Below are 144,179 nucleotides of genomic sequence, written 5' to 3' on the forward strand. Positions count from 1 at the left end.
ACGCAGGGTGGCTTCTAGGTACTTCCAATCCACCCGGTCAAAGGCCTTCTCTGCGTCCGTGGAGACCAGTACCAAATTTTTGTCGGTCGACCGGGCGGAGTGGATCAGATTGAGGGCTCGGATAGTATTGTCCCGTGCCTCTCTACCAGGGACAAAGCCCACCTGGTCCGGGTGGATCAGCGCGGGGAGTATGCGGGAGAGTCTCAGGGCCATGGTCTTGGCAAATAATTTTAGATCTGCATTGAGTAGTGATATCGGTCTATAACTCCCGCAGTCAGAGGGGTCCTTACCGTCCTTGGGTATTACCGTCACCGTCGCGTGTAAAGTGTCAACAGGGAACCTGCCACCTTCCAACAGGGAGTTGAGACCCTGCAGCAAATGAGGCAGTAGTATATTTTTGAATTTGCGCAGGTACGTGGTCGGCAGGCCATCGGGGCCTGGCGCTTTGTTGGACTTAGATTGTTTAAGGGCTGCGGCAAGTTCCTCCTCAGTAATCGGGCGGTCCAAGTCCTCGGCTACGTCCGCCGGGACCTTGCGCCCCACGTACTCAGAGAGGAACGCCTCTATCTTATGCTGATGTAGGGAGGTGTCCGTACGGTGTGAGGTTGCGTCAATATTGTACAGATCTGCGTAAAAATGCCTAAATGCTTGTAAGATGTCCGGAGGTGTCCGTTTCACCGTTCCATCCCTGCCCCTTATCTGATGTACATGTTGCTGTCTATGCCTCTGTGTCAGGGTGCGGGCCAACATTTTCCCGCATTTGTTGGAGAATTCGTAAAAATGTCTATTAGACTTCCGGATAGTGTGTAACAGATTCTGTGAAAGCAAATCCCTGAGTTGTCTACGTTGGTCGGTGAGAAGGCGGTAGGTATCGTCTGTGTGGTCTTGTTTATGTTGCGTCTCCAAGTCCGCTATAGTTCGTGTCAGTGTCTGGATCCGTGTGGCGTGGTCTTTCTTGCGTTGGGTGCAAAGTTTGATAAAATGTCCCCTGATCACACATTTATGTGCCTCCCACACCGTGAGGGGGGCCACGTCGGTGCCGTCGTTGTCAGCAAAATAATGCGTCAAAGTCTGTGCTATTTGGGTGGTGAAGGTAGTGTCTCCTAATACACTTTCATTGAGTTTCCAACAGCGTTCCCGGGGTTTGAAGAGTGGGGACTTAAGTGTGATGAGTACTGGGGCATGGTCCGAGTCATGTTGTATTCCAATGTTGGATGTGAGGAGGAAGGGGAGGTATTCTTGGGCAAGGAAGACATAGTCTATCCGGCTGTATCTATTGTGTACTGCGGAGTAGCATGTGTAGTCTTTAGCGTCGGGATGCGCCACCCTCCAACAGTCGACTAGACCCGATTTACCCAGAGCTTGTTTGGCTTGCCTTAAGCAGTGTGCGGGGATGGTACTGGTGCCCACGGATGTATCCATCCGGGGATCCAGCGGGATATTAAGATCGCCGGCTAGTATCAAAGTTCCCTCTCGGAACCTCTCCAGTTGTGCCAAGGTTTCCATCAGGAATCGATGCTGTCCCTTATTGGGGCAATAGATCGTGGCAAATGTGTACTTATGTGCTGCAATTGCGCCCTTTACAAATAAAAACCTCCCCTGTGGGTCTGCTTGCGAGGTAGTGTTCTCGATCGGGACCTTATTAGCGAAAATAATGGCCACGCCTGCGCGTTTGGAATCTGGGTTGTTGGCGTAAAATCCCAGCGGGTACCGTCTATCCCGTATCTGGGGGGCCTCGTTGCCTTTAAGGTGCGTTTCCTGCAGAAACGCTATCGAGGCCCTATGTGACCACAAGGTTCTCAATAATTGTCGCCGTTTTTCGGGGGCATTAAGACCTCGAATATTATGCGAGAATAGGGTCAGGGAAGCGGGGGTGAAAGTGGTCGCCATGGCTGTTCGGGGCGGAGTGGGGAGAAGGAGGGAAGCTGGGGAGGGAGAGGTAGGGGTACTATCCCTGTCTGTGGGTTCAGGCCCGTCAGGGGTTTCGGGGGGTTAGGCAACTAAGACCCTAGGTCGTGAGAGGGTGACCTGATCTACAGGTGGGTCAGTTGCAGGGGGATGAGAAAGTCCGGTAGGAGAGGTTCGTCCAAAGAGAGCGGTGCCCGCTCTCCCTCGACCCACGTTGTGGGGCGTACGTCTCGGCTATTAGTCGTCCGGGGAATGGGAATCACGTGGCGAAGCGCCAGAGCCATCATGTAAACCGGGCAGGGGGGGTGGTACCGTCCGGGTTGGGGAGTCTGGGTACTGGCTGTGAAAGTGTTGCCACCTCGCGTCATCAGCATACCCCGGTAACCTTAGACAGTTTGCTTACATCAAAGTTATCCATAACGTAATAAAACAACAAGGGACCAAACATAACTGTTGTAATACATCATAACTGTTGACATACATTAACCTTTAAGGGCCTCGTGAGTTGGGGAGGAGCGACCCCGGGGTCGCCGCCCAAACCGCCCGCCACGGCATTGTAGGGAGACCGCACACAGTTTAATTGAGGGCAGTACCCAGGTCCTCAGTTTCAGTTTCGGGCATGCCTCTGATCCTGATATTATTCCGCCTGCCCCTGTTGTCCAGATCCTCCACCTGTCTGCGGAGGTCTAGGAGCACTGAGCCCTGCCTGGCAGTGGCATGGTCAGCTGCCTGGGAGTGTTGAATCGCCTGCAAGTTTTCATGCTCCAGCTCAGTGACACGCTCCTCCAAGGCCGTGAGGTCCCTGCGCACCTCCAGAATCTCCTCACGGATCGCCGCTCTCAGTTCCGCTACCATGGCAGTTTTATCTTGCTTGGTGAGCATATTAGCCGATATGGCTGTCAGTTCCGCCGTGATTTGTGTTAATGTTTCCCCTCTGGCTGGGCTTGGCTCCGAGCCTGCTCCGCTCTCAGCACCAGGGGATGCCGCCGCCATTTTGTCTGCCTGCCTCGTGGCACGGTAAGCGTCTGGCGTGGAGAGAAAATCATCCATCGGGCCGGCCTGTTTTCTCGATGGGCTAGTGCCCGATGGTCCAGGGGTGCCCTGGCGCCTAGTCTTCCCCATTTCGCCTGCGTGGTTTCGCTAATAATAGGGGCTATGTGGGTCGAGATCGCGGAGCTCCGAAAAGCACGTCTCACTCCATGCACCGGCAAGCCACGCCCCCCCACTTTTTATTATTAACCCTAGTCACACCTCCCTGCATGTGACTTGCACAGCCTTTCTAAACATTCCTGGAAAGAGTAATCTAATGTGTATCCTTCCTTTATTGCAAGTTCTATTTAATTAAGATTTTCTTATCCCCTGCTATATTAATAGCTTGCTAGACCCTGCAAGAGTCTCCTGTATGTGATTAAAGTTCAATTTACAGAGCAAGAGATACAATTGTTTAAGGTAAATTATATCTGATTGAAAGTAAAACCATTTTTTCATGCAGGCTGTGTAAAGCAGAGCCAGGGGGAGTGTGGCAAGGGCTGCATAAACAGAAACAAAGTGATTTAACTCTTAAATGGCAGTGACACCTGAGAGGCATGATCTGTAGACCAAAACTGCTTCATTCAGCTAAAGTTGTTTAGGTGACTATAGTGTTCCTTTAAATATTTATTATTATTATTACTGTGGCTTATTTCTAGACACAGACACTTTTTTTAGAGGGGGGACCAAATCTATTTGTTTATTTATCAAATATTTTACCAGAAAGGATACAATGAGAATTTTCTCGTTTTCAAGTATGTCCAGTTACCAACAAATCTCACGCATGTCTAAATTATTTTGAAACCATTTTCAATTGAGTAGGAAATAGAATTGTTTCTCATTAATGGTAATGTACGATATGTCTAAACATAGGTGGAGGATAAATCTGTATTTTTGTGATAAGATTTAAAAATGTTATTATATTGCTCTTGGATATATTAGACTTTTGTCTATTTATGCAATTATGAACTTTCTCAACTGTACTATTACTGATAATGTAAAGTATATCTCTAAGTTCTATTCAAGAGTAGAATGATAAGGAAAGAGAAATGTTTGCCTTCTGTTATCATATTTCAAATTCCCCTTCCATATTTTACTTTGTAAAACTATTCAGTAAACCACATTCCTTTCCCACCAACCAGTTTAACCTTGATCCAATGAATCAAGAAAAAATCCATTTTATCTGTGACTAATGTGTCATTCCCTAATGTCCATTGTTCATTCAAAAAAATCCAAAATCAGTAAGCTGAAAGTAGAAATTATATTATCTGCATGGTGAATTAATGAATTATGGCCAAAATATGGACAAAATGATAGAGCAACAAAGTGAACATGGTCAAAAATCGTCCATGCACTTCATTCATTTGGTAGCTGAAGGCTCTCTCGTTTGTGAGCTCCCGGCCGCTTCCTCCCCCAATAAAATCCTATGAGATTTAATATGACCCCCTTATATTTGCAACCTCCCTTCTGCTGTGCTGTGGGAAGGGGTATGTCTACTATGTAGTGAGCAGCCATCGTCTCGCTGTCATAAAAGCTATTGCTGTTATTTTACTGTCCGGTCGCTAATATAATTAAGGGGGGACCAGTTACAGCTACAAATAAATAATAAAGCAGGGTAGACATAGTGTTCTACCTGTCCCCCCATCTGTTGCCAGTCAGTGGGGGCTATTAAATAACGTAAATGGGGGGATCTAGTTTCCCTCATCAACAACAACCCATGAGCAGCAGGTGGGGGTAATACTATAATACATAAAAGGGGGTGATATATTTTCCACACCTCTCCCCTAAGATTTAGGGCATTTTAAAATCTCCCAGTGGCAAGGTGTCCACTCTGAGTTAAAACTGCACAGGATGCCTAATGCAGTTATGGTTCCCTTGGGAATGAAGAGTCTATAGCCACTTTAACTGTCCTTAGAGTCCTTTCTTTCACCGACCGCTATACTTCACTGCTTCTTGCTTCCTGGTAGCATTTGGCATCCCAAGGCTTCCTCAAGTGCATAAAAATATATAATAAAAAATATACCTACCATCAGATGTCCTCTCTCTTCTTCAAGTTCCATTACAACTATTAAAATAAAAAAGACAGAATCGCAAAAAAAAAAAAAATGTTGGAAAAACACCCCACCACACTTAAAAATAGATCCATCTTCACCCTTCAAGGGCTCTGTGCAGACTAAACTTCCAGGGGAGGGAAAGCCTTATAAGGCTTCCCCACACTATGCAATTTCAGTCAGAGCACTCTGTTCGGCTTGCATATTATGGGCTTTCCCATAAAGGTCCGACACTAAACATCTTTTTGCCAAATACAAGGGTTTTGTCAGAGCTCCACACCACTTATTTCTCCGAATTCTCCTAGGGCTAAATTAACAAATAGAAACCCTATGTTTAGTGTCAGACCTTTATTATGCTTTTTATATATTTAATCTCTGGTATGCACTGCTTTTCCCAGAGTATCCACTAGGGCCTTATTTCAACATTTTTATTTGTTTAGCGTACTTTTCAGGTTGTTTATTTATTTATTTTTTTATTATTCTTTAATTCTTTATAAGGTATTGGTGCAGCACATCAATGCATAACATTGTTGACATATTTTGTAACTTGTTTCACATTTGACAGACAAGACAAAAGATAAAAGATAAGGGCAGAGCGGTGGAGGAGTAGGGGAGTAGGGGAGGCGGCGCCTGACGAGCCAGAGCATTGTCCATCCTTGTCAGCCATGTTGTCTATATGATATGTTTAACCATCCTCTTGCACACTTCTCCCTGGTTGTTGCGGAAGAGGGAGCAGGGATCTACAGTTTGGTCTTTCTCCATTCAAGGAGACTGGTCTGTACACATAGAGTTAGTAGCTGGTTCGTGATAACTTCCCATCCCATTTTCAGGTTGTTTTGTTTTAGGTTTTAAAACGGTATTCCTTTTGCAAAACATCTGGACTTATTTATCTCTCTGCCCTTCCCTAGTAGTGAACGACCAATTGAAGGGATTGTAGGCCTTAAATAAGAAACCGGTATGGAGAGATCCCAGGTGTATGTTGGGCTAAATATCACCACACTGTCCATTTTACTATGAGCTTAAAATAGGAGTATTTCTTTAATCATTTGAAAATGAAATCTAGGACATTAAAATGCTCACAGTCAACTCAAGAAAATGGCATGAACCTTATCAAACACTACAGGATACAGCATTACAATTTCAACAATGCCATAAGTGGAACTGAGGAACACAGGAATGTGAAGAATTTAGATCGCTGTGACATTTAAAAAAAAATGTCCATTATATCTTAAACTCATGACATTGCTTTAATAATTGTATATTTCAGTGTACAAAAACAAACAAACATATTTTTCCTAATGAATTTGGTTATTTTTCTAAGGATACTATGACTTTGTTTAATTTATGTGAAACTTCTATTATTCCAGCTACTTTGGGCTACAAATTGAATGGTACTCTATAAGCACCAAAATAAATTTAGCTTAATGAATTGGTTTTGGTGTATAGTTCTCTGCCATTTAGGAAATACATCACTTTGTTTATACAGTCCTATTTACACATTACCTGCATGTGACCGATACAGTCCCCCTACACATTTCCTGTAAATGGAGATCTAATGTTTAAACTTTCTTTATTGCACATTTATTTAATTTAGTATTCCTTATTTCCTGCTCTGTTTATAGTCTGCTAGAGCCAAAACCAGATTAAGTTTGCCCCGACTACTAGCCAGGGTTCCCATATTGGGGCCCTCTTCTAGATCCATATGCTCTGTTTTTGTGAGGGAGTGCGGCTGCAACACAGACCACAAGGGAATGTTTTTTAAAGAGCTGGCAGGAACATCTTTTGATCTCTCTGTCGGCTTGTGCGAGGTGGGGGGCCCAATTAGAGTCAGAGCTCCAGGCTCAGTCAGAGGCCCTCCAAGAGGGTTTAGGCGGCCACCTTGGTTCTCTAGCAAGTAATCTGGTTCTAGGTAGAGCCTGTAGGAACCTCCTGTGAGTGATTAAAGTTTCATTTACAGAGCAGGAGATTAAAACTTCTCCTTCAACGTAACTTCAAACTTCAACGTAAACACACTGTGCTGATGGAAAATTACACTGTTCATGCAGGCTGTGTGAGAAACAGACAGGGAATGTATGGCTGGGGCTGCATAAATAGAAACAAAATTAATTTAACTCCTAAATGCCAGATAATTGAAAAGTGAGACTTCAGCAGCATGATCTATACACCCAAACCCAAGCAAAAGATGTTTTGCTTAGAATATCCCTTTAAGAACTCTTGAAACAGTCTGTATACAAAAACTGTGTATAATGTACAGGCATTGCTTGAATCTGTGCTAGAGATCATAAACCTCATTAAATGTACCTGTCCTCATTGTGCATCATTCATCACTATGCGAACAAGCATAGTACGAGCCATAAATTCTAATTAAATACAAATGCTGCAGATGCATATCAAGTCAATGTACGCTAACATTGGAGGGGTTCTATAACTTAAATGCATTAATCTCAGCTGCCCATTTGTACAATTTGTGATGGTCGCTCCATCACTCCATTTCTTATAAATATATTTTTTTACAACATTCCATGATATGGTGAGACATTCATGAAAATGTTGTATCCTTGCAAAAATAGAGAAAAAAAGCCAGCATTTTCCTGAACAAGCATGCATCATTACCAATTACCAATACTAGATGGTGGAGCTAGCACACTCTATAGAAAGAAAGCTGTAAATATAACAAGGCAAGACTTTAGCCCAAAGATGTACTTTTCCAAAGTCCTATCCCACATTGGCGCTGGAGATGTGTAGGTGTCACTGATGTGAACTACAGGAGTGGAAATTAAAATTCAACTCTTTTTTCCAACTAATATAATGAAGCCTACTTTTTTATTTCACTACAATTCGGTGTTCATTTATAAACCATCTATAAAATTCGGAATTGCAAAATGTATGCTGTGACTCAAGCGGAGTATATTTTTTTAAATCAGTACTCTTTGCCATAATTTTGCCATTTGGATTATAATTTGCTACAATGTGGAGTTTAGTGAGTATACCTCTTGTGTTGCAAATGCCCTCACTAGGCTGCTTTCTATGATGCCACCAGTTTAGTGAATGAACCGGGAGTAAAAGGATAATTCAGTAGATGTGCTATATTTAGTCTACGCTTGTCTAAATGCAATAGAAGCATAAATAAAAGTACTCTGTAAATTACTCTGTAATCCCTACTACAAATTCAGCATTAAATCCAAATGGGCACCAACAATTGCCAAACAGCACAGAATCCATTCAGACCTTTAGATTAATGGTCCGTTTACATTGCCATAAAAGCCTGGCTAGCGTGTTGGCCTTTAGAAATGCACAAGTCCCGCATAAAATTCGATTTAAATTTTTTTCCTGAGTATTTTTAAATGTCATAGCAGAGCACAGATGTAGATGCTGAAACGGAAATATAATTCAGTCCATTATTGGGCATTTCACCATTCACCTGCCTTGGTGGAAACCCCCAACCAGACACCCAGCTTCCTCCCATTCCAGGCTCGGAAATCCATTAATAATTAAGATGATTTTATGGTGCTTATTTGTTAATTATTTATGTATTCTATTATGGGTTTTCTTCTTGTATTACGAGAAGAGCACATTCCTGAAGAATTTATTTTATTTGTCATAGACAGATAATGATGTCCTTTAAAACAGTTTGGAACATTCCGAGAGGTTTTTTTTTTCTCTGAATCTATTCCTGGACAGTTTTATTACAAAAAGCATAAAACAGCACATCTGATGCCCCAGATCTTTTCTCTGACTGCTGTGCCATTAGAATAAAGTAATTATCTCTCTTTTGTTCGCAAGTCACCAGCTGCTTCTCAGAGGTAATAGGATTTATGCAAATATGCTTGTTACAGTAGCAGGGGAAACTAACAGCTATACGGTGAGCAGGGAGCATTGTATGTCTAAGGGAGGTCATGGCCAGACCTTCGAAAGCTTTGGCTCTAGAAGGACCTGTCCCCCAGCAACTCACTGCGTTAAATGCAGTAGAAACATCAAATCGACAAGATAAAAGAGAATGGGCAAAGCATTTTGTTGGTCCTGATTTTTATTTCTAGACAACAATAGTGTTGTTACTTGTCTTTTAACCTTTTATGCACAGCATTTACATGAGTTAATAATAGGTCTTGTTCTAGACTGACTGATGACATCCGATGATGCTGCCAAAGGTGGAGTCATACCTCTGGCAGCAGATGGATTAAAGGGACACTATAGGTACCTGGACCACTTCATCAAATTGTTTAACCATGCCATTGTAATTATTGCAGGTATTGAGAAACATCCATTAGAGGCACTTCCAGGGTGTGAACTTTTGATTGCATGAAGAGATCCAGCATCAGCTAAAACCCCATACTAAAGCATTGATTCAATGCTTTTCTATGAAGAAGTCCTAATGCAATCATGGCGATCACAGCGCATGCATATTAGGTCCCCCATCTGTGGAGGAGAAGCGGATGCGGAGCCTGATCCAGCACCGAGGGTCATCACCGCTGGAATCTGTTTGGAATCTGGGACAAAATAGTTTCAAATCATTTCAGTGCTGTGGGGAGACAGAGCATCAAGGAAGGGTGGGGGAGGGGCGGGGGGGGGCAGAGGCTACTATAGTACTAGGTATACAACGTTGTATTACTAACACTATATTTTTCCCTTAAACTCCATATGTGCAGTGTAAAAATAGTTCAAATCACTGAAGTGGTCATGGTGCGTGGGGTAACCATTTAAAGTGTACCTTTCATGGTACACAAAACCTGCCTTCATAGGGGTTGTTTAGGAAAAAAATGAATTCACTATTTTTCTAATGCATTATATAGGTAGGGCTGTTCATATCATCACACATCACAATCTTTACACAGGTAGCAGCTATACTGTTCACAATAATGCAAAGTGCTTATGGTGCTTTGACTGACCATTGAAATAAAATATTAAAAAAAAAAAAAACATATGCATTGTGCTAGCAGAATTGCTTCCAATTGTATAGATTGTATATATAAAAAAAATTTAAACTACTGTCCCTCCCCCTTGTCAATCAATTTTAGGCATAAAGTCAGATATGCAGATAATTGATTGACAGGGAAGAGCAAAACAGATATCCTACAAGCACTACAGTGAATACTGTCTGCTAGAAGAGTACAGGGATTGGTTGACAGATGTCACTTCTTTCTGATGCCTATGAACTGGCAGTAAAGGTGAAGTGGCTGGCAAATATTTAGATTGTATACAACAAATGTTTGCTCTTACCCCTCCTAGCAGTAAATACCTTCATATAACCATGTCATATCTCCATTCCTGTTCTTTAGGCCCCAGTCAACAAACTCAGCTAACATACAGAGAAACATCGTTCACTCTGGCTATCATCTCCAAATTCCCCCTGCTACCTCTTGTCTCAGCTCCTTATTTTAACCTAGCTAAGTACTTCAATGGCCAGATCTCAGCTCACAAAGAAGGGCCCTCTTTACCTTTTGTAATGTCCTGTGTATACTGTACTGTATTTTTCCCTAACTGCTAAACATGGTGGCACTTTACAAATAATAATAATAATTTTTTAATAATAATATTAAAAGTATTCCCAGGAAGAGACAATCATATCTGATACGGTTAGATGAAGGAGGGGCTAGGGGTTTGTTACATTACTGTGGCACACACAAAGTTGCAGTGGGAAGGAGACGATTATAAAAGCAACATCTCTTTATGATAAATTCTATATTCAGTGTATAAGGAGAAATTATTACTTGTCATATTAGTGTCACTGTATTGTCCATTTTTGTGTGCCCATTATATACAGTATGTAAAAAGTACATTAAATAGGTTTTTGACCATGGGAGTCAGGGGGCAATAGCCCCCTAGGTCACTAGAATGGAGAGGGCCGTAGTCTGCCCTCCCTTGCATTTATTTATTCATGGTTAACATGATAATTGAGCCATCTTTACTATGTTAAAATAGCCTCTACATTAAGGCTAATTCATGTATCTTCAACCTTTCCTGTAAAAGCAGAATTTAGTAACGCATGTCAAAAAATACAATATTGACCTTGAGGTGAATATTCCTCTTTGCTTCTAATTATAGTCTGATACAGTTTTCTGCAATCAGCCTCGGATTATGTGATTTTCATGTTACAGGCCAGCGACAGACTATGTCACTATAACAATCTTGTCCTTTAAGATTCCGCATCAACACGGAATCTCCTGATCACATTGTTACGAACAGAAACAAAAAAGTTGCCAGTGTAAGATACAAAGTACATTTCGTGCTGAACTTGACAGACCGGAAGCGGAGGCTGGCATAGAATATCACTGGCGCCTAAGGAGTTAAAGTGCCGTAATTTAGGTCTTTTTTTATGTTTTTATGTAATATAAAAAATGTGTGGGCTAAAGCTGGCAGACTGAGCTCCACCTTATGACAGGTAGAGGGTAAACTGTCAGCCTGCTAATGTGGGGGTGTTATGTACCACACAGGTAACCTCTCACCAGAAGGAGGCATTGAAGGTCTTCAGATCTATTTTAGCAGCAAGACGAAGAGATGTACTATATTCTTTTTGTTATCGCATCAAACCTTTACAAACATGTCACCTCAAGCTTTCAGCTTTTCTCTATCCGTCTGAGGTTACCTATCAGATAGAATCACCAGCTCCCGAACTGCATTGCAAATTGGTTTAAAATTTGATATTACTTATCTTAGTGACAGACAGTCTCAGCACAAAGTAAGTGTTGTGGAGAATAGACATCTGCAGAGCTGATTAGCAGGGAAAGGGAAAAAAGAAAATATTTGAGGCTGTTTTCAAAAAGGGTGTGTAAAATGTCTGTGAAACATTTTTCGCCTTGACTCTGAAGTGAAAAAAAATGCCATTTCGTATTCTGTTTTCAATTATTTCCTCAGTTTTATATGAAGTGGGAATGAATGAAATAAATAAATAAAAAATAAAACAATTACATTTATTAGCTTGTAGACTGATTTTCTTTAGACAATAGGTGTGCTACAGATTTCGTTTGTTTGTTTGCCACAGTGATGATCAACATCTATCAGTGTTAATCACTACAGTGAGAATTGCAGGAAACTCAAAGTACATTTTAAATCTAAAGCAATGATGTCACTCTGGTACTTTGCAGAATATGCACAGAACCCGAATGGTAACATTGCCACTGGGGGTCCGGGGGCTAGGGAGAGGGGGTTGAGTTCTACTTGCCTGAATCTGTCCCTTGCGGGTTCTGCTATTTTCTGGTGCTTCAGCTCCAGGAAGGAGCCGACATCACTGCTGAACTGCAAGAGTACAGCATTGAGGTCCATGGAGGAACTCGCCGGATTCACCATAGATTCCAATTCCCTGAAGCCGTGAGTAGTGATGGTTGGGGGATTGACACTTCTAAACTGCAATAGCTCCACCCAGTATCTGAAGGAGTCAGGTGTAGGAATTATACAGAGACAAAGTAGTCCCTACATTGTCTCACTCAATCTCTTGACTGGGTTGGAATTTCACTGAAATTCTATCAAAGTCAATATAAGTATTTCATAAAGATTCTATCTTTATAAAATACCCACCCCAGGGGAAGGCCCCCAGGGATTGGGAGTTGGATTGTAAGGGGCTGTCCTAGTATAAATAGGCATCCATTTTAGAATTAGGCACTTTTAATTTGCTTACCTGGCCTAATTTGTCCCTCCCATGTTAGCGGGGTATATTGGGTGTTTAGTTCCCGTTTGTTCACAGCGGCAGGACTAGAGAGCATAAAGTTAAGGGACAAACAGGTTCTGGGTTAGTTTAACCCCTTAAGGACACAGCTTCAGCAGCTTGTCTTACCCTTAAGGACACAAGCCATTTTTTGCTGTTTGCGTTCAATTTACATCTCTCACATCTCTCACGTGTTCAATTTACATCTCTCACATCTCTCACGTGTTCAATTTGCATCTCTCAACACTTATTGTATACCGTTTTTTTAGACGACAAAAAGGGTTTTAATTTGATGTGACATATTCATATATAAATTCTCATTTATTACAATAAAAATGCAAACTAATGGGTTTAGTCAATAATAATGTGTGCATAATATATCCAGCTTAGGAAAAATAATTTAAAAGCAATTCATTTATGTGTCTTGATCTACAGAGTACATCATATGTGTAGGATTTATTTAAAAAAAAAAAAAAAAAATTACAGGTCACAAACTACAAGGACTAAAATAAAATTTCAGTTTGAAACAAGTTTAGAAGTTGGTATGTTTGTCTTGGAAGTTTCATACTCATCACAGAAAACAAAATTTCCACACAAAAGTATATATTTATAAAAAGTAGACATCACAGGCTATTTACCTAAGATTATTTTGACACTTTTTACATAGCCATTTCACCGCCAATCTCTGCTAAATATAAGAGTAAAATTGTGTTTTTTCTCTATTTTGGCATATACACATATAACAAGGTTTTTGTAATTTGTATTTCGTTAATCTGATGTGTGTGCTATTCCTGTACAGAAACCCATATTGTGTTCAGCTACATCTGCTGAATACGATACCCCCATTGTATGCCTTTGCCACTATTCTGTGAAGCTACAATGCCATATAGGAGACCATGCTTTTTAAGTTTCTATAGTTAGAATTTTCATAGATGGTCCTATGTCTGATTTTTGTGGCATTATAGCAGTGTGACTGTTGAAATAACCCCACAAAGGCCTTCCATTTGATAAAGCAGACACTCCAGGGTATCTTATTAGACATATATTATACCTTAACTTGCCATCATTTTTCGCCAATTTATTTCAAATATTGTGGTGATAAAAAAAATGACTGACAGGGACAGTGAGTTTGTATTGTATATTTTGCAAACCTTATGTGTGCTACGGCTTTATATTACTTCATATGTTGCCTGAGTGCAGCAATACCCCCGTATGTACCTTTGCCAGGTATATGTGGACTTTGAAGGGGCACATTTAAGACACAGCCATTGCAGTTTTTGTTCCAAAATTAGAATTTTTACACTGTGTTCATGTCCCATTTTGGAGTATTTTAGCAGGCTACATATTTCAACAACCCTATAAAGGCATACCATTTTTTAAAGAAGATATCCCAGGGTATTTCAAAAGACATTTTTTGAACCTTAGCGTGAAACTACTTTTCAGCTAGCTTGTACCAAGTGTAGTGGTAATAAGCATTTTTTTCTGCCTTTTTGACACACACAGTGAGATTGTATTGTATATTTTGCAAACCTTATGTGTGCTACAGCTCTATAATACTTCCTATCTTGCTCAGCTATGTCGTCTGAGCACAGCAATACCCCCATATGCACCTTTGCCAGGTATATTTGGACGTTGAAGGGGCACATTTTTTCAAATGTTTTTTACGTTGTGTCCATATCCCACTTTGGAGGTTTTTTTTTTAGTAGGTTGATTATTCCAACTACCCCACAGAGGCATACCATTTCTTAAAGAAGACACCCGAGGGTATTTCAAAATGCATATTTTGAACCTTAACATGAAATATTTTTTCCACTAGCTTGTTCCAAGTGTAGTGGTAATCATCATGTTTTTTCTGCATTTGATACACACAATGAGTTTGTAATTTATATTTTGCAAACCTCATGTGTGCTATGGCAGTATAATACTTCATATGTTGCTCAGCTATGTCATCTGAGTATAGCAATACCCCCGTATATACCTTTACCAGTTATATGGCGACGTTGAAGGGGTATATTTGAGACACAGCCATTTAAGTGTGAATTTTTACGATGGGTCCATGCCCCACTTTTTTAGCAGGTTGTTTTTTCCAATTACTTACCAAAGGCATACTATTTCCTAAAGAAGACATCCCAGGGTGTTTTAAAAGGCATATTTTGAACCTTAGCTTTTTTTTTTTTTTTTTTTTTTACTGTTAACCCCTAACTAGCAGTAAATCCCCCAATTCCCCCACTAACTTCTACCCACCCTGGCTAAATAAATATTTTATAAATATAACTAACTAATTAGATACTAATTGCAATGTGTATTCCCTTGTTATTACGCATCGCACTACAAAATAAAGAATTTAAAAAATTTAAAAATATTTTTTAAAATGTATCCAGGCTGTTTACTGATTGTTGCTTTTATTTTCTCAAACATTTTCTGCATATTTGTATCCCAAGACCAGCATGCATTTTTCTGAAGCAGCTCTCATAGGGGTGCTGTTTGCTGCGCTAAGCCTTGTGAGAATTTTGACAGATAGTTGAAAATACCTAGTGCTGTTTCTAGCTCCTTCCTGGAGGTTGGTGCTTGCATTTTGGTAATGGCTTGTATTTTGTTGGGATCAGATTTCAGTCCTTTACTGATGATGTGCCCAAAGTAGTTCACCTCCTCAACTCCAATCTAAGGTTTGTTTGGGTTTAGGACCACTATATGCACCCAGACCACTTCAGCTTAATGAAGTGGTCTGGGTGCCAGGTCCACCTAGGATTAACCCTTTCTGCTGTAAACATAGCAGTTTCAGAGAATCTGCTATGTATACTTTAGGGTTAATCCAGCCTCTAGTGGCGGTCCAGCCTCCACTGGCACCCTCAGGGCACTATAGTGCCAGGAAAACGAGTATGTTTTCCTGGCACTATAGTGGTCCTTTAAGTAGTGCAATTAGGTTTTGGTCATGCTCGACACGGTCTTTGCCATAGACCAACAAATCATTAATTATAACTTTCAAACCCTGCAGACCCGAAATGAGCTCATGTGTTTTTTTTCTGGAATATTTCCTGAGCAGATGCTACCCCAAAAGTAACTCTTGTAAAGCGCCATCGTCCAACAGGGGAGTTAAACGTGGTGAGGCGACGTCTAGTCTCATCTAGACGCAGTTTCCAATACCCAAATTGTGCGTCTAGCACGCTGAACACTGATGCTCCAACAAGTTTATGTGCTATATCTTCTAGAGTGGGTAATCTGTAATGTTCTCTCATGATTACCTTGTTTAAATCACGTGGGTCAATGCATATTCTGATTGCTCCTGTGTTTTTCTTTTCTACCACCACCATGGTTCTGTTACTCTTTTGATCACTCCTAGCTCCTCCATTCTTGAGAGTTCTTGATTCACCATGCTTTGAAGAGCTAGAGGTATTTTCCTTGGTGCATGTAGAACAGGGTGTGACCATTCTTTTATGCAAATTATGACTACAGTACCTCTGTCTTTTTATTGTCCTCTGCAGTTATGTGTCCACTTGCACACCATGCTCTGCATACATCATGACCTGTTTGGCCCACACTGATAAGAAAGTATGTTGCCTTTTGTTGGTCAGTCCAATGTGCTGAATCAGGTCCTGCACAAACCAGCTCTATCAGCTCCCTCCATTTTGCCCAGTTCTCTGATACATTGCCAGGTTCTAAATCCAGGGGAAGAATGTTTTTTTTGTGCTGCAGCTGTTTGCCATTGTTCTCTGCACCCCACTTCAGGTACCATGTGTTGTATTGACATAAAATACTGAGAGAGGATTCAGGAGCTTAACCAGGATCTCTTTATTCTTAGTCTCTCCTTCACAACTGAACTATAACCTGTGACCTATTTCCTGTTCCAGGTTACATGATAAGATTTAAAGTGAACCAACACATTAACTATTTAAAGTAGAACAGTGCAGTTAAACAATGAACATTAGAGATGTCACAAACAAAATGACATATCATATATTACAGCGACTATGCACCTGTCATGTCAAAATAGCTGAACCAGAACAATTCTGCCAGTCAGCCATGCTTTCAGTTCAGCAACTTTGACCTTTAATTTGAAAAATTCACTTTGAAAGTACTTTGATTTTCCTTAAATTCTCACTTTAGTGAATAGCCCTGTATGTTTGTTTCTAGACTACATTTCCCATGGTGCTTATTTAACTTGAGGGTTGGATGAAGATAATGAGAACTGTAGTCCACTAATATCTGCAACACAGAGGTTAGAAGTCCATTTTCTGCTATTATCCACACTAACAGCAGTGGTTGGTCTCTTGATGTTAGTGAATGCTGTGTCTCTTTGTAGTTTTAAAAAATAAAAGTAACTAAGTTTCTGACCAAATTCGGTAAACGGTGGGCTGTCACTGGAACTGAAAATGGGGAATGACGCAGGTAGACACGATTCAATTAGATCCAGATCCTGCATTTCATTTATTACCTTTATAATACTTGTTACCTGTGGTTTTGAGTGATAACCTAGCTCTAAAAAGTTATTTTCACCACTGGTGGCAATTATGATCGTTTTGCAGAAACAGGCACCATAATGTTTTCCCTCAATAGCTTAAACATTTGCTTGATTTGTTTGTTCTTTTGTGCTTGATGTTTGATTTTAGATTTTTTTTTTTTTTAAACTTAGTTTTACATTATATGTGAAGCACCAATTTAAGGTAGCATCCCAATAAAGGCATACACAAAACAATATAGCCACTATAGTTCCCTGTAGTCGTTATAGTACCTCAGTGCCCAGGAGCTGTCTCCCACTTAAGGCCTCTATTTAATATTGTTGGATAGTTTTTTTTTTAAATGATATTAATATCATAATTATGATATTAATAATTAAATCATTTTTAATATTAAATATAAATATTAATATAATATTAAATTTATATTAAATATAAATATTAATATAATATTAAATCATTTTCAAAGTTTATCTGAAAATATTAAATCATTTGACAAGCTTATTCAACACTATTTAATTGAGGCCTTTATATCAAATCTGCCCTCAGAACTCAATGACATCCAGCTCGGATGAAATTGAAATTCATAAGTGGTGATTGTGCATTATCAATGTGGTGAAGAAAGGGGCTGTCTTCAAGGCCAAGCCCTGGTTTATGTCAAACAATTCCTTAAATCGGGTGAGTGCACTAGGACACAGAGAGATGAAGTGGTTATATTACTTAGAGAGCCCTAAGCCCTTTCTAGTTGTAAATATCATTTTGCCCATTCCCAGAGTCCCAGGCTCATTGACAAATTTTGCCCAATTTCAGCACCCATCCAAATTCTTGCACCCATGACTTTTCAAACAAAATCGATAGAATATATTGCCCCTCATTTTTTAATGGCAGATGCATTTAAAGTTGCAACAATCTCAATGTATAGTAAAACTTGAATCCAGCGCCAGATGAAGGTCCCGGTGCTGCTCTCCTGCACCCCTTCCTGACGTCACTGGTTCCGCACCTGGTCTTATAGAGAAGTCTGTGCATGGACCAATTGCCAGCTTAGAGCGCATGCACGCTCAAGCCAGGAAAGGGGAGGGAGTGAGGAAGAGGGAGGGTTGTTTTTTTAAAAAAAAGGTGCACTCTGCCTGCAAGGGGAAAAGGTTTACATACTTTATGCACAGAATTGACATTAGGTTACAGTTCTGGACTGCCTAAGTTACAAGTGGTGGGGCTGTAACTGCCCCATCACACAATCAACAATATCTCTGTCTGTGCCGTGTTTCAAGCAGAAACACTACACACTAACTCCTACCACTATGACCAATGTAAATCACTGAAGTACTCGTGGTTTTTAAAGGTATTCTGAGAGTAACATAAATAGTACAAAAAAAAAAAATTACAAAAATCTGAATTGTTAACTCTCATCGATTCAGTTATTTCACCAGTGATCCAATTTTAGGACAAGATTACATTTTAACATAATTTGACTTATTGTTTGTTGTCTGGCTCAACCTGTAGAAATATGCTTAATGCACACTGTGCATTCTACACTTATCTATTAAAACTACAGCAACATTAATAAAATGTATTCCCTAAACCTCATGCAGCCGGACCATTTTTTTATCTCGTCTGATATACTTTTATGCATTTCTATTCTGACACTAAATTAAATAACATTTATGAATTGATAACAGATATCTTTCTGCGGTTTCTTTGAAAACCAGACTATATAGGCTATCTCAGCAAAAGCTTATTACGAGAGAATAGACTATTTTCTTACCAAATAATTTTAAAGAGGAATTGTTACTTGTTTGATTATTGTTATATTATCTTGTAACTGTTTATTTTAAAACCACAGCATTCTGAAGGTTGCATGGAGGCCTCCTACTGCCTTTTGAAGATTACTCAAATATCGAATTTCCTTTTTTCTGACTGACTTAGAGGCGGGTGTTATTCAAGATTCTGTCCACAATTAACGAGGGTACTTAAAAGGGAATTATATAGAGAAAAAAATGGTCCACGCATTTTAAAACATTATGTAGATAAAGCATAAAAAAATAATGCAACAGTTTGGTGCCGTAATGCACAACGTACTGGACATTTCCTTTATAAACCTGAAGCTCATAGAGGTGGTATATTATCTTGCTATCTACTCATGCATACCTAACCTATCTTGTTAATTTCACTGTTATTTACTCTTGCATACATAGACTGTTTCATTATTAGGATTTTAAAATGAGGCTGAATTTCTCAGGAGTTAATTTTCATGTGATTATTTACAAATGACGTACTTGAGTTTTATATATACTAAGCCTGGCTATATATGTACACTCCTGCTCTAACTCCTTTTTTACTTGAATAGTAAATTTAAATCTGCCTCAATAAAAAAAATTAAAAAAAAGTGATTGGGTTAAAAAATTGTAATAATGCAACAAACAAAAATGAAGAAACATTTTAAGTTTTATTAGATGTGCAGCTTAGTGGATTAGTGGACCTGAAGCTATAGGCAGCCCTTTCCCCAACTAGGTGATTCGTAAGCCATAAATCTCTATCCAGCAGAGGTTCATGGGATAAGTAGTTTATCCCCAAGACCACTTCAAGTTATCACCTAGGATGAGTGGAGCTGCCATTTTAATGATTAGCAGCCATACTGTGGCTGCTATCAGTTTACACACAGCTAGGTCTACTGTTCAGTTCTAGGTGCAGCTACTGGTCTCCTGAGGGAAAGTAAGAAGATACTTGCCTGAATAACCCTACAAGTGCAAATGGTCCCTTTAAAGATAACTTCACTGCATTCAATTGTTTCTTATACAATTATGGCTTTTTTTTTTTTTTTTTTTATTGAACATTTAAATAGCTGTAAATGATAAACTTAACTTTAGATCAGTGCACTAGTCAATTCTTGACTATTGTGTGCTTTAAAATAGATAGGGCTTATAATATATATATATATATATATATATAGGGCTATATATAGGGCTTATAATTTTCAATTTTCATTCTACTAAGACAATTTGATTAAATTTCAACTATTAAGAAAATCTCATTAAATCTTAATTTATAATTTAATCTATTAAATAAATATGATTAAATCTTTTTTCAGGACCATCATTACTGCTCTGTGTAACGGAACGCAGTATATTAGTCCACGATATCCGTTGGTATCCTCAGGAAATCCACAGTCAAGACAGAAAGCACGGCAATATTCCCCATCCTCCCCATAACCGGACGAAACACAGTTTGGGAGTCAACTAACTTCCTTTATTCACAGACTTCCATATTTATGCAGTTCCCCTTGCAAGGGGTTTCCTTACAGCTGTTACAGGGGATTTCTCCCATCAGGCATTGTAATTATCCCAACAGGCATTGCTACACGAGAGGGATACTCCCACTAAAATGGACGATTAAGTGGATTATCCCCTCGTGGAGCAAAACCGACAATTTATACAGAAATCCATATTTTATACATTTTTGCTCGCTTTTAGACGAATGACCGTTCGGTAGATAGCTGGGGTCGGCGGGCACATTTAGTGAGAATACCGCTCTGATCCCAGCTACTCTAACCGAACGCCGCACAAAATACATTAAAACATTGAGTTCGGTTTAAAAGTACCGAACATCTATGGGGAACAGAATGTGCCGAACGCGGAACTCCCGAACGCTCTAGAAGTCCAGCGGTGTTCGGATCATCGAGTAGCCGTTTTCAGTTCCAGGCTCTCGACGACCGAACACCGCTGCAGAGACAAAGGATCCAAGATGGCCGACCGCCGCATGGTCGGTAGCAGGACGGCGGCCACCTAGGAGAGCCCTTAATTACCGATTGCAACATTGTTGCAATCGGTTAATTGGTACCACACGACTTGTGAATGTGTGGTCTACCTGGGGAGCCCGCATTCGTACGGCGAACGGCTGGGATAGCCGTGTTTCGTCGAACGAATGCTTTGTATGCTGGCAGCGTATGGCTGCCAGCATGCGAACGGCCATAACACAGCACTTATACAGGTAAGGACATACAGTATACATTCAGCCTATGGACAACCTGCAATACATATAGTCCAGAAGTGGCTAGGTTTGCCACAATGCTCCCCCAGAACCAAGCCGGCATACACAGTCTGATCCCAACGGATCGGCTTGGGGATGTCCGGGGGAGTACTCACAGATCACTTCTCTAGTTCAGTCTGTCTGGATAACCCGTCAGCGTTACCGTTTTGTTTTCCTGGCCGGTAGTGGATGGTAAAGTCAAAGGGCTGCAGCGCCAAACTCCAGCGCAACAGCCGGGCGTTGTCCCCAGATACACGGTTTAGCCACACCAACGGGTTGTGATCTGTGAGTAAGGAGAAAGGTTGTCCATACAAATACGGCTGTAACTTTTTAAGGGCCCACACCACGGCCAGGCATTCCTTCTCAATAGCGGCGTAGCTCACTTCACGGGGTAACAACTTGCGGCTTAAGTAGGCTACGGGATGTTCTCCGCCATCGGCTCCCACTTGACTCAGCACTGCCCCCAATCCAAACATTGAAGCGTCTGTGTGGACAAGAAATCTTTTAGTTGGATCAGGAGCAGTTAACACGGGAGCATTAGTTAGTGCGGTCTTGAGCTGTTGGAATGCCTGCTCACACTCTGGGGCCCAGACAACCAGTCGGGGAAGGTTCTTTTTGGTCAGGTCCGTCAGGGGTTTGGCCAGGGTACTGTAGTCGGGTACAAATTTCCTATAATACCCTGCAGTCCCTAGAAACGCTAGCACCTGGGTTTTGGTCCTGGGGGTAGGCCACTTGGCCACGGCCTCAATTTTGGCTGGCTCGGGTCTCTGCTGCCCACACCCTACTCGGTGTCCTAGATACTGCACCTCGGCCATCCCTATGTGGCACTTACTCGGTTTCAGCGTTAACCCCGCTCCCCCAATACGATCTAGGATCGCCCCTATATGTTGGAGGTGGTCTTCCCAAGTCTGGCTGAAGATGGCTATGTCGTCCAGGTAGGCACAGGCATAGTCCTGGAAGCCGTCCAGTAGTCGATCTACCATCCGCTGAAAAGTAGCCGGAGCGTTTTTCATCCCGAAGGGCATGACCTTGAACTGGTACAGGCCAAACGGGGTGACAAACGCCGACTTGGGGATGGCATCATCGGCTAAAGGAATCTGCCAGTATCCCTTACATAAGTCAATTGTAGTGAGATACTGGCCCCGTGCCATTTTATCTAGCAGTTCGTCTATACGGGGCATCGGGTAGGCGTCAGACACGGTCTTGTCATTCAGCCTCCGGTAGTCAACGCAGAATCGGGTCGTGCCGTCCTTTTTAGGCACCAGGACTACCGGTGATGCCCAGGGGCTGAGGGTTCGATAACCCCTAACTGCAGCATTTCATCCAGCTCGGCCTTCATATGAGTCCGGACTGATTCCGGGACCCTATATGGTGCCTGCCGCATAGGTAGCTGTCCCGGGGTTTCAACTCGGTGGGTGGCCAGCGGAGTGTACCCAGGTAAATTAGAGAACGTAGCCCCTTTAGCTACGATCAGCGCCTGTATCTGGGCACGCTCGCGAGGGCTTAGCCGCTCCCCCAGTTGAACCCCCTGGGAGGGCTCTACCGGCTCTTCCTGTCCTAGCAGATCAGGTAGTGGTAAGTTCTCCTGATCTTCCATGGCTGAGGCACAGATTGCCGTCACATCCTCTATCCGCTCGTGGTAGGGTTTGAGCAGGTTGACGTGAAGCATGCGTCTCTTCCCTACCCCGGAGCAGGGGCCAATCACATAGGTAGTGTCGCATCGCTGCTCCACTACCTGGTATGGGCCTTGCCAGATGGCCTGCAGCTTATCTGTGCGGACAGGTTTTAAAATGAAAACCTTCTGCCCCACTTGAAAGCTGCGGTCTCTGGCTCCCCTATCGTACCATCGCCGCTGACGTTGTTGGGCCGCCTGGAGGTTGGTGTGTACGGCCTGGGTTAGCGCCTCCAGTCGGTCTCGGAACTCCAGTACATACGATACTATAGGGGTTTCGCTAGCGATACTCTCCCCCTCCCAGTGCTCCCTAATTAAGTTTAAAGGTCCCCGTACTCTTCTCCCGAACAGTAGTTCGAATGGGGAGAACCCGGTCGATTCTTGGGGAACCTCTCTATACGCAAAGAGCAGGTGAGGTAGAAATCTCTCCCAGTCTTTGTGGGTTTCCCCGAATGTCCGAAGCATCTGCTTCAGCGTCCCATTGAAGCGTTCGCATAGTCCATTGGACTGGGGGTGGTAGGCTGAATTGACTATGGGCTTAATGCCACACACTTTCCACATCTGTTGGGTAACCTCAGCAGTAAATTGGGTGCCCCGGTCAGATATTATCTCCTGGGGGAACCCTACTCGGGAAAATATTTTTATTAGAGCTTCCGCCACGGTTTCAGCGTGAATGTTAGAGAGGGCTACCGCTTCGGGATATCGGGTGGCGTAGTCCACCACAGTTAAAATGTATTTCTTCCCAGAAGGACTGGGTTTCGGCAGGGGCCCTATTATATCTACTGCGACCCTGCTGAAGGGTTCGGCGATAATGGGAAGGGGGCATAACTTGGCCTTGTGGCGATCCCCTCGTTTTCCTACTCTCTGGCAGACGTCGCAGGACGTGCAATATTGTCGCACATCCTGTGAGATTCCGGGCCAGAAAAACGCGTGCGTTAGGCGGTACCGGGTACGGGTCATCCCTAGGTGTCCTGATAAGGGGATATCGTGAGCAATTCTGAGCAGCTCCTGCCTATACTTCCGGGGTACCACTAGTTGTTTGTTCGTCAAAGTGACGGACCCCCCCACGTCTTTGGCCGTGATACGGTATAGTAACTCTTTCTCCCACGTGTAATGCTCCCCCTCTAGCCCGGCCTGGACAGCTTGTGCCCGGTCCCTATAGACTTGTAGAGTGGGATCGGTCTGTACTTCGGTGATAAAGGTAGTCGGGGTATCCCAGGATATGGAAGTCGGGGAAGGGTCGTGGTCTCTTACCTGAGCCTCAGAGTGTATCGGTGTAGCCGTGGTGCGTGCCTGTTGCCGTGTGGTTACTGGATGGGCTTCCTGGTAGGGTGCCTGTGGAACAAAGGCAGAGGTCATCTGACCCAAATCATTCCCTAACACAACATCTGCTGGTAAGTTCTGCATTAGTCCCACTTCTACTGTCCCCTCTCCCGCACCCCAGTTCAAATGTACTTTCGCCGTGGGTAGTCGGTATACAGCTCCCCCGGCTACCCGAACGGCCACAGATCCGCCGGTATGCGTGCCCTCCGAAACCAAATGGGGGGCTACCAGGGTTAAGGTAGCTCCCGAATCTCGCAGACCCTGCACTTCGGTTCCCTCAAGAGTTACCAGTTGTCGGTGATGTTGCCGGTTATCAGTGGCTCGGACCGACATGACTTCGTGCAATATGCCCAGAGGTTCCTCCGCCTGCACACTCCATAAATCCTGAGTGGCGGGGTCCCTCTGGTAATGGTGAGCAGCCGCCCTGGGTGCGGGGTTTGGACGGCCCTGATTCCAGGTGGGCCTGCTGCGATTCTGGGTGCACTCTCGGGCCATATGCCCCCATTGTTTGCAGGAATGGCATTGGATGTTGGCCCGCCCGTTGTATCTGGACGGTGGCGGTATCTGTCCTTGGGAGGGACGGAACGGGGCAGCGGTGGGCGCTAGGGGGGTTGTAGCGCTCGGTAGTCCTGGGGGTCGGGAGTAGCTTTTGGCTACGGGTCCCTGGGGTCTCCGGGCATCAAAATGTTGATCGGCCAATCTAGCCGCTTCCGTTAGGGTAAGGGGTTTCCTATCCCGTACCCATTCTTGCGTCTCCGGGGATAATCCGTTAAAAAATTGTTCCAGCAACATCAGCTGGCGTAATTCCTCCATGGTGGTGGCGTTGCTGGCCTGGATCCACCCTTGGGAGGCTTGATCCAATTTGTGTGCCCATTCTGCGTGCGAATCTCGCTCTGGTTTGCGTAAGTGTCGGAACTTGCGCCGGTATGCCTCTGGGGTAATGGCATACCTCTCCAAGATTGCACGCTTTACTTTGGCATAATCTTTGCTGTCCTCACTGGGTACAGCACGGTACGCTTCGGCTGCTCGACCTGCTAGTTTGCTTGCTAGCAGTTGTACCCATACGGACCGTTCTAGCTCATGCAGATCACACAGTCTTTCAAAGTCCTGCAAGTACCCGTCTATCTCGTCCTTTTCCTCGCAAAAAGCCCTGAAGGCCTGGTACGGGATCTTGGGCTTTACTGGGTTGTAGAGGGACCCTGGGTTTGACTCGGTTCGAGCCAGGGTGTGTTGCGGGCTGTGTGCCATAACATATTCCTGCACATTTGCCATTACCATATTTAACATGGCATCTGATATCGGTTGCGGCAAAAACGCTAGCCTGGTCCTCATTTCTCTTTCATAGAGCGTTTCCTCCATAACTACCGGGGGGTAGCGCTGCGGGCTTGGTCTCCCTCCATCAGCTCGGCAATGATTGTCGCCTTGTTTTTGCTGCTGGCTACTTTCCCTCTGGCTTCCAGTAGTTCCTTTAACGTCTGTCGCTTCAGTATGGTATAGTCAATCTCCATACGAATTGCCTTTGCTTTCCTCGTTCGGTAGTTCCAGTTACACGAACTCCGTTTTTCGGCTGTAAGGTTCGGATCCCGTCGCTTGCCACCAATTGTAACGGAACGCAGTATATTAGTCCACGATATCCGTTGGTATCCTCAGGAAATCCACAGTCAAGACAGAAAGCACGGCAATATTCCCCATCCTCCCCATAACCGGACGAAACACAGTTTGGGAGTCAACTAACTTCCTTTATTCACAGACTTCCATATTTATGCAGTTCCCCTTGCAAGGGGTTTCCTTACAGCTGTTACAGGGGATTTCTCCCATCAGGCATTGTAATTATCCCAACAGGCATTGCTACACGAGAGGGATACTCCCACTAAAATGGACGATTAAGTGGATTATCCCCTCGTGGAGCAAAACCGACAATTTATACAGAAATCCATATTTTATACATTTTTGCTCGCTTTTAGACGAATGACCGTTCGGTAGATAGCTGGGGTCGGCGGGCACATTTAGTGAGAATACCGCTCTGATCCCAGCTACTCTAACCGAACGCCGCACAAAATACATTAAAACATTGAGTTCGGTTTAAAAGTACCGAACATCTATGGGGAACAGAATGTGCCGAACGCGGAACTCCCGAACGCTCTAGAAGTCCAGCGGTGTTCGGATCATCGAGTAGCCGTTTTCAGTTCCAGGCTCTCGACGACCGAACACCGCTGCAGAGACAAAGGATCCAAGATGGCCGACCGCCGCATGGTCGGTAGCAGGACGGCGGCCACCTAGGAGAGCCCTTAATTACCGATTGCAACATTGTTGCAATCGGTTAATTGGTACCACACGACTTGTGAATGTGTGGTCTACCTGGGGAGCCCGCATTCGTACGGCGAACGGCTGGGATAGCCGTGTTTCGTCGAACGAATGCTTTGTATGCTGGCAGCGTATGGCTGCCAGCATGCGAACGGCCATAACACAGCACTTATACAGGTAAGGACATACAGTATACATTCAGCCTATGGACAACCTGCAATACATATAGTCCAGAAGTGGCTAGGTTTGCCACACTCTGCATTTTCAGATCAGTAATAACTATTTCTTTTAACAGTTCGATCAGATTACAAACACTTTTACAACAGTTTGGTATCCTAATGCACAATGTATTGGACATTTCCTTTATAAACCTGGAGCTCTCAATTGGGATTATATATGAAGTGGTTTTCTGGGGCAAAATTCCAAAAGTGGACCAGTCACCTATATCCTATAGGAATCAATTCAAAGTACTAATCCATACCTATAAAACAATAAACAATTCTAACCCCTCTTATATCTTGTAACAGAGCTCCCTGTACCCCTGGCTGGGTACCTCCACCAAGGACCGCTTCCTAGCTGGAACAGGGGACAAACCACAGCACTTCTGCCCACAGTCGTCATGGCTTGACTGGGGCCATAGAACCTCTCCTTCCTGGAGCCAAATGGAGAATTAGCTCTAGTCCTTATTGAATGCCCTGCAAGCTGGAACAGCAGACACAGGAGTAAATCTTCTTTCCCTCCAATAACAGGACGACACACAGTTTTGGAATGTAAGCTGGAATAGATTTTAATGGAGGCACACTGGCCTTTTATGCAAGTTTCCCAACAAGGATGACACCCAGGTGAAAACCAATAAAAACAGAGTCATACAGTTAGAAACTCCCATATACAAACAATAGAATCCCTCCTCTGTGCTTGGGAGATAATTGAATCAGGAACTGTACTAATCTAACCCAATTATCTCCAAGCATAGAAAAACATACAATTTTATGAAACCCCCAAAACACATAAAACCCCATAAAAGTTACATCCCCTGATAGCCAAAAATCACCCAGATCGGTTCAGGGGTTCAGGAATTTCCTGGAAGTCATAGTTTTGACCAACTGTGCACATGGTCCTATGCCCAAAACAGTTCCAGGGAAATCAGTGCTAACAGTCGGTCAAGTTCGGTAGTCTTTTACAGGTTTCCCTGTAGGGCCCATAGTCTGTGGGCAGGAGGCCGGCAAGTAGGCTTCTCCAGGAGCACATGGCAAACTCGCGTAAAAAGGGGAGTTTGCCACATATCTCTTCACGGTCTCTCCTCTCTGCCCATGACCTTCTCCTGTCTGCTGCTCAAACCTGTACGGCCAACTCACACTTGCAGGATGTCTCGCAGCAGGTCCCTTCCTTTGGAATAGTATGCCTACCACCATCAGACTCTCCCCTAGTCTTCAATCGTTTAAAAAGTGCCTTAACCCAACGCCTTAGGGAAAGCTTATGACCTCCCAGAGTAACCTCTACCTCACATACCTGTCCCTCGTTCTCTCCTAAAGGGGACAGGTATGTGAGGTAGAGGTTACTCCAGCTCTGCTTCACTCCCACCTTGTTTGATTGCCATTTTTCCAAATTCGAGTAAAGTGTCCATCAATGGGCCCAAAGATAATTTTGGGTCTCCAAGAGATAAAATCACATCATCACCGAATAGGCCCACCTTATGAACACAATCACCTATTTTAATTCCCTTAATGTCAGTTGTCCTGCGTATAGTCTCATAGGGTTCCATAGCTTAAATGAACAATAATGGTGACAATGGACATCCCTGTCTGGTACCATTAGACAACAGGAACGTATCAGAAAAAGCCTGATGCATTTATTTCTGCCGATTGCCTGCAGTACAGTGCGAAAACCACATCAATAAAAGAGGAAGGCAAGTTCGTCCTGACTATCACCTCTCTCAGATAGCTCCAGTGGATTCTATCAAATGCCTTCTCAGCATCCGAAGATAGAAGGAGGAAAGGCATTCGATCAATTTTAATTTGGTGAATGAGTGCCTAAGTTTTTGGTGTAGAGTACCTACGTTTCTATCTAGGATATACCCAGTATTATCAAATAACTGTTGGAGATGTGGAATTAACAATGGAGATTCTATGCATATATGGTGGTGGTCAGGGCCGGCGCTACCTGTTAGGCGGACTCGGCAGCTGCCTTGGGCGCACCTTGGGAAGGGGCGCCGCCAGGAGAGCCGGCCCCCCTAATGCTCCAGCCGCCCGAGCGCTCTGTAGAGAGCCTCAGGTGGCTGCAGCTTTGCCCGGGCTGGTGTGTCCATGAGGGCGCACCGCCCGGGTGCAGCACGAGGAGAGGGGCTGACAGGAGGGAATTGCTCAGCGCTCCTTCCTGTCACTCCCTCACTGTAGTGTGGCCGAGCTCTGTATGGTCCGCGGGTACAGGGAGCATCTGTCTCCTGTACCCGGCCGGACTAAAAGGAAGTGCACACTGAGTGTGCACTTCCTTTTAGTCCGGCCGGAGACAGGAAACAAAAGCTCCCTGTACCCGCAGGCCATACAGGGCTCGGCCACGCTACAACAGAGGTAGGGGAGGGGGGAGAAGGAATAAATTGACAGGGGGGTGGGGGGGAGAAATTGATGGGGGGAGGGAAATTGATGGGGGGGAGAAATTGACAGCGAGGGGGAAGAAATTAACAGGGGGGGAAATAAATTGACAGGGGGGGAGAAATTGACAGGGGGGAGAAATTGACAGGAGGGGGAAAGAAATTGACAGGAGGGGGAAAAGAAATTGACAGGAGGGGAAAATAAATTGACCGGGGGGGGGGAAAGAAATTGACAGGAGGGGGAAGAAATTGACAGGAGGGGGGAAAGAAATTGACGGGGGGAAAGAAATTGACAGGAGGGGGGGAGAAATTGATGGGGGAGAAAGAAATTGACAGGGAGGGGGGTAAGAAATTGACAGGCGGGGAGAAAGAAATTGACAGGGTGAGAGTGACAGGGGAGGGAGGGGGAATGAGAGTGGGGAGGGGAGAAGAGAGTGACAACGGGGGAGAAGAGAGTGACAAGGGACAAGCCCTTACACATACAAACACAGATTCACACAATGCATTCCTTACACAAATATCAGGTCATCCCCTGCACACTCCACCCCCTGTGAACAAACTCATTGGTGGAACATGAAGGTGGACACTGGGACCCAGTCCTTGAGCTGTGTAAAGGGCCCCCAAAAAATGGAGCTGCTTCTCGTTCTCCCAGAACATTGATTTTTTGTGACCACAGTTACAAACAGCCTCCAAAGAGCCTGTTCTACACCAGACCAGTGGAGCCAGACTGCAGCTAGAGCCCATCATCATCCTCATCTGGTTGTAAGTAGGCAATCTAGCATATTATTCGTGACACTAATCTCTATTTTACCTCACATTAAAGTAACACTATAGTCCCATGAACCACTGCAGCTTAATGTAGTGGTTCTGGTGTCTATAGCCTGTCCCTGCAGGCCTTTTAATGTAAACACAGCGGCACTGCAGCACTGGCGTTAGTTCACATGGCAGATCATATGGTTGGGGCATTGTGATGTAACATGAGGGGGGCGGCAAACTTTACTTTTGCCTAGGGCGGCAGAAATCCTTGCACCGGCCCTGGTGGTGGTGCCCATCGATACAGTTATATTGGGAAATGATAAGGACTAAAATGGCCTACCTTAGTGAAAAAAAGGTTACTTCTTGCCCAAAATTATTTTTACTCCACATAAATTTAAGATCACGGTCGAAATATAGTCGTGACTTTGCTATACATATTCTTATGGCAGCTAAGATTGTTATTGCCAGACATTGGAGGACAATAGATACTCCAACATGGCAGGAAGTGGAGAACTAGTTGTTATATCAAATAAGTATGGAGAGAGATTTAAGGATACAAAATAGGAATTCTTGTATACTAAGCTCATATTTAGAGAAATTGGGTCACAGTGGAAGATATTAATTGGTAGTACTATAAAGGTTTTATGATGTTTTATTTAAACAATACTCCCTGATTGACAGCAGAGGGTGGGGGGGGGGGCAGAGGGGGAATAAGTAAATCAATTGTACCAAGATACAATCTGAACACACACACATATACATATATATATATATATATATATATATATATATATATATATATATATATATGTAATTAATATAAAAAGATGAAAATATAAAATATATGTAATGTACTTGATAAATATAAAAATAAAAGTGAAAAAAATAGCTAAATAGTTTTGTCAAATGGGGCAAAAGTATTTCAGAGAATGTTTTCTAATGGCTTCTAAAATTTCATCAGACAAGATATCCTTGGATAAAAGTTTTCTACATTTTCTACAGGGCTTTGTGTCAATTGAATTTTATCCAAAAACATTTTTATATTATCTGATTGGGTAATACCACACTTCCTCCTTCTCATTGAAAGTAATCAAACCGTTTTAGAATGGTTTGACTTCTTAACTGGGTCTGCCCTCCCCCACCTTTATTGGTGTAACTAATGTAAAGAGGGCTCTGGTGCAATAATGTTTTTTAAGCCCCCCTCTAGTGCAACTCCAACGATGCTATACCAGGTGGGGATGCACCTTTTGGCAAATCTTTGCAGGGTTGTATTTGTGTGTAGTGTTTGTGCATTTGAATGTAAGCATGGTTTTGTGTGCATGCAGGGGTGTGTTTGTATGTGCTATTGCCATTGGAGTGCGTTTGAATGCAGGGGTGTGTTTTTAATATAGTGTTGGCTTTTAAATTTATTTATAAAATATTTTACCAGGAAGGATACATTGAGAGTTCTCTCGTTTTCAAGTACAGTGTTCGGGAAGACTGTTCGAGATCCAATTTATTTTAAAACCGAATCAAAATTTCCCGCAAGAATTAATGTAAATTAGATGAATCTGTTGACCCCCAAAATGTTAACACAAATGTTACAGTTTAATAATACCTTATATGCAATGCATAAGGTATTACATATTCCATATGTAACTAGAGGTTTCTTATTTTACTCTGCATTTGTCAGATTTCTCCATCAAGCTATATGAATCATTGCTGTTACTAGTCTACATTTGTTATGGTCAGCTATCTGTGCCTTTGCATCTGTTCAATCATCTATTCAGCATTCAGACATGCAGAAAGCAACGATCTTCTGGCCAGAGATCTTTGGGATCTAATCAGTGGCGTACTAAGGGGGGGGCGGGAGGGGCGGTCCGCCCCGGGTGCCATCAGGCAGGGGGGTGCCACCAGGGCTGGCCAGGCTTGGAGTTCAGTGAGCTGTGTGGCTGCACCGGGTGCCATAGCAGCTGGGCGCCGGGCAGCCGACACAGCTCACACGCAGGGGCTGGAAGCAAGCAGGAAACCTGCACGGAGATTTGGGGGCGGAGCTAGGTCGGCCGTGGGGGCGGAGTCATGCCGGATGTGGGGGCGGAGCTAAATGCAGCCTCATACTGCTGCACACAGAGAGAGGGGAAGCAGGAAGGAGTCCCTGCTTCCCCAACTACAGCACAGGAGGGACTGAATTCATTCCTCCTCCAGCCCAAGCTTACTGTAAGTGAGAGAGTGTGTGCTGTGTGTAACTGTGATTGTGACTGTCTTTGACTGTGTGTGTGACTGCCTGTGATTGTCTGTGTGACTCTGTGTGTGTGATTATCTGCCTGTGATTGTCTGTGTGACTCTGTGTGTGTGATTGTCTGCCTGTGTGTGTGACTGCCTGTGATTGTCTGTGTGACTGTGTGTGATTGTCTGCCTGACTCTGTGTTTGTGATTGTATGCCTGTGATTGTGTGTGTGACTGCCTGTGAATGTCCGTGTGACTGTGTGTGTGATTGCCTGTGTGTGCGATTGCCTGTGTGACTCTGGGTGTGTGATTGTCTGCCTGTGCGTGTGACTGCCTGTGATTGTCTGCCTGTGATTGTCTGTGTGACTCTGTGTGTGATTGTCTGCCTGTGATTGTCTGTGTGACTGTGTGTGTGTGTGTGTGTGTGACTGTCTGCCTGTGATTGTGGGTGTGTGTGTGTGACTGTCTCTGACTGTGTGTGTGTGTTTGTGACTGTCTGACTGATTGTGTGTGTCTGCCTCTGATTGTGTGTATGTGTGACTGTCTGTGACTGTGTGTGTGTGTGTGACTGCCTGTGATTGTCTGTGTGACTCTGTGTGTGACTGTCTGTGATTGTGGGTGTGTGTGTGACTGTCTGTGACTGTGTTGTGTGACTGTCTGCCTGTGATTGTGTGTGTGACTGTCTGTGAATCTGTGTGTGTATGTGTGACTGTCTGCCTGTGTGCTTGCCTGCGTGTTTGACTGTCTGCCTGTAACTGTATGTGAGTGACTATGTGAGTGTGTGTGGGACTGTGTGCATCTGACTGTGTCTGACGGTCTTTGCCCTGCAGTGAGCCGGAAGCCAGGATATGATGTCATCGCGGCCTCGGCGTCATTACAGGGCGCATTAAAGAGCACAGAGATCCCAGCAGCCACCACTGACCACCAGGGACTGAGGATCCACTCCAGCCCTTCTAGAGCAAGGTAGGGAGGCTGGGTGGACCTCTTAATTATTAAACGTGTGTATGTATGCAATGTTTGTGTGTGTATGTGATTGTATGTGTGTGGGTTAGTGATTGTGTTTGTGTATATCTGTGATTATGTGTATCTCTGCGTATGTGTTTAGTAGATAGCTCCCTTATTTCCTGCCCTTAAATATTGCAATCCCACATAAGGATAACAAATAAGGGATTTATCTACTAAACAACTGAAAATAAGAAAAGGGCATTTTTTTTAATCCTTTAGCTGTTTAGTAGATCATTCCCTGAATTGCTGCCCTTATGTGAGATATCCATATTTAAAGATGCCAAATGAGGGTGCTGTTTAGCAGATAGCACCTTATTTGGTGTCCTTAAATATGTATATGTATCTGCATGTGTGTATGTCCGTGTATGTGTATATGTGCAGACATCTAAAAATCTCGCCAACACTACACACAAATACATTCATGCATTTCAACGTCAACACTACATACAAACCCCACCATTATATATAACCATACCACTGCATTCAAATACCACACAACACACAAATGCATGCTTGCAATCAAACGCCAACACTACATACAAACACACCGCTACATTCACTCACATATACTCCATACAAAAACATGCATACATTCAAACACACAAACACTGCTTAGTGCTAAATACATAAAAAAAAAAATTGGTTGTTTTTATATTTAAAGTTGGGGGGGGGGGGAAGGGGTGCCAAAAATAGGACCCGCCCCGGGTGCCAAATGCTCTAGGTACGCCCCTGGATCTAATACTTGACAGGGTGAGCTAATACTTAATAAGGGATCTGTTGGAAGAGGTTACTTAAGTTCATTTTTCCCTATTTTCGATTCATATAAAGGGGAGACCTCCTGCTGTTCATTGTATTTAACTACTAATAGGCTGGACTTCCTTGGTATACACTTTTTGTCAGTGTGTTCAACTGTTTCATTCAATTATATAAGAGCTGTACTGCTTTGATACATTGTGACATATCTGCACCGAGCTGCACTGTTTTGATACATTGTGACATATCTGTCTATACAAGGAAAATACCTGAACACTTTACCAGTCAGGTGTATAGTCTCTAGTCCCTGTTTTAATTTTCACCATCTAAGGTGTATGAGTGTGTGTTTTTTCGTGAGTGTGTTGGAGATCTATATTATTATTATTGTTATTATTTTTCTGTTTCAATAAAGGTTGTCAGTTTTTAAGCTATTATCATTTGATATCCATTTGGGGGTAGCAGTGGTGAGGTGGAGCACCCCGGTTACACGAGGAGCTTTCCTCATCACTTTCTCTGTTTTTTCTATATATCTAGGGTTATGCCCTTTACTACCCCTGTAACCCTTTCACTTCCTGCCAGAGTTTTCTTTGGCTGGTAGTTTATTGGATCTTTGGGATGCTATGAAGTTTGAGGTGCCATTGATCCCCAAGACAGGTCATTCTGCTGGGCAATTTTTACTTTTTACAAAAAGGGGTCAACTGCATACCTTCTTCATCCTGTACCAATGATGTTAATACCACGTCATTTGTAAGGGTACCGACAGATTTTTTTTTCTAAATTTTTTTTGAGTTCTGAGGTTCCACTGTATGTCCTGAGCTTACAAACACTGCATTGTTACAATAGGGTACAATATAATATTACAAAAACTATGATATACACATTTACACACATACATCAATTTAACACAGAACAGGTATTAAATATAGTCAACCATGATTACAGATGAATTCTATATTGAGGTATGTTGCCATAGATCTCTTAAAGGATCTTAGATTGGATGAAGATTTGACTGTTTACGTGAGGTTATTCCAAAATTGCGGTGCTCTGTTGAAAAATAAGGATTGAGACACTTTATTTTTGTATTGCAGTATTCTAAAAAAAACACTGGTACTGGATCGGAGGTGAAGGAAGTGGGAACAGCTGGGGAGAGCATTCTAGTCAAGTAGGGTGCACACACACACACACAGACACACACACACTCACACTGACACACAGATACAATCACAATGACACACAGATACACAGACACACACACACCTGTTCAGAAGGTTTCCTTGCTTGGGACCCTGCTGCTGGCTCGGGTTGATCAGGGTGTGGGGTCTGGAGCTGTGCCCAACCAGGTCCTTGCTCAGGAATAAATAAATAATACCCATCAGGTGGCCCTAAGTGCATGGTCTTCCCCATAGGCCCCCAAAGCATGTGGGCCCAGTAGTTCTGCCACTGCCCACCATATGACAGAGAGTCAAATGCTCCTGCTTAGGAGCTTTAATTAGGTCTCCTGAACCAAGTCCTGAAATAGAGGAATAGCTCATTGGATGAGAGCATCATCTGACTGATGGCAGGCTTAGTTCAGAAATATAGCTTCTGGATCTAGTGAAAGCACCAGTTGGACCCCAGGTAAGGAGTTAACCCCTTCTAAAATGGTTTGACTACTTACAATGGATGATCACTTGAATACTCTTGGCACCATTAACACTACAGTGCACTACAGTACTGATTGAACTTTGAGTGTTCATTTAAAAATACAAACTACTACACTTGCCTAATATAATTCCTCTCTTATATATCCAGCTCAGTCATATGATTCTCTCTTGTACGTCTAGCATTTCATTAAAGGACAACTGTAACCTTACACCAACACAGGTTTTTAATATAATAATAATTTCATTGAGTTTTGAAACGTAATAGATTCTTTTTTACATAAAGTATATGTAAAAAATAAATAAAGGGGGCGGAGCCTAGCTGTTGAGCAGAGCAGACGTGGGGAATCAGGTGCTCCTGAATCCTGAGCCCAACTTGAGGTTTACCGACATTGGAACCCACCCAAGGGCACTACCTGAACTGACACTTTAATCAAGCCTGTAGCATGGCGGAAGCCTGGGCACCTTTGCTGAGGCCTACTGGGGATGAGACTGTGGAGAGGCGGCCGATCTCCTTGTCTCCAAACCTTGGGCCCGACCTCGCAGCTATCCTACCCCTCCCCCCCTTGGACCGGCGGGAGTTATCCCGGTCCTCACTGGCATACCTAGAGTGACCTGCCTCCGCCTTGCCCTGATCTGATCGCAATCAATCTAAATCCCAACCACGCGGCACACGCGAGATGGCGACTGCCCTGTCTCCTGATAATGGAGCACAGAACCAGCCTCAACCGCCACTACGCAGCTCCCTACAGCAAACCCTGCAAAAACTGGACAAAATATTCCAGGGCTTCTGGGCGCGCCTGCAAGACCGGGCACGAGCAGCCAAGCCGGAACACAGTATGTCTGAGCTGAGAAGCAACCTGCTGAAGCAGGGCAGGCCTCCCCAGGACAAATGCACACCACATGTTCCGGCTCACTCTGCCACCAGCCCTCAAGCACGGAAAACCCCTAGAGGCAATCCCTCCTCATACCCTCCAAAACTGCGGGCGACCGCCTGTCGACGATGGACTTCACTACCTAGATCCCGCGCTCGCTTCCCTGGGAACAGGGACTCGGCTCCTGGATATATCCTAATCCAAGGAACTGGGAAGCAGGCCCACATCACTGCCGGGAATTGGAGGGAAGACCCACGCAGGCAAGACACGGCAGATACTCACCCGATGCACAACGCCACCTGGGGAACCAACAACATACCAGCAGCTGGCGTGGGCTAGGTGACTCCTGAGATTTCTAAGTTAACTATCCTATTCATGCTGACCTACTCACTGTTAGACAGCCTAGTACAGTTGATTTTACCAGTGCCCCATTGTTTTTGGTTCTGCCTAACGTGCCCCCTAGCGTACCTCTATGATGCCTCTTTTAACATGACATATACCTTGGTGCCAACATGATCTACTCTGTCTTAACAATCACTATGTCTACTATCTACCAAGCCTGAATACAACTGTTTAATCATAAGATAGGAAGTAGCTCAGAATTGTTACCTGATCTGCCATCACTAGCCCATGCTGACTGGTGACACCTTTCATGCAAATATAATAATCTATCATATAAGTTGTGTTTGAAGCCTGGACTAGCTAAACAATTACTGCTAAATGTTGAACAACTATGTTTTTTCCTGTTTTTCATATTATAAAATATGCAAGTTTTTCCCGAGTGCCACAATGCATAAACGCTGCCCATACAAACCAAGCATACTCAGGTCATAGCTGTATACCTAACCAAACTCGGACTGTTTATTCTAAAAATGCATTGCTCTGTCTTTTCAACAACTATGTCATTAAGCATACTTGATGTGCTTGCCAATGCTGTCGGGGCACGGCGAGTTATTCTGTTATATGTCATACATTGCACAACAAAATAAAGAATAAAATATAAAAAATAAATAAATACATTAAAAAAGTGTCCCTACCTATATTAAAAGACAGGATCCTCAGCCATATACATACACCTCGAGTCAGACAGTGCTTAAAAACTGACCGTTAGTCTCTATGGTCTTTCCTGCTTCACTCCCTGCACAGTGGAATGACATCATCAGGTGTATACATAGCACATTGCTTTACTATGGCTGTATGCTTCTTAATCTCCACTAAATACCAACTAGACTGGGCTGGCGCTACCATAAGGCTGAACGCGTGGTAGAAGAGCAAAAATGTCTGAGTGATCGGCGGGGGCAGGGAGCACAGGGTACCCTCTCCCACCGGTCAATTTCTGTATCCATGCTGAATGCTCAATTGAGTCATTTATCCAGTCGTTCTATTGTGCTGACGGTTTCTCAATGTGAAGATTAACTATATGACGTCATATCCCAGTGGCCAGGTGCTGTGGGAGAGAGAAGGCCAGCAAAAACCTGGTGGGACTTGTGTGGAACAATGATACTAAACAGTGAGCGTTTGTGTGTGTGCACGCCCACGCAGTCGTTAAACTACCACGGTAGCAGGGGTCGCAGCTGCGACCATGCCAGTCCCTCCAGGGGGCCCGGCTGCCTTGCTGACCCCTGCGACTGTGAGCCGCCCAAAGGTGGGGACACAGAGAGGAGCCATCTCACAGGGGGCTATCTGGCCACCTTAGGGCACCACTGAACTGGAGCTTATCCAGTGAGGCAGAGTAGGCACCTGCTTACCTGGTTTGCATTTGCCTACTCTGCTGATATATACAGGAAGGGGTTGGGAGGACAGGATGCAGGTGGCCTTCGGCGGTGGCGAGGGACGCTGATCTGGCAATGCTTCTCTCCTCCCTCCCGCGCCCTCTTTGATTCCAGGAGCCGGAATATGACGTTATTCCGGCCCCAGCCCAGTGTGCGAGAGGAGTGAGGAACTGACAGGTTACAGCACAGCCCCACACTGGACCCCAGGGAGAGGACCAACACCAGCTCTCCAAAAGGTAGGGAGGCTGGATGGGCCTCAAAAAATTAAAATTTGTGAGAATGTGCGAGATGGTGTCTGTTAGTGTGTGTATCTGACAGTGTGTGTGTGTGTGTCTATCAGTGTTTTGTGTCAGTGTGTGTGTGTGTGTGTGTGTGTATCTGTCAGTGTGTGAGTCTGTGTGTGTCACAAATGTGGGGGTTGGGAGAGACACATGGAGGGGCTGAGGGGTGGGTAAGGAACATGAATGGGTTGGGAGAGACACATGGAGGGGGTGGGTTGTGGGAGAGATCCTGGGGCATAGGAGACACAATTTAAGGGCCAGGGGATGATACAGACACATGGGTAGTTCAAGAGACACGTGGAGGGTCTGGTGGGGAGAATGAGACACATGGAGGGGCTGGCGGGGGGTGGGACACATGGGGGGCCCCAGTGCAGTTTTCACACTGGGGCCTGGTGGTTTCTAGTTACACCTCTGTGTGTGTGTAATAGACAGTGAGTTAGTGTGTTTGTGTGTGGGGGATGTGTAATAGCCAGTGTGTGTGTGTGTGTGTGTGTGTGAGCAAGTGAGAGTTAATGAGCAAAGTGAGTGTGTTTATGAGTCAGTGACTGTGTGTGTTTATGTGTCAGAAAGTATGTGTGAGTCAGTGTGTGTGTCTTTGACCCAATGTGTTTGTATATGCATGTGTATGTGTGTGTGTGTGTGTGGGTAAATTAGTAAAACTTTTTTTTTCATTGAGAGTGAATATGGGTCGTTGAGTGATAATGTGTGTCAGTGAGTGTTTCCATTCCCATATGTTGATTAATTTTCCCCCATTTAAAAAATTAGGATAAAAACTCAAAAGCATGAAAATAATAAACAATATACAATATGCAAAAAAGGAAAAGAAGCAAAAAGGCAGCAAGATGCACAAACCGGGCAAAGGGATGGGTAAGACTGGTGAAAGGGGTTTAATAGATACACAGTTGTTGGTGGATTTTGGGGGCGGCAAAATGCGTCTTCACCAGTGTAGACAAATATCATTTCACTGGCCCATCCAGCTAGATAGTGTCAGGAATCATACGTGATGTGGATTCCAGTATGCAGAAATATACGCTTACCCTTGCAAATAAACACAGACCAAGGTGACCAGAATAGAAGCCACCTGGGCTGTGAGTCTGTGGACTGGGGCTGTGCAGGATATAGCTCCAAGTGCAGTACAGGCAATGACACAAGCAGGAGGATCGTCGAGGAGAAGCCAAAGTCAGAGGATGCCAGAGGTCATGATAAACGAGAGTAAGCTAAGGTCAGGATAAATGAAGATAAGCCAAGGTCGGGAGAACACTGGATCAATAACACAAATACAGGAACTAGAGTCAATGAACTGACACTGCCCTCATAGAGAGGCAGTGTTTTATACCTGGCTGATTAGGCATCTCCTTCAGGTGGACTGAGAGACAGGAGCAGCCACAGGAAAAGTCCAGCCCCCTAGTGCTGGAGACATAGCCAGGTAGAACAAGGCTAGAAATATGAGGAATAGGAGCTGCTGTGGCTTAAAGGCAGGAAAGCAGGCCCAGAACCTCAAAGTACCCAGGTTCAGATTCCCTGTTGGGCACTTCTGGGGTGACCTCATCTGGCTGTCTGGATGTCACGATGAGAACCGTGACAGATAGCAACTAGAGACTTGTACATGGTCAAATCTTAAAATTGTCCTTTCTCTGAAACAATACTACGAAAAAGAGACACTATCTATGCATGCAAACCACTCCAGTAAAATGCTGCTTAAATACCCAGCCCACTACTATACTACTACTGCATCTCATACTCAATTGAGTACCTAGCGCACTATGTCATCATTATTATCTGCATCTCATATTCAAATACCAAACTCACAGCACCATGTTTCACCTCCTAATCTCTACTAAATACACATCATGTGCCTACACCACCCCTTCTCATAATCTAGCAAATAGAAAGCACGCTTTTTAATTCAGTTAAGTACCAGGCATTGGGAATGTAATGGTGACCAGTAAGCATTTAAATGTTAAAATTCTAGTGGTGAATTTTGAAATGTACTAAATATATTTGGCTTGATCCAGGGTAGTGCTGGCAACTTTTGGCCTGGAGGGTAAGAGTCCATTTTCTGTGTACAAAATACAGTGCACAGCAAAGATCTTTGTGTAATAGTGATTCTATTGCCACCAATTACAATTGGGATGTGTTATTAATGTCATGATCGCAGTCTCATTTCATCCTGAAATTCTTTGTCACTTGTAAACACATGCACTGACATCATACCTCTCCTTGTTTGGTTCCCGCCAATCCAATGGGAAATATCTCAATGGGCTTTTGCAGGCCCGGAGAACATCTAGATTACAAGTCAAAAGCATATGCACAAACTCATATAGAGCTAAGCAGTAGCAACTCTAGGAAAAATACCATAAACTGGGGGGGGGGGGGTGGGGGGGGAGGGAATATTAATTTCCATAATAGAGAACTAATAGAGAAGGTGTAGTAAGTGTCAAACAATTAAGTGGGCTACAACATACGTCCACAAGCGTCCTAAATTGAGTGTAAGCTCAAAATCAGAAAAGTATGTGCGCTCCTGGAAATACTAAAGTGACACTTAAAGTACAAATGTATATTTATTAGTAAAAAAACTCATATAAATCTATGAATCAATCAGATCACAAATAAAAACATGACTAAATTGATCTGTTGCTGAAAGGTACACAATAATAAAAAACCAAATAAATAATAAATCGATAAATGTGTAGATCCTGACAGATGTAAATGCCAGAATAAACACTTAACAGACACTAAAGATACAATGTGTGAAACAAAGTATCTAGAGGTATGACAAATGCTTACAATGTAATGAAAGTAAAATAAAAAAACATATATACGTAATAAAAGTACCTTGCCTCGGTGGGGGCCCCCACCGAGGTATAATGGAGAGAGATAGTAGTGGCCAAATAGAAACCGTCAAGGGAGGATAAAATATTACACCGCGCTCGGGGTCTTCTAAAAAGACAGCGATGTAAAAGAAAACACTCTCCCAGTAAGGCAAATAATCACCCATAGGTTGGATGTAACGTGTTGCACCGCGGTCGGTGTCTTCAAAAAAGACCGCGGTGTGAGGAAACCAACTCCCAACAGAAACGGGCTATCTCATAAGGTAAAAACTATATCTCCACACAGCAACAGAGCAGAACATCACGTAGTCAGCTGTGACTCATCGACGCGTTTCGTCCCGCCCACGGGACTTTCTCAAGACAAAGTAATTGCCACAGATCACAGTTTAACCCCTTAAGGACACATGACATGTGTGACATGTCATGATTCCCTTTTATTCCAGAAGTTTGGTCCTTAAGGGGTTAAATAGCCCAGGAATAACCTGTGTAAAGGGTAAACCCTGGACTGGATCCATAAAAAATCTCTGTGGTTATCATCGTGCACAAATTTCAGCAGCATGGTAAAGACAATGACAATGGCAGCCGAAATGGAACGCACGATATAATCTCTGACATTATTCTCAACTTTTTCAACTTCAATCTCTTTTCTATTGCAGAGATATCTGTGCTGACTGAAAAATAATAAAAGTAATCATTTCCATGACTAAATCATGATTGCAGGGGGGTTAAATGTGGTGGTGGGTGCAGGGGAGGGCTGGGGCTGTAGTGGGACATAGAGGCTGTATCAAAGCACTGGGGAATACATTGGAGTGTTACCATGGTAATGCAAGGCAATGCTGTGATACATTACAAGTAGTGAGACCAGGTTCTCCCTCTTTCTCCTCGTCATTTTGGAGGCCTGGCTGTTGGGGGTAATAAAAGATCTCCCCACCAGCCATGTAAGCTTGGTGGGGGGCATACAGTGGGCAAGACATGCTTTAAGGAGACACATTTTTTTTGTATCAATTTTGTGTTTTGTCTAGCTTGAAATTACATAGTCATATTTTTTCTTTTACTATTATAAGACAGTTTATTTCATTTTATCAGAAAATAAAAAATACAGAAGTAAAATGATATTTAAGAAATGATGCTGCATAAATCTATATTTATGGCTGTTGATTTCTTTTATCAAGGAAGAGACTAAGTATCACTAATAAATTATTCAGGGAAATATAAATTAAGAACACTCTTACAATATGCAGACTTGATTGCATATCTAAGATCCTTTGCAGGTGTTTGACAATTATTATTATATATTAGGGCTTCTTTACCTCACTGGCTATGTAGGATTGCGTATTTCTTTTGGTTTAGTGCTTAATTACTTTATATTTCAATGCTGGGATAATAAATCTCTTTTTAGAGGTATGTATGGGGGAGTAGCATTGTATGTGTATACTAATAATTTAAAAACATCTCAATCATTAACAGTTTGGGGGGTGGGGGGGGGGGGGGGAGAGAAGAGGGGGTGGTGGGCAATATACAACCAAAATTGTAAAAATAATGCTGGGGATTTGAAACAGAATTAACCAAAACATGTTGACATTACTCTATACAGCTCCCTGTGTGTGTATGTTTATATAAGTCTCCTGAGTGCTTTAGTGTTCATATAACTAGATAATGGACGGATCTTAAGGAAACGCCACTGCCCAGATACAAAATAAATACAAATTACTGTTAAGTAGCTGTTCCCCTAAATGAAAATATGCATGCATTGTCTGGTGTATGTTAGTGCCAGACCAAATGTAATGGGAAAAATTTTCATATTACTACAAACGGCTAGCCTTTTCTGTTAACACCATTTAAATTACATATTATATACATACAATGCACAGTGTAGAAAGCTCTTTAATTTGGTATCTTTATGTGGGATTGTCATATTTAAGGGTACCAAATTAGGGGGCTGTTTGATAGATAACTCCCTAATTTGTCACCCTTATGTGTAATTGCCACGTATTATATAACGTTATATACCATTACAAATACTACTAATAATATATACATATCACAAACTGAATTCCGTTCATCTAACACCTCCTGAACCTTCCAAAACATACTGAATAAGGTTGTGTAAAAGGGTAAAAGAAATAACATAAATGTTAAGAATAATCATGCATAACTGGTCAACCTATTTCATTAAGCTTTTGTCATTATTTTCTTGTGAACATAGTCACCCTCTCCAACATTTATCAAATTGCCATTGTCCATTGACAATGAATAAAGTATATAATTTTGTCATCACAAAACAATAAAGGCATTTCCACGCTGTCTAGCTACAAAAGCAAGCTACGCTTCAGGGATATTAATGTTAAGTGGTGAGGTGGTTTTAGTTTAGTTTTGGGAATAAGGATGTCAATCTAGTAAATAACTTGCAAGAAAACAAACTCATTATCTCTGCAAAGAAAATTATACAACAAACCATTGTAAAAAAGAAGCAATCTCTTATCACTTATAAGACAGACATGACTAGATGATGGATGATATTGATTTTAGAACAGAATATAGGAAGGTATCATTTATGAACATATGCATCTTTCATTTACTGTCAATGCGCAACAGATGGCTGCACACCTCTGTATAATACAGCACAACATGGTATAATAACACATAATGCTCTTTTTTCATTAGGTATTAGATGCTTACATTGATTCACTAAGTGAGGTAAATAGCCGCACAGCTGCTAAAATCAGTTATGCTTTAATGTAAGTTTCAAGATCTGTGATATTCACTGTCATGGAGCTTACTGAACCAAGTACCACACAGGCAGACCACCCAGAAGTGGAAGCGTTTCGGCTAATTTACCTCCCAGGCTGGGAGGCTGCTGTAGGTAAATTGCCGACCGCTGGGTGGCCGCCGTTCGTACAAACGAATACATGACGGCGGCCATTTTTGTTCATTCGAACGCGTGTGTGCCCCTGAATCTATGGAACTGAAATTGGCTACATGTTTAGATGAACACGGCTGACCCTTATCTTCTCCTCCACTGAGTTTTCAGCCACAGAGACTAAGTCCCGTTCGGCTATTTGAACTCACTGCTATTCTGAGCCATTTGCACGTATGGTGTCCTGTTCGTGCATTCAAATGGGACTTAGTCATTTTTCTGTGTGAAATTGACCGACCGCACAGCCCAAAATATGGAACTGTTTTGGGCATGAAAATGTGCTTGCGGTCGGTCACAAAGGACTTCCAGCTAACTTTTGAACTACTGGGTGGAATTGACTGATTTTTGGTTATGTTTATATTTTAAGTATGCTGATTCTGAAAATGTATGTTTTATGTGAATGTGATGTATATTTTTAAAGTTACAGTACATGTGTAAAAAGTATATTTTTCCTGCCTGTGATAATTACATTAACCCATTGTGTTCAGTAATTATATCACAGGCAGAGGGGAGGATTTTGTGGGACTGAATGAGTGTTTTACTGTAATGTACGTGTTTTATTGGTTGTTTTACAAAACCCTGTGGGCAGTACTATGTGTGTAGAATGGGCATAAAAGCAGAGTGTTCCATTAAAAGTTCAGTTCTACTTCACCCTCAATTTGGAGTGCCGTCTCTTATTGGGGGTATATGCTACAAAGGATTGCTATGCTCTGCATATTCCCTAGCTATAATCACTCCTAAGCTCTTTTAAGAACTTGTTCCTGCTTTGCTCTGAAGGAAGAAAAGCTTGGCCTGCAGTGGTTGTGGTGTCTGCTAGAGTGATTGGAGCCCTCAGGAAGCGCTAGGAGCATCCTTCAATGGAGGTACCCAGTCTGGGTGCCAGGTGATCCGTTACAGGGTGAAAATACAAAGGGGCTGGGGGTGAGAGAGACACAGAGGGTCTGGAGAAGAGGAAAAAGAAACACAGAGGTGCTGGGGGCAGACAGACGGGCTGGTGGTGAAAGAGAAACACACGAAGGAGCTGGAAATAGTAAAAGACACAAAGGGGCTGGGAGAGAAGGAGAGACACATTTTTTTATCTATATTGGGCCCGGGGAATGCCCTGTCTCCTGGCTTCTCTTATTACAATGGACCAAAAAATTAAAACTGCAACACATGAAAAATAGCACCATGTGAGACTCACCAGAACTCTGCTTTCTTTTGGTGTTTCAGGTCATTCCATTTAAAAAAAAATATTTGTTTGTTTATTTGTAAGAGAGAACCAATCAGCTTGCAGTGAGAGACAATTACATGATTTTGCTATTGCATGACGAAAAGTCATGATTTTAATAAAGACACGGAGGCAAGTATTTGCATATCCCTTTCTTTACTGTCTACAACAGCAGCAAAGAACATTAACAGAATTGAAAAGAAAAAGTAGTACCTGTCTCACATACAGGCCACGCCCCTTATATCCAGTATAATACCCTAGTCCGCCTCCCCATTTCCCTCTTTCTGAAGGTGCTACACGGAAAATTTAACAAACGTAAGAATAGGACATGTAGGTAACTGTCAACAAAACTTCGGGCTTTCTGTAACCCGCATAACTGTGAGTCCCATGGAAGCAAGTTCATAAATAGGTTATGATGAGCCGTTTCCACTGGATGAGAAGGGTCGTTTCATCTGGGCGTGGCAGCGTGTCTCCGGCTGATTCGTGCAGGTCCAGGTCAGGCTGTGAAAACACAAGCGACAGGAACCCAGAGGTTAAATCAGATCTGTGTACCCATATCAAGGCCAGAAGAGGCCGAACATACATAATCTCACCTAAGCGTCATGCCAGTGCCAATTCATCTATAAGACAAAGAACCACATACATAAGTGCAAGCAAGTGTCCCACTTACCACCTGTCCGTAGTTGTCCGTATGCAGACGGTGTGGGTGGGAAAATTTGCGGAATAAAACCCTGACATACTTAAGCAAGTTGGGTGGGACAATACTCGCCTCCGTGTCTTTATTAAAATCATGACTTTTCATCATGCAATAGCAAAATCTATTGCATGTTCCCAACATCTATTGCATGTATGGGCTGAGCTAATTAAAGCTCCACCCTTTGCAACAGTTGGCCTTATTTATGGGAGTTATCACAATCATAGACTATGCATCTTTTTCCAACAAATGACTTGAAAGCATATTTGAAGATAAAATGATTTTGCATGTCGTGGAATGTGGACACAATGCCTGACAATTTAGGGTGTGGTTACTGAAAATTATAAGAAAGTTTAACTTACGTATGTAATTGGGAGGAAGTAGCACGAGACACTTATGCATCTTGATTGATGGTTTCACCGGTATAAATTACTGTCATTATGACAAAGTTTCTATCTGTGGAAAGTAATATCAAAAGTAATGTCTTTGAGGTGAGTTGTTTCCTCAGCAAGTTGAAATGTGATTAAAGGGGGAGGAGGATGCAGCTGCATTTTATCTATGTGTTATTTAATAACTATTCAGTGACTCCATTTTCCTGACAATAGTCTGCTAATTATTCTCTGCTCGTCCTTTCATTTACTGCAATAACTCGGATGAATTCAATTTCTGTTTCAGTAAATCATTTTTCCCTTCTCTATATCAATGGAAACCGTACTGCAGTATTTTTTCTTTGTCTGGGTTTTTTTTTTATTTTTTTTATTTTTCATTTTTTTTTTTGTAATCTCAGCTTTTTGATGTTTATCTACATCTAAAATGTTCCTTTCAAGTTTATTTCTGTCCTCATATGGCCATTAGCTTGCAACATATGTTCCCAAAATATATATTGCAATACAACATACCCAGCAGTAAAATGCACAAGGCGTCCATCCATCTGCCAGTTGGCAAAGTTAGCAAGGATCCAGGATTTCAGGTCCCATCATGGGGGATACATTAAGAATAGAATTAGTGTTTTGTAAGAATATCATGGTACTTAAAGGGTGTACTGTTCAATGCATATATAAGTATTGTTAGCTTAAATGAGGTTGACTGTAAAAGGTATTTATTGCTGTTATGCTGGATATGATTAACGAACATTTTTCTTTGCTTACACTCATTGTATATTAATTATAGAAGAGGTTTATACAACATCGTTGAAACATAATGGAGGTTTCAGATGACAGGTGCTGAAGATAGCTGTAGTCAATTTGGTTTTGCAAAAGAATGTTGAAGAAAAAAAAAGTAATGTTATAGAGGAAATTGCTATTTTACAAAGGATTGTGGCACTTACAAAGACGAATGAGAGAATAATAGGGTCTTAATAAATTAATGTCATGATCTAATTTAATTTAACATGTGTTTATACTTTGTAGTTTGTGTGTCGAACCCTGGCAAGAAGAACCAAATACACTATGTAATCTCAAATCCAAATACTGGCAGAGGATATCTAAGGGGTCAGTTTACTGGAACTCATACAAATTAATCATGCCCGTCAGAAATAAAATCTATACAATTTGCTAATATGGGGGCTGGGGGGGTGGGGGAGGGGGCTTGACCTGCATGGAGAGCAGACGTGTGGGTTGAGAGCAGGGGCGGACTGAGAACCCTCAGGGCCCCCGGGCAAAATAAATCAAGGGCCCCCTTACAGGCCCCACCCATACTCCGCAGCAAGCGCCACCCATGTCCCGCCTCCATGCACCGCCTCCAGCCACACCCTACACAATCTTTAGACACAAGGAACAAATGTGCAATAATCCCTTCAAGGCCCCAGTAGAGACTACAATTGAGGGCTAATGGGCCATGGAGGGGGGTCTTTCTAGCAGAGGCTATCTCAGTGTCCTTTAGAGAGTGTGTTAGAAAGAATCCCCTCCAGGCCCTATTAGAGACTACAATGGAGTCTAATAGGCTTGGAAGGGGGTCTTTCTAACAGAGGCCATCTCAGTGTCCCTGCTGGAAACAGTCGCCTCCAGGCCCCAGTAGAGACTACAATTGAGGGCTAATGGGCCATGGAGGGGGGGGGGAGTATTCTAGCAGAGGCTATCTCAGTGTCCTTTAGAGAGTGTGTTAGAAAGAATTTCCTCCAGGTCCCATTAGAGACTACAATGGAGTCTAATGGGACCTGGAGGGGGGTCTCTCCAACACTCTGGTTCCTATTCACAATATAGCAACACAACATAGCTCGCTGATACCTAGGCCAAGTTGGCTCCTCTTACCTTAATTACTGTGGTTGGCTGGCAGTCTGTGGGCTTGCTGGAAGGCTGTGGGCTTACTGGCTGCGGCTGGCAGGCTGTGGGCTTGCTGGCAGGCTGTGGGCTTGCTGGCAGGCTGTGGGCTTGCTGGCTACTGCCGGCAGGCTGTGGGCTTGCTGGCTGCGGCTAGCAGGCTGTCGGCTTGCTGGCTGTGGCTTGCTGGCTGGCAGGCTGTGGATTTCTGGCTGCGGTTGGCAGGCTGTGGGCTTGCTGGCTGTAAGCCTAACTGGTGGCCTGTGGGCTGGCTGGCTACTGGCCAGCGGCCAGCCTGTGGGCTGGCTGGCTGGCCGGCCTGTGGGCTGGCTGGCTGGCCTGTGGGCTGGCTGGCTTGCTGGCTACTGGGGCACTTGGAGATTATTTCAAGAAATAATCCATGCACAATAACCACTACTGCTCTGTGTAGTCGTTATGGTGCAAGGAGGGCCCGGCCCCCCTCCCAGAGTAAGTAGTCAAACCGTTTAAGAACAGTTTGACAACTTACCTGGGGTCTGCTGGGATATGAGGCTCTTGTAGGGTATAGGAGCAGTGGTGCAATGTGTAAGGGGTGCAGTGTGTGTGTGAAAGGTTCAGTGTGTGTGAGGGGGTGTAGTGTGTGTGAGGGGGTGTAGTGTGTGAATGTGTAGGGTGTGTGGGGCAATGTGTGTATGAGGGGGCTGTGTATGTGTGTGGCAATGTTAGTATGGGGGGCTGTGTGTGTATGGGTGGGCAGTGTATGTGTGTGTGTGTGAGGCAATGTGTGTAAATGTGTATGGTGTGTGTGGGGGCAGTGTGTGTGTATGGGGGGCAGTGTGTGAATGTGTATGGTGTGTGGGGGTAGTGTGTTTATGGGGCTAGAGTTCACTCTCACCACTGCAACCACCAGGAATCCCTGGTGGTCACAGTGTTGAGAGTGAACTCTAGCCCGTAGCTCCAGGGCTAGAGTTTACTTTCGCCAGAGCCGTAACATTGCCGTGGTAACCGCGGCAACGATCTGTGCTCGCGCAAGAAGGACCCAGAGGAGCTGCAGGCTGAGCTCCCGGGTCCTCTCTTCCTCCCTCCCCTGCCGGCTGCACGCACGGTGCCTGCGGACAGGGGAGGGGGCAATTGCCCTCCTCTTACTCCCCCCTACCCCTCTTCTTACCCCCCTCCCCCTCTTCTTACTCCCACCTCTTCTTACTCCTCCCTCCTCTTACCCCATCCCCCTCTTCTTACTCCCCCCTCCCCCTCTTCTTACCCCCTTCTTACTCCCGCCCCCCCTCTTCTTATCCCCCTCCCCCTCTTCTTAGCCCCCTCCCCTCTTCTTACCCCCCTCCCCCTCTTCTTACCCCCTCCTCTCTTCTTACTCTTCCCTCCCCCCTCTTCTTACTCCCCCCTCCCCCTCTTCTTACTCCCCCTCTCTTCTTACCCACATCCCCCTCCTTACCCCCCTCTTCTTACCCCCTCCCTCTCTCTTCTTACCCCCCTCCCCTTACCCCTCTCTCTTTTTACCCCCCCTTTCTTTTACCCCCTTTCTCTTTTTGCCCCCCCCTCCCCTCCCTTCCCTTTTTGCCCCCCTCCTTTTCTCTTTTTGCCCCCCTCCCCTCCTTTTCTCATTTTGCCCCCCCTCCCCTCCCTTTCTCTTTTTGCTCCCCCTCCCCTCCTTTTCCCTTTTTGCCCCCCTCCCCTCCCTTTCTCTTTTTGCCCACCCCTCCTCTTTTTGCCCCCCCTCCCCTCCTTTTCTCTTTTTGCCCCCCCTCCCCTCCTTTTCTCTTTTTGCCCCCCTCCCCTCCCTTTCTCTTTTTGCCCCCCCCTCCCCTCCCTTTCTCTTTTTGCCCACCCCTCCTCTTTTTGCCCCCCCTCCCCTCCTTTTCTCTTTTTGCTCCCCCTCCCCTCCTTTTCCCTTTTTGCCCCCCTCCCCTCCCTTTCTCTTTTTGCCCACCCCTCCTCTTTTTGCCCCCCCCCCCTCCTTTTCTCTTTTTGCCCCCCCTCCCCTCCTTTTCTCTTTTTGCCCCCCTCCCCTCCCTTTCTCTTTTTGCCCCCCCCTCCCCTCCCTTTCTCGTTTTGCCCCCTCCCCTCCTTTTCTCTTTTTGCCCCCCTCCCCTCCCCCTTCCCTCCCTTTCTCTTTTTGCCCCCTCCCCTCCCCTCCCCTCCCCTTTTTGCCCCCCTCCCCTCCCCTCCCCTTTTTGCCCCCCTCCCCTCCCCTTTTTGCCCCCCCTCCCCTCCTTTTCTCTTTTTGCCCCCCTCCCCTCCTCTTTTTGCCCCCCCTCCCCTCCTCTTTTTGCCCCCCCTCCTCTCCCCTCCCTTTCTCTTTTTGCCCCCCTCCCCTTCTCTTTTTGCCCCCCTCCCCTCCCTTTCTCTTTTGCCCCCCTCCCCTCCTTTTCTCTTTTTGCCCCCCTCCCCTCCCTTTCTCTTTTTGCCCCCCTCCCCTCCCTTTCTCTTTTTGCCCACCCCTCCCCTCCCTTTTTCCGCCCGGAACAGGAGTTTCTGTTTCCTGTACCCGGCCGGACTGACAGGAAGGTGCACACTCAGTGTGCACCTTCCTATCACTCCGGCCGGGCACTGCGGACCGGAGTGCAGCTCGGTCACGCTACAGGGGAGGTGAGAAGCTGCAGCCGCCTGAGGCTCTTAAGAGAGCGCTCAGGCGGCTGCAGCATTAAAAGGGGCGGCCGGGCCCCCTGATGGCGGGCCCCCCTCCCGGCCGGGCCCTCGGACCATGTCCGAAGTGCCCGACCGGTCAGTCCGCCCCTGGTTGAGAGCTTCCTCAGTGAACTAGGTCGTAGCGACTATGTATACAACATCCAACCTAACTCTATTGTCTGTTTCCCGCCATATTACATTAAGATGTCACCCTCCAAACATGGATAGTCACAATTAGAACAGGTAGGCACACTAAATATGTTAATAAAGAACAGAACGTAACAACTAAACTAGGGTGCTCACTCGTATAAGGCCGTATTCTCAACTCAAGATCTGGTATGTTTTCTTTATTTTTTTGTTATTTATCATTATTTTGGGGTTATTGAATTTGGCATCTCATATAGCTGTCTTGTATACTTATATATAACTTTTTATGCATTATGCAGTTTGCTTGTTTGCAAACTTAAGAACTGATAGATATTGCATTGTATTCTTTATTGGACATTTATTGTCCTTTTTATGCATTGATACTGTTTATGAGAGCCTATTATTTTGACCCATGTAATAAACATCTTTTTCTATATACTTTTGTGGTTGTGCTCCTTGTTTAACCCCTTAAGGACACATGACATGTGTGACATGTCATGATTCCATTTTATTCCAGAAGTTTGGTCCTTAAGGGGTTAAGTTATAAATGACCCTCCAAACATGGGACATTAAATCGAGACCACAAGGGTCGGTGAGGAAAGACAAAGCCCAGATTCATGTAGGGACTTATAACAAGCTACTTTCTCCAATCCAAAGATATCACGTTGATATAAGCAAGATTCAGAGGAAAAAAATAAACTGAATGTATTCCAGTTTAGTAGGAGGCATATCTACAGGTGCTGCATTGCATAATAATAGTTCTGGCCTAGACCACGCGATTGTTTATTAGTACATTACCCCTGTTTCAGAATGCATTTAAAAAGTCTATTTCTATTACTCTACGAAATTCCAATTTGCATTAATTGTTTATACTTAGCCTCATTCAATTTCATTGTATATAACTTATTTATGTCTTTATAAGTTCCAAACTCTCACCAAATCTACTTTCTAACACAAGGATTTGCTAAGATAAACAAGATGAAACATGGCAGATTAGTGGTTTGCCATGGCTTCAACTGCACCCCAGACTCCACTGCTTATACTAAAAGGACATTCAGGAACGAACACCAACAAAAGTGGCTACACAAATGAGTGCAAGACTCCTGGAGCTCCTGCACAAACATAATTTCCATGATGTATGAAGCGAGCACTCTCCTAAAGACACGATTATACCTACTTTTCAACTATTCACCAGAAATACTCATGTATCGACTTGTGCCTAGCTGACTCAATTATCCTGTTCTTCCTCAGACAAGCACCAATGATTTCAGCATTCTCTTCTGGTTACCCAGCACAGGGTAGAGGCACTTGTAGGCTGAACAAGGCTCTGCTTTTAGACCTTGACATTAGAAATTGTATTTCAACGCACGTGAAACAGTTTTTTAGCGACAGCCAAACCGACCCAGCAAACATATTTAACACTTGGCAGCCTACAAAGCAGTCATCAGAGGGCACTTCATCCAACAAGGTCCCATTAAGAAGAAACAAAGATTGCAAACTGACCAAACACATTTCCAACCTCAGGTCGCGGCTCAATGCACTGCAAGTCCAAGACACTGCTAGATCTTTACGGAGGTTGAAACAGAGTTACTACACACTGGGTTACAAGGCGGGAACGTTGCTAACTAACAAACTGAAAGAAAGAGAAACACTAAGTAGGATTCCCTTCCTAGAGATACCAGATGGGATAAGGGTGACTAACCAGGTCACCATTGTGAATGAATTTGCCAAATTTTATACCTTCCTATACAATCTGTCTGAATGTAGTGAAGCGAACATACGATCCCAAAGCGACACATTCTTGTCAGACGTTACAATGGCAGACAGGTTCTTGACCTTATAGAAATATCCAGGAGACAAAACATCCCATATTTTTTTGGGGCCCTAGATGCAGCGATAGCATTCAATCGGATCAACTGGATGTATCTCAAAGCTGTCCTAATTCAGTTTGGCTTCTATCCCTCCTTCTTGAGAGTAATTATGGCTTTATATACTCATCCATCAGCGAAAATGTATACATCTGAGTTCCTGTCGAGTCATTCTCTATCACAAACGAGACAAGGCAGGGAAACCCCCTCTCACCACTCATCTTCATCCTGGTCTTACCTTAACCATTTACCTTAAAATTAACAGCTGACACCTGAGTTAGAGGTATCCCCACCCACATAGGAGACCAGACCACTACTGACTATTATTAGTCCAACAGGCTTTTTTCCAGCAGTGCTCACACATCTAACCAACTATGGCAGGGTCTAATTATTACTATTAAAATCTAAACCCTTTAACAAAGAGCTGTGTAAATGTCAAGGAACCATAGCACGGTCAGAAGCCCACATAGGGGGCTTTAAGAGCTTCAAGCTTCTAAACTACTACTCAGCATTCATACTGCCTCAAACTCTGGAGGCAACATACAAAGGAGATACCCCACAGTGGCACCAATTGGAGCAAGCATACTTGGTCCCCTACACAGAAGCTCAACTAATGTTGACACCCCAAAATTGTTATGGTCCTACTCAAACCTCTCCTTCTTCACTGTGACTACACACAATGGACCTTAATCTATGGCCATCCAAACGTCCCACCCTGCCCACTCTAATGTTTGAACTACAATCAGGTATTTTTTAACATTATAGTTTACTCCTAAATACTAAGGTGTAGGACCCCCTTTACATAGTTACATAGTTACATAGCTGAAAAGAGACTTGCGTCCATCAAGTTCAGCCTTCCTCACATATGTTGTTACTGTTGATCCAAAAGAAGGCAAAAAACCTGGTCTGAAGCGCTTCCAATTTTGCCACAAACTAGGAAAAAATTCCTTCTTGACCCCAAAATAGCAGTCAGATGTCTCCTTGGATCAAGCAGCTATTACCCCACTAATTGGAAATTATATCCCTGTATGTTATGTTTTTGTAAGTATTTATCCAATTGCAGTTTAAACTTCTGTAGTGACTCTGACAAAACCACCTCTTCAGGCAGAGAATTCCATATCCTTATTGATCTTACTGTAAAAAACATTTTCTTTGCCTTAGATGAAATCTCCTTTCTTCCAGCCTAAATGTGTGACCTCTTGTCCTATGTATAGCCCTGTTTATGAATAGATTTCCAGATAAAGGTTTGTACTGGCCCCGAATATATTTGTATAAAGTTATCATATCCCCTCTCAGATTTAATTTTTTTAACCTTTCTTCATAACTAAAATGCTCCATTCCTTTGATCAATTTTGTAGCTCGTCTCTGGACTTTTTCTAGTGTCATGATATCTTTCTTTAGAACAGGGGCCCAAAATTGCACAGCATATTCAAGGTATGGTCTTACCAGCGATTTATAAAGACGCAACATTATATTTTCATCCCGAGAATTTATGCCCCTATTTATACATGACAAAACCTTACTGGCCTTAGCAACTGCAGATTGACATTGCATATTGCTGCCTAATTTGTTATCTATAACAATTCCCAAATCCTTCTTGTGTGTGGTTATCCCTAATTCACTACCATTTAGTGTGTAAGTTGCTTGTCTTTGCATTTCTCTACGTTAAATTCCATCTGCCATTTTAGTGCCCAGTGCCCCAATCTATCCAAATCCCTCTGCAGGAAAGCAATATCCTGCTCACATTTTATTACTTTACAAAGTTTTGTGTCATCTGCAAACACTGATACATGGCTTTCAATGCCTATTTCAAGATCATTAATAAATAAATATAAATATGTTAAATAGAAGTGGTCCCAAAACAGAACCTTGAGGGACACCACTTACCACTTTTGTCCAGCCTGAAAGTGTACCATTAATTACAACTCGTTGTACTCTATCCTTAAGCCAATGTTCTACCCAAGAACAAGAATATTCATCTAGACCAATTTATTTTAGTTTGAAGACTAACTTATTGTGAGAAACCGTATCAAATGCCTTGGCAAAATCCAAGTAGATCACATCCACTGCAACACCCTGATCTATACTTCTACTTACTTCTTCGTAGAATGCAATTAGGTTAGTTTGACATGACCTATGTTTCATAAAACCATGCTGATTATTGCGAATAACAAAGTTCTTCCCAATGAATTCCTGAATATTATCCCTTAATAGCCGTTCAAATATTTTCCCAGTTACAGAAGTTAAAGGACCACTCTAGGCACCCAGACCACTTCAGCTTAATGAAGTGGTCTGGGTGCCAGGTCCCTCTAGGATTAACCCTTTTTTTTTTATAAACATAGCAGTTTCAGAGAAAAGTCTATGTTTATAAATGGGTTAATCCAGCCTCCAAATCCTCTAGTGGCTGTCTCACTGACAACCGCTAGAGGCGCTTGCGTGATTCTCACTGTGAAAATCACAGTGAGAGCACGCAAGCGTCCATAGGAAAGCATTGTAAATGCTTTCCTATGAGACTGGCTGAATGCGCGCGCAGCTCTTGCCGCCTATGCGCATTCAGCAGAAAGGTAGGATCGGAGGCGGAGAGGAGGAGGAGAGCTCCCCGCCCGGCGCTGGAGAAAGAGGTAAGTTTAACCCCTTCCTCACACCAGAGCCCGGCGGGAGGGGGACCCTGAGGGTGTGGGCACCCTCAGGGCACTATAGTGCCAGGAAAACGAGTATGTTTTCCTGGCACTATAGTGGTCCTTTAAGCTCACAGGTCTATAACTTCCAAAAGAAAGAAGTTTAGCTTAACTTTATACCCACAGCTCAAAGGTCTCGCCACAGCGGATACTCTACCCATGACTGAAATTGTCAGTGATGATCTCAGCCAACCCAATGCTTCTTCATAGAGAAAAGGGGCCTACTGCTCATGTGCATTAGTTAGCATCTTTTCATAGAGATGCATTACACTCAGTGATTGCAGGTCGTAATAGAAAGCACCTCTAGTGTCTGACACAGAAAAGGCAATATTTACAGTGCTGAGACTGCAGGAATAGTTTATTTGCACCAAAGCCATTACATTAGACTGTAAATATTCAGGTTCAAAGAGTGTCCCTTTAAAGAAATGATGGAGTATTTGCCAGAGAAGAGTCAAAACAAGATGACACATGTGATCCCAGTGTAAGACAGCCAACTAAGGCCTCAATTAAATTCTTTTGAATAAGGTTTACAAATAATCACAATTTGTTAGAAATACTATTCAAATGATTTATCTACAAAATTTCTATAGACTTAATGAAGACTTCTGTAGATAAATCGTTTTATTTCCTTTTTGTCTTACAGATTGCGATCATTTGGAAAGCTTATCCTAAAAGAAAGCCTTTACTGGACCAATTGTACAGATAACATTTAAGAACTGAGAGGAGATGATAAAAAAGAGATTCAAAGCCGTGGGAGTGCTAGTCTAAATAGCTCTGGAGTTTCCAGCATAATCACTTTTAAAACATCAAAACCACAACAATAACTCTTATAACATATCTCATCTAAGGTGTCTTACTTTCCAAAATGCCAATTTCTTACATTCTGGTTTTGTTTTCTCAGTCACATTTTGACTTATCGTATGAAAAATAAAATAGGAAAAAGTTAATACGTAAATTTCAGATACGGATAAATGTATAATTTATTAATTTTGACCATAGAGGTAATATAAGTTAATATAGCAACTGTCATCCACCTTTTTTTTTTTTGCAGTCCCTCCTCCTACCTGTCTCACCATTTGGGCCACCAAGTAGCGCATGGTAGCAGATGGCTGTGCAATTATGACATTACCCTCAAGACACTGCTAAGACATTATTGCCAAAACCTGTGGTGGAAAATTTCTCATCTCACCTTGGTTTTCCAGTATCTTTATTATTGACAGGGAATTGGTAAGTCACAAAACTCCAGCCATCACATCATCAATCACTTTAACCTTTGCAGGGAAATCACCTTTCACTGTAACCTCTGCAGCGACATCACCTTTTCACAATCGTCTTCAAAACAAAATAATTATCGGAGAAAATCTGACTGCTATCAAAATCAGAGAAGGATGCATCATTAATAAATACTCACAAGGGTGTCTAAAAAGATGGGACTCATTCATTCAGGCCTGAAAGGATATCTGCTAGAATCGGAGTACTGTGCATCTAAAAATAACAGACTGGTTGGTTTGTTATTTGAGCATTTCACCCATAGACAAACCAGTTCTACTTAAATCACTTAAGCACCAGATGACACACCACAATTTCCCCAGTTACAAGAGTTATTACAAGAACTGGAGAAGAAAACAGTGCCTAATCAGGGCTAGAATTACATCACAAGTGCCTGTAGGCACTGAATGCTCAAGTTTGGCTTTACTGGGGCAATTTTGGGTAGGTAACTCTTAAAGGGAAACTATAGTGCTAGGAAAACAAGCTTGTTCTCATGGCACTATATCTTTCCCCTCTGTCAAGGCCCCTCCCCCCCACCCCCCACGATGCAAAAGGCGTTAAAAACCCTTTCTGTCACTTACCTGGGTACAGTGCTGATGTCCTTGGTTCTGCCTCGGGTTCGCCTTCTCTCATCTCCCTGTGACGTCAGCCCCACAGAAAAGCATTATTCAATTGAGGTCCTAATACATAGTGTCAGGCGACCAAAAGTCACCCAACGATCCGGAAGTCCCTCTAGTGGCTGTCTGGTGGACTAAACGTGGAGTTAACCCATAAAGGTAATTATTGCAGTTTATAAAAACTGCAATAATTACCTTTAGAGGGTTATGGTACCCAGGCCACTTCAATGAGCTGAAGTGGTCTGGGGCCTTAAGTTCCCCTTTAAGATATCTTTGACATTTATCCACATTAAGATTTCTCAGCTTCAATTCCAAGAAGCTGTAATCCAGAAAAGGTCAAATACTGCTTTAATACATATATGGATAAGCTGCAGCATTAGATGCACAGGCAATTTTATGTAGCTTAGATATCTTTGTACTCTCAAGAACCTGTTGAATCCTTCATCATTTGACCATTTATCATTTGACCCTTAGCAGACTACTTGTTGGGGAGATGTTCAATCCTCTACTGGCAGCTGCGATTTCATTTTTTGGCCTGAGTGTTGTACATAATATATCACAATGTAGCCACTGAAATGGCTGCAGGCATCACGTTGGTTTTTCCATAACTATTCCTCCAGACAGGAAAAAATTGGAATTTCAAATCCAGCTGTCCTGGGCTTCTCTATGGAAACTAAGCATGACACAAGCTCCTGGAAATACTTACCTCTCAAGGGAGGATACACGATAACCCAGGTCTGCCCGTGGACCAGAACGCTCCTGGTCAGTGTCATAAGAGCTCTTGGATTTACTTACCACAAAGGAGCCCTCACAGTTAAGGTCATGATGATACCCCCAATTGCAGGATACAAACCCATCTACTAACAACTTATCCAAGCTTGTGCCTGAAATTATTGTCCTCAACAAAGAAGGAACCTCCTCTTAGACCCCTCGTTTTCTTTCTCTCCTCGGCTACTATGTCATAGAGAGATGGATAATAAAAAGCATTGTTAAAGGGACACTATAGTTACCAGAACTACAGCTTAATGTAGTTGTTCTGGTGACTACAACCTGTCCCTGTAGGTTTTTTAATGTAAACACTGTGTTTTCAGAGAAAAGGTAGTGTTTACATTACTGCATAGGAACACCTCTAGTGACAGTCAATCAGACAACCACTAGAGGTGCTTCTGAGTGACTGCCACAAGAGGTGCAGCACTGACCTTCAGTGTCTCCATGCTCTGCATGAAGACGCTGAATGCTCCCCATAGAAATGCATTGATCCATGCATGCGCAATATTCCTCCCAGTGCTTTTTTCTGTGGGAAAGCATTGCATTAGCTGAGATCGGCAAATCTCAGCCATGCAGATGAAGCAGGGGCAGGGCAGTCGCAATAAGACCTGTGTGGCGATGGAAATAAGGTGAGTTTAGCATGTTTTTATTGGGAGCAAGGGGAGGGGGTGCTGTGATTTAAGAGGTACATTTATAACTATAGTGTCAGGAATATATATTTGTATTATTGACACTACAGTGTTCTTTTGTGGAACTTGTGGAAAACCGAACGTGGAAAGTACTCCATCAAGACCTTTGTTTTAGGACTTGCTGGATGCAGACATTGATGTTCTAGCATGTCTGAGGGATGGCAAAGGAAACAAGTCAACAATTTCTATAGTATTGAGTCGTGAGTCAGTTGAAACCTGATTCTATTTCTTCAGCTGTATAAGGAGACCCACAATACAAGGTAATATATATGATAAATATAGCTAGAAGAGCTGCATCTTATGAAGGTATTCCTCTTAGACGTGAAGAGGCCATCTGCCAGGTTATGTTCCTTGCATATCTCCTAGTCATCAGTATAATACTTTGTAAACAGTAATTATAAAGTAGTCATTAAGCTTTTCCCTCTTTTGTAACCTAGATGTTCAGCTACAGGGGCTGTGTTCATTGATAGATAAATTCCCTAGGCCTTTGCAGTTTCCAATTTGCAAGTTCTGATTGATCCACATGTTTACCACTTCTATCTCAATGTCAAGTGCTGACCATGCCTTTACTTTTAATGTAATGATTGGAATGTGGTTACTTACGTTTTGCTGGATAACCTGCTCTTTATGCTAGAGGGCAACGTGTATCTCCCCTTGAACTGGTGTGTTTTAAATTCTAGGAATGTACATTGTCATTTCTCTTCATACTTTTTTATTAATGCTTAGAACATATGTTCCCTTTTACATCCAGTTCCTTTACCTTTTTTATTTTATTCTACTTGTTTCATACTTGCTAAAGCTTTCCGCTTTTACATGTATATTACCCATGTCTATTAAAAACTATACTTTAAAAAAAAAAAAAAAAAATTATGTTTTTGTAGTGCATAGATATAACCGAATCAGACGAGAGGTACCCCAAAGGCAATCCTCTAGCTTTTCCCATGCGAAACAAGCGGGGCACAAGATTAACATGCACAATTTTATATTTTAAACAGGTTTAAGCATACTTAAAATTATGGTCTAAGAGTATAAGCAGTTGTAGCATTGTAGTTTCGGCGGTACAAATACACTTATACTATATACATGTTTGGTCAGAGCTTTAGTTAAGTTAGTTTCTCACATTTAATACAGGTCTATACTACGCTTTTGGGACACGGATCTCACTTTGTATATATGCATTCAAAATGCCAAAACGCAGGCTTATTTATTAATGCTTAGTTTACCCTCAGCTTGTGTGTAGTTTCGACCCACCTGCAACCTAACATACCATAGGGGTTAGCCAATTTACAGAAGGAGGCTTGCATGCCCGGGGCCTAGCGTGATTCTCATGGATATGCGACATAAATGGGGTATAAGAGTGAGTGTTCAATCAAGAGATACCGCTTGTTGAGGTAAGCTGAAGAGCTTGAATAGGCCCAGTCCATGAGGTTGGCAGGTTGTAGTGTGCTGTCTGTTCCGCTTGGACCGGACAGATGGTGATCCGGTGAAGGAGGCTGAGTGCAGGTCGTGTAGCTCGGCTGCGGTATCTGGGTCTGACTGCCTCTCTCTTCATGGGCTGTTTTGTGCAGGTCTCTTTATAGTCACCACTGCTGGTCTCTGTGTAGTCAGCCAGTACGGCCCTGCAGTAGGTCAGGTGGCGCTGGATGGTCTCACCTCCATTATGCTGGCAGGTCGCGCACATGGCTTGCGTACGGCGGCCATTTTGAGGGCTGTTGCTTTGTAAGTATGCCATGGCGTGGTGGGCTCTCAGACTTAATTTGGCGCATACCTGGGTGTCCGTGTAGACCGGGATGACCCACCTGGTCCTGAAGGGGGGGATGCCAGCCGCCGGCCGGAGACCTGGGTGAGCGGCCGTCTCTTCCCGGCTCAAGCTCCCTCGTGCTTTGGGCCTCCGTCGGGTCGCCGTCGTACCGGGTGTGATCGTAGGAGGTATCACTGCGTACCCCAACAGCAGGGGATCAATTTGGTCACCGGAGTGTGTCGCTGGATGGATTTGGCCCCCAATTATCGCCGATTTTCGGCCCTGAAGCAGGAGCTCAGACAAAGCATGTCTGATCCCTTCGGCGGCCCGGCACCGCCCCCCCATACTTTTTTTTATTTTGGATTCAATCATATTATTATCATTGCTGCTCTACCTATTTCCCCATCAAGGGGCCAACTACACAACTCATGGTTGAATACCAAGATTGAGTAGATTAGGACTGTCTTATACTGATGTTATGCAGTCCACTTAACAATAAGGATATTAAAACATTTATACTTTTTGGCCTTTTTTCCATCATGATTTATATATAAATGCCAGAAGTTGAAACAAGCTATACAAACTCGATGTAGGTTTCACCTAATTCCTTTTAAATCTTGCAGTACCTCCTTACAAACCCTACTCAACATTCTTTAACAAAACCCCAAATTCGGGGGTTTATGATGAGCAATATTGCAAACCTGACTTGTAGCTGACATGTCTTCAGACAAAAACTGGGTAGTTGCATATGGCTGCCTTGCTACAGTAGACACATTTTGAGCAGGAATGTTCCAAAAAACTGTACATTTTCTGTGAAAAAAAAAAAATGTATAACACGCATTGAAATCCTAATTCTTCAAGAGCACCAGAAGCACTTTGGCAATCTCTGCTTTTAAAATTCTAGGAAAATATATAACACTATATCTCAATGTATCCACAACCTGCTATAAAAAAAAATTATGCAAGCTGCCCAACTATTAATCATTGCAGCATACACCTAATTAAGGTTTGAAATGTCTTTCCATGAGGATAAGCAACCTTATATAGCCTTCCATCATTTCACTATTTAGATAAATGACACTCTGTATAATAAAATGCACATTGTTTTACAAATAGACATTTTTCGCTGTAAGTTATCATTCTCCTGCTGGTATCTGTACGTTTACAGAATCCTCATCTTTCCTGATTGATATTTACATTCATTAGCATAGTCAATACAGATTATCTCAGCCAATCAATATTCTATCTCACTTAATCATTACTTCTAGATAATAGATTTTAATTACACCATATGATCTTAAGATATGTAACGTTAATTATGTTTAATACGTTAAATAACAAAATGTCTTTACACATGTCATGAATAATGGATGATAATTAAACTTGTTATATATTTGATGGGATGCTATTATCTTTTGAATGATGACCTGTTTGGCTGCATTGAAAACCATTTCATATATTCTATCTCGTCATTTCCTTATATCATTAAGTGTTTATAATAGAATGTTTGGCAAATACGGAAATCCATGATAAATCTCAGCTCAGTTATGGGTCAGTTTTGCAGGTGAAGCCGTATCTGTGTGCTACATAAAAAAGAACAATATTTATGAAGGCAGGGTACAGTGACGGCTGTATATTTGTAATAATTATATATTTTTAGTATGAAGTTCTACCGCTGCCATTAGGATAATGTTGCTGCCCCAGAATTGACTGATTTTACATTAATCAATATAACAAATTTAAATAAAGGGTTATTAATCACTGATGACTAATAGAAGCTGAAATTGTGTGGATTTATTACCCATTATTTTTTTTATTTTTTTTTGTCAATCATTTTTTTTTTTGTCATTTATAATGTTTGAGTATTTGTAGCGCTATAGCCTTTTTTTTTTTTTTAATTCTTTATTTTTGTTGTGCATGAATAACAACCGCTTGTCAGCAATGCCACAACAGCATATTCCAACACATTGAGCATATAGATTTGTCATGTTATATAGCATTTAGATAGAACAAGCACAGTTTTTATGTTATTAAGGCAGGCTAGGTACACATAGGTTATTCGCATTAGTTATAGTAAATTACATCATCGCTCGGTAACAGTAGCTTAGGGTGAACGTTGCTGTTGCATATCCTCGCTTATCAGTAGTTTGCATGTTAATGTATGCTTTGCAATGCTTTAGTCTAATGTGTCAGGGAGGATTACACATGCAGGTGTACATACAGATAGACTTATTGACATATATTAAAATAGTAAGGTAACTAGCGTAACTGAATCAGGTATTTAAAGTAATACAATGCCAAAAGTGATTTCGTCTATAAGCAGCCTGAGCGCAATTTAGTTTACAGCAATACAGGGCTGAGAAGGTGAGAAGAAGAGAAGAGAAGGCATATTAGTAGAGACATGTTTCAACTTATTCAACTTGCGGTCTAAAATGCCGATATAAGCCAATGCACGTTGGTAGAAAATAAACGCCTATCTGGGAGAGACACAAATAGCGTGGAAAGTTCTAAGAGAGCTAGGTAGCCTATTGGTTTTGCACAGTGTCATACTATTGTGCCAACTAGAGGCAAATGTCCCCAAATGTCCCCTTTTACCCTACGCCCGTGGGCGGCAGGCTGATGGCGTGGGTTTGAGAGCGGTCCGAGGCTTGCCACGTGGGGGACACCGCTAGTGCTGGGGTTGTATTATTCCGGCTGAGAACAGTCTCTTGAGCTGGCCCCTTAGCTTGTCTGCTTGCCTCGGGGTATTGCTGGGGCTGGGCTGTTGCTCGTCCGCGGGCTTTCTGTGCTGGTTGTGGATGCTTGAAAAGGTGAGTGTTGGCGTCTGAGAGGCGAGCCTTCGCTACTCGCTGCTTCGCCTTCTGTCTTCGTCCCTTTCCAGAGGTCGCCCTGGGGGCTCGTTGTGGATACTCACACAGGTGCCGCCGGGTAGCTGGTCGGACCCATGCTGCCACCGCTCGAGCTGCCTGTTTGAAGGCCTGGACCTTGTAGCGGAGTTGTGGCCATAAGCTGGAGCAGATTTGGTCAAAGAACTCCTGGGGGTGTCTGGGTGGGGTGGCCAGGGTGGCCCCTGTGCCATGTTTTGTCTCCCTTATCTTCTTCGTTGCGTGTCTGTCAGTGCTGCGTTGTGGTTGCAGCAGGCCACATGTAGTGGTGTGTGGCTTGTCCGCCATCTTGGGCCTTACAGCTTCCATACTGCTTGGGGGAGCATCTGCTTTAAAGTCTCCATTTGTGTCTCGTGCTGGTGCGGACCGGGATATCCCCCACCGGTCCATAGGGGGGGGGGAAGCGGTGCGTGAGTGTCCCCTCTTCAGCCTGAGAACCAGGAGAGCGGCCGTCTCTCCACGGCTCCAACCCGTGCAGGCCGCGGGCTGTGAAGCGGGCGATTCTGCGGCGGGGAGTCCCGAACCGGGTATCTCCAGACTCGTTGCGGTGGTCGGGCGCAATGCCCAGAATCAGGGCCTCAGATGCGGGAGCTTCCGCCATGTGCGACTTGCTCGCTCCGCTGGTAAGCTCCGCCCCTTGTCAATCATTTTTATTGGTGTACAGAATCACATGGGGTACAGAAAGAAGATTGGGAAACAGTACAATTCATACATAGCAGGTGTGGTCTAGTACAGTGCATATCAACCCAAATCTCCTATGGATCATATATTGCGATGAACACTTGGAACTAAAACTTTATAACATGTCCTAACATAGTGTTCGGCAGATCTCTCGATTGAGGGATCATTTAGCTGTTCGTTAACTTGAGTTCTTTTCCTTTATTTTTTGTTCTTCTATGTTTGTGTCTTTCCTTCCCTTTTCCTCCCATTCTTTCCCTTCTCCCTTCCCCTTCATTCCCCTCTCGTTTCCACTTTCCCTCCCTTCTCTTTCCTCTTCCATCCTTTCCTCTCTTTCCGTAAAAATTGCCATCCCTGTGGGGTAATGCGTTCATGCGTGGTAGTGGCTGAAGCCACGTGTGTGGGGGTAGATTTTGCGTTCAGGCGAATGGTGAGCAGCATGTGTGTAGGGTCCTTTCTCCCTCCCTTTTTCTCTCCCTTTTCTTTCCCCCTCCTTCTTTCCCTTCCTCCTTTCTCTTTTCCTTCCCTTTTCTTTTTTTTGGGGGGGAGGGAATGTTGCTTCTTCGTCTGATCTGGCAAGAGGGTGCCCACGGTGGAAGATCGTGTAATGGCCTGAGCGTGTCACGGGTGTGGGGCGCCGTCAGTTGTATGTGGGTGATGGGTGAGGCGTGTCAAGGGCCGTCTCCTGGTGCGTGTTACTGTAGGCTATGTACGTGTTAGGTCCGAGGTAGCTACTCGATGAGTTACTGCTGTCGGTCCCAGTTATCCGTCCTGATTTGGATTTCAGGGTTAGAAGTCCTGCGTCAGTGCCCCTTCCATCCGAGTGTCTCCGTCAGATGTGCCCTTTCCCCATGCACGGTCCCTATATACACGTCCCTATATACACGCGGGAAAGCAGGGCGGGTGAGTGAGGGTCACAGGAGAAGAAAGAGAAAAAAAAAAGGGGGGGGGGAAACAGGGGGGAGGGGGTATTACCCATTATTTTTATCGGACTATTAAAGGGAACTCTATAAGCTCAATAGATGCTGCTGGTTCCCGTATCCCCAATTCGTTTCATTATAGCTGTTATGCTAAGTAGGTTGTGTAGGATCTCATAGCTTTCATCGAGAGACTGTCTGTCAACTCCAGGTATATCAAACTCTGGTCCCGTAGATGATGATGAAAAAAAGGCCCCAAACATTTCTGGCCATCTATTGCATTCAAAGTATTTTTGGAGTTGTAGACTATCAGCATCTGGGGGAGCAGAGTTTGAGATTCCTGATATACTTCCTCTCTAACTATTTCTCTTTTGTATTCCAGGACGCTTGGGACTTTTTTATGATAAAGATAACCCTTTAAATGCCTACAGTGTCCGTAACACTTTGGAAAGCAATTTGTTGGGTACCTTTGTAGGTTTTAAAAAGTAGAAGGAAAGGATGGATCACTAGACATAGAGCTATTCCAAAAACTGGACTTCTTCTGTGATATTCAGATCACTGAAAACAATCTTGCTAAGGTATATCAGCCACATGCAGGTCTCTGCAGAAATTGCAGATTCGCATTAAAATAGGGAAATAGGGAACTTCAGAGCTAATTATTTTTAGTTATATTTCTTTTTTTTTTTTTTTTTTTTTTTACATTAAAGGGAATTGACACCCACCTGTAACAATTCTTTAACATGCATTAGTCAATCTACGTAAGCTTGAATTTTTTTTTTAATTTTTTTTTCAGGTGATGAGTAACCACAGTCAAAATAAATAAAGGGAGAATAGAACAGAAATTAAGGGTTAAAGGTAAAGTGAAAAAAACACTAATGTACAGATTCAGCAATGGAACTACAAGAGAAAGTTAAATTATATTAACTAGCCTTTTACAACTAGTCTGTTTTATTTGGAAGAATTATCATTATTTGACCCAATGAATGATTTGTGGTAGGAAGAGAGTCTGTTACTCATTTACACTTTTTAAAGTACGGTAAGTATGTTATGTGTTGTCATTCCTGCAGATGTAGCCACTTGATAGAATAAAATCCACTGCTCTGTAAGTCAAGAAATAAATCCCTTCAACAGAGATGTACATAGGCAGGGTATATTGACTAAACAGAGAACTGCTATGAGTTACGAAGCTAAATCACAAATTGAGGCTACAATAACTCACTTTGAGAAAAAAAAATCTCCAATTCAGCTATAGTATCCATTTCACTAAATTTTTGTGTATATTAAATAACCCCCATCCCCCCTCCCCCTCCCCCTTTCCCCTAATGTGTGCTATAACTCCTTCAACCACTCTCAACAAAAAGAGATGGCGTAAGAAGTAAACAATGCTAAAACCCTACCAAACCCACGTTTCTCCATTTAACCTGTTTAGACATTGAATTGTTGAGCTTGAAACACTGTGTGACATATCAATTATAAGTAAAGGGACCTCGTTCCTCCATGAAACCTTTGCTGTTATGTTTTTGTATTGTTAAAGGTATTGCAGTTATGCAAGTCAGGGACAAGAACAATTTAATTTGTAGTTATTTCTTTTAAATTGGTTACTGATTAGAGAGCACATTACATTTCTTATGTTGGCTTAGTTAACTCAAAAAAAAAAATCTGCCTCGGATAAAGATTTATTACAGGAGCATTATAATGTTTAGGCAATGCCCAAACGCTAACTAGCTAACATTAAATAAACCTTTTTTTTTAGTGAGAGCAGCAAAACACAACTATTAGCTGATACAATAAAGGAAAACACACACAGACACTTTTTTTAAATACACTGATAGAGAACATTACATAGCATTGAAATAACACAAGGGAATCTGTAATGGCTTCCCATATAATATATATAAATAAAGCACATCATCTCAAGAATGACCCTCTTTCTCAACACCAAGCAAGGTGGGGTAGAAGGTAAAAGTAACTGGCCGTGATGATTAGACCCAACTATTTTCTACATCTACTGTCCTTTGATTTTGAGTGTAATAATAAATGGCAGACTTAGGATTCCGTTAGTCCAATGGAGAACAAGGGTCAGAGGGTCTGTAAAGTCCTATGGCCCTAGTGCAAATACTCACTCCCAATTAAAGACTAGAGGTTGACTAGTATCCATGTCTCAAGTTAATACTAACAAACCCCCACTCGCAGTGGCCGAATATCCCAAGAGTAACCTCCTCTTGCCTATATTTCATGGCACACCATCTCCCATTAATGAATACGTTAGCCTTACCAATCAACTCTTTCTTAAATAGCTGGGAAGTAAACCTGTTAAAAAAAATAAATTAAATAAATCATGATTAACTGTACTGATATATAATTACAAACATTAATAACCAAGAGAACTAAGCAGCCTGGAAGATATATGTTCTGGAAGCCACAATGTTGAGTACATTGCAGAAAATATGTAGTCTGGCATTAAATAAAATATTTAACATAAAGCACAAATAATTCTAAAACTACCTCTGGTACTGTACAGCATTTCTGTAGAGTCCCCCTGTCCCTATGCATGCCATAACTCAAGCCTTATTAACTTCTTAATTGAAACACATTTTTGCATGATAATGTCCCTTTGATTACTGCAAACAGAGGAAATTCAAGCAAAATAAAGGGCTACTGGATACAGAGAAAAGGTGGTTGCTTTAACTAAATGTACTCGCTGCTAACTACATTTAAAAAAAATGACAAATGAAATCCTGTTTCTAACAATTTTAAGCTCATCGTGCACTTTTCTTTAAACATTATTACGGATGGCACCCCTAAGTCTATATACCTTATTTTAAAATCCAAGAAATCTACAATAAATAGCCAGTGCCATGTAAACACTAATGCTCGAAACTCAGGAATAACTGATAAGGATATTGGAGAAATGTGATGGTGTAACATTTTGCTTTAAAAATGTTATTTAGTTATTTGGTATTTCTGAAAAAAAATAAATCCATCAACAGATGTACATACAAATCAACGTGACCTTCCTGAAAACGCCGTACTATGCACTGATTAAATGCAATCACATGTTATCAGTTTATTGGTAGGACTTCATCTCCTAACGCAACAAAAAGAAAATGTCTTCCATCAATAACAAAGTGGAGTCATGTAAGCTTTCCAAGACATCTGAAGGATGAACTTCTTACAAAGGTGCAAAGTATTCTCTCACTCTCTCGAGTCCTGGAAAAATAAGATAAAGTTGAATGTGTAAGAATTTCCAGAAGAGAAGAGAATGTATTAGAAATACATTCGCCTCTAACAAAACCTCGAAGGAAAGAAATCAAACTATTAAGAGGGCAGATAAAAGATAATAAGGGAGTCAGAGAGTATTTCATTTTAGTATTTAGTAATTCTCGAATTCTGAATAAAAAAAATCCATTAAAGGGCAATGTTATCTAAAAGAAATCCACATTTATACTACAGCATGTACAATTTTAAATAATTAATCATCAACAAACTTGATATTTGAAATAGTGTTATTGATATTATGTGGGTTCCAACTTCATATGACACATACAATCCTTCATGCTTTAAATTAAGAAAATTCTTGAATTAATCTTTTCATACAAAGCAGTTCACATCCATGTCAAATAATCAACAGGTGAAAGAAAATAAGCCCAACCAGGGCTCCTGAAACATGTATGTGCGTCTGTATCAGTATTCCTTTTAGAGACACCAGTCCTATGAATTTGAGAGGTCTTATCACATCGCTAGAGCCTTCAATCTCTTGGACTGTAGGATGGCGGAGTATATAGTTAGGTACCATAAGATTGGGGTGAGACCAAACATGCTTACACTCCACACGGTGCAACTAGAAATAAAATACCGTTTGCATTACAGATAACCACTGAAGGCACTTCCTGCTGTTTTACTGAGTTTAACTCCGTGAAATGATGCTGGACGTGCTCACGCTTTGCAAGGGGCCCGGTCAGGCTGTTAAAGGCCCACAGCGCTCGACCGGGCCCCTGGGGGACGGGCGAGGCAGAGGAGCAGAGTGGCAGAGGGCCACTTTAATTCTAGGAATACAGTTTTGTATTCCTCACACTGTATTATTCCTTTAATGAAACACTCCAGACCTTTAAAGGGTCTGGCAATGGCAGGAATCTATCTGCTGCAAGGGTGACTGTTCATGTCCTCTAGATTATTGCCCAATAAACATTTTGGATGTTAACCAATGCAAACCTTTCCCATGGACATTGGTTGGTGAGCCATAGAGGTACGGGTGGCAATAGTACAGAGAGAATGGGGAATTAATCCATTCATAACCCAACTGTCTTACATCCTTAGTCAGTGGTTTCCTGTAAACTTGTCTTTGTCCTTAGTAGATGTCTCCACACTGATTTACCTGGCACTATATACAGTTTAAAAGGAAATCAGTAACATGAAATGCTAGTGACTAGCACCATAAATTACAATCAGTACAGCTCTGCTAAAGGCATTGTGTGTGAATATCCCAATAGATACAGCAGGTCTGGAAATGTACTTGGGAGTAACCAATTATTGCATACTCTTTAGTCTATCAGATTCACAACAGCTGAGAGGGCTTTTAATTTACATTGATCAGAAGTAAAGTGCTGCGCATTATAAAGGGACACTATAGGCATCTAAACAACTTTAGCTTATTGAAGTAGTTTTAGTGTATAGATCAGGCCTGCACAATATACTGCCCGCCAATGCATTTTGTGCAGCCAGCACACTAAGGAGGCCCACCAGGGCACTAAGGGCCACCCAATGAGCCTTTGTCATCAGGGGCCCTGGTCGAGCGCTGTGGGCTTTAACAGCCTAACTGGGGGAGTGGGTCCCTAGCTTTTCGGCATCCCGGGAGGAACTGAGTGCATCAAGTCACTTCCTCCCAGAGACTGGAGCCACACAGCATTTCTACAACAAACATTCTTCAGAGACAGAACATTGGATTTCATGGACGGCTAAGCTTAGAAAACCATAAAACAACTGATATTTAATAGCTTTGTTCTAATGCATGTTGAGTTCTGGGCATTGAGAGCGGAGGTGTATTTCCTGAGACATCAGAACATGCGATTATAGTCAGAGCCTACTATACGTGGCTCTGCAAACTGTGAGTTGGCAATTGACACACTGTTCTAAATAATTCTTTCCACCATACAGTATTATGCTATATGCTATTGTCTTTGACATTTAGGTGGTGTACATACGAATTGAAGAACCAGTCTGTATAAGTATTTTCTATTGCCTTGATTCACTATTTGGAGCGCCCCCTATCTGTTTTTATTTTATATTTTAACTTTGTGTTTTTTAAGTGGTTTTTAACCCCTTAAGGACACATGACATGTGTGACATGTCATGATTCCATTTTATTCCAGAAGTTTGGTCCTTAAGGGGTTAAACACTGGGGAAGTCGCACCTATTAAGAGAGCAACTAAAATATCTCACTTCACCTGCACTTTGTGTGTTAAGGTTTTCTTTACACTGGAGCCACACGGGATGACGGAGGTGACTGTGAGGAGGGGGTCGGGAGAGAGACAGGAGCTGGAGAAGGCAGGAGAGGATGGGGTCCAAGCCTCAAGAACCAGCCCCTAACTCCTAACATCCTCAGGCTGCAGACTGGACATCAGGGAAGCCACTCTCCAGCATCTAATAGGTAGGAAACTGGAGGGTGGCTATAAAAGAGTATATTTTGACCTGCATGTCTATATGTATGTATGTATGTGTACAGGGCCGGACTGGGGATACAAAGCAGCCCTGGAAAAAAATGCCAATGCCAGCCCCATAAGTAACTACGACATGTATTGTCACATGTAATACGTATGGCTATGTGTTGCCACCCGAGATGATTGAGTAATATATATAGATTTTTTTTTTAATGCGTGTATATTACTCAATCATCTGGGGTGGCAAGACATGCATACATATACCTATATGCCTTACATATTATTAATGTGTGTGTATATATATATATATATATATATATATATATATAATATGGTGGGGATGGGGGACTGTGAGGTGGATGGGGGGCCTGTGATGTGGGTAGGGGGCAGTATAGTGGGTAGGGGGGCAGTGAGGTGGGTAGGGGGTTGTGATGTAGGTACAGGGGCAGTATAGTGGGTAGGGGGCTTTGATGTGGGTAGGGGGGCTGTGTGGTGGGTAGGGGGGCAGTATAGTGGGTAGGGGGGCAGTATAGTGGGTAGGGGGGTTGTGTGGTGGGTAGGGGGGCTGTGAGGTGGGTAGGGGGGCTGTGAGGTGGGTAGGGGGCTGTGATGTGGGTAGGGGGGCAGTATAGTAGGTAGGGGGCTGTGAGGTGGGAAGGGGGCAGTATAGTGGGTAGGGGGGCAGTATAGTAGGTAGGGGGGCAGTATAGTAGGTAGGGGGGCAGTATAGTAGGTAGGGGGCAGTATAGTGGGTAGGGGGGGCTGTGAGGTAGGTAGGGGGGCTGTATAGTGGGTAGGGAGGCTGTGAGGTGGGTAGGGGGGCTGTATAGTGGGTAGGGGGCTGTAAGGTGGTTAGGGGGGCTGTGAGGTGGGTAGGGGGGCTGTGAGGTGGGTAGGGGGGCTGTGAGGTAGGTCGGGGGCCTGTGAGGTGGGTAGGGGGGCTGTGAGGTGGGTAGGGGGCTGTGATGTGGGTAGGGGGGCAGTATAGTGGGCAGGGGGGCAGTATAGTAGGTAGGGGGCAGTATAGTGGGTAGGGGGGATGTGAGGTAAGTAGGGGGCTGTGATGTGGGTAGGGGGGCTGTATAGTGGGTAGGGAGGCTGTGAGGTGGGTAGGGGGGCTGTATAGTGGGTAGGGGGGCTGTAAGGTGGTTAGGGGGGCTGTATAGTGAGTAGGAGGCTGTGAGGTGAGTAGGGGGTAGTATAGTGGGTAGGGGGGCTGTGAGGTGGGTAGGGGGGCTGTGAGGTAGGTAGGGTGCCTGTGATGTGGGTAGGGGGCCTGTGAGGTGGGAAGGGGGCAGTATAGTGGGTAGGGGGGCAGTATAGTAGGTAGGGGGCTGTATAGTGGGTAGGGGGCTGTAAGGTGGTTAGGGGGGCTGTAGAGTGGGTAGGGGGGCTGTATAGTGGGTAGGGGGGCTGTATAGTGGGTAGGGGGGCTGTATAGTGAGTAGGGGGCTGTGAGGTGAGTAGGGGGTAGTATAGTGGGTAGGGGGCTGTGAGGTGGGTAGGGGGCTGTGAGGTGGGTAGGGGGCTGTGAGGTGGGTAGGGGGCTGTGAGGTAGGTAGGGGCCTGTGATGTGGGTAGGGGGCCTGTGAGGTGGGTAGGGGGGCTGTGAGGTGGGTAGGGGGGCTGTATAGTGGGTAGGGGGTCTGTGATGTGGGTAGGGGGCAGTATAGTGGGTATGGGGGCTGTGAGGTGGGTAGGGGGGCTGTGAGGTGGGTAGGGGGGCTGTATAGTGGGTAGGGGGGCTGTGAGGTGGGTAGGGGGCTGTGGTATGGGTAGGGGGCCTGTATAGTGGGTAGGGGGCTGTATAGTGGGTAGGGGGCTGTATAGTATGTGGGGGGGGCTGTGATGTGGGTAGGGGGACTGTCTGTGAGGTGGGGGGCTGTATGGTGGGTGGGGGGGGGGGCCTGAATGGTGGGTATGGGGCTGTAAAACAGTAAATACCTTTATTTTCCTGTTTGTCCGGTAGGCAGCTTTCCAGCACCGTGCGTGGGGGCGGAGCTTGTGGGCAGGAGGCGGAGCTTCCGTTTGGGGGCGGGGCATACGGCCAAAATGATTGGAGACTGTGCAGGGAGACTGACAGGTCTCCCTGCAGCTGCTGGCATCCACACCAGCCGCCAGCCCCTCCTCCCCCCGGGATGACAGGCTGACACAGTCCGAGGGGAGGATTTATTATAATAATCATCAGGGCTGTCAGCCGGCCCCAGCTTAATGCAGCCCACCGGGAAATTTCCCGGTATCCCGGTGGGCCAGTCCGGCCCTGTATGTGTATGTCTGTCTGTCAGTATGTATGAATCTGTATGTCTGTCTGTGTGTGTGTGTTTTTTATCTGTATGTCTGTGTATCTGTATGTCTGTCTGTGTGTATCTGTATGTCTGTCAGTGTGTATTTGTATGTCTGTTCATGTGTGGTGTGTATCTGTATGTCTGTCTGTTTGTCGGTATGTATGAATCTGTATGTCTATATGTGTATGTCTGCAAGTGAGTATCTGTTATGTCTGTTCATGCGAAAAATACTAAATTCCCTTTGGGAATAGACCGATATGACTTATAGGTATCGCCTAGTTGGTTTCTACCCCTGAGAACTGCAAAACGGCCCTTGTCCGAGCTGGACATCAAACTGACGGATTTGGCATCCAAGTGCTGGGTCTGCTCTCCGGAGTTGCCCTCACGTACAAATTGAGCTGACACGTTTCTATTCATAGGGTGTCATGCCTTAATTATGATATCCTCTTACTTCCTGGTTCCACGGAGCTTAACCACACCTCTTTATGACACGGTCTCCCTATTTAATCTGACCGCACCAGCTGATCGACGCTGGATTATTGAACTACGTTCCGTACTCACGAACCGGCTGCAACATCGTTGTGAAAGCCCTCTGTTACCGGACCGGACTGGAAGACTTCAAGTTCCCTTCACCTTTCCTCATCCACGACTAAAGCTGAACTCTCTCCATTCAGGATAAAACCGCCTCTGAGGAAATCTCGGGAACCAGTGTTCTATGTGCCGGAAGCTAAGTAAAACCTCTGTGATAAGCGTTGCATCTCAAAGCTGTTATTTCCTGTCTCCAAAGTCCTTCGTTAAAACAAACTCGTTACAGCTAACTTCAACTCATACTTTGTCTCAGTTAGCTGCATCTGTCTTACTTCAGTTTAAGTCTATGGAACAGCTATTGTAACTTCTTATCACCTAATTAATTAATACTACTAAAGGACTCTTTCTACTTCAGTTATCATTTACTACTTAAAGCTACAGTACCTATAATTGTGGACTTCAGTTATCGTTTACTACTTAAAGCTACAGTGCCTATAATTGTGGACTTCAGTTATCAATTATTACTTAAAGCTACAGTACCTGTAACTTGGAATTAAAGTCAATACCTTTTACTTTTTATAATAAATATTCAAACTATACGAAATCTGCAGTTGTGTTCCTTCATAACAAATGTTTAGACGTGACATAGGGTTCCCCTTAACTAGCCCCAGAGGTCTCTCGGACCATGCCCGGACTCAGGATCAAGGTTGCGGAACCTTGGACCGTTCCATGAGCGATACGCATGACCAAAAGAGGCGTCCATTCTGACTCATTCCGAAGTTGCCATGCTGGGCGAAGGGTGCGGTGGAGTGGACTCCCGCCCCATCCCCACACTACATGCTCCCAATGCATATGTTGCCTGTGGACACTTTGAGACGGAGGGCACTCATCCCGTCAGAGAGCTGCTCGGCGTGGACGATTGGTTCTCTCCCTCAACTGGACATGAGAGAAACCCGCATGGATTTTGCCATCAACATGGACATAATGAATCTGACTCACTCCCAGTCAACCCAGTTTCTGGTCTTTCATAGAATATTCGGTCCAGGCGGTGCTCTGCCTCCCGAGGACCAATATGTCCGTCTTCAAGGAAAATGCCAGGCATACGCTCCGCAACCCGCGGGTCACACTTAGATTGACCAGTTGTTATTCGCCATCGAGGCCATACCTCCAGGATCCGGTACTATCAGCCGCTCCAACATGACGCTTTCTCGGGTCTTCGGCCTGGTACGACTGAATCATGTGACCTTCGGACGAAGCTCATCTAAAACTTAATTGATGACTCCGACATAGGGGGACCTGGCCTACCTAGGAGTTCCGGACCCCAACCAACTTCGGCCTGGACTCGAGTCCGATGGAGGGACCTCTTCACGCCAACTGCATGGAACTACCTGCAGGTTTGTTCAACATTCACAGCTTTCCCAGGGGAAGTAGTACTGCTCGCTACCTTCCGGCGTGGACTTATCACTGGTTGCTCACTACGGACTGAAGTCGGATCTCGCGTAGGATCGCAAGTATTCTTCATTTGTGACAGAATGTCTGCGGGACGAGACACTCATGTGGCGGACGGCTTCACCCGTCAATGGAGAGACCCCGATGATTGGTTGCCTCACCCTCCGGGGTCTCGAGTACTGGCATATGGAGCGGTTCTCCAGCTGGCTGCCGGACCCTCAGCAAGGCGAGGGACGCGCTTTCCAAGCTTGGTCTCCTTCGGGGCGTACGCATCCTGTTTACCTCCAGGATACTTCGGGCTTTGCTTCAGACCGAATTCCTGGAGGGTGTCGTTTCGCCTGGCCACACCACTTTGGAGGAGTCCTCCGTGCTTTCCTCTTTTGCTGGAGTTTGCCATGGGAAGGCAATCTACGACTCCCTGTGTGGGATCCACAGGGGTAACCTGCCATGACTGGTGTCTAGAGAGATGTTTGGGTCCCTATGGTGGTCCTTATCATGGCTGACCCCGTTGTCTGGCTGAGTTGCCCTCTCAGGGTAGGATCGTATGGGGCCATTTACGTCCTATGTCAGCTAGTGGGCGACTCGTGCATTTTCTCAAGATTCTGGCATTGGTAAGGATCTATTGGTCTGCAGTCTACCAAGAGGAGTATACCTTACGGGAGCCCTATCTCTCGCTATTTCTCAAGTCTAGTGGTATCGTGTGCTCTGTATTTCCTTGAGGAATAACTTGATGACAAGGACTTGCCTTGCGCCAGTTTTTCCGCTTACGGTTTTCCCCAGTACATCTTGTATTTCATGGCGTTCTGACGTCATGGTATCAACATAATGTCTTCTTCCTTCTTGCCGTTCAGTACATCGGTTTCTGCTCCACACATATTTCATTTCTATTCGTCCCCTGGTTGTACCCCTATTCTCCGGATAGGCCACGGCTCTGTTGACAGGTTGTACACGTCCATGTAGATCCAGGATCTGGTTCTTTCGTCCGTCTACTCATGGACAGCTGTTGATTTCTGCGTACGGACGTTTTGGACTGTTTCTGCATCTTCGCTCGCCCATTGGATTTGGTGGATCCGCTCATTGGCTGACCTTGAGAGTTCCTCTGGGACACTTTTGGTTCAGGGTGCTGTCACCTCAACAACTTTGGAAGCCGTTGGGTCCCTTCTGCATTTTCTCTACACCGCTGCTTGGTTTAGGGAATGGGTTTTCCCATTCTCCTTTTATTTCAGTCCTCTATCTCATATTGCTTCTGGTTCTACTATTTGGGCATTAAAATTGCAAATATGAAGCCTCCTGTCCTGCCATAAAATTAGGGATTATTTTAGCCTTGGTGAGGGAATAATCTAGATGTTATTAAAGACAGGAGGCGAATATTTCCCCTCCTTTTTTTACGTTCCCTCCCTGGATTTGGGTCTTATAATTAATTAGGGATATTGTTATGTTTTGTGAATGCATTTTTGACATAATAAAGGTTATTTCTATTATTCAGTGATGATTGTCTGTGTGCATGTTTTTCATCATGTTTGTGTTGTAATTATGTTTCGTCAATGCCTTTTAGTTAAGGTACATACTAGATACTAGGTCTTCATAAGATCTGTATACTTTGTTTATTCATCAGGTATTATGATGTGCAAGTCCTTTTTATTGCAGTGTAATCTGTTTTCTCTCTGGGCTTGACGATTATTTATCTGGATGTGTCTATGTGTCTGCTACAAGGTGGATTTGTTGGTTTCCTTGCTCTCCTGCTCGACCTCATCAAAGAAAGAGGAAGTGGAAGAGCCTGCTTAGGGGTTTTATACTACTGTTGCTTCGAAACTGTCTTCACCATGGTTGAGCTAGAAAGGTAGATTCATTGTAGACCGTATCTCAAGTATGATCTTGTCTTTACGGACTGGAAGGAAACCCTTTTTGAGAGGTATAGTACACCACAATTGATTACTATTTTGCATATATAAAAAAAAAATTCCGCACCTTTTCTGGTGCTTGTTGCAAGGTAATATGTCAGCACGTGTCTCATAATGTTATGTAATCTGACATGTACATTTAAGGTTTGTTTGTGTGTTGTGTATCGAGCCAGGGTTTCCAAATGTCTTCCAGAGCTAGGACTTTTTATGTGCGATTCAGCTGTCAATTTTTCTTATAGATAGTATTGTCGTATTTGTCTTGTAACTCGACTTGTGAAGGGAAGGTCTACTTTTGACAGTTCAGTGCTATTAGGTTTCTGACTGCCTAAATCACATTACTGTGATTTTTTTGAAAGCCATAAGCCATGTAGCCCATGGAATAGGATAGTAGGGGCCCTGACAGAGCGGGGGGCAGGCATAGGAAGCAAGTGGGAAGGGGTTAGTAGGGATGGGCTTAGGGGGAGTATATATGGTGGCTATCTTAAAGATTGCCCCCTTGCTAATCAGCCTACCCTTATCTGTAGTTGTGTAGTGTTGGTGTCTCCCTCTTTTGTTTTTCAGATGGATTGCGTGGAGGCCTACTTGGCGAATGTCCGGGCTATGGTGGAGCAGCAAGGCGTGGGATGGACCCAGGAGAGACTCGGGATGCAGTGGGCACCTTATAGTTGCGCGTCCAAACAAAGGAGCACAGTTGATTGGTGGGGAAGGGGTCCCCAGCGCAGTTCAGGCTCCCACCACGCCAGGTCTTAGCGGTGGGGAAATTTTTTTTCTATACAAGAGTAAACAAGTGAACAGCACACCCAAAAACAAGTTGATCTGTGACAACGTACCACAAATCAGGATGTGTGTCATAAAAATGTATACAAATATACCCTTTTCAGAGATTTCTGTATGGTGGCTAAAATGATCAAACAATCTCATAGGGCAATACAGCAGTTCCAAGTTGGTATATAGTGGGTTAAAACAGCTAAAATAGAAAATATTACACTCACATTCTCCAGAGCCTGTATATGTTACTGGCTCAGGTACATACACTTGAGTAATTTGCAGAATCCTCTGCCCAAGGTTGTTGGAGGTTATTTGATAGCAGCTTTTCTCCTCAGTAATGGAAAGCAATAAAAAGGTACAAAGTGTAAGGTAAAATATCACATTTATTAGTATACACATAAAAATCTTACATCTAGGTTTCCTTATTCCCATGTGGGTCCACAGGCAATGCGTCTTCCTCAAGTGCTCAGTACATAATTGTCAGGGCTTACCTGGGTTGGGAGTCCGGCAGGCAGAGATGTATGCTCACCCTTACAAGAAAACACAGGCCGAGGTGGTCAGGCAAGAATTCACCTGGACTGTGAGTCGGTGCACGGGGGCTGTGCAGGATAATTCCGAGTTGCGGTACAGGAACGGATAAACCAGGAGAATAGTCGTGGGAAGCCAAGGGTCAGAGGAAGCCAGAAGTCAGAATAAACAAAAACACAAGCTGGAGTCAAGAGCAAACTGGAGAACAGCAAACTGAGCACCAGAGTCAAGGAACTGACACTGCCTTCTGGGAGAGGCAGTATTTTATACCTGGCTAATTGGTGATCAGCTACAGGTGTGCTGAGAATGTTGGAACAGTTACAGAATAACGTCCAGCCCCCAGTGCTGGATACAAGGCAAGATACAAACTTCAGGCTGTATGGTGGCTCAGAGGAGAAACAGCAGGCCCAGGACTAAAAAGTACCCAGGTTCAAATCCCTTATTGGGCAATTCTGGGGCGGCCTCGTCTGGCAGTCTGGATGTCGTGGTGAGAACCGTGACAATAATGCTGCAACCAATTCTCTTATAAACCCTCAAATTTGGCGCCAGAAACAGTAAATTAATTATGCATGACGTCACTTCCGGTTACGCCGGCTGAACGCGGTCGCCATCTTACTACACACAAAAGGTATACATATTCACATCTGTTTCTGGCGGAACAGGGATATATTTCCGGTTCAACCTTTCAGACATCGTGACCATCTTGGTATCCCTAAAGATGCATAACGTCACTTCTGGGTTCTGCCCAAAAATGCTAGGTCATTCTTCTGGCTTAAGGACCAAATGCTAGGTCATTCTTCTGGCTTAAGGACCAAATGCTAGGTCATTCTTCTGGCTTAAGGACCAAACTTCCTTAAGGGGTTAAAGCTTTTTTCATCATTATGGCATCTGTGGCTTCCGCCAGAAGTGATGCGGCAGCCATCTTGGTCCTTCTTTGGGCTGTGTTGTAGGAGGAGTATGTGACTTGGCAGGCTTTGCATCGTCCACAAGGGAAGAACCCTTTTATTTCTTTGCCTGCTCCTCTATAAACCATTTTTGGCTTATGTCTTATAAACATGTCCAGATCCTTATTTTGTCTGAGAATATGCAAGTGTTTATTTAAAGAAAAAAAATAAAAATCCTGACTTTGTGTATTAAAATTAGAGATAAAACTAATTTGCTCATTTATTGTTGTATTTTATCTCTCTATATTTAAAAAAATTCTTCTCTAGGTGTACGACTTGTCAATTACCATATACTCTGTTACCATAGATACAAGATACTGTTTGTTTTTGTGTGTGCTCCCCCCATTTCCCCTTCTCTTCTGTGTCCCCTATACCAAAACATTTCGATAAACTCTGAATTGAAAAAAAATGTGAAAGTCACTTGGAATTCTCACTTTAATAAGACAGGCTGTTTGTAGTATATCTTTATGGCCACAGTTGTTCTGCCCTGCATGAGTTCTCAAAAACAACAAAAACGCTATTAAACACACTTAACATATAATAATTTATTATGGCACATTCATAGATAAAGAATATTAAAAACAACCATGCACATTTAAATTATACCATTATTTTTATTTCTCCATGCACATTTAATTTATACCATTATTTTTATTTCTAACAGGATGTTTAGCAGAAAATGTAACCTATACTGATTGAATATATCTATGAAAACATGCCGTTTTATTAGATCTATTACAGAGAAAGAATTACTAAGTATACAGAAAATTTAATAATCATAAACAGTGATATAATTCTCTTGAGTGATTTCTTCCAGTGAGTCTAAACACCAAATAGAAAATAAAAAAAATGAAAGTAATAAAAATCACAGTAACAAATAATAACATGAAATAAAAAAATATTATTGATTGTATCATTAAAATATGTGCTTTGTTGTATCTCCTTTAGGGTGAAGTTAACAGTGAAATAATCAAACTGATTCAAAATTCAATATAAAAACACCGTAATATTTTCACAATTTCTTTTTAAGGAGTCTGAAGACTACCGTATATTAAAATATCATATGATATACAATATAACAATATATTTGGCTTAAAAAAGTTAAAATATGCTATTTTGCCATCAAGCAAACTTAGTAAAACAATTTGAATAATTAACGCTATATGTCTGAATTTCACTGAAAAACTATTGGGATTTTGGGCACACCCATAACATGCATTTCTAAGCAGTGGTGCTACCGTAAAGACCAAATTATATGTAAAATACAGTTTAAGGATCAGTGCACACAATAACAAAAATACAGTTTAACATTTTACAAGGCTACTTAAAATCACCTACCCCAGCAAATAAATAATGGGGATTCAGTTCTACCATATGGCCACACCTTGCCAAGCTCACTACTATGTCACTGTACCCCATTATCGGTGGGTCCTGCTTTAATTTTTTTATGGGAGATAAGCATGGTAACTTGCAATACTCACAGCTCAAACAGCTTCCAGAGACTCCTCAATTTATGCTTTCTTATGGTGACCTCCAAAGGGGCACCGATAGTGGATAGTCACGGTGCTAATCCCAATAGAAATATTGTCTTGATTCCAAATCTACATAGAAAAAAAAAGAAATGGGGGGAATACAAAGAACATACATTACTAAGTAGTGGTGCTACCAGAACGTAGTTGAGGCCAGGAAGATGAGCATGCAAACCTATGTTGTTTGGATGAAAACATTAGAATTTGATGATTGGCATGGAAGAGGGAGTGAAGGAAAGTTTGGAATCAAAGAAAAATCGAGGTAACGTAGGTCTCCCCAGTTACAGAACATGCAGAATTAGATAAAACTTAATTGGCATCCATTGCTGGTTGAAGCTCTTCTTGATGGATTCCTTGCCCCATTATGACATCATCTGTGCCCTCTAATGGTCCAATGAAATGCTTCTCATAGAAAAGCATTTGATTGGACCATTCTCCCAGCTCAGGGTTCATGCACGACTGAGCCGAGGTGGGAGGACGAGGACAGTGGGAGGCACTCTGACAACAGATGTATTTTTTTTTGCACAGAATCTATATTAGGCAACCCAGAACTCTTTCAGGCTGACTCAGTCACGTTTGCCAGGGGTGCAACTAGTCCCTCGCACAAAAGTGAATAATCTCAAGCAGAAATTCTACACATAGAGATTCCTCTTCACCATGACCACTTCTAGTAGCAGACATCAGATATGAAACGTAAGATCTGAATATTTGACCCAACTCAATGTCAGGAATAAAGTCACACTTATAAATGCAAACTTTGTAAATAGACAAGTATACTTTGAATGTCAAGTTGGCGATTTTTTAAAGCATGGAAATGTGCAAGTCTTGCCTTTAGTCATTGATTACCTTAAAAATGTTTCCTCAAAACAGCTATTTCACCCATTATTGCTAAAATCATTAGGAAAGTCAGTGCCTCATTATCATTAGTTGATAAAATATGTAGTTATTTTATATATAATTTTTGAAATACAAAATTGAAAGTTACTGGCAACATTTTTCAATAATTAAAGATTACAATTCATTGGTCCCTTGTACATTATCAAAAACAAACTAAATATATTAGAGGAATACATTCTGTATTCACTAACATACGTTCATACAAATAACTAATAATCACAGCTAAATTTAAACCAGAAAATAAACGCTCTGCCAGTTTAGATTTCTATAATCTTCATATGATCGCTTGGCCCCTGTTTTCAGAGTTCCAAAGCACCAAAAAGTTGGCAGCAATTTCAACAAAATGTATTAACTTCATCAAATACATACAGTTGATAAGACAAGTAATAATTGAACATATCACTTTGCAAAGTTATAGACAAAGAAATAATGCTAACTTGTCCACAATACTTTAACATTTGCTCGGGATATAATGATATAACACCTAAATTTACATACGACATGTGAATAATAAAATATTAGAAATACAGCTAACACATTGTCATGCACTTCGAAAATGCTACTTCTATTTGCCAAGCCACATATAGAGCAATCAGAATTCATCAGCATTTGGCAAAGTACCTGCTTCTAGAATTAGATTAGAAGCCTTAACACTGATCATTCACTATTAATAACATTAATTATTCTGCATAATTTCTCAAAGTATTCTTTGGGATTTCTGATTTCAAATAGCTAATGATGCTTCAATGCAAAACAAGCACTTGAATTCTGCCCATATTAGGACAAATTAAGTCCTCTTGAATTAACCTTTATCCCCTTAGAGACCTAATTTTATTCCATGCCGTTATGCAGTTCAGAGGTTTATCCTGGTGCTGGAAAGGAGTTGAGTAATTTCTTCCAAACATTTTTTTTTAGCTGCAAAGGGGGTGGACAAAAAGGAACCTATACTCCCAAAATTACATTTGTTATAGGGGACTGTAGGTTCCCTTTAAGAGAAAGTGTATATTTTTGCACTGGGGCCTTAGGTTATGAAGCTTCATTACCTTCCTCCAAAAACAAAATGTTAAATTGATTAAGTGTTAACAAACAAGCAAGTAAGTGTTAACAAACAAGCTTGATATGCCACGACAGCTATAACAGGCATAGTAGAAACAGTCAAAATGTATTATTAGTATGGCATTCATAGAAACTGCACATTTATTTTTTATATTGAAAGTTACATCAGTAAGTAGGTAAGGAAAGATAGCATGTAAATCAGGCTATATGGTCTGTCGGGATCTCATTTTGAGTTATAAGAAAGAATAGCTATGCAAGTACTAATTAAACAACAAGTATGTGCACAGACTGTATTTCAATTGCTGAAATCCATACATGTGCTGCCTTATTTGAAAAAAAACCAAAAACATGCAATGAGGAGCAAGATAAGAGGAAAATTAAAAAACAGATGAATAGAGATGAACATTGAACATCGTGTTGCATTTTAGCTACTTTATCTGGTGCCTACAGCAGCCCAGTTAGATATAGAAAGCCCATTCACCCCTGGGAGGATGGAGGTTTTGAAATGCTGAGCAGGCCCATAGAGCAGCCAGTCAACCAATACCCTCATGGGGCCAGTAGAAGCATAGTCCACCAAAGAAGGCGTCACAGTGATACCCAAGTGGGAAGCCCCTCCAGCCCTGAACCAGTACCTTCCTGCCATGAACCCGGTTATTTGCACAGTCCAGGTTCCTCCCATCCGGGATATAGCGGTGCGAGTGCTTGCGTTGTATAGCTTTCTGCCTGCGTGACTGGTATGTTGAGGTCAGGACCCTATTAGCTCTTGGCCTTGGTAGGCAAAGGACTTGAGGGACAAAGGCTTTAAACTTCAATGTGCCCTTGAGAGACTCCCCATTTCTCTCCCTGCCATGCCTTAACTCACCTCCAGGTGAGGTGTTGTCAGCGGGTTTTGGCTGGTTCCGCCAGAGTAGCCCAGAAGTTAGCAAATGCTGCCGCAATATTGTCCATGATTCGATTGTGTAGGTCAGAGAAGTCAGCCTGGCTTTGCTGTACTCCCTGAGTAACAGGTTCTGGTGTGTCCGCCATCAACTTAAGAGCTCCTTCGGTCTGCGTCTTGCTTGCTTGCTAAATAAAAAAATGTAAAAAAAAATGTAATTATCAATAATCCTCCCCCCCCCCCCCCCGCCCCCCGCAAAAAAAACGAAGTTGTTCTTTTGTGTGTTATTAAAAACAAGCCAGATATGACAGAGGAATAGATTCAGTAACTAACATTAAATCATCCATAGCAACAGCAAGCTAAAATTAAACCAGAATACGCTAATTGGCATCTTAAATATGAAGAATGTTGATAACATAGTTTGCACTATCTTATTTTATATTAATTGACACTACAATGATGAGAAAAATTGTACACACACACTAAACAGCAACTTCATTGTTGACAGATTGTATTAGTTTTTAAAAACAGGCAAAAATAATGTGGGGTTTAGTTACTGTGAATCTGTGCACAGGGGCTGTGCATGAAAGGTGCTCCATGTCACAGTACAGACAAGGACACAAGCAGAAGGATAAGCCAAAGTCAGAGGTCAGGATAAACAAGGAGGAAAGCCAAGGTCAGGAGCTGGGGTAATCTCGAGAACAAATATCAGGAGACAAAACAGGAACAACACACAATCACCAGAATCAAAGAACTGACAAAGTTTGCAGGGCAAGGCAGTGCTTAAATACCCGGATGATTAGCGATCTGCCTCAGGTGAAGCACAGGTATCAGCCACAGATGAAGTCCAGCCCCCTAGTGTTGCAGACAAGGCAGGATAGGACAACAGGCAGAAACATGAAGTGAAGTGTGGCTCAGAGGCAAGGCAGCAAGAGTCCAGAGTTCAAGTCCTGGCCGTCTGGATGTCACAGTGATACTATATACGAAAACTGCTTCATTAAGCTAAAGTTAAGTATCCCCTTAATTCTGTTACAGCTTCCCCATATGAGAATGGTTAATGGTAAGTCCTAAGGTCATGTGGTCACAGCTCAATCAACCCAGATACTGAAAGTAATGCAGATACAGATCCTTATAAAGCATCTTGAAATTCCTAGAGACAACGCGTGTCTGGAGTCTTGAACATGGATATTAAGTTTGTAAACAGAGAATGCATTGTGGTTCACAGTTATTTTTATTGTGAGGACTAATGTGTGTCACGCAAGCTGTAGTAAGAGTGCTCTCCGGCTCACTCCTGTGATATCCTCATTACAGGAACCTTTTGTCATCTGTGACATTTTAATTTCATTTCTCTTACTTCAAGAATTTTTCCAGAGCACATAGATAGATATTGTGAATGGGCAGCATTTTTTACATTTTATTTTCCTGTTATGGTATATGGTTGCTATCTTTTTCAGCTTGAGACTCATTCCATATGAATGAATCAATCAGATTATGTCCTTATTTTTGTTAAATCCCTGCACAGCTGTGGTTGTGATCTTGATTATTTTTCCTTTCCTTTCCTTTCCTATTCTTTACTTTTTCTTCAAACACTGTTCTACTGGGGCATTTGGAAACTTTTTATCCATCACTGGCCTCAATTTGGAGCCATCTACAAAAAAACAGTTGAAATTATCAATTACCAAAATTCAAGCTGCTCTGTTAGTCATTTTGGCATCGGGTCGGGGATAAAAATTAAATAATGGCCAGCAGGTGGGGGCTAGTAAAAAAAAAAAAGTATGTTATTATAGGGTTATAATAGGCCACTGATACACTGCATGCATCCGGTAGACTGCGCGTTCGCAAATTATCATAAACCTTCTTTTTTTTTTATCATTTGAAGAATTGTTCACCCACAGGCATTGCTAGCAACAAGAAGGCTAATGCTTCAAAAACTAACCATGTCCTGGTGGCCAGCACTTGCTAATCAGTCACCACATGAAAAAATCCAGCATGTGGGGATAGGTCTATTTAACATTAAAAACTAGCAGCCAGTGCTACCCAGTCGCTAGGAAATTATTCCATACCCTCAACCTTATGCATTGGGTGGGGGACCTAATTAATTAAAATAGAGGGGTGAACTTGCCCTTAAAAAATAATAACCCCCTGGGTGGCTAAGTGTTCCCATTCCCCAAGCCTAAAATAAAGTCCCTACCTACACCCCTCACACTAATAATCTAAAATCTGTAAAAAAAAAAAAAATTATACTTACCATCAGAAGTCTTCTTTCTTCTAATTCTTCTGTTCTTCAGCTCCAAAAAAGGGCAAATAAAAATCTCATTAAAAAAAACCCGCCGCAAAACTAAAACCACACTGCAACAAAAAAGAATCCATTTCACCCGTGCAGGGCTTTCCGCAGAATGAGTTCTGATACTGCAGCTTTGCAATGAGGCCAAGAACGATCTGATTGGTTGGCTAGTAAACCAACCAATCAGAGTGCTCTGACTTGGCTCTCAGAGCAGTCTGATTAATAAAGGCTTCCCACTGCCAGAATGGGTGGGAGCCAAGGGAGGAGATAATGGGTCCACCCTATTCTATAAATATTAGAGCCCCCAACCGCTGCTAAATTTAAAGTAAAGTGTGACTTTTTCTAGCAGCAATGGTGTAACAAACTGCCATTTGCCACTGGGCATTGGAGAGGACTTATTGCTAGTCTCCTGCCCTGCGACTATGGCCCTGGAATGTATTGCCCTGTAAGACTTACATTTAGGCATGATGGATTTTTGAATGCTGTTCCTGTCCCTTTAAATGCTTTGGAGCAGGGTTACAACGTTTAAACTGGCACTTCGAATGCAGTCGAAGTGCCGACGTCATCGAAGTGCCGAAGTCGTCGAAGTGCCGAAGTCGTCGAAGTGCCGAAGTCGTCGAAGTGGCCGCCATTCGACAAACGACCACGTGGCGGCGGCCATTTTAACTTATTCGAACGCGGTCAGCGGTGTGTGCAGCCAAATCTATGGAACTGTTTGCGGCTACCCAATTGCATGAACACCGCTGACCCGTACCTTCTTCGACACCGCGGCTGGAGACTAAGTCCTGTTCGAAGATTCGAACGCTCTTCGAATGGGACTTAGTCATTTTCTCGGTGCAAAATAGACCGACCGCACAGCCCAAATCCATGGAACTGTTTTGGGCATGAAAATGTGCTTGCAGTCGGTCATAAAGGACTTATACCTATCTCCCGAACGGCTGAACGGATTCAAATGATTTTTGGGTATGTTTTTGGAATGTGCTGATTAATAATATGTAACTGTTATTAATATTGGATGTATGGTTTTAGAGTTATCAAAGTTGGGTAAAAAGTATGTTTAAATTGTATGGATCATTGGGTTACCTCTCAGGCTAAGGGGAGGGAATCTGTGGGATGTAACCATTGTGTGATTGGGTAATGGATAATTGTATGTGGGTGTCTCCTTTGCAGGGGAGAATTGCATAAAAGCAGAGTGTGTGTAATTAAACCAGAGTTCTTCTTGACCCTCAACACTAGTGATGTACCGAACTGTTCGCTGGCGAATACTTCCTGGCGAACATAGCGTGTTCGCGTTCGCCACGGCGAGCGAACACATGCGCGGTTCGATCCGCCCCCTATTCGTCATCATTGAGTAAACTTTGACCCTGTGCCTCACGGTCAGCAGACACATTCCAGCAAATTAGCAGCAACCCTCCCTTCCAGACCCTCCCACCTCCTGTACAGCATCCATTTTAGATTCATTCTGAAGCTGCATTCTTAGATAGAGGAGGGAAAGTGTAGCTGCTGCTCATTTGATAGGGAAATTGATAGCTAGGCTAGGGTATTCAGTGCCCACTACAGTCCTGAAGGACTCATCTGATCTCTGCTGTAAGGACAGCACCCCAAAAAGCCCTTTTTAGGGCTAGAACATCAGTCTGCTTTTTTTTTCTGTGTAATGTAATTGCAGTTGCCTGCCTGCCAGCTTCTGTGTCAGGCTCACAGTGGATACTGTGCCCACTTGCCCAGTGCCACCACTCATATCTGGTGTCACAATAGCTTAAGCTTGCATTTAAAAACAAATTTATTTTTTTCACTGTAATAGATTGAATAGCAGTTAGTTGTCTGCAAGCGTCTGGGTGTCTGGCCTTCAGCGTGTACTCTGCCAACCTCTGCCAGTGTACTTTGCCACTCATATCTGGTGTCTCTATAGCGTGCCTTTAAAAAGAAAAAAAGTTTTTCACTGTAAGCTAATAGCAGTCAGTGTCCTTAAAGCGGGTGTCAGGCCTTCAGCGTGTACTCTGCCAACCTCTGCAAGTGCACTTTGCCACTCATATCTGGTGTCACAATAGCGTGCCTTTAAAAATAAAAAAAGCTTTTCACTGTAAGCTAATAGCAGTCAGTGTCCTTAAAGCAGGTGTCAGGCCTTCAGCGTGTACTCTGCCAACCTCTGCAAGTGCACTTTGCCACTCATATCTGGTGTCTCTATAGCGTGCCTTTAAAAATAAAAAACTTTTTCACTCTAAGCTAATAGCAGCCAGTGTCCTTAAAGCGGTTGTCAGGCCTTCAGCGTGTACTCTGCCAACCTCTGCAAGTGCACATTGCCACTCATCTCTGGTGTCACTATAGCGTGCATTTAAAACCCAAAAACTTTTTCCACTGTTATAGATTGAATAGCAGTTAGTTGTCTTCAAGCGCGTGTCAGGCCTACAGCGTGTACTCTGCCAACCTCTGCCAGTGCACAATGCCACTCATATCTGGTCTCACAGTAGCTTGCACGCATCGTACCACTAATCAAAAAAAAAAATGACAGGCAGAGGCAGGCCACCCCACAGGGGCCATCTTGGTCGTGGTGCTGTGATTCCCTTTTGCCCTAGAATAATGCCCAGTTTTCAGAGGCCACGTACCCTGAACTTGAAAAGTTCTGAGGACATAGTTGACTGACTAACACAGGACACCCAATCTTCTACAGCTTCCGCTCGGAACCTTGACGCCCCATCCTCCTCCAGCTTAGCTTCGGCACCTCTCAAGATACCACTCACCCGCCTGCTGCCACCACCAATACTAGCACCACAGCCGCTTCACTTGGTATGTCAGAGGAGTTATTTACACATCCGTTTGAAGAAATGAGTGATGCGCAACCATTATTGCCAGAGGATGTAGATAACAGGGATATGTCTCAGGCAGGCAGCATTACACACATGGACGTACGGTGTGATGATGATGTTGTACCCGCTGCTGCTTCCTTTGCTGAGTTGTCAGATACAAGTGAAGCGGTTGATGATGACGATGCGTCCATGGATGTCACGTGGGTGCCCGCTCGGCAAGAAGAAGAACAGGGCGAAAGTTCAGATGGGGAGACAGAGAGGAGGAGGAGGAGACGAGTTGGAAGCAGGGGGAGTTCGTCGCAAGGAGCTAGTGGCACAGTCAGAAAGCATGCATCGGCACCCGGGTTCAGCCCGACAGCACGCCAATCAACGCATGCTGTGTCCACCACCAGAATGCCGTCATTGCAGAGCTCAGCAGTGTGGCATTTTTTTTGTGTGTCTGCCTCTGACAACAGCGATGCCATTTGCAACCTGTACAAAAAGAAACTGAGTCGTGGGAAGTCCAACACCCACCTAGGTACAACTGCTTTGCCTAGGCACATGATCGCACATCACAAATGCCTATGGGATCAACACATGAGTACAAGCAGCACACAAACTCAAAGCCGCCATCCTCCTCCTGGTCCAGCATCTTCAGCCATGTCAACCACTGCTGTCCTCCTTGCCCCCTCTCAACCATCCGCCACTCCATCTCTCGCCTTGAGCAGTTCCCGCTCATCTGCCCACAGTCAGGTGTCTGTCAAGGACATGTTTGAGCGTAAGATGCCAATGTCAGAAAGTCACCCCTTGCCCATCGTCTGACAGCTGGCTTGTCTGAACTATTAGCCCGCCAGCTTTTACCATACAAGCTGGTGGAGTCTGAGGCGTTCAAAAAATATGTAGCTATTGGGACACTGCAGTGGAAGGTACCCGGACGAAATTTCTTTGCACAAAAGGCAATCCCCAACCTGTACTCGATTGTGCAAAAGGAAGTAATGGCATGTCTGGCACACAGTGTTGGGGCAAGGGTCCATCTGACCACTGATACCTGGTCTGCAAAGCATGGTCAGGGCAGGTATATCACCTACACTGCGCATTGGGTAAACCTGCTGACAGCTGGCAAGCATGGAATGCGTGGCTCTGCAGAGGAGTTGGTGACACCGCCACGACTTGCAGGCAGGCCTGCTGCCACCTCCTCTACTCCTCCTACTCCATCCTCTTCCATAACCTCCTTGGCTGAGTCCTCTTCTGCTGCTGCGTCTTGCTCCACATCAACGGCACCCCCCCAGCTCCCCAGGTACTATTCCACATCCCGGATACGGCAGTGTCACGCCGTCTTGGGTTTGACTTGCTTGAAAGCAGAGAGTCACACCGGACCAGCACTCCTGTCCGCCCTGAACGCACCAACTGGAGATCGGCAAAGTGGTTTGTGACAACGTAAGAAATTTGTTGGCGGCATTGAATTTCGGCAAGTTGACACATGTGCCGTGCATGGCACATGTGTGTAATCTGATCGTACAATGCTTTGTGCATAAGTACCCAGGCTTACAGGACGTCCTGAAGCAGGCCAGGATCGGCTTGGGGATGTCCGGAGGAGTACTCACAGATCACTGTTCAAGGTCTGTTTGTCTGGATAACCCATCAGCATTGCCATTTTGCTTCCCAGGGCAATAGTGAATTGTAAAGTCAAAAGGCTGTAACGCCAAACTCCAGCGCAACAGCCTGGCATTGTCTCCTGACACCCTGTTCAGCCACACCAACGGGTTGTGATCTGTGAGTAAGTTAAACGGTTGTCCATACAAGTAAGGTTGCAGCTTTTTGAGGGCCCACACCACCGCCAGGCACTCCTTTTCAATGGCAGTGTATCTACTTCCCTGGGCAAAAGTTTCCGGCTTAAATAAGCCCCGGGTTGCTCGCCGCCATCTGCTCCGACTTGGCTCAGTACTGCTCCCAATCCAAACATAGAAGCATCTGTATGGACGAGAAAGCGTTTAGTTGGATCAGGAGCAGAAAGTACAGGTGATTTAATGAGCGCCGTCTTGAGCTGTTGGAAGGCCTGTTCACACTCTGTGGCCCATACTACTATCTTGGGGAGGTTTTTACGTGTTAGATCCATGAGAGGTTTAGCTAGGGTGCTGTAATTAGCTACGAATGTCCTGCGGTACCCAGGAATGCGAGGACCTGGGTTTTAGTGCGGGGGGTTGGCCGCTTGGCGACTGCCTCTATTTTAGCGGGTTCTGGTTTCTGTAGCAGGCTCCCAACTCTGTGCCCTAAGTATTGAACTTCTGCCATTCCTATATGGCACTTACTGGGCTTTAGGGCCTCCCTAATCCGGTCTAGTACGGCTCCTATGTGAGTCAGGTGTTCGGGCCAGGAGCAGCTAAAAAAGGCTATATCATTCAAGTAGGCGCAGGCATGTTCCTGAAACCCATCCAGTAGCCGATCTACCATCATCTGAAAGTTAGCCGGGGCATTCTTCATCCCGAATGGCATGACCTTAAACTGATACAGGCCAAACGGGGTGACAAATGCCGACTTGTGGATGGCGTCCTCGGCTAATGGAATTTGCCAGTACCCCTTGCACAGACCTATTGTGGTGAGGTACTGGCCTCTGGCCATTTTGTCTAGGAGCTCGTCTATCTGGGGCATAGGGTAGGCGTCTGAGGTTGTTTTATCGTTTAGCCTCCGGTAGTCTACACAGAAACGGGTCGTGCCGTCCCGTTTTGGTACTTTGGTACTAGTACTACCGGGGAGGCCCAGGGGCTGTCAGAGTGTTCTATCACCCCTAACTGCATCATTTCCTCAATTTCTTTCCGCATATTTTCTTTAACTGCTTCGGGTATGCGATAGGCGGTTTGGCGAAGGGGGGTATGGTCTAGGGTTTCAACTTTGTGAGTGGTTAACGGAGTGTGCCGTCCCGTTTCGGTACTAGTACTACCGGGGAGGCCCAGGGGCTGTCAGAGTGTTCTATCACCCCTAACTGCATCATTTCCTCAATTTCTTTCCGCATATTTTCTTTAACTGCTTCGGGTATGCGATAGGCGGTTTGGCGAAGGGGGGTATGGTCTAGGGTTTCAACTTTGTGAGTGGTTAACGGAGTGTACCCAGGTAGGTTGGAAAACGTGGCCCCCTTGTCCTGGATTAGTCTTTGGACCTGGGTTCGCTCCAGGGGGTCTAACCATTCTCCTAACTGTACTTCTCCCAGGTCTCCACTCTGGCCCTCTTGGTCTAGGAGATCTGGGAGTGGCAAATTGTCATAATCTTCAGTGGCAGGTGCACAGATCGCGGTTACCTCTTCCGTGCACTCTTGGTATGGCTTGAGCATGTTCACATGGAGCATGCGCTTGCCTCCCGTTCCTGTGACCTCACCGATCACAAAGGTGGTATCACAAACCTGCTCTACCACCTTGTATGGGCCCTGCCAGGAAGCCTGCAGCTTGTCCTTGTGGACAGTGTCAATCCATATCTGCCAAGTGACCCTATGTAGGGGGAACAGTCCCTATTCTGCCCTGTGTCAGTGTGTATCAGGGTCTCTGAGGACAGGTGTCAATCCATATCTGCCAAGTGACCCTATGTAGGGGGAACAGTCCCTATTCTGCTCTGTGTCAGTGTGTATCAGGGTCCCTGAGGACAGGTGTCAATCCATATCTGCCAAGTGACCCTATGTAGGGGAAACAGTCCCTATTCTGCTCTGTGTCAGTGTGTATCAGGGATCCTTAGGATAGGTGTCAATCCATATCTGCCAAGTGACCGTATGTAGGGGGAACAGTCCCTATTCTGCTCTGTGTCAGTGTGTATCAGGGTCCCTGAGGACAGGTGTCAATCCAAATCTGCCAAGTGACCCTATGTAGGGGGAACAGTCCCTATTCTGCTCTGTGTCAGTGTGTATCGGGGTCCCTGAGGATAGGTGTCAATCCATATCTGCCAAGTGACCCTATGTAGGGGAAACAGTCTCTATTCTGCTCTGTGTCAGTGTGTATCAGGGATCCTTAGGATAGGTGTCAATCCATATCTGCCAAGTGACCCTATGTAGGGGGAACAGTCCCTATTCTGCTCTGTGTCAGTGTGTATCAGGGTCCCTGAGGATAGGTGTCAATCCACATCTGCCAAGTGACCCTATGTAGGAGGAACAGTCCCTATTCTGCTCTGTGTCAGTGTATATCAGGGTCCCTGAGGACAGGTGTCAATCCATATCTGCCAAGTGACCCTATGTAGGGGGAACAGTCCCTATTCTGCTCTGTGTCAGTTTGTATCAGGGTCTCTGAGGACAGGTGTCAATCCATATGTCGAGGTGTCAATATGTCAGGCCTCAATCCATATCAATTGTGAATTTGTGATTTAGGAATGTTAGGTGATTTATGCCCTTTATGGATTAAAACCAGACTCTGCATCAACTGTTTAATTTTCCATGGGAGTTTTGCCATGGATCCCCCTCCGGCATGCCACAGTCCAGGTGTTAGTCCCCTTGAAACAACTTTTCCATCACTTTTGTGGGCAGAAAGAGTCCCTGTGGGTTTTAAAATTCACCTGCCCATTGAAGTCAATAGCGGTTTGCCCGGTTCGCCGGTTCGCAAACGTTTGCGGAAGTTTGCGTCCGCCGTTCGCGAACCGAAAATTTTGTGTTCGCGACATCACTACTCAACACGTAGTCTTGTCTCGTGATTGGAGGGTACAGCTATATTCACACTGGGGATTGCTATGCGCTGCATATTCCCTTGAGCTTTAATCACTTCGCTCTTTTGAGAGTTTGTTCCGGTTATGCTCTTCTTGGAGGAGAGGTCTTCCCCACATGGTCCTGGATGCTGGAGGTTCATACAGGGTGGAAGGAAGACGGCGCGGCTCCAGTTAAGCTACGGCGGTTGTGGAGTCTGCGGTGGTTGTGGTGTCGTCTGCAGTGCTTGGAGTCCTCAGGAAGCGCTAGGAGCATTCATCAACGGAAGGTGTCCTTTACAAATGGCTCCCCATAAGATTTTTATTGATTGCCTTTACATTTTAAACCCCTTAAGGACACATGACGGAAATATTCCGTCATGATTCCCTTTTATTCCAGAAGTTGTGTCTTTAAGGGTTTAATGTGGCAGCAAGTGCTGGCCAGCTGCCACATAAGTAGCCCATGTGTTACCGAGGGTATTCAACTATAGTTTAAATTTTTATATTTTAAATCTAGGCCCAAAATCTAGGACGCGCAATGTTCGGTCCGCCCCCTATTCGTCATGGAGGTGGGAGGGTCTGGGAGGGAGGGTCTGCTGCTGATTGGCTGGAATGTGTCTGCTGACTGTGAGGTACAGGGTCAAAGTTTACTCAATGATGATGAATAGGGGGCGGACCGAACATCGCGCGTGTGTTCGCGACCGCGAACATGCTATGTTCGTCGGCGAATGGTTCCCGGCGAACTGTTCGGGACATCACTACTCATTTTAAAGAAGTAAATGTAAACTGAGTGCTACTCTATTGCAGCACCGAAAAGCAGATGGAATTCTACTGCAAATAAAGGGCTTTGCCTTCTACTTAGGATTTGAGTGAAATTGAAGAAAATACTTGAATTGAAGAAGCAATGTTAAGTGAATGGAGTGGAGAGGTAATGTGTAGATGCAATAGTTTATGTCTATTCTGTCTCTGGTGATTGATTTTCTGCCCTAGAGCAATTGTATTTTATCTTGACATTTTTCATTTATTTGAAAATCCATTGTGGGTACCACTGTGCCAGATGGGTGCATATTTGAAAATGCTTTTCAGGGACACGTTGGGCACTGTCATTGTTTGGTAATTTTTCTATGTATATTTGTCTTTTACTTTAACAGAAACATAGAACATAGAAACACAGAATGTGACAGCAGATTGGAACTATTCAGCCCATCTAGTCTGCCCAATTTTCTAAATACTTTCATTAGTCTCTGGTCTTATCTTACAGCGAGAATAGCCTTATGCCTATCCCATGCATGCTTAAACTCCTTTACTGTGTTAACCTCTACCACTTCAGCTGGAAGGCTATTAAATGCATCCACTACCCTCTCAGTAAACTAATACTTCCTGATATTATTTTTAAACATTTGCCCATCTAATTTAAGACCTTTTGTCCTCTTGTTGTGGTGGTTTTTCTTTTTTAAATATAGTCTGCTCCTTTACTGTGTTGATTCATTTTATGTATTTTAATGTTTCTATCATATCCTTTACTTTACTATGTTTTTATCATATCCTTTAGCTTTACTCTTGTGTGAATTCTCCTTTAAGAAATCTTTGACTTATGTATATAAATGCATGGTATCCTCCAACACTACCATTCATTAAAATAAGGTACAAGTTGTTACTATTATTATTATTATTATTATTATTATACTTCATTTATAAAGCACCAACACATTCCAGAACTCTGTACGTGGGTATAATTGATACAAGGAAAAATACAAGAATACAATACCTCTGAGACAATACAAAATATGACAAACAAAAACAGGAGGCGTTGATGTTTTTGACTTTACACTTTGAATTTTGTCTTTCACTTCCCTTACACTAATCTTACCTTTTGGCTTCTAATCTACAGCTTCCTCCTAACAGATCTGCTGTTCGGTCTCCTCTTGTGGATTACTCAGTAACAGATTTCAACCTGTCTAAATGATTAGAACAAAAACAAATAAAAAGGTTACCTGTGCAGTATTCCAAATCTCCTACACTTGTGCAAAAATGTCTAGTAACTTATTTATTTTCTTGCAGATGATATTGCAACATTTTGGAAATGTACTAGTGGTTGTAGTAGTGGGTGTTTGAGTTAGACTGTTAATTTCTTTTTAGTTTGTAACTAAAACTTTCATATTATGTATTATTATTATTATTATTATTATTATTATTGGCATTTATATAGTGCCAACAAATTTCGTAGGGGGAGATTTAACAAAAAATGAGACAATTACAAAAACTTACAGGAACAATAGGATGAAGAGGACCCTGCTCAAATCAGCTTACAGTCTATAGGAGGTGGGGTATAAAACACATTAGGACAGGAGATAGCAATCATACATGTTTGGAGTGAGGCAGAGCTGGAGGAGAGAATAGAATGCTGCCCTTTAGGAGAGAGCAAGAGACCGGTACGTAAGGTATAGGTTACTCTAGGAGGCCATAAGCTTTCCTGAAGAGATGGGTTTTAAGGCACTTTTTTTTTTCTTTTCTTTTTCTTCTAATTCTTTATTTTGGTAGTTCATGAGATGAACAAAATAGCCAGGAGATATTTATACAGCCATAAGCGAGGTATAGACAAGTCGTACATGTTTTTTTTATAATAACATGGTAACTAAAAGTAAATGGCAAACGTAGTAGAGTAAACAAGCGTGTAGGCAATAGTCGATATAAAGCCCTAATATTAGTGGTCTTTATGTCAATGAGGGTTTCGCTGGGGTTAGTTACCGTGCCTAGCCATCTGTGACAAGTGGTGGTGTATGGGATCATGTTAGTATTCAAGATTGGTTTCAATTGCATATTGTGAGGGGTCGATATAAGTGGGAAGCCTACATAGCCTAGACCAATTGCCGTTAAGCAGACTACCCCAAATGTGGGATAGTATGGTGAGAAAAGATGCATGTGGGTGCAGTGCCCCTAACCTAGAGGGCAGCGGAGGGAGGGGTTGGTTTCATGGATGCCTTAATGTGAATGCTTTTGGGCAAGTGCCCTTAGAGAAGCATGTGCGAGTTGGAACGCTCTGTGTGTGATATAGATACCAAACGTGTCATGCTATTGCCAGGTATTTCGTATAAGAGAGGTACAACATAATGAAGCGATAAAACATAATAAAACAGAACAATTAGAATGCTTGCGGTGAGTCGTGGAGTGTCATTCTTTTACAATGTCCCAGTTGAGGCACTGGATATTTGAGCCGCCGTTCGTGATGGATGCGGTGGTGGACAGACTGGCACCCTTATGGAACTGGCACTGGTGCCCCTCTAAAGCGTGGAACAAAGGTTTTGGTTTTCCTCTGGCTGTTAGTGCAGGCAGTCCCAGTTTTTCTAAAAAGTGTGTTGCGTCTGTCATAGTGTGGAGAACGTGAGTGGTTCCGGCCTGTGTGACCACTAGCGAGTTATTATTCCCCCATATTTATGGCAGCCCTGCCGATCTTAATTGGGTGGTAACTGGTCCATAGGACTTTCTCCATATCAGCATTGCTCCAGTTAGACCTTGAAAGAAGGTCAAGTTGGACTCTTCAAAGGCGAGAGGCGTTTTGCCTTTTAGGGCTTGCATTATTTTGATTTTGTCCTCGACTGTGAGGCAACGTAGAATTACATCCCTATTCACGTTGGGTTTAGTGTGGGCTTTACTGGGGATGCGGTAGATTCCATCTACCAACAGTTTGCGTGCCACTGTGGGAGGCAGGATAGTGGCTTGGAGGTGCTGTATGTAGTGAGGCAATTCCTCCGCGGTCAATGCAGCAGGGACCCCCTATATTTTAATATGGGTGCGGCCTTGTCAGTCTTCCATGGCTGTAATCTTGGCAGTAAAGAGTCTCTGGGTTAGTTGTAATTGGTGTACTGAGTCCTGTACAGCTGTCATGGTAGTTTGAGTGTCCACTATGTCATCTTTGGTAGCTCTTACCCTTTCGGAATCTACTTGCAGCTCTGTTTTAAGCATGGCGGAGTCCGCCGCCAGTAGTTTGTGGATGTCGGCCAGGAGGTCCCATTTTGTGGTCGGAGCTGAATCATCTGAGGAGTCCAATGGTATGGTGAGTGTTGTCTGGGGATGAAGTGCTACCTCCGGTTTTTGGGTGTCCAGTTTGGGGTTTTGTCTCCTGCCGGTCTACTGCCCATGAGCAGTCCTGCAAGCATGAGTTGGCCGTATGGGTGCAAACAGCGGACAGGAGAAGGTCATGGATAGAGCGGAGAGACCTAGAAGGGGCATACTTATGGACCAGTGAAGAGATATAGGAGGGGCTTTAATGAATATACATTATTAGGTGCACAAAAACTAAAATTTTCAGCTAGAATGGACTGGCTGATTAACAGCCCAGGAAGGCAGTCCTACACACATTCAAGTAATATGAAGTGGTTATGGTACTTAGAGTGACCCTTCATGTGTGATCTAATATAAGTGGCACTTAGTGTCATCACTATATTTCTAGTATGTAAAGTAAAAATCGAATTTTTGTTCACTGGTCTATTCATTGATGATTGATGGTTAGGTGACAGCGACTAAAAGTTGATTTTATTTAAAGATCAAGTGGCAAGTGATAATAGAGGCATAGAATGAGGACAAAAATCTATATTATATATGATATATTTAATGTTCTTCTTTTTTCCCCTCTATTGGCTTTTTCCCATTTGATGCGTGGATGAAATGGCAGAATAATGTGCCTATGTTATATATATTTTGCAGTACAGTGATTAGATGATTTTTGTGCCCTTTTGGTTGATCCAAATCGTTTTTTCTCAGAATGATGCCGTGGATAAAATTAGTCAGTGCTGAAATAGCATATAGACAAATCCCGAGTAGACCAAACTAATGGCTAATTGTTATTTATTTTTTTGCCCAAATTAATTTGGCTGAACCAAGTTTTTTCACCATATGCAAGTCTACTTTTTACTACAGGATGTAAAAATGCCTTCATGTTAAATGTTTGTAATGCTGTATACATTGATTTAAGCTGTTCACATTTTGACATTTGTCCCACACATCTGTTGTATTCAAAAATTACTTTTTTTCATAACATTGCTATCTCTGAAATACTTCACATTTTTTTAATATACACAGAAAGGTTACTTGTATATTTTAAGGAGATCTATTTATATTAGAGAAACAGAGAAATTAGGTGCTCACTATATACTTAAAGGCAGCAGTCAATCTTACAAGGATTCCCTAAAACTTCGTTAAGACAGGAACACAATAATGACCACAAGTGAAGTCACATATAAATCATATATAAATACGTTTTTATGGGATTTTTCTGATGAAACCTCCGGGGTGAAACACATACATTTTTCCTGGCTTCCTGAATCACATATCCCCCAGGTGGGTATCATACCATGATAGCGCTATATACTAGAGCAGGTCCATGCTCTAGTTCATGTGAGTAAGATACCTAACCTTTTGTATATGCACAGTCACTTTGATATCGATATTGCACTACTGGATATCCCTATTTTTGTCTCTACATATCCGAGACACTGATAAAGCCTGCAGTTGAACATATATCCTGTGACGGGGATTGTACCGTCTACGCCCAACACAGCAGAGCTCTTTGTAGCTCTGTAAATTGTGAGTAAGTTTTTGCTATAGCACTCTACTTCACTGTGTTAAAGACATGCTGCACTATTATTGTCTTTCTTTTTTTCTTTTCTCTTTGCGATACCATGCACTGTATAACAGCCAAAGATCCCATAACAAAGTACGTATATATGATTGATATGTGACTTCACTTATGGTCATTATTGTGTACTATGCGCTGTTATCTATTTTTTGTATTTGCTTCCTATTGCATTTATATGTTCCATTATGCACACCATAGTTATAGGACAAATTTAACAATGAAGAGTCACAGGTTAGGGGGCAGAATTACAAGGACTGAACCCAGTTTCTTCTTTCCAACATTCTAGTATACACATGTAGCCCTTTAACTATACATTTATATGTGGAGATGAATGGTTAAGAGCAGGATGCATACAGATACATAATTACATGCACAGTCACGCACATACATAGACAAGCAGTCACACACAGTTATATACATTTACACACACAATCAAACACACAGTTGCGTAAATACATGTCGAGCAGGGCCCTCATCAGTCTGTTGTTCCTGTAATATTTTGTAATTGTCCCATTTATTGTTAAATTCCCCCTTTATAATTTTGTAATTGTCCCAATTATTGGCAAATACCTCCTTTTATAATATTGTAAAATGCTGAGGAATAAGTTGGCGCTATATAAATGCTAATAATAATGCATGCACACAGTCGCATACATAGACATACAATCACATACTGCCACTGGATGAGAAAAGAGGAGGCAAGAGTCACATCAGTCCCTGTTGTCTAGTGGTGGGAAAGCAGGAGACCCACGAACATTATATCCTTCCAGTTCCCTCTTGTCAGCCAGAATTATGAAAGGCAATCTGTGTCAGTATATTGATCCTCTCCCACTGCCTGTATCAGTGAGGCAAATCATGGGTTGCAACAGATCTAAATAAAGGAAGCACCATAACCACAACAGCGCCATGGAGGCAGGGAGTGACATCCAGCAAAAAACAATTCTAAAACGGTTAAACTACTTTGAATTGGGGAGTACCAGGACATTCCTGGCACCAAAATCACCGGAGTGGTGGTTATGGTGCTTGAAGTGTTCCTTTATGTAGATAGCTGCTTGACATATGCACCATCGTTATTCGGCAGGTGCTACTTTAGTTTTACCTTAAATAAAACGCTGACACCAAATTTATCTGTTGGATTATAACGTCCACAGCTTTATTAATTATTAAATATATAAATAAATAAATTAACAATTTAGGGTCATTGTCCAGCTAACATTATATTACTATCCCCCCGCACAATACCCCTGACAATGACCCTATCTTTTGAACAATAATTAACATTCACTTAACATATAACTAGTAACACACGGCCTACCAGAGAGGCCCCAAAACCATACTGTTAACTGTAGGGGTGTACCCAGACACCCCTACCCCCTAGGTTCGTAGCCACCGAAGAGCTTGAACCTACCAACACTCTAATCCATCTGGCCTACTCCAGCCTAGGCCTTGGCCTGTCCATTCCCAATTCCAGCTAACTCCTGGCTTTAACACGCCCTGTTCCGCCATAGCACATGACTTGATCCCTTAAGGACATGTGCGCCCCCCACCACCCTGAAACAGGGCCAAGCTAATCCCTTCCTGAAAACCTAGGTTGAGCAAGTCACAACCCACGTCTGACAAGTGTACCCCGTCTCTCCTAAAATAACCCGGCAACATGTCTTCCAGTTCCCTATGCCGAACTACAATGCCCCCCACTCGCCGCACAAAGCTCGCCATTGCCCTGTTAACCTTGCCCCTGCATCGAGCCACTGCAGCTGGATCCCTGGCGTGCCGCCACGTGAAACGGGGGACCATTTCCGACCACACCACCACCACGCCAGGGACCAGATCCAATAGCCGATCAACGTCTCTCTTCATCCGTCTAACCAACTCCCTTTGCGGAATCAGACCCAAATCATTCCCTCCCCCGTGTATTAAAACTATGTCCGGTGATGACCCTCCGGCCAACTTGCTAAACAACGTGCTACTAAGGCTTTGCCAGCTAAACCCCCTAAAGCCGAACCATGAAATCGACACTTCTCCTGGAAGAAAACCCAGCTGTGCTCCACTTCTCCGAACAGCAGCCCTCTTCTGAGCCCAATAGACATACGAGTGCCCCCAGATCCACACCTTCCATCCTGCAAAGAAAAACACGTTAATACCAAATCAGGTGAATTCCACGTCCATCACAGCATAACACTGCCCCTCTCACACCAACCTATCCGGTCTAACGTATGATCGGAAACGCAAGGATTCCCACCTCCCAATGCGTTTAATCCTCTCTTCCCCCAGTCCCAACCGTGCGGCCTCGGTCGCCGCCCCAATTCTAAAGGAGTGAGTCCCAAATTGCTCAGGCTCCAGGCCCAGCTTACTTACTCCCATCCGAAACACCCTTGCGAACTGGAAACGCGACAGGGCCAAGCCGTCTTGATGCAAAAAGAAGCACCCATCACCCACCGGGCGCAATGCCCGGTACTCCGACCCCTTCTCCACTGGGCACACCCCCGAACCTGGCAACCCAAACAGCACAACAGAGCAGCCCTTTCCAAAAATGTCCGTCTTCGAGCGGCGCAACTGAATTTGCACCCTGTCCACACGGACCTCCACATCCGCGAGCTGAAGACCCCCAAGACCCATCTTGTTTGCGCTGACCAACTCCCCGATCCGAAAGGCACCGAAAAAGGCCCACACAAATGCCACTGTGAACAACGTTACCTCGAATGTGGAGTTGCAGATTCCCGGTAGAACACTCACCAGCTCACGCAATAAATCAAAGGACACCGGCCTACGCGTGTCCACAGTTTTCTTCCCCCTCTTGAATCCCTTCACTGCTTGTCGGACCAGGAAGTGTTTAGTATCATCAACCCAGCCATTGAACTTAAACAGGAAAGCCAAGGCAGATAGGTGTCTGTCCACCATGGTAGGCGACGCCTGAGCTGCAAACAACCGACAGAGCAACCACAAAAGTGCATCCAAGCGTTGCCCCTCCGCAGGGGCGCTACCCACCTGAGCCATCGTCTCGTCCCACAGCTTCCAAACCTTTACGTAAGCCGACCAAGTGCTCGGTGCCAGTCACCTCCTCACACAGTCTCCAAGCAGGCCGTCCCGAGTCGCCACATCACACCCGGGCACTCCTGCCCTTGGGCCTGCGCGTCCGGCGCAGCCTCCCGAAAGCGTTCCCACTGAAAACGAGACAGTGAGTCAGCCACCACATTCTGGAGCCCCGGGATGTGCCTAGCCCTGAACACTATGTTGAATGACATACTGTCAGGATCGGGTCAGGGATCCAACACGCAAAGTACAAACAGGTACAGGGTACGTATACCGGACCTTAGAATGGCCGGACTAACGTACAGAGAGTATAGAGAATGGTCAGAGACAAGCCGAGGTCGAGGGAACGAGAGGACAGGTAAGCGAGTAACAAGCCGGGTCAAGGATAACAGAGGTAAACAGAGTAAGATAAACAAGCCGGGTCGAAACCAAAAGGATAACTGAAAAACACCAGAGCACTGTGTGACTAGACAGGCTAGAACCACGACAGGGCAATGAGCAACAGGGCGAAGTATGTTTAAATACCCCGGCTAGAGAGGATAGACACGCCTCCGACGAGTCCTGATTGGTCTCCAACGGATTGAGTGACAGGTCATTCCGGATTGGCGTCATGACGTCGGTCTCCGGGCACCATGCTACATAAGGAAGTAAGTCCCTCGCGGCCGGCGTTTATGTGAACGGGTCGACCGCGAGGAACAGGAGAAACATGGCGTCCGGACGGATAAACGTCTAAGTCTCTACCTCTCTCGGTTGTAGAGACCTCAGGTACCCTGACACATACAACCAAGCACTAATTGTCGCAGCAAGCGTACTACCGGGGGCGACGAGGCAGTCAAGATATTAATCGCTTGCACTACCGCCATGTTATCGGAGTAGAATACCACCTTTTTGTTAGCCAACTCCGTACCCCAGAGTACCACCGCAACAACGATGGGAAACAACTCCAAGAATGCCAAGTTCTTTATCAGAGGACTCACCTTCCACGGCTCCGGCCACGCCTCCGCACACCACTTACCTGCCAAGTAAGCCCCAAAACCAATGCTGCCGGAGGCGTCAGTAAACAACTTCATCGCGGCCGCCGACACCATCGGCTCCCGAAAGAACACTTTCCCGTTAAAGTTGACCAAAAACTGTTCCCAAACCCCCAAATCGTCCCTCATCTCAGCTGACACCCGAATGTAGTGAGACGGCCGCCGCACCCCACTGGTTGCTTGTGCCAACCTCCGACAAAATATCCTCCCCATGGGAATCACCCTGCACGCAAAATTAAGGCTCCCCACGAGGGACTGGAGCCCTCGCAAGGTCACTTTCCTCGCCCCCTTGACCAATTCCACCAGCTGTCGCAGATGCCGCAGCTTGTCATCAGGCAACCTGCATTCCCCGAGCTCAGAATCAATTGCAAGTCCCAAGAAGCTAAGGCACGTGGTGGGGCCCACCGTCTTGTCCCCAGCCAACGGCACCCCGAAGGTATGAGCCACCCGCTGGAACACCCTCAGTACCTGAGCACACCGCTCAGAGTCCCGTGGGCCGACACACAGAAAATCGTCCAAGTAGTGCACTATGGCACCCCCCGCCGATTCCATGCGCACCACCCATTCCAAGAAGGTACTAAACCTCTCGAAGTAGGCACAAGAGATTGAACAACCCATAGGCAGACACAAGTCCACGAAGATTCCACCCTCAAAGTGACACCCCAACAGGTGGTGACAGTCCGGGTGTATGGGCAGCAGCCGAAAAGCCGCTTCCACGTCCACCTTGGCCATCAGCGCCCCGCGCCCCGCTCTCCTAACCAGCTCGACGGCTTTGTCGAATGATGTGTAGGACACCGAGCATAGGCCGGAGTCGATGTCATCATTCACCGAAGACCCCTTCGGGTGCGATAAATGATGAATCAAACGGAACTTGCCCTCTTCCTTCTTAGGGACCACCCCCAATGGTGACAACCTCAGATTCGCCAAGGGCGGGGCCGGAAATGGCCCCGCCATCCTCCCTAATTGGACTTCCTTGGCTAATTTCTCCCGCACAACCCCCGGGTGTTCCCTGACCGATCTGAGGTTCTCACAAGGCGCACCCGGCCCCGTAGCTTTGAAGGGAATTTTAAAACCCCCGGTAAAGCCCGCCCGAAGGAATTCCGCTACTGCTTGATCAGCGTATTGCCTTAGCCAAGGCAACATCGCGCCTACCTTCACTGGTGACACCCCCAGCGTGAGCTGCGGGAGCAACCGCTCCCGATGCTCCTCCCCCTGCGGCCGACTTACCCTTCTTGAAACACCTGTTGACCCCGTGGTTCCCGCCGCATCCTGAGCATTCATGCCGGAATCTACAAGCGGTTCCCCACTTACACTGTCCCTTGTTGTAGGCCCAGCAGGTTCTTTTCTTTTGACCTGCCGCCACTGCCCCCCCGGTAGCGGTGCCGGCAGTCCCTGGAAAGGGCGCATTCTTCTGCGCCATCATTAACCGCATCCACAGCGGCAGGTCCATTTGGTCCCAGCGCATGGAAGGGTTGGCCGCCAATCGCTGCCGGAACTGCTCATCATACCTCCACCATGCCAACCCCCCATAGGTGCGGTATGCGTCCCCAATTCCGTCTAAGTAACAAAACAACTGCGAGCAGCACTCCGGCCGCTTCTCCCCAATAACACTAGCCAATGTACAAAAGGCCCTCAGCCAATTGCCGAAGGTCTTTGGTATCTTCCGATACCTCCGCCTTTTCTCCTCCTCCTCTTTCTTGGCGTCCTTCTTGTCTTCCTCTTTTAAATCTAAGAATTCCTCCAGGGGAAGAAGGGAAAATATTTCCACGAATTCCCCTTTCGCAATCTTCTCCTTCACCTCCCCCTTCAAGTGGCAACCTAACGGCCCCGCGAAGGACACGTGTACATTCTGACGCGCAGCTTCCGCAATGTCCCCACCCGTCACGTCAAGTACTCCGTCCCCCGCCGACGATCCATCAGGCTTATCTGTAATCCTTGTTTCCTCCCCCTTACCACCTGTCACACCTGAAGTCACCCTCTCTAACCCAGGCCCGCTGTCGTCCTCTGCTGACCAAACCCTATCGAACCTAAGCGGTTCCCCTTCCCCTGACCATGAATCTATGAATGACTTCAAACTGTGTATGAATGTCCCATGGTGTGGTGTGGAGGAAGACTCACCGCTGATGCCCCTGGCCGCCGCAGGCCGCGGGGTTGCTGTCCCTCCATCCGCCATTTCAGACACTGGAGCTTCCAATTATCGCCGACTCCTGCCCGCCTGGTCCCGCCTCGGAATCGCTGGTGAGTTACTCCGTGACCTGTAAGGAGAAGACAACCTGGGTAGTCTGCCTGAATGGCTCCCTACCCGCCCTTCCTCCCTACGCTCTGCTCCGACCGCCCTGGATCCTCTCCTCTGCTCCATCCGACATCCCTTGCTGTGTCCACCCCGCCGCCGTTCCCTGAAGCTCCTCTCCGAAGATCCCGATGCACTGCGCCTCCTGCTCCTCCTCCCGTCCTCTGACCTGGACCTCCTCCTACGCTCCCTGGCGCTGAACCTTGACTCGCTGCGGCCTAGCCGTGAATGGCTCCTGTCCCTGCTCTCCCGTCTTCCTGACCAGCTCCTGTCGCTGCTTTACCTGGCGCCGCTGGTGCTCCGCTCGCCGCCCTGGCCCCTCACTGCCGCATCCCTGTCACTAGGCCGTACCTGGGGGCAGCCGGATGGGCCCCCCGCTCTATACTGCCACCCCTTGCTTCCCTGTATCGCGCTGAAACCACCGGCTCTCCTACAGCCGCTGCGCCTGGCCCCTCTCCGGCCGCCCTGTCTGACTCCGCCAGAACCCCTGAGGATAGGCCGCCTGTCGCTTTCCTAGCTCCAGAAACCCTCTGAGCTGCCCGACCCGCTCCGCTGCCCTCTCCTCCCATTCCACTGTGCTCAGTTCTGGCCCTCCCTCCGGCCGCCCCTTCGGATCCCCTGCTGACCTGGTCTCCCCGCAATGCCTGGCGGACCGCTTGTGCTGTGGGAGCCCGGTTAGCGTTCCCCTTTTGCCCCTCAGTGATACCGTTGGAGGTTGACTCACCGGGACGCTCAGTCTGGTGCCCACTGGCCGCATGGGTAAAGCCATCCGCAGCCGCATGGTCCGCTGGTGTTGCAGCATTCCCTCTTCCTGCTGTCCCGCCGGCCGCCATTACGCGGGGCGCCTTCTGACCTCGTGGCCTCCGCTTCGCGCCCGCTGTCGCCTGCCCGGCGGGTCCGCCCGATGGCGCCTGCCGCACTCCTTCCTCTGCTGCTGTACTTAGTCCGGCAGCCGACCCGCCGACCGCTGAAGAGTTCCTCCGCCGCCGTGCCGCAGGGGCCTCCCCCGGGCTCAACATCTGCGGCGGCCTGGTCCTCCGCGCCGACCTCCTCTCCGGTCCCTCTGCGTGGGTGGCAGCAGCCCCGATCTGTTCATGCAGCCACGCCAGTCCTCTGTCACGAACCGCCGCCCGAACTCCGTCCAGAATCTCCTCAAGGGACGCCATTACCTGCAGAAGGGAGAAAAAGAACTCCGCCGACCAGCCACAAGTGACAGGTCAGTGCAATTCAGATTAACTGGCTCCTCACTTAAGATGGCCGCCTATTTACACTACCTGACTCCTCCCCTACTTAGCCCTGCCCTAAACCATCCCATAATTTTCCACCTGCCCACTTCCTGGCCTTGTCAAGGCCCACTCCCCTGTTTCACTGTTCTATGGGCTTCATTTTCTTCAGTGAAAAAAAAAATTAAAGCTGGAAATTTGCTGCTCCCCTCCATGCTGCACCCAAATTCTAGGCTAAAATATATTGCTGTATGCACTCAGATGAGATATAGAGCAGATAGAACTTTATTATTCCTTTTTTTTTTTTTTTTTTTTAAATGCATCCAGACAATACCGAGATTTGTCATCATTTCTTTTTTAGCAAATGAGATTTATAGGGACCTGGCACGGTTCTTTGTTTTGTGCCATCCGTTATTAATTATCCGGTCTGCACTTATGCTTTAGTGTTTTTTTTACTGGAAATTTACTTAGAGGCACACTGCATTGCAGAGGTGTCCAAAGAAGTTAATACTCTAAATTGCAATATGTAACCCCTTTAGAAATGCAGTGGGGAAAGACATGGACCCAGGTTCTGCTGCAGTACTTAAAATAACAATTAGAAAACATACACTGATCAGCCACAATATAAAACCACTAAAAGGGGAAGTGAATTACATTGATTATATTATTACAATGGCACCTGTCAAGGGGTAGGATATATTAAGTAGCAAATGAACAGTCTGTTCTTGGATTTCATGTGTTGGGATTTCAAGAAAAATGGGCAAGTAAAAAGATCGGAGTAACTTTGACAAAGGCCAAATATTGATGGCTAGACAACTGGGTCACTGCATCATTAAAATGGTGAGTTTTGTGGGGTCTCCCTGGCATGCAGTGGTTAGTTCCTACCAAAAGTGGTGTAAGGAAGGAAAACCGGTGAACCGGTGATCAGGGTCACAGGCGCCCAAAGCTCATTGATGCCAATAGGGAGCAGAGTTTAGCCCATCTGGTCCAATCACACAGAAGAATTACTGTAGCTAAAATTGCTGAAAAAACTTAATGCTGGGAGTTTGCTGCGAATGTTGCTGTGTAGCCTTAGACTAGTCAGAATGCCCATAATGACCTCTGTCAACCATAGAAAGTGCCTTCAGTGAGAATGTGAGCATCAGAACTGGACCACGTTGAAATGGAAGAAGGTTGCCTAGCCTGATGAATCATGTTGTCTATTAGATCAGATGGATGACCGGATGAGTGTGCGTCGGTTACCTAGAGAAGAGATGGCAGCAGGATGCAATATAGGAAGAAAGCAGGCTGGTGGAGGCAGTTTAAGCTCTGGGCAATGTTCTGCTGGAAAACCTTGGGTCCTGGCATTCATGTGGATGTTACTTTGACACACACCACCTGCCTAGAGCAGGGGTAGTCAACCTGGTCCCTACCGCCCACTAATGCACAGTTTGGGATTTCAGGTGGGTGGTGGTGGGTTCTGCAGAAAATGTCTGGTGGGCCTTGATGGCCGTGGACCAAGGCCAGCAGGGGAGATCCTTTCATCTCCCCTGGCTGCCCATGCAAAACCTGCCTTGCTGTAAGCCCTCTCAGTCACTTAGTTCCAGCAGAGGGAGGGCCTGGGAGCCTCTGTGTTCATTCTGCGAGCAGTCTGGTCGGAGCGTTGCCGTGCATTACTATGGCAACGCTCCGATACAGTGCTGTGCTCGCAGGAGGACAGGAGAGTCAGCCTGCCGCCAAAGGAGCTGCAGGCTAAAGTGAACATGCTACCACTGGTCCCCCTATCCCTGGTAAAAGGTAAAAAAAAGGGAGGGGGAGACATTAAGATAGATATCCACGTCTCACCCACCTACACACAGCATAGACCCTATGCACCACACACAAACACACACTGCACTCCCCCCCCACACACACACACTGCCCCCCTAACACACACCACCCCTTGCACACACACACACACACACACACTGCCTCCTCACACACAGACTTCCCCCCTCACACACACACAGACTGCCCCCTCACTCACCCACATAGACTGCCCCCTCACACACACTGCACCTCACACACACAGACTGCCCCCTCACACACACCCTCCCCCCTCCCCGTGACACACACTGCACCCCTCACACACTACCCCACACTGCCCCCCTAACACACACAGCACCCTTTGCACACACTGCACACCTCACACACACAGCACCCTTCACACACAAACAGCACCTCACAGACACACATAGACAAAAAGTAGAATAGAAAATGAAAAAAGAGGGGGGAAAATATACATTTAAGTACATTTAAAAAAAACAAAAAAAAAACTCCTTTCTAAAAAAAAGTTTAAAAAAATTTGCACTTGCACTATAGTATTAGTTACTGTGGCACTGATGTGCGGTAAGGAAATTTTACCATCAACAAAGATACAAAAGTGGGCAGTAGGTATTAAAAGTTTGACTACCCCTGGCCTAGAAATTGTTGCAGACCACGCACACCCCTTCATGGCAATAGCGTTCCCTGATTACAATTACCTCTTAATGCACCCTGACACACTGCAAAGATTGTTCAGGAATGGTTTGAGGAACATGGCAAAGAGTTTACGGTGTTGCCTTGGCCTCCAAATTCCCCATATCTCAATCCGATTGTGGGATGTGCATGAACAACAAATCCAATCCATAGGGGCTCCACCTAACAACTTGCAAGTATTAACGGATTTGCTGCTAATGTCTTAGTGTCAGATATCACAGGACACTTTCAGAGGCCATGGCTTGACGCATCAGAGCTGTTTTGGTAGCACAAGGGGGATCTACACGATATTGGGCAGGTGGTTTTAATGTGAGTGATTAGTGTATTACTAAAGTGATAGTAATGGTAAAGTAATAAGCCATATTAAAAGACAAAAAACAACTGGATGTTTCTCTTATTGCTGCAGCCCTCCTTAAACCAGATCTTTGAGCATAGAGGACAAGGATGCTGGAAGTCACAATATAGTTTAAGCCCTTTGCTACCAACTACAGTTTTATCATTACATTTGCTTGAAGCAAGGAATGCACAGTTAGCATAAAAACATATCACAGCACAGCACTTTTGTGTATATATTGCTTTGCAGAAATTTATGTAAATTTACAAAATTTTAATTTTTCACTTATTAGTTCATGATTTATAAAAAAAATATTTTGGAAATGAAAAGATTTAGACACAATACAGTGTAATTTATCTTGCAATATTTCACATATGATAAAAAGAAAGAAAGAAAAAAAAAGAGTTACCCACGCACTAGCCCAAATCTCTATGCATATTTAAATAAATGAAAGTTATTTAGTAACTTCAATGGCCATTAGATGTAAGCCTACCTGACACATCAAGGCAAACCTCTTAGGTGGGTCCTACACTAACAATTCACCTTGCTTCCTTCAGCTTCAGGCAAAGAAACGTCTAATGAGACAGAGAGGAACAGTACGACAATCTATACTTTCAGCCATGACATTGAGGAAGAAAGACCAGATGAAAGACCAGTAGTGATGATATGTGCTTTACCCTTGCTGTGACTGTGTGAGAGTAAAAGATTACCTGTGTCATTGATCCTAATGTGAGTCTAGGCTAAGGCTTACTGCTGTATCTACTTAGCCAGCAGTAGCTACTGTTAGTACTGTGTCTACTGTGCTAGTGCTCAGCCTGGCTGAGTCTTGAGATTTGGTAATCTGTTACTTGTGCAGATTGTCACAGCACTGGGGGTTCGTGTTGGCGTGATCGCACATGATCAGTGTGGTCACGCCGATACTTCAGCCGCAATGAAGTCCGCGATCAGCACGGCTGCACATGAGCAGGACAGTCTCGCCAAGAAGGAAAAGCTACTCACCTAGATCGCGCCAGATTGCCTCCCGATCCTCCTGTAAGATGGGTCCCAGCCTTTTGCAGCATTTTAAGGGACGCCGGCCACTGCAGTCCCGTTCTTACTAATTCATTACACAATTCCCACATTAAAGATGGCACCGGCATACATGTGACGTCACGCTGTAGACGCACTGCACGTTTTGGGGTCAAAGGACATGTACTGACCAATTACAGCACTGAGAGGCATATTTAAAACCTGTAATGCCTTTTCTCAGTGCCCTGTCGTGGTATCTACTTGTTGATTGTCAGAGAGTGCGTTCTTGGTAATATTTTCTGTTTTTTGACTTTGGCTTGTATTTTGACTTTCCCTACTTCTGGTATCCTGACCTTTGGCTAGTATATTTGCATTGTCTCATTCTGTATCCCCGACCTCGACTTGTTTATAGACCTTTCTCTTTTATGTTAAGTCTGGCCATTCTAAGGCCTGGTATATGTTGTTTGTATTTTCATAGTTTTGCGTTTTGGGTTATACAGTAGTCCTGACACAGATGCAATTGAGAGAAAACAGCACCCAATCATCAGCTTCTTCCAAAAGTGTCTGTGGAGGTAGCAGATACTGCAAGCCTAGCAGGGAGAAACCACTACAATAAATTCATTTAAAAGAAATTACATTTTAAAAGACCATTAAAGTCACTCAGACCACTTCATCTCAGTGAAGTGATCTGGGTGCAGTGGTCCTGTCATTTTAACCCTGCAATGTAAAAATGCACCACATCTGCTTTTCTCCAATCTTCTGGTACAATTCCATACAGTACAGAATCCTGAAAGATCAAAAGCAGAGGTATGGATACTTCTACACTAATCTCCCTAAACACACATGGATGAATACCATCTGGCCCTGGGGCTTTGTTAACATTAACCTTATTTAATTTATGTAGCTCTTTATCCCCTCTTTGTTGTAAGACTTTTGCAACAGTGATTTTCTAATCTACAGCCATAGATTCTTATTTCCTAAATACTGAAGAAACAAAATTTTTAAAATGTCTGCCTTTCCCTGACCCTTCTTAACTAATTCGACTATATCAGATTCCAATAGACCAACACTTTCACTTCTAACCATTATGGCATTAGCCTTCCTTAAAAACATATTGGGGTTAGTCATTTCCTCTTTGTCTATAAACTATTCATTTCCAAGTTTAGCCCATCTAATAGCCCTTTTGCATGCTCAATTAGCGTGTATATATTTGTTATTGGATGCTATCGACCTCTCTGATTCAAATGTTTTAAATGCCCCTTTATTATATTTTATTATTTCACTGAACTTTATGCTAAACTAAATTGCTTTGTTTATATTTGTTTCACAATAGTCTTTATTGAGAAATGTGCTTTAGTAGAGTTTGCTTAAGGATCTTCCATTTATCCTCTGTGCTTTTGCTTGTGAATGATTCCTGCCAGTCAATGTGTTGTAAAGATGCCCTTATCCTGTTGAAACTAGCCTTTTTAAAATTAAATGTTTTTTTTCAGCCCACGTGAATTTGTATGGTTTTATCGTTAATCTCAAATGACACCATATTATGTTCACTATTCCCCAAGTGCTCCCAACTTGAATGTTTGAAAATAAGTCAACATTATTAGTTATTTCCAACAAACATAAGGAACTGTACTTAACCCCATCAATCTGAGCCAGGGTGCAACCAAACCAGGACCAAGCACCAGGTTCCAAAGGCAATAGCATAAAATAAAAAAATCGTTCAGGCACTCCAAGATACAGAAATGGCAAATTTATTGAAGCCCAAAGTAACACAACATTTCAACCTTGTGGTCTTTGTCAAGCTTGACTAAGATCGCAAGGTCAAAACGTTTTGTTACTTTGGGCTTCAATAAATTTGCCATTTCTGGATCTTGGAGTGCTTGAACCAACATTATTAGTTATGACAACATCCAAACACGCATTTATTCTAGTTGGTGCTTCTACTAATTGAGACATGAAAGCATTATTATCAGGTTCACAAACATCACAAATCTGTTTCCCTTAACCGTGCTGCTCGTCCCTCTGGCCCAATCAATGTCTGGTTAATTAAAATCTCCAATTATTAACAAATTACCCAGTTGTGCAGCCGTATTAGTTTGAGATAGCAGTTGATCTTCCCCATCAGCATTAATGCTTATTAAAGGATGCCCCCTATTTTCTGGTATTTATACCTATACGGCTTCCACATTCTCACCTGTAACATCATACACAATTTCTTTAATGCTTGGCCTCAAATCAGATTTAATATAAAAGCATATCCCGCTCCCTTTTCTATTTTTTTTCTATCCTTCCTAAATAATGTACATCCACTTAAATGAATACCACAGTCAAGTGTTTCATCCCACCTAATCTCAGTAATCCCAATATAAACTAAAACAATATCCAAATCTAGAATTGCCTATTGGCTTTTGCCTTTCAGTTTTTGAACATTTTCTTTTTTCCTTCTGCAGCTACTCCCCATTTTTTTTATTAATATAAGATTGCAAAAGGAAAAACAATCAATCATCATTATAAAACAAGTTCTCTCACTTCATTTCTTTTAATACAGATATATAATAATGTAATTTTGACAACTCAAAATTGGCATTTCAAAAATAGCTAGAAATTAGGCTGGCAATGTGTGTATGTTGTATTCTGTATGTGTGTATGTTGCTGTATTCTGTGTGTGTTATGCATGGGGGTTGCAGTTGCTTTGTTAGGTTGTATGGGTGCAAATGTGGGCAGTGTTATATTTTGTATGTGTATGAGCAGTTAGTGATATTGTGTGCCATATGTATATATGTGGGCTGTGTATCATATTATGTGTGTTAATGTGGGCTGTGTATGTGGGACTAATTGTGGCATTGTGTGTGGGCAAAATTTTGTATTGTGTGTGGTGTTATATGTATGTATGTTGGCTCTTTGGCATATCATTTTTCAGCCGTAAAGAAGTCTACAGCCTAATGTGTTGATGTTTTATAAATAATAGTAAATATTTATATTGTATTTATATAGGGAATATTTTGAAAATGCCCTTCCCATCCTTCTGGGTGACATTTTTATGCATTCCTCATTCTCAGGTCCTTTACTAGAGCTTAGGAGTCTGAAGATTCTGTGCCATATCATAGCACTCTTTGCTGGCATTTGTTTATGCACATCTCTCTTAAAGTCCTGCCACATTATTTTAATCTGGTTGAGGTCTGAACTTTGACTGGGCCATTGCACCACTATGATTCTTTTTTTTTTTCTGCCATTCTGTTGTAGATTTGCTGGTGTGCTTGGGTTCATTGCCCTGTTGCCTGGCCTAATTTTGGCCACGCTTTAGCTGTCGGACAGATTGCCTCACATTTGACTCTAGAATACTTTGGTATACAGAAGAGTACATGGTCGACTCAATAACTGCAAGGTTTTCAGGCCTTGTGGCTGCAAATCAAGCCCAAATCATCAAACCTCCACCATCATGCTTGACATTTAGGAATGAGGTGTTTGTGCTGATGCTGTGTTTTCACCAAAACATGGCACAGTGCATTATGGCCAAACATCTCCACTTTGGTCTTGTCTGTCTAAAAGGCATTGTTCAGATACAACTTTGCAAATCTACAAAGCCCTGCTATGTTCATTTTAGAGAGAAGAGGCATTCTCCTGGCAACCTTTCCAAACAAACCATACTTGGTCTATCTTTTTCTAATTGTTCTGTCATGAACTTTAACATTTAACATGATAACTGAGGTCTGTAGAGTCTGAGCTGTAACTCTTGTTTTTTTTTTGTTGCAATTTCTCTGAGCATTGCACAGTCTGACCTTAAGGTGAATTTTCTGGGATGTCCACTCTTTGGAAGATTGGCAACCAGACATTCAAAGTCTCCCGGAGGTGCTGGGAGACTCCTGCATTTTTTATGGGGCTCACTTACACCCACACATTATACACAATATCCTGGAACGGAGATACAATCTGACTTACAATGTATGTACTGTATATAATTTGCAGCCACCATTAAATGCCCACCAGACAGGGGCCCGGTCGTGTGCCATGGCCCTTGAAGTGCGCTACTGGGTCCCTCTGATATCAACCAGCTGCGAGTGACGGCCTGTCACTTCCTCCCTGTTTCACAGAGCGCCGTCCAGTAGGAATGGAGGGGGAGGTTTGGAAGAAGCTGTGCACACAGCAGCATGGAGGCAGAGGAGAGGCTGGATTAAGCTCAGTCCCATCAGCCTCAGCCACCATCACTAGGACGCCAAGCAACCCACCCTCCTGGACACAGAAAGGTAAGACAATAGTGTGGCTGCAAATACAAACATTTTAGCATGCATGTATGTGTATGTGTGTGTGTGTGTGTGTGTGTATGTATGTGCCAGTGTGTATATCGTGTTTCAGGGTATATCTGAGTATGTGTGTGTGTGTGTGTGTATGTCAGATTGTGTGTCAGTGTGTGTGTATCTGAGTGTACCTCAATGTGTGTGTATGTGCAAGTGTGTGTATCTGAGTGTGTGTATGTTCCAGTCTGTGTCTGAGTGTGTATGTGTTTATGTGCCAGTGTGTGTATCTAAGTGTGTGTGAGCCAGTGTGTGTATCTGAGTGTGTGTGTATGTAACAGTGTGTGTTTATGTGCCTGTGTGTGTATGCCAGTGCATGTATCAAGGTGTGTGTATATGTCAGTGTGTGTATCTGTGTGTCAGTATGTGTATCTGTGTAACAAGGTGTGTGCATGTGTCCAGATGTGTGAATGAGTCCTCGTGTTAATAGTGTGTGTAAATAGTAGAAATATGTTAAATAAATAGTGGTGTTCTGTTATAATAAAATGTAATTTCCTTGTTCATACATGTTTGGTCACTGTGTTTATGTGTGTGTGTGTGTGGGGGGGGGGGGGGGGGGGGGGTTAGGGGAGGGGGTAAGGGGCCCACGTGGGAAAAGGTGCCCACATGGGAAAAGGGGCACAGTAGCTTGTGAAGCCATATCCCTGAAATGAGTTTTGCATGTTGGGATCTCAGGGCAAATGTCTTGAATGTTTTCCACTTTTGGATAATTGTTCTCACTGTAGAATGGTGGATTTTAAATTATTTGGAAATGGCCCTATAACCCTTCCCAGTTTGATGGGCAGCAACAATTGTTTCTCTAAGATCATTGCTGATGTCTTTCCTCCTTGGCATTGTGGTAACACACTCTTATTTGCCCCAGACCACTAAACTCCTAAAACTTTGGCTTTTATAGAGGTGGCAACACTTGCTGATGATCAATTAATCAAGGTAATTTAATTAGCAGCACCTGTTTGCTACTTAGCCTCTTAATTCCTAAGGAAGAAGTAAGGGTGTGCTAGTTTTTCACACATGGCTATTTTTGTTAAACAAATAATGACACATGTAATATGTCATGTGTTGTTGTTCATATGAGTTTGTATTTACCTAATTTTAAACCTGCTAAGGAAGAGATGATTGTTATTACGTCCTGATTAGTGATGTCCCGAACAGTTCGCCAGGAACCATTCGCCGTCGCGAACATAGCGTGTTCGCGGTCGCGAACACGTGCGATGTTAGGTCCGCCCCTATTCGTCATCATTGAGTAAACTTTTACCCTGTACCTCACAGTCAGCAGACACATTCCAGCCAATCAGCAGCAGACCCTCCCTCCCCGACCCTCCCACCTCCATTACGAATAGGGGGCGGACCGAACATCGTGTGAACGGTTCCCGGCGAACTGTTCGGGACATCACTAGTCCTGATATGTAAAACCATAGAATTCAAAGATGGTGTACTTTCCTTTTACCATGACTGTATGAGTCTACATATGGTGGCAAAATTCTCTTTACCCATTGCTTCCCAAAACTACAACTGTTTTACAGTAAATTAACTAGTCACTATATATATCCAAATATACACAGTGTTACCTGGATAGTTCACATACTGATTCAAGAGAATGCCAATCCCAAGGGCCATTTTCATATGGTCTTGAACCTTGATCTTAATTTGTTGCAATTGTTCTTCCACCAGGGATGCTGAGCTCTGACAAATATCAGAAAGCAGTGTTTAGCTCGATTACCTCTAAAGAGATTACATTTGCCTTTTCCCTTATATCATTTTAAAGGAGCACTATAGGGTCAGTAACACAAACATGTATTCATAACCCTATAGGGCTAAAACCACCATCTAGCCCACCTGGCCCTCTCATGCCTCCCTAAAAATAGTAAAACTTACTTGTATTCAAGTCTGCAGCTGCATATTTTCTCCCTGTTTCCTTTAGACCTGCCCACTGCCTGCTGACATCAGCAGAAGTGGTAGCCTGATCCAAACACAATGCTTCCCCATATAATTGGCTGAGACTGACAAAGAGGCAGATCAGGGGCAGAGCCAGCATGATTCAAACACAGCCCTGGCCAATCAGCATCTCCTCATAGAGATTAATTGAATCAATGAATCTCTTTGAGTAAAGTTCAGTGTCTGCATGCAGAGGTAGGAGACACTGAATGTTTGGATGCATTTTAGGCAGCCATGACCCAGGAAGGATCTCTAACAGCTATCTGAGGAGTGGCCAGTAAAGTTATCACTAGGCTGTAATGTAAACAATGCATTTTCTCTGAAAAGACAGTGTTTACAGCAAAAAGCCTGAAGGTAATGATTCTACTCACCAGAACAAATTCAATAAGCTGTAGTTGTTCTAGTGTCCCTTTAATAAAAACACAGCTAATCATTACTCGAACATTTCTTAGATTTTTTAATGTAATGTCACCTGTGAGAATTTAATGGTTAATATAGATTTTGATATGTAACCTGTTAAGTTATTACTTGCCCCTTTTAACTTATCAAAGAACCGACCATTTTCAAAAACATTATTTTATTTTTAAATTTGTTTTTTTCCCTTTTCTTCTTATAACATAATTTTCTTTATAGCTTTACAGGATATTAATTACGGATTTGATTTGATATAAAGTTCAGGATAATTCTTTACTATCTCAAAGACGTATATATCTTGAAAAATTAAAGCTTTTTTAAGGATTTTCTTGGCGGTAACAAATGATTACTGGGTTATCACTTCCCTCCTATCATTAAGTCATTAAAAATAAAGTTTTTACATTCATCAACTTCATTAGTAACTAAATGACACTGATAAAAGTTTAACCTCCTGCTGTTGGCTTCTGGCAAGCTGATTATAACATGATAGAATCAAGCTGTATCTCAAACAAAGAACATAAACTGAGCCCGCAACTGTAAATCATAAGAGAGATATGGAATATAAGCAGATAGAGTAATCTGAAACTGCTATACAAATATACAGTATACATTAACATCCACTGGAAATGTACTGTCTGTCTGTCTACCCATCTATGTTTCTGCACAGGTTTCTATTATTTATCAATCGGTAAAGCCATGGAAATTCATTTTCACCAGTAGATGGTAGTGTGGGAGTCCTACTATGTATGGGTCAGTGCAGGCCAACACAGAGATGACTTACATTGTTTCAGGAGTCAAAGTGGGTTTGTAGAGATTCTTCATTAGCTTAAACAAAGCATGCACACTTAATCTGTACGAATGGTCTTATACACAGGATCATATCTAACCTGTCCATTACTATATGCTAGAAAATTCTATCTTGGCTGATATCCAGACAGGTACTCTTCTAACCCACAAGTAAAATTTCTGTATGAAAGGTGCCTTTCACCAGGTGCACAATCAGGGGTGTACAGCCGATTCATCTCTACGGGGTTCAAGTTGCTAGGGGGCCCAGTGGGCCCTAGCCCCTATTCCCATTGTGGAGATATGTATCGCTAAATATATGTGCCCTTTGGGCTTTCGGACCATTAGCGGCATCATGTATAGTGAATAGAGAGCCCAGCACATGCTATCTTCCGCTTAAAGCAGTTCCTCTCTCTAACTCTCACAAGTCCCCAGTAATCAGAGCGTTGCTGCATCCACAATAAACACACTGCATCCACTATACACACACTGCATCCACCACACGCACACACTGCATCCACTGCAAAGACATACAGACACTCTGCATCCACAATAAACACACTGCATCCACTATACACACATTGCATCCATTGCACACACTGCATCCACCACACGCACACACTGCATCCACTGCATAGACATACAGACACTCTGCATCCACAATAAACACACTGCATCCACTATACACACACAATGCATCCATTACACACACCTTCTTCATTCACTACATGCACACTCTACATTCACTATATGCACACTCTACATTCACTACATACACACACTGCATCCTTGTGGGCAGATTTAGGGTGGGCCATGTAGGTGGGCCCCGGGGGCCCAGGACTTGAGTTGAGTAAGGGGCCCAAAATTTGTTGATTTAAAAATGCTTGAAAAATAAGATGGGTGAAGTCATTGCTAACACAGGTTTGGAGGCCATTACATGTCACCAAATTGCATTTCTATTGCTGTAACATAATGCAAGTCCCATTTTCTATCCTCTCTTGATGGATTTAGTAGGTATTTAGATAACTCTTGAGATAGTTTGATATAGTGACCTCTTGGCACACAGACAGTCACGTAGAAGTTGTAGAATAATACAACCCATTCTCTGAGCATTACTGACAACTGACAATTACGGCCAAGTAAAGCTAATCACCTTCCTCTCAGTGCTTCCTTGCCACATAACTAGTTCTTCCACTTTCTCAACTTCCACTCTACAGCTCTCCCACATAAGAAACTTTTGTTTCACCAGTTTAACTAGGCACAAGTACTATACCTGTCTCATTATCTTCTGACATCTCTTTTCTTTTTTGTTTTCCTTTACCCCACTCCCTCCTAGATTGTTAGTTTATTTGAGCAAAGCCAACTTTACTCTATTGACATTCCATGGTTTTATGAATCCCTATTGTGAAATTGTAAAGTGCCGTGGAATAGGTTGGCGATATAAAAATAATATAATTAATCAAAATAATAAATATTTTATTAAAATTGAAACCAAAACAAAAAAATCTCAAACTTGATATCTGATCCTATAGCTCTGGGGCCACATGTTTGGAGACTACTTCGTAAATGAAGTTGCCGAACACATTAATGTTTTTGCCACTCTTGTTAAGACAAAATCTTCTGTGTTGAAAAGTGATGAAAAATATATTCTGTTTTCCAGCGATCCATTTAAGCACAATGCAAGATTTCAAAATGTTTTTGTATATTCATCGAATTAAATTAAAACGATTCAGGGGAACTAGAGGAAGTCACAGTTCAACTTGTTCCAGACCATACCCAGGTAAAATATACAATTCTTCTTTTTTTTCTGGCCAACTGTGATTTTATAAAAGTGTCACTTTTATAAAATCACATAACATTAAGTATCACTCTAAATGTGAGAAAGATTGTTCCTTTAACCTTCAGTGCTTCCAAAATCTTGCCATTCCTGCATAATTTTAGATCTTTTTGTGTAATGCATATTCTTCCTTGTTACTAGAGCTAATTTGTATGCTTGGTGGTTTTCAAATTTTCTATGAAGTTTCTTTTTTTTTTAAATTCTTCTGGCATCTCTAGATGATTTAAAGGTCAAGTGTGTTTAATATCTTATCAAATTATATTTTCCATAATTTCTTGATTTTTTAAAAACTGAAATTTCTCTTTGATAATTATTGATTATTTAATAAAAACAATTGTTTCTTTAATATCTTGCAATTAAAGGCACACTCTAGGCACCATAACAAGTACAGCTGCAATGGGGATGGTGATGGGAGTCCATTGCCGCTGTCTGCCAGTAAGCTGTCAAACTATTTATTAATAGTTTGACTCTTACCCTGAAGGACCCAGTGCCCGGTCCTTCTGACCTAAACTGGTGTGGTGAAGTGGAAGTTCATAATTCTGCATTATTCCAACTAGTAGTCAACATTTATTGGTCCAGAGATAGTATGATAATGTGTGCTTTATCAGACCAGCTCAGATTAGTGCCAGACAAAACAAATCCTTTTTGTGTATTCTTTTGTATGCTGTTCTTTGTAGCTTCATTTACCGGGAGCTAAACCAGAAGAAATAGGTGTAAGGAGGTAGATCTTCAATTAACTAAATCCCCCTTCCCACTCTCTCACTTAGGTGTTCAATTATAGTTTTTCAAGTAGGACTTGAAGAATATCTTTTGTATGGGTATCATTAGAAAATATAAGAAAACAGCATTACATTAATAAAAATAAAAAAAATGTGCAGGTACACAATGAACTCCAAAAAACAGGAACTGCCAATTGCAGAGTTCTTCTTTTTATTTTCTTTACTTTTGCAATGACAGCAGTCGCTGTTAAAATACATTGGGATTGGGAAGTACATAGAGATGAAGTTTGGACAGTGTACAACATAGCATTACACAAACCAGATATTGGAACAGTAATGGTTACAGTGTGATGTACTCCTTTGTGTGAGGAGCAAGACTGGCTGTCAATGTTTTTCATTTATAGCATAAGAACAAGAAATGCATAACAGAGAAATAACAACCTGAGAAAGATACTGTGACCCTGCCTTATCATATAAGCATCTAAAGAAAGGAAGGTAAAGAGAATAACGAAAAAGATAAATTAATGGAATCCTCACAGGTCCGCATATCCATAAGGTAGTTGTCTTTTATCTTGGCCACTACCAATGAGAGGGGAGGGGTTTAGTATTCAGCCATTTTTGTGCTAGGGCTCTTCTGGAAGCTAAGTATATCATGTTGAGTAGTTTATGTTCATGGCGGGGGAGTCTGTCAGTAGGCTTGGATAGTAGGCATGCCCACGGGTCTAGATCTAGAGTCCTCTGTAAAATTTTAGAACCTAGTTCTACTATTCCTTTCCAGAAGCAACTAACTGTGGGGCTACTCCACCACATGTGTATGTAGCTTCCTTTTGCACCACAGACCTGCCAGCAGGTATCTGTGGGGCTACGTTTCATGTTGTGTTATTTGACTGGGGTGGTGTACCACCAAAATCGTTTTTTTAATGATTGCTCTTGGAGGGTCATGCATATGGAGGATTGTGCACATGCTTCCCATATATCCTGCCAATCTGTGCCCTCTAGCACCCCACCCAGGTCGGCCTCTCACAGATCGGTGTATCGGAGGTTTCCCCACTCGTTAGACTCCGCACTGAGGTGGCTGTACAGGAGAGATATGAGGCCTGCTGATTGCTTTTCTTGAAAGCAAATTTTTTAAAAGAATGTAAGTGGATGAGCAGCTGCCGCTCGTACCTCAGACTTGGTTGCAAAATCGCTTATTTGTTGGTACCTAAAGTAATCCCTATTGGTGAGTGGGGCAAGCTTCTTAAGCTTATCAAATGTGACTGGGGCTTTGTCGATGTACAAGTGTATATATCTTTGGAGTCCTGCATATTCGATACCCCTAAAGTCTCTAGCGCGTATCCCCGGGGAGAAAGCTCTGTTACGGAGCACAGGCGTCATCTGAGATGGGAATTTACTGAGTGAGTACTTTTGTGCAACCTGGTCCCACAGCCTAATAGAATTTAGGATTGCTGGGCATGTAGTGCACAAAAAGGCCCTTTTCTCTTTGGGCAACCAAATGAAGATATCAACAGAGATTTGATATCTACCCAGCTCCTATAGTCAGGGGGAGAGTGCCAGTGCACAATCTGGGCTAGTTGTGCGGCTAAGTAGTAGTTTCCGTCAAGAGCAATTGACGTGCAATTCTGGGGTGCTTTCTCTGCCAGATGAATGTGTCTATAGCCTTTTGTAGTCCCACTAAGTTCCCTCTCGTGACCTGCATCGGCAGGGCCTGGAAGAGAAACAACAACCTGGGGAGGATGTTCATCTTCATGGCGTGAAGTCTGCCCAGGCATGACATAGGCTTCTCTGTCCACTGCTCCAGATCCCGGATCAGGTTGCGGAAAATCGGGGGGTAATTGGGGTTGTAGAGCTGTGTGTGGTCTTCTGTAAGTTTAATGCCTAGGTAGGGTAGGGCGTTATCGGCTAAGCGTAGCTTATATGCATATCAGATTTGTGCGGTGTCCAGGGTCAAAAGGTGGAAAGGCATTGCCATGGATTTAGCATAGTTGACTTTATAACCTGACAGGTCTCCATAGCGATCGGGATATTTACTGGTGAGCTCCCCCTGTCCTGGGCCGCAGCGCTGGGTGAGCGGCTTTAGAGCCACCTCCACCCCCCACGCCCCACAGCTCCGGGCCGATCCACCAGACACCTAAAAATGGGTGTACCGAGAGGAGCCCTGTCACAGGGTGCCCCCGAAGCTGTCCTTCAGTATGGTAGAGCAGGCATCTGCTTACCCTGATGGCAGGTGCCTGCTCTGCCAATGAATGTTGGATGAAATGAGGCAGGTGAATGCAGTGTGGGCAGCGAGGGAGGCTCTTCTTGCAGCTGCTCTGTGATGCCAGTAGACAGAATATGACATCATTCCGGTCACGGCATACTAAACAGTGCACTGGAGGAGTGAGCAGCTGCCCCACGCTGGACCCCAGGGAAGTAGGGAGGCTGGATGTCTGAGTCTGTGTGTCAGTGAGTGTGTGAGTGTGTTTGACTGTCAGTAAGTGTGTTTGTGTTTGTGTGTATGTCTGGCTTTCTGTCTGTGAGTGCGTGTATTATGTCAATGAGTGTCTGCCGTTGTGTGTGTGTGTCTCTGTCAGTGAGTGTGTGTGTGAATGTTTGACTGTCAGTGTGTGTGTGTCTGTCTGTCAGTGAGCGTCTGCCTGTGTGTGTGCCTGTCAGTTAGTGAGTGTATATATGTCAGTGAATATCTGTCAGTGAGTGTCTGTGTGTGTGTGTGTGTCAGTAAGTGAGTGTATGTATGTCTGTCAGTGAGTGTATGTATGTCTGTCAGTGAGTGTATGTATGTCAGTGTGTGTGTGTGTGTGTGTCTGTCAGTGAGTGACTAAGTCTGTCAGTGAGTATCTGTGTGCAGTGGCGTACATACCAGGGTCGCAGGGGGTCGCGGCTGCGACCGGGCCCGGCCCACCAAGGGGCCCGGCCGCCCCTGCGACCCGGTATGTACACCCTGGGCCAGCCTCTTCTCCTGGGGGCCCAGGAGCCGCCCACCTCCGAGCCCCCCGAGGCTGGCCCTGCTTACACCCGGCGGGCAGGCAGGCTGGCCGGTGCGCGAGGGAGCACTTTCCCCTGAGTGCTTCCTCTTCAGCTCCCTCGCGCACCGCACTGATACCGGAGCCGGAAGATGAAGTCATCTTCCGGCGCCGGTATCAGTACGCGGCGCGCGAGGGAGCTGAAGAGGAAGCACTCAGGGGAAAGTGCTCCCTCGCGCGCTCGCCAGCCTGCCTGCCTGCCGGGTGACCGCACCCCCCCAGGAGCCCAGCAGCACCACTGGACCCCAGGGAATCCCCTCAGCACTCCAAAAGGTAAGGAGGCTGGGGGGATTAAATAAATAAAAAAAAATGTGTTAGTGTGTGTGTGTGTGTTACTGTGAGTGTTAGTGTGTGTGTGTGTGTTACTGTGAGTGTTAGTGTGTGTTAGTGTTACTGTGGGTGTTAGTGTGTGTGTTAGTGTTACTGTGAGTGTTAGTGTGTGTTAGTGTTACTGTGAGTGTTAGTGTGTGTGTGTGTTAGTGTTACTGTGAGTGTTAGTGTGTGTGTTAGTGTTACTGTGAGTGTGTTACTGTGTGTTAGTGTTACTGTGAGTGTTAGCGTGTGTGTTAGTGTTAGTGTCAGTGAGTGTGTGTCTGCTAGTGAGTGTGTTACTGTGTGTGTCTGTTACTGAGTGTGTGTGTTAGTGAGTCTGTTTGATGTCTGTTAGTGAGTGTGTGTTTGTCAGTGATGTCAGGATCGGGACAGGGATCCAACACGCAGAATACAAACAGGAGATAGGTACGTATACCGGACCTTAGAATGGCCGGACTAACGTAAGGAGAAAGCAAAGAATGGTCAGAGACAAGCCGAGGTCGAGGGAACGAGAGAACAGGTAAGCGAGAGACGAGCCGAGGTCAAAGGACACGAGAGATAAGCAGGAACGAAAGTACAAGCCGAGTCAAAACCAAATAGACAATAGTAATAAGAGCACTGAGGGACCAGACAAGCTAGAACCACGACAGGGCAATGAACCATTACACACATCCCTCTTTTATACCTTGGTTCTTTAATTGAGGACTCCGCCCTTGCCGAGTCCTGATTCGTTGTTCAGAACTAGATTGACAGGTCGGGATGTGATTGCCGTCATGACGTCGGCTCCTGAGCGCCGTGTCATAAAAGGAAGCGGGGCTATCGCGGCCGGCGTGTGAACGGCTATGAGAGCTGTGAGGATTGGGTGAATCAGCCCCCCTGAGAGGACGACCGTTGGGAAGTCTAACCTCCTCCGAGGTAGAGACTTCAGGTACCCTGACAAGTGAGAGTGTATGTATGTCTGTCGCTGAGTGTGTCTCTGTCAGTAAATGTGTGTGTCTGTTAGCTAGTGTGTATGCGTCTGTTCATGAGAGTGTGTGTGTGTCTTCAGCACTTACCTTTCTCCAGTGCCGGACTCCCTTGGCGCTGGGGATCCCTCCGCCGCTCAGCTCCGAATGTGCATGCACGGCAAGAGCCGTGCGCGCATTCAAACCGCCCATAGGAAAGCATTGCTCAATGCTTTCCTATGGACGTTGTGTCTTAGAATCGCGGAAGCTCCTCTAGCGGCTGTCAGTGAGACAGCTGCTAGAGGCTGGATTAACCCTCAGTGAAACATAGCAGTTTCTCTGAAACTGCTATGCTTTTAGCTGCAGGGTTAAAACTAGAGGGACCTGACACCCAGACCACTTCATTGAGCTGATGTGATCTGGGTGTCTGTAGTGGTCCTTTAACCCTTTAAGGACACATGACATGTGTGACATGTCATGATTCCCTTTTATTACAGAAATTTGGTCCTTAAGGGGTTAAGTGTGTGTGCATCTGCATGCACTGGTATACATACCGCGGTCGCAGGGGTCGCAACCCTGCAACACCTGCGACCAGGTGCCCGCCGCCATGTGTTGCGGCCCCGGCCTGCGCAGAGTAAGCGTGCGGGGGCGGCCCACGGATCAATTTTCGCACCGCGGCCCCATAGGTTATGTGTACGCCACTGTCTGTGTGTGTGTCAGTGAGTGAGTGTATGTCTGTCAGTAAGTGTCTGTCAGTGAGTGTCTGTGTGTGTGTGTCTGTCAGTGAGTGAGTGTCTGTCAGTGAGTGTCTGTGGGTGTGTGTGTGTGTCAGTGAGTGACTGTATGTCTGTCAGTGAGTGTATGTGTATGTCTGTCAGTGTGTGTCTGTATGTCTGTTAGTGAGTGTCTGTGTGTTTGTGTCTGTCAGTGAGTGAGTGTATGTCTGTCAGTGAGTGTGTGAGTGTGTGTCTGTCAGTGAGGGGGTGAAAAAATGTATCTTTGCATAGAGCGGCAGAAATCCTTGCACCGGCCCTTCCTGTAGTAGCGGTTCTAGGGAGAATGCAAAGAGCAAAGGAGACAGGGGGCAGCCCTGCCTGGTGCCGTTACTCAAAGGAAACGGGGTGCACCTAGCCCCAGTTATTAATGTTTAGGCTCTGATATTTGGTAGAGGGCTCGTACTGTGAAAAATTTACTTTGATTCCAAGGTTCAAGCTTATAGGTTTCATTGTAGATATCCTTTATTAAAATTGGCTAACTTGGACTCAGGAAATGCTTAATGCTTAAAACGACACTAAAGACCATATATGTCTAGTTCCGGGAGCAGATAGCCCCCACTTGAGCTGTCTCTCCCAAATCAGTCTGTTCTTTCTCTTTCTCTGAATTTATCTGTTATATGTACATGACGTTCATCCCTATGTCTTATCTGTACTCCTTTCACCCTTTCACTCCCTTCCTACTATGAGTATTTGCACGTAAACACTTACTTTTTAATGTATAAAAATACATACTGAAAAATAAACAACAGAGGCTTATTTTGATTACCAATAGGTGTCTGGCATCTAATTCATGCTTCTCCAAGTGCACTTGAAATAACAATTTGGGCTCCCTTGAATATACCAAAGTTCACATTGGATCTATATCACCACGTAGGGCTCCGGAAGCCCTATGCCTGGAGCAGGCCAAACATGTACGGCCATTTCACCCTGTTGAAGGCCTCCTCGGCATCCAATGATAGTGCCAGAGAAAGCCTTCTAGAGCTAGATCTGTCAGCACAGCTCCTCGTCGCGTGTTTTCGTGGAGCTGTCTGCCTGGTACAAAACCCACCTGGTTGGGGTGGACCAAGTGCATCAACAGTCTGGTAGCCAAAACATTTTGGTGTAGATCTTCAGATATGAATTGATCAGAGAGACAGATAGTTAGATACTAGCTCCTCATCTCTTCCCGGTTTAGGTAGTAATGTGATATTCGCTAGTGCCATATCTGAAACTGGTGTATCCCAATCCTGAAAGTGGTTAAAAAGGGTTGTGAGTTGGGGGGCCAGGACTTTCCTAAATTTGTAATAGTACCCTATGTCGTAACCATCCAGTCCCAGGCTTTGATTCCCCTGAGGGCTGTGATAGCTGCTTCCACTTCTAGTTTAGTGATGGGGGCGCTTAAGGTTTCCACCTCCGATCCAGATAGTCTTGGCAACACCAGGTCCGATAGGAATGTGTGTAAGTCTGCACAACCATCTGGAGCAGACCCCTCTGGCCGTGAGGAGTGGTTTTATAGTGTCGAGTAATAGTCTGTAAATACGTTTTTAATGGCGTTTGGATTGTCGGCTAGTACCCCTACCGGTGTGCAAATTTTAGTGATGGGTCAAAATCCATTCCGAGGAAGCAGTGCTCTGGCTTACATCATATACATTTTGTTTCATAAAACACGCGCCGAGACCACAGAATGGAGCGAGCCACCCCTTCTTTAATAGAGTGTCGTAATGGCTTCAATTCCGTCAGTTTGCTTGCTGTGGGGTTTGTTTTGTGTTGGTGTTCAGCTTTTCTCAAAGCTGCCTGCAACTCCAAGAGGACCAACTTATGGGCGGCCCAAATGGCTACTGGATCAACGTCTGTTGAGACGTTGTGAGTAAAATATTCCGATATGATCGTGCTGGTGGCCTCACATAAATCTTTGTCCCTGAAAAGGCTAGTGTTTAGTTTTCACGTCCAGTTAGAGGAGGATTTGAGTCTGTCCAGTATGATCTCTAAGTCTGCATGGTCGGACAAGGTTATGCTTCCAGTCCTTCGCTTGTTAGTTAACCTGAGCTAAGCCCTACAGTGCAGGGCCAGTTTATTGAGTGAAAATGCCAGCTGATCTCTCTCAGCCAGACATGGCCCACACAGAGAATTCCTTTCTGAGTGACAGCGAGCAGCGTTCTGTGGATCCAAGTTAAGAACTCAAACCATTTTGAAATGGTTTACTACTTACATTGTGGGAGTGCAAGGGCACATTCTGCACCATTATGGTGCTTAGAGAGTTCTTTTAATAATATGCCTAGGATTGCCAATTGCAAATATCCAGTGTATTAATCAAGTGTATCAATCAACAGAACAAATGTGTAAAGAAAAAGTACTATTTTCAAGCTTCTTGTTGGACTGGCTAATTTAAAATTACATTGGAGGTCCAGAGGACCATGAGCACTAGGTGAGGGATTTAATGATTAGAGTGGGTGTACAGTGACTGCCTACCCACCCCAATTATTTACTATTTGCGTTAAGATCCAAAGTGCTTGCTTAGTAAACATTTTTTTTTCTTAACTCCGTTGCAAATTTTCAAGGACTTTTTGAAAAAAAGCTAAATATATTTATACATTGTAAGCACTTGACAGCACATACATCAAATCACGCCAGTGCATTCAGTAGGCAATGTATGAACTGGCTGCCTTTAGTAGTAGCAATATGCTTCCCCTGGTGGATCTATATAAAATCCATCAGCGTGTTCTTTATCCAAACACTTAAATGTCACTTCTGTTTCAGACACAGTAATGAAGTCAAGTTAATGTACCTAAAACCACTGTGCATAAAATTACTTGATTGTGGTGTGTTGAACTATTAGATCTATCCTCTGCCTCAAGCATAATCAGTAGTGCACATCTTAGGGGATATTCAACAAATGAATAGATCAGACGGTATCTGACATTCTTGAGAAACTGACTTTTTAGTGTGTGCTCATTAATCCTTGCATTTACAGTTAACCATATTCTCGATACGTAAGATACAGTCTGGAATATCTCCCTCAAGCCAATAAAAAGTCAGACTCAAACAACTCTAACTGCCCTATGGCCAATCTGGTTCTAGAGGGACTTGAACTTGGGAATCTCACTTTATGTTACCTTACTGGCTCTTTTGAGCCACTGATGATGTACTTAGTTTGCCCCAAGGGACAGAAGGCATGGATTTCTTATAATAATCTTTCTGAATGAACCTGTAAAAATCTCAGACATTAACTTATCAGTGCATAGGCCGACAGCCAGTCCTTAGATTGCTCTAGGCCTTCACACACAGCATCATCTTTCATCTAAAGTATTTCTTGATTCATTTCAGGACTTATAACTCTGCTACTTATTACAGAATTTTGCTTGATTTCAGCCGTCCTGCTTGCCTTTTGACCTTGAGCATATTTAAACAGATAGAAAACACCAGATTTCACATTTTCTCTGCTTGACAGCTGCTGACCTTTGATCTCTGGTTTCAGAACGGAAAGTCAAGCTACATCTTCCTAATGTCTTTCAACTGAATTGGAATATAAAATGATACCTTGTCTGAAGCATCGGTAGCTCCAACCAATGTCATACTATTCCGACTGTTATTTCTTGATATAGTGACGTGTTGATTAGATTATTGTTCTCATCTTATCTTCACGGTGTCCTGCTTGGCCATATAAGTCTATGGCTATATTTGTAGGTTGAGAGCCTAGGATCTTGCTTAATTTCATTCATGTATTTCCATGAGTAAAAATGCTGCTGATCTTCCTATCCCCTGAGCTAATTTAAAATTAAAATGTATCTTTTTATTTCTTGCATGTTTTTTGTTCATTGTTTAAAGGAGCTCTATCATGAGTTTAGCTTTTTTTCTTTTTATCCCCCACCCCACCTCCTTATTCTATTTGGCTTCCCCCAACTATGTTTTTTACCTGGTCCTCCGTTTTCACCTTAGATTTTTCTCTTAGTTTTGAGAGTTTGATCTTGCTCATGCCCACTGTATAATATTCACCAATAAACATGATTAATGGACAGTGAAGAATCAGGAGATTTGAACCGATGGACTTGACAAGTAGGTAAGTGTACTGGGAAATTGTTCTTGACAAGAGAAGTGGAGCTGGCATTAATCTCCCCTCTTTGTCAAGTTTTTTCAAGTGGAGAAAAAAAAACAAGGCAAAATAGTCTCTAGAAAAATACAAAAATAAAACAGAAAAGAAGAAAAAAAGAATAGATTGAGAGACAGGGTGATCAGAAGAATTAATTGAGGAAATTGATTCACAAGAATATATGTGTTACCACCAGCCTGGAGCTTCCTTTTACTTTATATGCATTCAAGTTTACCATTACGGGATTCCCTGAGGTTGGATCGTGTTGTAGTGGTCATAGTTCCATTAGTACCCAGGCGATAAGTAGTAAAACTGTTTCCGCACAATTTGACTTCTTATGTGGTGTCAGGTGGACACCAGTTCCTACATGCCCTACTTCCGCCAGAAAAACAGAAGCTTCTAAACAGGAGCTCCCATTAGCTTTCCTGAGCCAAGTCCTGCAGTACAGGGCAAGTTAATTGGATGAGAGCATCAGCTGACCTCTCTCACCTAATCAGCTAAGCCCTGCACTGCCATGCTTTGCTCATACAGAGAGCTTCCAGTTTTCTGGAGGAAGCAGTACAAGCAGGGAGTGGCACCCAGTGGACCCCAGATAACAAGACAAACTGCCTTTTATAGTAGAACCAACATTATAAGAATGCATTGGTGGTGCTGTTCTGTCAAAAGTTTATGAGATCAGTCCTGTACCATATATGAACCCAGATCACCACTATTTGGAAACCGTTTGCCCCTGACCATGACTATTTTGGATTTTGTTTAACTTTTCACCCAGTTTAGGTACTGCTTTAAACGTGGCCACTATAAGGACACACGACACACTAACCATCGTATTTCATTTGCCTCTTTTTTGTACTTTGTGAGTTGTTAACATCATTTTCTAGCATTAAGACCAGTGAGGTGATAAATAAATAAAATTGGTATACCGTGGTATTAGAAGATGGCTTATGACACATTATATGGTTCTGCAATCTAAAACTGCAAAAAAAGAAGCTATAAAAACCTTCTCTAAGAGAAAAATAAAATGGGATTCAATTTGCTATCTTCTATTTATAATGCAGCTATTCCATTGCTAGAATAACCTCTCACATTTAACATATCTCACGGATGAGCCATTATTGATTTAATTAGCATTTCTTCATTTATCACTTGAAATATTTTGATTATTTTTGTGGCCAATTAGGAGACTCTAGAGATTGAACTACATGCTGTCTTATCTCCAGGGCTACCCTCAGGCGTGCATCCATTTTACAATTAATCATTCATATGATCACAGGTGTTTCTTAACTTTGTTGCTGCCTCGTGAATTTTTATCAAGGGCTATTGCTGCAATACAGTGAAATGAACTTTCAATTTATTCGTTCTGAGACCAGGAAATATCCCTCACGTTTCAGTTAATGTAATACACTGGGCTTGATAACAAAGGCCCTGGGGACTGAGCAAACTGTCATTGCAGAATGGAGTCTTCAGAATTTAACATAGAAAATCCCTACTCAATAAAAAATAAAAAAATCGAAAAAATAAATACATTTTATATACGGTATATATATATATATATATATATATATGTATATGTATATATATAAAAATATTATATATGCGCGGGTACACACACACACACACACAAAATTAACCTCATGCCAAGACTGAGAACATGTGGATCTCCGTGTTTTGTTTTTACACATTTAGTCAGCCAGAGGGTACAGCTAATTTAGCGGAATGTGGCTTACTTTGCTTCCAGCTTCCCTTACACTTTCTACCCTCTACCCAGAGTCTCATACATTGTTCCCTGGGTCTAATTTGGAGCTCGGCATGGGCCAGCACAAAACAATAGCATCTCCAACACACAAAATACCCCGAGGGGCTTCGCTTAGATATTTGTGCGTCCATGCTGGCAGAGCACAGAGAGAGTTTAACATCCACGACAGATGCTACAGAGCAATGGGAGCAAAGGCTCCCCAACCAGAGAGGATATGAACTCTGTGATCCACATCATTTTCTTCCTAACAGTCTGCCGGCAAGTTCGGAAATGTAATACTTCCAGGGCCAGAGCTCACAGCCACAACAGACAGGAACAGATCTGCTCCCCATCTGCTCTCTTTTCCCCCTATGCATCCCAATAACACATGTCTATTTTGTTAGCTACATAAAATAATTTAACAAATCTAAATCAGACAAGTAGAAAAGATCATTTTGAACCATTTCAAAAATGTTTTACCTTACAGCATAGCAGGAAACCATATCATCTTTTTATTTTTCAGTTTTATGTTGATAGGATAAAAAAACAGCAAAATCAAGGTATGTGGCTGAAAATGGTGACTGATAAGGGTAAAAAGGGCAATTCAAATAGGGACAGTTGTTACGCACTACACCTATTCCTATGTGCAGATTGGTTTTGTATAGCTCACCTAGTGTTGAAGATGTATTGGTTAGCATTGTGATTATTTAAGACTTTGCTCGTGATTGGCAACTGTTCTAGCCTTGATAAAAGTCCACAATTGTGTCTCCCTTCCAAAACTTTTGAATATACACATTGGTAAGTATGATTAAAATAATAAATATATTATGATTCTAAGCACCCATCTTGCTAAATGACTGTAACAAACTAGCATGGGGGACTGTAGTTCTTATTGGTAGTTAGGCTTAGCAGGCATTAAAGTATTAACTCTCATTATTCTCAGCCAAGTGAAGTCCATGTCATTTTGAAGACTGGTACCACCTGACATTGGCATTGTTATTAAAATGGCAAAATCTTGGCCAGAATGGCAATTCTCATTTCTACTAAAGCCAATTCTGGTCAAAATTGGTTTAAAATCAGTGCTGAAAAATTTACAGAGCACATGTTTTACTAAAATTCAGGAAAGAATGCATACGGCTGCATGTACATTAGCAAATCATTGTTCTCTTGTTTTTTCTGCAAGTGAATTGATAATTTGAAATAATATTGTTCCACTTGCAGAGCTAGCAGCAAGCAGGCAAATAGTTAAAAACCTTGACAGTGTGAGGGTTAATTATATAGCGGCTGACCAACACTCAGCCAGACCGAATTCAGACCAATATTGGCCTTATTAATTGCAATTCCTGCTGGAATTCAGCAATGTTTCACCAGATGTATCCATCCAGTCAAAAATCTGTTGTTTACCGTGAATACCTGTGTATCTCTCCATGCAATGCCTCTCTCTTCATGTTCATATTTGATTCTTACATTTATGCATGAAATTATTGGTTGTGTTTCTGACCTACTCCTTCAATCAAAACATTTAAAGGGACAATATAGTCACCAAAATGAAGCAATTTTGACGTATTGATCATGCCCCTGCGGTCTCACTGCTCAATTCTCTGCCATTTAGTATTTAAAACACTTTGTCTATGCAGCCCTAGTCACACCTCCCTGCATGTGACTTACACAGCCTTCCTAAACACTTCATGTAAAGAGTCATCTAATGTTTACATTTCCTTTCTTGAATATTCTGTTTAATGTAAACATTATTATCTACTGCTCTGTTAATAGCTTGCTAGACCCTGCACGAGACTTATGTGTGTGAATAAAGTTCAATTTACAGAGCAGGAGATAAAAAAACTTTTAAAATAAGTTAACATCAGATTAAAAATGAAACAATTTTGTTTTCATGTAAGGTGTGTCAGTCACAATCACGGGGGCCGTGGCTAAGGCTGCATAAACAGGAAGAAAAGTGATTTAACTCCTAAGTGGCAGAGAATTGAGCAGTGAGACAGCAGGAGCATCATCTATACGCCAAAACTGCTTAATTAAGCTAAAGTTGTTTCGGTCACTATAGTTTCCCTTTTAATTCCACTACCCACCTGGGACATATAAAGAACAGGGCTTCTTGAATAGCATAGTGACAGAGGGACACATTTATAATAAATACATGCTGATACTATTATTTAACAATATATTATTATTATTATTTTAGTAATAGTAGTAGTATTTTACTGGCTGAACTATTTGCTTGCACAGCCTCAAAGGACACTGTGAAGAATGAAGTCTGACCCAGCATTATAAATAAGATGCCAATACAACAGCGAGGTGTTTCTCTTTCATGTGGACTTTGCTATTTGAGTGGAACAATGGATTTTGTTTTTTAGCAGTGGAGGACAACCACTACAAAGTAAATTTTTTTCCTCAATTGTTACTTAAATTCACACTATAGTCACCAAAACAACTTTAGCTTAATGAACATATTTTTGTGTATAGATCATGCCTCTGAAGTTTCACTGCTCAATTCACTGACATTTAGTAGTAAAATCAAATTTGTTTCTGTTTATGCAGCCCTAGCCACACCTCCCCTGGCTGTGACTGACCCAGTCTGCATGAAAACAAAATGGTTTCATATTTAATCAGATGTTAACTTACTCTAAAAGTTTGTATCTCCTGATCTGTAAATTTAACTTTACTTACACACAAGAGGCTCCTGCAGAGTCTAGCAAGCTATTAACAGAGCAGGAGATAATAAATTCGAAATTAAACAGAATTTGCAATAAAGGAAGTGTAAACATTAGATGGCTCTTTACAGGAAGTATTTAGGAAGGCTGTGTAAGTCACATGTAGGGGGTGTGACTGGGACTACATAAACAACATTATTTAAGTCCTAAATGGCAGAGAATTGAGCAGTGAGACTGCAGGGGTATGATCTATACACCAAAACTGCTTCATTAAGCTAAAGTTGCTTGGTGACTATAGTGTCCCTTTAAGGGAGTAACAGAGAATTAGCCCTTTCAATTGCATAATTTGACTCTGTGGAAGGCTGCTTGTACTGACCTGTGTCATACAAGATTAAAACTGCACTATTTATTTGTATTAGTGCTTCCAAACCATAGCCTTTCCCATTATCAAGTCTATTATGGTTCAGTGCCAGTTTATATCAATGTTTGGACAGTAGACATTTCCTAACAATGACAGACTGATTGCACAGCTATCAGAATGTGTAAATCGTGTAATGTGAATCATCTATTTCTTTCACTATGAAGACCAAGTGCAGGTCATCATTTTCACTTATTACTCCTGGCAGGCTGTCAACTCACACAAAAATTGCAGCTCCGGTCAAATATGTATTAAGGCATCTCTAGTTCATATTTTTTTTACTTCGCTGCCAATTCCAGGACAGCATGCATCAACATGGCGCCTTTGAAATATCGCTGAGCATTTTAACGTCATAGAAATTTATCGACAGTGGTTCTTAACTTTTTTTTTTGGATAACCAAATTATTTATATGGCATTAGATTGGCAGACCATTCTTACATTGGAAAATTAACTCCAAGTCTCTAAAACCAGTCGAATACAGCCAGCATGAGAATTAATTTGAATTATGGGGTAATAGCTTCGTGATCCAAGGATAATTTTGACTGCCTTTCTGGGGTCAAGAAGGACTTTTTCCTAGTTTTTTGCAAAATGGTGCTTCAAATTGTTGTTTTTTTTTGCCTTCTTTTAGATCAACAGTAAAAAACAGACGAGAAAGGCTAAAATTGATGGACAAGTTTCTTTTCAGCCTATGTAACTTTGCAAAACATTTTAATTCGACTCTTTCCAGCAGGGCCGGACTGGGAGAAAAATTCGGCCCGGGCATTTTTTTATCACAGCGGCCCACTAGGAAGGGGGCGGGGCAGTGAGGGTGTGTTTCGTCATCACCAATGACAAACACGCCCCCTCTCAAAGTGTTGGTTAAATGCTCTTCCAGGGCAGACCATGCGCAGAGCTCTGATAAAGAGCTCTAGCATGAGAAAAAAAGCCCTGTATTTGTTCTGGACAGCGCAAGCAAATTTATTAACATGCTTGCACTGTGTTTCCTTGCAACTTGTCTCTGGTGTCTCTATAAATGGATACCAGGAGACAAAAGGGCCAGGAAAGAGTATTGTGCATGTGTTTGGAGCCTGCTTGTAGGATTGTGTGTGTGTAGAGTGAGCTGATTGTGGTGTAGTATTGTGTAATAAGGTCGGTTTTAGTCGTGTTGTGTTTTTGGTGCAATGTAATCCATATGTGGCTAGGGGCTGTAGAGAATGTGTGTATAGTGGATGTATTAAGTGTGTGCATACAGGCTATAGTGTCTGTGTGTGTGTATATATAGGTGATGTAGTGTTTGTAGGGGTTGTAGAGAGTGTGTGTTTAGGGGTGTAGTATGTGTTTGTTTGCAATGAATCTAGTGTGTTTATAAGGGATCCAGAGTGTGTATTTTAGGAATGTTGTGTGTGTATGTGTGTGTGTAGATGGTGCAGTGTGTGTGTATACAGGAGTCTAATGTGTGTGTTTGAAGGACCCAGAATGCGTAGGAGATCTAGTGAGTGTGTGTATATAACGGATTCAGAGTGTATATGATCCAGAGTTTGGTAAGGGATCTAGTGTGTGTCTGGAACGTAATGTGTTTAGTAGTGCAGTATGTGTGTAAGGGGTGCTGTAGTGTGTGTGTGTGCGTATACACACACACACACACACACACACACACACACACATATATATATATATATATATATATATATATAATATAAATATGTTCAGAAGTATTGTGTGTGTGTGTTTGGTGCAGTGGGTGTCTGTGAGGGATGTAGTGTGTATGTGAAGGGTGCAGTATGTGTGTGTGATGGATGCTGTGTTTGAGGCTTGCTGTGTGTGATGTGTGTGAGGGTGCTGTTCATGATGTGTGAGGGTGCTGTGTGTGATGGGTGTGAGAGTGCTGTGTGTGATGGGTGTGAGTGCAGTGTGTGAGAGTGCTGTGTGTGATGGGTGTGAGAGTGCTGTGTGTGATGGGTGTAAGAGTGCTGTGTGTGATGGGTGTAAGAGTGCTGTGTGTGTGATGGGTGTGAGAGTGCTATGTGTGATGGGTGTGAGAGCGCTGTGTGTGATGGGTGTGAGAGCGCTGTGTGTGATGGGTGTGAGAGTGCTGTGTGTGATGGGTGTGAGTGCTGTGTGTGAGAATGCTGTGTGTGATGGGCGTGAGAGTGCTGTGTGTGAGAGTGCTGTGTGTGCTGTGTGTGAGAGTGCTGTGTGTGATGGGTGTGAGAGTGCTGTGTGTGATGGGTGTGAATGTTAGAATGGATTGTGTGTGTGTGTTTGGGGGGTAAAAAATAAAAATAACTAAACAGGCATTAAATTCCCCCACTCCCTTCTTACCTTTAGCCTGGGAGGGGGGGACCGGCATGGTGGTACCTGGGAGGGGGGTTCCGGCACTATCCCTGGTGGTCCACTGGTGAGTGAACTCTAGCCTGCGGGCTAGAGTTCACTCTCGCGAGATCCGGTCGTTGCCATGGCAACGCGCCGGATCTCGCGAGAGGAACCCGGCGGAGCTGCAAGATAGAGCTCCGCCGGGTCCTCTCCCTCCCTCCCCAGCCACATGTGCCGCATGTCTGTCCAAGGGGGCCGGTGAGGGAGATCTTTGATCTCCCCACCGGCCCTCCATGGCAAACAGGGGGGCCGGCGCTCGGATAGTGCCGGCCCTGCATAGACCGGCAGGGGAGATCCTGGGACCTTCCCCTGCCGGCCTCGGCCCGTGGCCACCGCGGCCCACCGGGCATTTGCCCGGTGTGCCCGATGGCCAGTCCGGGCCTGCTTTCCAGTGTTTAAAGGACCACTATAGTGCTTAGAATACAAACATGTATTCCTAATGCTATAGTTTTAATATACCTAGCTAAACTGCCTCACACACTGTTGAGTGTTTGAAAGGTATTCTACTTACCTTTCAGCCCTCATTCTGCTGTTCTCCATCCTGCCTCTCTTCCTTTTTGGTAAGAGTTTTTACTAAACATAAATGTTTTACATTGCAAGGTAAAAACTACATGGCCACGAGGGGCGGGGCCTGACCGTGGAGCGGAGAGGACGCATGCCTTCACAGCTCTGGGGACCAAATTAAACGCATTTAAATGGGAAATAAGCAACTAAACTGAAATCAAAGGTCACCCTGTGCACGGGTACAACGGGAAGTATACTCAGATATCTGTCAAGCGTCATTTCATGAGACACATACCCGGTACCACGAAACGGCCTCCAAGCATGGCAAGCGCGGGAGGGACGTCCGCTCTCCTGCCGCCAAAAGCTGCTGGAAACACGACCAGGGGCCCTCGTTACCCCCCCTATGGCCCTGCGGGGGTGATCCCGGGCCACCCTTACACGATCCCGCGGACAAACCGTCCTCCAGCAGAACGACCACGAGGTCTAGACGACGCACCTGAGGCCCAAAAAATGTCGGACGCTTCGCTCACCACAATCTCTAGCACCGCCGCTAGGCAAACCGAGCGCAAACTCAACAAAATCTTTGACGCATTCTGGGCCAAGCTGGAAGCACTTCAGAGACCCCCGGACCCGGCAAAAACACCTGACAACATACAACAGGGCCGGGCACGAGAGGCCATGGAAGGGGGCATGGAATTTCCCCCGGAACCACCTCCCAGGGTGAACAGGCAATGGAGAAGGGCTGAAACAAGAGCCGCTACTCGGAGACATGCAGTGGGCAGGTATGGCCCGGGTGAAAAAAACAGAAACAGGGCGACACATACCGGCAATCATCAAAGGCTACACCGCCTACAATCAACGTCGCAACCACAGCCCCAGAGAAACACAGTAAAATATGGCCGACCGGTAACGCCAGGAAAAGCAGCAACCCCAGAGCACATACAGAGGACCCGCAGCAGCCCACAACCACAGCCAAAAGTAAGACCCAGGACCGGGACTGTGACTTACCCAACGAACGACACATCTGCATGCACTCCCGGTTCACCAAAAGCGAGAAATGGAGCACCACACTGGGGTGCCATTAATACACCACAAGGAATTGGTTGTCGGCATCACCACGCAGGACCTCGGGGACTCTTTTCTTTTCCTTTTTCACCGCCCTTTTATTTTTTCCCATTTATACCAGCCTTTGGGACAAGGACACTTGCGATCACCTGCGAACTGACTTAAACCATCACAGTCAGTGAATTGCATGCCTAAAACAAATAGCCTGTCAACTCACTGCATTGACTTGCCTGCAGCTATGTTTGAACCACAACGTTGGTAACCTAATGCTATGCAAGCCCTTTCATTCTGTGTCTCTCCTCTGACTCCTTACCTATCAGGCTCATCTTGATTCTTCACTAAAGCGAGAAATTAAGCAGTTGTAAATATAGCATAAGCATAAATGTTTGACCTTCTCAGTAATGCATAGCCATGTATGTAAAACAACTTTAAACGAGACTAAACCAATTATAAGCTTGCCAAGCTTAGCCTGTTTAAACCAGTCTATTGATGTTATAAAGCCTGATATTTACATGTTTTCATAAAAAAAAAAGACCACCGAAAGGGACACAATAGTCACCAAAACAACTTTAGCTTAATGAAGCAGTTTTGGTGTAAAGATCATGCCTCTGAAGTCTCAATGCTTAATTCTCTGCAATTTAGTTGTTAAATCCTCCTTGTTTCTGTTTATGCAGCCCTAGTGACACCTCCTCTGGCTGTGACTGACACAGTCTGCATGAAAGCAAAATAGCTTAATTTTTTAATCAGATGTTACTAACGTTAAACTTTTTAATCTTCTGCTCTGTGAATTCCACCTTAATTACATAAAGGTGGCTCCTGCAGGGTCTAGCAAGCTATTAACAGAGAAGGAGATAAGAAAATGTAAATTAAACAGAATTTGCAATAAGGTAAGTGTAAACATCAGATTACTCTGTACAGGAAGTATTTAAGAAGGCTGTTTAAGTCACATGCAGGGAGGTGTGACTAGGGCTGTATAAACAAAGTGATTTCACTCCTTAATGGCAGAAAATCAGGCAATGAGAGTGCAGGGGCATGATCTATACACCAAAACTGTTTAATTAAGCTAAAGTTCTTTTGGTGACTATAGTGTCCCTTTAATTGAGATGAAGCAGTCTGGATGCCTTTAGTGGTCCTTTAAGATATCTCTATTGCATTGGAAGAAAGAATAATGCTTCAGAAAACGTATTGTGTGCAGTTGCTTATGTCCAACAAGCGAGGACCCACAGGGTCCCGATATTGGGTAATGACTCAAGAGTTAGGAACTACTGGTTTATTACTTGGGGTTAGAGATCTACAATGTGTACGCGCTTAGTCATTGCACACTCATATTGCATGTACTTTATTGACAGACAGGGTCATTTACTAAACTGAATTCAAAGTAAATTTAAAACTTAAGGCCAAAATAGCCATATTGGAGACATTTTCCAAGTCAGTTATAGTTAAAATGTGGCTGTTTTGACCGCCAATCATTCTCACTTTATAAATAATCCTGGTAGTGATGACATTTATGCCTAACAAGTGCCAGCCAAAATGAAGCAATTAATATCTATAAAAGCAATACAAGATATAAAGTCAATAGTTCTCCTAGTATGTGCTTCAAGTTCAATAACTGTGATCAAAAGACTTGAAGATGATCATTGTTTGTTATGAGGTTGTAGTAAGAGCAATTGCCAGGATTGTCAAAGCAGAGGATAATGCTTTTTGCTACTGTGTCTACGGATTACATTTAGCAGAGCAGTCATCACCCTTAGTGGGATGCAAGGTGCGTCTCCCTGAATATGTCTGGAGTAAGGAATAAGGCTGGAGTGGTTAAGGCAATAGTTGAGCATGGAATATAAAAGCCAATATTAGCAGCTGTTATCCTGAAACTATCAATCAAGCAAAATATCAATCAAGAATACAATAACAAAGTAGCAAGACAAATGTAAAAACAAATCTTAACCTAGTATATTATGAAAATCCAAAGTTGCAACTGGCCAATTGTGGTAACCAAATTGTTCTAATATTGAAACCTCAACATCTGAGGTTTCACAGATTTAATTAAGTGAATCTCCTGTACAAAACCTGAACTTTGAATTATGAAATGCTATCAAAAGTCTCTAGTGATAGATTCAAGTATTGTAAAATCACTATACTTGAATTTGGTAGGGGTCAAATCCTTTCTATGTGACCTTTGGAAGTCTGATTGGGTTAAAATCCTTCAAATATCCTGGTTTCTCTAGATAAACTACACTGTATTTATATAACTGTGGTTTCAATAACATAACATTAATTTTTAATTAACAATGCTACACATTTCTGCTTTTCAATTGGGGCATCAGACTCAAGGTTTCTTTTCCGTCATGAGGGCACACACAGTATAAAATCATAACAGACAGTAAAAAGTCTTCGAGAAACATTTCGTCCAGCTGTAGAAAGTGGTACAAAGGAACGTCTTCTGCATACAAAATGGTGTTTAGCAATTCTTTCACCAGTTCTAAAAATAAAGCACCTGTCAAACCTACACTTTTCAAGCTGTTGATGAAGGATGGACACAAGCCAGTCTAATGGACACAAGCCAGTCTAATAACTGAAGAGCTACAGGTTTGATTTAGATCTTTAAATATATGCAGTTTGAGTTTTGTTCCTGTATTTGCATCTATTAGCAATGTAACATGTTGGCCATGAATATCATTCTATATTTCTACATCATTCAATAATCACTCATGTGATCCAGTGCAAGAGTGGCCAGGTTGATTCCCATCTGTCGTACACCTCCAACTATGCCAGCTGGGGATCTATCATTTGCCCATCCTTGCAGGGTTGTTTTTATGAGCAGTGTTTGTGCGTTTAATTGTAAGCATGTTTTTGTATAGAGTATATGTGTGCATTTTGGGGTGTATTTGTATGTACTGTTGCCATTGGAATACAGTGGTGTACCTTTGTGTAGTGTCTGTGTTTGAATGCAGGGGTGTGTTTGAATGTAGTGTTGGCTTTTAAATGCACGTATGCTTTTGTGTGTAGTATTGGTATTTGATTGAAGGGGTGCTTGTATTTAATAGTGTTTTAATACAGGGGTGTGTTTGTATGTAATATTGGAGTTTGAATGCAAGGGTGTGTTTCTATATATTTTTTGTGCTAGATTGCAGAAGTGTATTTGTATGTTGTATGTTGTCCTGAGGGTAGATGTGTATATCACAAATATTATCTTCTAAATTTACATATATTATTGTTCAAATTGTATATCTTATAACTTTAAATTCAAATTGTATATCTTATAACTTTAAATAATCCCAAACAAAATCTAATACACTTGAGCACAAATAGGGCACTTTAGTAAATATTATCTACATAGATGTAGTACTATTCTCTCAAATTTATATATTCCAATATTAAATTATATATGAATTGTGTTTTGTACTGATTTTCATGGTGTATAAGCGATGTACGTTGCATAAATCTATTTTCCACTTTTGCTGCCGATATCATTATGTTTTTTCTTGTTAGATTCATATCTATTTAAAAATCCTATTCTCTGGGACTGTTCTTCTGGCGACCACTAGATGGCCACACCATTACATATCCCAACCTCTTTGAATTCCATTGCTGGAACGCATGATTCAGTGGAACGCGGAAGTGAAGGTCCACTTCCGGTTCCGGTTTTTTGGCCGATACAGAACCCGGGAAATTCAACTAATACTGAAAGAAATCAGCTGGAGATGACCCACTGTTCCACCAATGAGGGAGGAAAGAAAGGAGAACGCCCAGATGATCATCAATCAACTCAGGGATTAGCCCTATAAAACAGGACTGGTGGGAGGGTGGGAGTAGGCTGTATTTTTTCATGTCTGTGATTTTTTACATGTAATTTTAATTTATTTGGTCCCTGAGGAAGTTCCAATTGGTGAACGAAACGCGTAGGACCTCTTTTTAAAGCCTGTATTCCTATTTTTATTGCTGGGTGATTTTTTTCATCCTAAATAAATTGTTTTATCTTTTCCACCACCTGGAAGTCCTGTTTTTCTCATCTACTATCGGGAGCAAGTGGAGAAAGGCATCAGCCCCCCATCATTACCGGGGGAGGCACCTTTGAAACGCTATCTTTTCATCTACATCTCGTGAGTGCATTTCATGATCACTTACTAATTACTCTATGTAGATTTACACTATGTACACTTTTATGTTTCAATTATAGATCTCTCAGCCGTATCCCAAATATTCCTGTTGTTCTATATTTTATTTGTATGTTGTGTTGGTGTTTGAATGCTTGGATATATGGACATACACTGCCACATACATACATACATACATACTTAAACAGATATACATACACATAACACACATATACACACTGACATTGAGTAATGCTTTCCTATGGACTGAATAAATGCGTGCGCGGCTCTTGCCGCACATGCGCATTTAGCGCTGACATTGGAAGAGGGAGGAGAGTTCCCAAGGCCGAGGGAGCCCGGCGCTGGAGAAAGGTAAAAGTTTAAACCCTTCAGCCCGGCGAGAGTGGGACCCTGAGGGTGGGGGGGACCTATTTATACTATAGTGCCAGGAAAACAAGTTTGTTTTCCTGTCAATATAGTGGTACTTTAAGGGGCTTATTTAATAAAAAGTGAGTTGTGCTGATGAATTGTCTTTCAATATTTAGAACAAATATCCAAGTTGTAAAAAATAAAAATATTTTTTTGTATAATTGGAATTTTTTCCCCAACTTTCCCCCCTAGAAAACAACATGTGGAAAAAGTCAACAAATAGCTTGTGTGTGTGCATGTAGTGAGCATGTGTGTGAGCATGTAGTGAGCATGTCTACTGTGCTTGAGTGTGTGTCAGTGAGATTTTAGTGACATTGTGTATGTCAGTGAGCATGTCTGTAGTGAGGTTGTGTGTCAGAGAGTTTGTAGTGAGCATGTGTGTAGTAAACTTGTGTGTGTCAGTGAGTCTGTAGTGAGTTTGTGTGTGTGAGAGCCTGTGTGTGCTTTAGTGAGCTTGTAGTGAGCATGTCTGTAGTGAGCTTGTGTGTGTGTCAGTGAGTTTGTAGTGAGCATGTCTGTAGTGAGCTTGTGTGTCACTGAGTTTGTAGTGAGCTTATGTGTGTGTCAGTGAGCATGTCTGTACTGTGATTGAGTCTGTCACTGAGCTTATAGTAAGCTTGTTTGTGTCAGTGTGCTTGTAGTGAGCTTGTCTGTATTATGCTTTTTGTACTTTTGTGTCTTTTAGAGAGCTTGTCTATAGTGAGCTTGTGTGTGTCAGTGAGCATGTAGTAAGTTTGTCTGTAGTGAGCCAGTGTGTCAGTGAGCTTGTAGTGAGCATGTCTGTAGTGAGCTTGTGTGTGTCAGGGAGTTTTTAGTGAGCTTATGTGTGTGTGTGTGTGTGTGAGAGCCTGTGTGTGTGTGTCAGTGAGCTTGTAGTGAGCTTGTGTGTTTCAGTGCGTTTGTAGTGAGCTTATGTGTGTGTCAGTGAGATTATAGGGACATTGTGTATGTCAGTGAGCATTTCTGTAGTGAGCTTGTGTGTGTCAGATGAGCTTGTCTGTATATTTGTGTCATTGAGCTTGTCTGTAGTGAGCTTGTGTGTGTGTGTCATTGAGCTTGTCTGTAGTGAGCTTGTGTGTATCAGTGACCTTGACTTGAGTTAGCTTGTGTGTGTCAGCAAGCTTGTCTGTAGTGAGCTTGTGTGTATCAGTAAGCTTGTCTTTAGTGAGCTTGTGTATGAGTAAGATAACTTGTGTGTGTTGTTGAGCTTGTCTGTAGTGAGCTTGTGTGTATCAGCCTGGAGGGTGGGTTTTACAGCACTGTAATACCCATGGATCATATGGAGTGAGGGGCTGCGGGTAAGAAACAATATAACAGCTCCCAAAGCACATCGAGATAAAAAAAACATAAACACTCTGTGGCACGATGAATTATAAGGCTGGAATATTTTTTTTTCCAGGGCTAATTTCTGTTCCCAGTCTGGCCCTGCTCCTGTTAGCATACCTTTTATATCTGGGAGAGTGACTTGCTTGGAGTTCTGCTGCTGCTGGCTGAGGTTGATGGGAGTGAGTTCAGGAGTGTGCAGCAACTCACTCCTGCCTTTCTTCCTCCTGCTGGCGGCGCTCTCTGTA

Source organism: Pelobates fuscus, chromosome 1 (assembly GCF_036172605.1).
Source record: "Pelobates fuscus isolate aPelFus1 chromosome 1, aPelFus1.pri, whole genome shotgun sequence".
In the NCBI taxonomy this organism is placed as follows: Eukaryota; Metazoa; Chordata; class Amphibia; order Anura; family Pelobatidae; genus Pelobates; species Pelobates fuscus.